Below are 144,179 nucleotides of genomic sequence, written 5' to 3'. Positions count from 1 at the left end.
GAATCTCATCCATTTCCTGTGGTATGGCATCATCAATATAGTATACAGCCTTACATTTCTGCACTCCAAAATGCAACACCTTGCACTTATTAATATTAAAACTACAATTCCACTCCTTTGTCCAAGTCAAAAGTCTATTCAGAACTTCCTAAAGGGAATTAACATCAGCAGTGCTACTTATAATTCTTTCCAACTTTGCATCATCAGCAAACAACTGAAGATAGCCAATCAGTTCACATGATATCTCATTTATTTGCAAACAAGTTAAACAGCAGGGACCCAAGAACACAACCCTGGGACATGCCACTGGGTTACCCATCTTTTTTGAGACTCTGCTTCATCATACACAACTTGCTGGTATCGTTCAGAGAGCTAATTTCCGATCCATTTAACCAATATACTATCTATTCCCATCCTCTGCAGCTTATACACCTAATACACCAACTTATCATGTGACAGTCTATCAAATGCTTTTGCATAGCCCAAGAATATCACTGTATATGATTCCTTCTTATCTAACACACTTGTTACCTTATCATAAAAATACAAGTAAATTGCTAAAACAAGACCTACACTTTACAAATCCATGCTGACCATCATAAAGAATGCTATATCTGCCAATCCAATCCTGCATTCTATTCTTAACCAATCTCTCCAACACCTTGACTACAACTGCCTGGTTGTAGTCAGGTTATACAGACTGGTCTATAACTGGAAACTTCTGTCTTAGAACCATGCTTGTGAAGTGGTACTATTTACCTTCTTTCCACTGATTAGGAACTCTACCCACTGCAAGACTTTCATTAAACAACCAGGTCAAGGGCATAGCTAACTGTTGTGTACATGTACATTTCTTAAAAATACATGGTGATATGTCATCCATTCCCACAGCCTTATTATCATCTAATCTCATCAACACCTGATACACCTCTTATTCTTTCACTTTCAATTCTCTTAATACTTGTCTCCCTTCTATATTTGCACTGCATCATTTACACCAGTATGATATATGCTGATAAAGTGCTCCTTCAATAATTCCACTATATCCTTTGCAATTGTTATTCTGCTGCCATGACTATTCACCAGCATCAACCTCCCATAATTATTCTTTCTCTTGCTTGCTTGCTCTATTGCAGAAGAATTCCCTTAAGTTAACCTTGGCATCAATCAATCTCCTTTCATACTGCACCTTTTTTTTTTTTTTTTTTTACTGTGCTCATCACCTTCCTAGCCTGCACTTTATACTCTTCGTGGATCTAATCACCACCACCTCTCTCGTATCTTCTCAATAGCATTTTCTTTTCCAACACAGCTTGCTTGATTTCACTGTTCATCCATTTCACTCTTACTCTTTTAACTCACTTAACCCTTGATATGCAATTATACATTGCTTGATATTGCCTTGTGAATTTCCATGCACTGTCAACATCTTTTCTGCTCAGTTCATCTACCTAATGTACTGATGCTAACTGACTGCAGAGCTTTGCTTCCTATAATTACCTGCTTTACACTTCCATATATATCCATTTTGGACTGTAACCTTTTCTTGTTTCACCACTTCCCAAACAAGTACCTCATGATCACCCTTACCAACTGATGGCAGTGTCAACACCTCGTTAACAACTACTTCTTATGAATTTATCGCCGACTCCAAAACATTAAAGCCTCTAGTTGCTTCAGTATCATGCTGCTTAAGATATTTGTCTCTCAGAAATTCAACAAACTAACTCTCCTTATTCTAATACACTATCTCCTCCTTCCATTCTATATTCCTGTAATTAAAGTCTTCTGTCAGATCATTTCTACATGCCCAACTAATTTGCTTAAGCATTTCACAATCAGTATTCTCTGCATTCCCTGGCCTGTAACAGTATCCTGTCAGATGTACTAACCTGTTTATTTCAACTTCACACCACACAGATTCAAAATCTGTGCCTGCACTATTAACTTCCAAACTTTGTGGATGCGGTTCCTCTGCAATCATTAACAGCACTCCCCCTCCTCTTTTCACATTTGTATCCTTCCAAAACATTATATATCCTTCTATTTCTATTCCTGACATCACATCATCCTCAGACAACCGAGTTTCAATTATTCTAATTATCTTTGGGCATGCCATCTCAATCTGTGCAACAAACTCAGCTCTCTTGTTTCAGGTACTCCTTACATTTGTGTACAAACATAACAATCTCTGTGTTCTTGAGGCCATTCTACCAGCACCAACATTCTCTATTCTAGCTGATATACCACATTTCTCTCTCTCTTCAGTCTGACCACTCCTGTTTCTCTGATCTCTGATACCAACTGATTTCCATTCCTCTCTCATCCTCACCTTTATGCATTACATCACCTTGTGCTACTGCAATCACATCTTCAACCTCGTATCCATTTTCTTCCTGTTATATAATCCATTTAGTTGTGCTATCCTGCTTCACAAGTAGACTCTGATCATTTACTACATCTTGACTTTGTGCCTTCTCAGAAAACAACAGCCTTTCTAAATGCCAAACACCAAACTCATTCAAATACAATCTATCATTTTTAAACCATTCCAACTTTCCTTCAAATTCACTCCATAGATTTACAAACTAAATCCCCTTTGCTTTCTTAGCTCTGCTCTCCTTCTCAGTTCACTATTATCATGCCTGGGCAACACGTTAACGACTTTTCCAACATTGCCACAGAAACCTTTCAAGTCTTTATTGACATTCTTTTTTTATCCAAATAAGTAATTTCTACCTACAACTACCACTAATTTTGATGCTCACTCTTTCTTTTTCTGCAATGCATCAGTTATTTGTTCCTTTGTTTCATTTCAATATACTTGACGAGAAATATTTTTGTTTCTATCCTTTACCAAAGTGTAAAGGATAGAAACGTGACGTATCATCACGACTAATCTACTAGCATATATAGATGATGCTGATTTCACATCAGTTGTCTTAACATCTCGTAATGCAAAATCATTATCGAAATATAACTGCCCAGATTGGTTTCAACCTTGATAGAGGTATCATCAGTAGGAACTAGACTTGGGAAGATACTAAGGTTAAATCAGTGTAGAAGTCATTTGTATGTTATACTTGACAAGAGGTCTCATCAGCAGAAGCTAGGCCCAGGAAGATGCTAATATTAAATATACCAATCACCAATAACATTACTGACAGGATGGGTGAAGCACTAGTGCTTTTCATATTCCCCTTTATCTGTAATGAGAGTTGTTTGGGAGTGGGAGATTTGTGAGCAATTAAGCTTGCCCTCTGAGGGCAGTTGTGTTAGCTATGATCGGTTGAGAGAAGAATAGCCTTCGGTCTTTTGTGTTTGTAGTAATCAGTGTCGTTGTAATTGACAGCTTGTACTATTAGTGGGTTTGAATGTGAACGTGACTTCACGAAGAATTTTTCTGCAAGATCACGAAGAAGGGAGGAGATGTATGGAGTGCTGGTTTCTCGGTGAATCTGTGCATTTATGACGAACCACGGTGCATCCAGGATCATCCTAAGGCATTTATTTTGGATTCTCTGTAATTTTGAAATGTTTGATCTTGAAGTGTGACTCCATGCTGGTGAGGCGTAGTTAATGACTGGGCGTATTATCATCCGGTAAAGAAGCAATTTATTATGTAGGTTCAATTTGCTCTTATGGTTGATCAATGGGTAGAGCTGAGCTATGACTTTGGAAGATTTGGAGCAAATGAGATTGATGTGTTTGTTGAAAAGGAGTTTCTTATCCATTAATACCCCAAGATATTTGGTCTCTGATTGCCATGGGATCTTTTGACCAGACAGCAGGATGTCTTCTTTGTTGCAGATTTTTCTTCTTGAAAACATTATGGCTGAGCTTTTGAGTGGGTTCACTTGAATCCTCCAGTTGGTGAACCATTTGCTAGCTCATTGATACTTTCTTGGAGTCTAGTGATTGCTAGGTGAGGGCTGAGTGATATAGCTAGAATAGCGGTGTCGTCGGAATAAAGGGCCGTAGTAGTTGTTCTTGGATTGAGAGGAATATCCGCCATGTAAGTTGTGAAAAGTATTGGGGCCAGAAGAGAACCTTAAGGTACTTCCGCCAGAATTTTGCGCCTTGAAGAAACAATTCCGTTGAGTTTTACTTGCATGTATCTTTCATTGATATATGAATATATGAGTTTTACTAGTTTAATTGAGATATTGTTTTCAATTAGTTTGAAGATAAGGCCTTGATGCCAGACCTTATCAAAGGCCTTGGCAACATCCAAAAACACAGCAGCAGTGTGAGGGTGCCAGTTAAAACCATGAGTGATATGTTCTGTTAGTCGGTGAATTTGTTGCACCGTGTTGTGAACTTTGCGAAACCCAAATTGCTCATTTGGGATTATTTTCTATTGGTCCACTGCTGATTGTAGTCTTGATAGGATGACCTTTTCTGCTACTTTGCCAAGACAGGAAAGAAGACTGATGGGCCTGTAGTTTGGGGAAGTTGTGGGTTATTGCCAGGCTTTTTCAGAGGTATAATGTCCGCGATTTTCCAATCTGTGGGAAAGTACTGGAATCTTAAAATGGAATTGGTAATATTAACTAGATGAATTATGGCTTTCCGTGGGAGTAGCTTTATTATTCTATTGGTAATGCCGTCAGGGCCGGGGGCCTTTTTATTCTTCAGATGGGAAATGATATTTATTATTTCTGTTGGTGATGTGGGGGTGATGGTTTCTGAATCATCCTTAGGCTGACTTAGTGCATTTCTAACTTTACGATGAACTTTGTGAATAAGATTGACATTTAAATTTGCGTAAGATGGGCTGCATTGATTTTCCAGATTGTCAATTAGGGCTTCTACTTTTTCTTCATCTGTGTGTGCAATTCCAAGATTGGTCTTTAAAGGAGGAAGTGGTTGTCTTTTGGTACAAAGAGATTTTACAAACTTCCACATGGAGTTATCTTCTGGGTTGATTTCTTTGAGTTTGGTTTCCCATTTGGAGTTCCTGTGGATCTGGAGGGCTTCTCGAACCTGTCTGTTCAAAGTGTTTAAGGTTGCTTTATCCTGCAGGGCTCTAGTATTGTGATATCGCTTTCTGGCCTTATTTTTGGCCCTGATCAGGTCCATTATCTCTTCTGGGATCCAGTTAGGAGCGTGGAAGACAGTGGTTTGAGTGACCGATGCTATTGCTGAGTTGAATTGCCTAGTTAAATTGTTTACAGCTTGATCTATTTCTTCTTTTTTACGAATGGCAGGTGGCGGACCTATGTGGACTGGGAGAACCTTAGAGAGCTTGTCCCATGGTATGAAAGAATGATGGGGAGAGAGCTGATCTTGAAGACCTAACCTGAGTAGGATGGGATTATGATCTGAGTTAAGCTCTTCTACTGTCTCCAGCTGGTATTGATATTTGATGTTTCTGAGGATAACTATGTCTAATACATCAGAACTTCCTGATGGGCTGTAGTGTGTGGGCTCAGTGGGTCCAGCTAGTATTGATGAGTTGAGTAACGTATAGTTGAATAAGGTACGGCCTTTGGAGTTGATTGACGAACTGAACTGTGGATCTGGGTTTGGTGCAGGAGTTAGTTTGGTGACCCTCACCGCATTTTAGGCATCTATATGCAGCTCTGCACAGTTTTTGGGCATGCCCGAACCTCTGGCATCTGTGGCACTGCCCTGCCGATGCCTTGTTCCTTAGAGGTTCGGTTGTAATTTTAAGCTTACAGATGTCCGTAACTTCATAGATGCTTTTTTGTGGGTTGGAGATTTCGACCAACACCAGTGGCATTGGTGTTTTATCTGACCTCAACATTCTACTCACTTTGGTTGGAGTCAATCCTTGATTGATGAGGTCAGCTGTGATCTCATCAGTTGTGATACCCTCAGCCACTCCTCTTAGAACTACTTTTAAGTTCTTCTCGCTAGCTAGCGCAAATGTGTGGAAGGGCAATTTAGAGTTGTCAAGCATTTTCGTCATCAAGCGATAATCAATGACAGTGGTAGGGTAGATCTTTACACCCTCTTCAGTATTTCTTGCCCAGGAAAAATTGATATTTTGTTCTCCTAGGGATCTTGAGACTGAGGTCCATTTGTCTTTATCTCGAAGGATGACTGGAGGGACCTTTTCTTTTCTATCTTGGGTGGTCTGATTTTGTCGAGTTGTTACATCAACTTTCAATCCACCTTCTGATGTTCTGCGTCTTTTATTAGAATGTTCTTCATGAGAACAATCGAACTGTTGGGGAGTCTTTGAAGGTGGAACAGGTGTAATGTCCTCTTCAATGTCCAAATCATCATCTTCAGTGTCATTTACTTGAGTGAAGAGATTCAAGCAACCAGGATAATCTGTTTAAAATTCTTTAGGAGAAATTTGAGAATGTCAAGTGACATATCTTTGTTTAACTGTTGAATGGCGTCTTTGATATCGTTTACGTTCTCCATTCTTGAATAGGTATAAAATATTTACAATGGCAAAGAGAACAGGGCTAGGGCCAGAAAATTGTATCAAAAGTCAAAGTCTTCCCTCGTATTCTGCAAACAAAGCAGATTCAAAATATCTAAAACACCACTTAAACCAAAAAACATTCTTCACAAGAACAACCATCATGCGAGACTACAATGCGAGCCGCCATTTTTTCGCTAAGATTAACTCAATGTAGAAGTCATTTGTATATTTTTCATATACAAACAGTAAAATGGTGTATTGCCATATTATTAAAATAATCTGGATGAGAGATAGCTATAGAAAGTGTTTTCACTTGGTTACAAAGTATGTTATATTTGACAAGAAGTTATTATTTTTTTTAATCCTTGACCCAAGCATAAATAAACAAGGCTTTTCTGTGAAGTATCTTCACAAGTTGTCCACTTGTATATGGAAGTTGTTGACTTCATATCAATTGCCCCAGTATCTCATAATGGAAAATGCTTCATTTCAGGCATGTATAATTGCTATGCATTATACAAACTTATTTCAACCTTGAGGTCTTATCAGTGGGAGCCAGACCTAGGAGGACACCAAGGTTGAACCAATCCAAAAGTCATATATTTTCCTTATACAAGCAATAAATTGGTGTATCACCATATTAAAATACTCTGGATCAGAGAAAGTTGTGAGAAGTTTTTCACTTGGTTACCAAAGTATATTATATGTGACAAATTATATATATTTTTGTTTTAGTTCTTTACCCAAGCAAAGTTTGCTTGGGATAAAGGTTTAAAATAAGAACATCATTTCTTGTGTAGTGTTACAAAATTTGAGGAATGGGTGGAACTGTGTAAGAGCGATGGTCTATATATGAATGGATTTGGTGTTCATTTGGAGAGGGTGTGCCTGAGAGATGTGTAACATGAAAATGAGAGCATGGGTGTACAAGATGGAGAGATAAATGTGGAGTGGGTAAGCAAAATACATGGCAAGGAGAGTATTGTCTTTTTTTTTTTTTTTTTTTTCATGTTGAGCCCACATACACTAGAGGTTGGTTAATCAAATTATAGTGCATTAGTATCATGTATGGGTAGTGGATTGGGAAAGGAGAAATTGTTTACATTTGATTTAAAAGTCTGTATATTGTACTCCTTGGGAAACCCATAAGGGGAAAAGACTGTTCCACAGTACAGCAGTAGCAGGGATGGAGGAGGAGGAAAAGAAATTTGCTCTGTGGTTTTGAGTTGTATCAGTTTCAATGGACTTAGTACAGAGTGGGGGAATTACTGATGCTGTTTCATTTGAACATTTGGCATGGAAATATTTATAGAACATATATAGAACATACATATTGCAGAAACCAAACAGCTGTGCAAAAGTAGGAGGAATGAATTGGTAAGAGGTGGGTTATTATTCAAACTGCCCTCCTCTGAACTGAGTAAAGCAGTTCAAGGGAGCTCTTAGGGGACAGACTCCAAATTTGAGAGCAGTATATAGATGTGTGGATTTGTGATTTGTATAAGGTTAACAGCTGTTCGGAGTTGAAGTAATGTCTTGAGCAAAAGAGAAATCCTAGTTTTTTAGAAGCTGAGGAGGCAATGGTTGTGAGATGTTTATGTCATATGTCATGAGAGGCCTGATATCAGGGTGATTCCAAGAAGAGAAATCTTATCTAGAAATTTGAGTGTTGTCAAGGGTAATACTGGAAGAAAATTGCTCTTTATTGTGGAAAATATGGCAGAACTGGGTTTTGCTAGCGTTGAAATTGACGAAATTATCTGAACTTGGAGATCAGAATTGAAGGCAGTGGGCATGTTAAATGAAAGAGAACAGCAATGTGCTATCACCTGAAAAACTGTGTATTGGGTTGGAGGTCAACTGAAGTAGGTCACTGATATATAGAAGAAAGAGGGTTGGGTTAGTGAGAGAACAGAACCTTTTGGAATCCCCCAGCATTAGTTGAATAGTGAGAAAATAAGGAATGATCACACATATCATGCATTCAGTCAAAAAGCTGGCAATATAATTGCAGAACTTAGTAGGCTTTTGAGAGTTTATAATAAGTTTAGTTTAATCCTTTATCCAAGTGTGAGCAAACAAAGTTTGCACCTGAAAGTATCTTCAGGACTGGGGTAAGGTAGTGCAAAAAAATAAACTCAAACTTATTATTTAGTAGGCCTTTGTGCTAGACCTGGTCAAATGTTTTGGAGATATCAAATACAACCACTTGTGATTCACCAAACTTTTCTGTGGCATTTGTCCAGAGATGGCCGACATATTTGAGTAGATCTCTGTTTATCAGCAGCAACAGAATCCATACTGGTGGTCAATTTATTAGCTGGGTGTCCTCAAAGTAGTAGAAGAGTTAGGAATTGAGTTCTCTCCATTACTTTAGATAGGACTGAGGTGAGTGTAATAGGGTGATAGTTTGATGACAATGATTTGTCACCCTTCTTGGAAATGAGTAGTTGAACATAGGCCAGTTTCCATTATCTGTTGTCTTCCCTTTTGTCTGATTTGCCTTAAAAATAAAAATAAAGGTATGTGGTAGGAGGATGATAAACATAAGAAAAGCTTAGAGTGCTGGGGACTAGTTTTCTTTGGGGGAAATAGGATAATCCATGATAAACAAGAAAGAGAGAGAGAGATCAGGTATACAGTCACAGTTGAGAGGTGGTCTGGTAGGACTTGATAAGTCATTTTGTGTGTTTACAAATACCAGGAGTATCAGAAATAAGAGGGAGAAAAAACAGTTGCAGCAACAATTAAAGTAATTATGAAACATCCGATTAAACAGAAGGAAATCATTAGATAATTGAATGATCTTGTTAACGATTTGAATTTTTGATTTGAATTAAGAATATTATTATTTATTGAAACTGTTGTCCAAACTGCTTGGATCTTATCTTTAATGAAATCTTAATCACAATGAAACTTATTAGCTCCATGAACAGAGATTTCTGTTTTTCAAAACTAGAAACAAAATCCTAAGTTTGCATTTTGAGATAGAGAAAATGGAATTTGTTTCTGTCAAATAGAGGCAAACAGGATGAAATATTTAGTTGGGTGTTGCTATAGACCTTGTAATGTGGACAGTAATGAGAAGGAAGTGCATAAGCAAATTAGCCAGGTTATCAAGAAACAAGTGACCATTATTGGTGACTTTAATTATGGGGTTCATCTGCCTCCAGATACATCAAAATGAATGAATTTCTGGAGTTTTTGAGAGACAGTTACCTTAGGCAGGTACATAGAAACACAAGGATCAAGGGTATTGGATTCGATCTTCTCATCAGATGATATAAATGGGGTGAGATGATCACTTGTAGGGTAGCTAGCCACATGAAGACTTCTGGAGAAAGGAATATATGTGGAATTATAAGGCTGATGATTATGAAAAACTCAGGAAATAGCTTGCAGCAATAATTTGGTATGAGAAACTAGATGGCAGCACAGGCAATATTATTATTATTATTTATTACTACATAACACATCCAGGGAGTCCAAAGATTCATCAAGGGAGGGCACCTACTCTACAACTGTCTGTCTCCACCAACTACAACGAACTGCAACTACACTAATGCCGTCTACTGCCCACCACTACCGCTAGTATTTTCACAGACAATCACAAACATGCCATGTTTGTGATTGTCTGTGGGTTCAAATCCTGCCCATGGCAGGATTTGAACCCACAGCCTTCTGGCTGGAGAGTGGATATGCTAACCACTTGGCCAACCAGGCCAGCAGAATATCAGAATGTATTCCAAAGGTCAAGAAATTAAATAGAGCAGGGAAGAAATGGATGAATCAAGAGGTAAGGTATGCAGTTTGGGAGAAGATACTATGGAAGAAGCAGAAGATAAGTGGTAATAATAACCAGTTGCATGAAGAGTACAAAGAGGAGCAAGGAACGTGACCCACTTTATAAGGGTAGTAAAAGTACATTACAAACAGTCGTTAAAAAACTCTTATGGAATGTTTTCAATGTGTTAAAATGGTGGAATGGTAACTGCTGCATAGGATATAGTTGAGGTATTTAATAAACAATTCATAAAGGTATTTCATTCTTGTGAATGTGACATCATGCAGAACTTAAACTTGAATGTGGTGGAAAGGGGGGAAAACTGTTAGTAATTCAGTGAGAGGTAGGTATATGAGGAATTAAATAACGTTGATGTTAATAAGACTGCAGGACAGCTGTTGCAGTTAGCAACAGCTGTCCTTCTGTTGCAGTTAGCAAAAGCTGTTGCTAACTGCAACAGCTTTTACATATCTTTTTAACTTGAGCCTTGCATTGAACCAAGTTCCAAAGAAGTGGAAAGAGAGCAAAATTGTTTCTGATTCATAAGGGAGGTGATAGGACCAATGCTTTGAATTATAGACTAGTCTGCATGTCTGGTGTTGTAGTTAAAGTATTAGAGAGGTTATTTAGGACCAAGATTCAGATTTGGGTTGAAAACAGCAGCATTCTCTTTGATTGACAGCATGGGTATGCTAAAGGAAGATTGTGTTTTAGCAATCTGCTTACTTATTATAACAGGTGAAAAATACATTGGATAAGGATGATGCATACACAGGGGTATATTTAGATTTTGCAAAGGCCATTGATAAATTTTCACATGAATGGTAATTGAATTGGAATGGATGGGGCTCGACAGTAGATTAGTGCACTGGATTAGAGAATGGCTGTCTGATAGATATCAGTCTATGGAGGAGCAATATCCCAGAACAGGAAAGTTATTACTGTGTTTCCAAAGAGTTTGTTTTGGATCCATGGTTGTTTAATCTCCCTACTGGCCAAGGTGGATGAAATATTGAGACCAAATTGCACCTGTTATCCATTTTATGCAATGGATGTTACAGAATTGTATCCTGATTTAGCTGGACATCTATAGACGCCATGGTCGGTTGGGGGATTAATTTGTATGTAAATAATATTGGGAGAGATCTGATTTGATACACAGTTTTTGCATAGATGATGCAAAGTAGGGGAGAATTATCAAATGGCCATGGTTTTGCCAGAATAATCGAATGGGTAAATGAGTGAGGATGTCAATTCATTGTTGCAAAGTATAAGGTTTTGAAATTTGGGAAGCAGAGACGGAATACATAATCTTGGAAATATCTTGGAATAGGTAGAAGAGAAGAGAGATCTGGGAATGGTTGTGGACAAGGACCTAAAATTTCAGGGATATAATGCTAAATTCCTAGGACAACACAGCGAATAATAGGAATGAGGCAGAGTGCACTGACTTATGGAAAGATGTTATAGTTTCATTGTATATGGCTTTGATCATGCCACAAATGAATTACTGTGCACAGATTTGGTCACCTGATTTTCAAAAACAAAGATTTATCAGAAAAGGTCCAGAGACAATTGATTAAGGTGGTTTCTAGTCTGAAATGATTGAGACATATAAGTTGTTAATGGGTTATTACTAAATTAATGTGGAAGAGGTTTTGCATAGAATGGGGAAAGAGGGAGAGAACAATAGGTCATACCTATAAGCTGTATAAGGAGAGGGTGAGGAGCAAGTTTTTTTCATGGAGTGAATGCATTGCCTAAGAGTGCGCTGAATGCAGAGGTGGTGATCATATACAAAGTTTATCATAACGTGTCTTAAATATGACACGTTATGATAAACTTTGTGTATGACAGTGGGACCTCCCATGATGAGCCTTCTGACTCCATGGAGGTTTGATGATGATAACAACACAGATGGCCTTTTTAGAGAAATGAAGTTCATGAGCTGAAAGATCGATGCATATTTGCATATTCTTCCAAAACAAGTTTAAAAGCAGTTTGTTACAAAATAGTGATAAAAAGTTTTGCTTACCTGTCATATACACACATACATATGATAAATGTGCAGGCTTTTGAAAATATGCTCACTGATGGGCACATTCTGTAGCAATTAAAAATAATCTCATTACTCTTGGACATAAAAAGAAAAGTTGAAAATAGTGCTCTTCTGTTATGTTAAGTTACTGACATTGTTATGTTAAGAAAAATGTCCTTCCCAAAATATTTTCCACTGGGAAGAGAGCACGTAAAACAACCCCTTGTTGAGCTCAAGAAAATATATCTGCCAGGATTTCATATTATATTATGTATTATTATTACGTGACACTTCCAAGGAGTCCAAAGACTCATTGAGGGAGGCACCTACTCTACAACTCTGTCTCTACCAACTACAACTACACCAACGCTATCTAATGCCCACCACCACTAGCATTTCCACAGACAATCACAAACATCATGGTGGGATTAGAATCCACAGCCGTTTGGCTGGAGAGCACATATGCTAACCACTCATATAACCAGGCCAGCTGGTTATATTAAACTATATCCCATGAAAACTTTGTTAAAATATTAGACAAAAATCGATCTGTGTTTTGGTACTGAACTGCAATATTTCCAAAAAAAGTTTAGCAGCTAAATTCAAGAAAAGTATATTTCTTGGATTCAAATTAGCAAAGTATTAAAAGATGAAGAATTTGAAAAGACGATCATTAAACTAGAAGCTTGTGAATGTTCAGTGATATTGCCAAAGAGTTTGATGCAACAGTAAACCTAAAAATTATAAAGAACATTGATCAAATTATGTCAAAGTACCACTAGTATCGTTGACCACATGATCAAGGATGTCATGAAATTATCCACATCAATGTCAATGTGGATAAAATAGATCACTCCTCATACACTTTGCATCCATTGTATATTTCAATGTAACATCAATGGTATTATAATTTCAAAATGCACTTTGCATCCATGGTAACCTTCATGCATATACACATCATGGCTGGTTAGGTACTTATACAAATGCCTGAATTTTGGCTGTTTATATTCATTTTAGAAAATACATTTTTTTTCTTAACTGACAATTGTTTTATTATCATGATTATCATTGAACAATATTTATCCAACCCTGATTTTTTTAAGCTGTTGAGTTTTTAAATTCTGCATCTTAAAAATAAAGAAATACAACTTTTTGATACCAAGTACAAAATTCTTTTTCACCAGTATATTCATCATTGTGACTAAATATTCTTCCCACATAAAAATTAAAAAAAAAATTATTTTTAAATGTGGATACTACAAAAGTAGTATCCACATTTTTATTTTATTATTATTATTATTATTATCCAGGCCTCCATGGAGTCAAAAGAATCATCGTGGGAGGTCGTTTTCAGGAAATACAAAGTCTATCATACCACTCCTTGAACCCATTAACCGTCCCCACTCCAACCACTCTCTCAGACAATGCATTCCAAAATTCAATCACCCTCCACGCAAAGAAACCACTCCTCACCCTCTTGCGCACAGCCTCCTTTCATAACTTCCAGGGATGGCCCCTTGTCATTGCTCCTTCCTGCTGTTCCACCAAGTGAAAGAACTCTCCAATGTCTACCCTGTAATTGCTTCTCAACAGTTTAAAAGTCTCGATCATATCACCTCTCTTTCTTCTATCCACCAAACGCTGCAGTCCACATTCTCTCAGTCGATCCTCATAACTCATATTGTACAGTTCTGAAACCATCTTTGTTATCTGCTCTGTACCCTTTCCACAGTCAATTTATCCCCTTCAAATCCTGGGGACCAAATCTGAGAACAATAGTCTAAGTGTGGTCTGATCAGGGCCTATTACAACAGAATGATAACTCTTTTATCTCTGCAGGTCAGCGTTCTTCTCAGTATTGCACCAATCCTCTGAGTTACCCTCACCACCTTTGCAATATCCTCCCTGAATTTCAGTTTTCTATTAATCATCACCCCCAGATCTCTTGTCTCCCATACCTCCTCCAGTACAGCTCCTCCAATCGAGTACGCATCCTCCATCAATGGATCCCAAACCTCAAGACTTTACATTTTGCTGCATTGAACCAATAACCTTATTTATTTGCCCATCTGTCTAGTTTATTCAAATCCTCTAGCAGGGCTGCCACATCTGCACTATTACTGATAACCCTTCCCAACTTCACATCATCCACAAACAACTGAATGTCCCCTTGCAATCCATTGACAATATCATTGATATAAAGATTGAACAATACAGGTCCCAGTACTGAGCCCTGTGGAACCCCACTTGTAACCTTCTGCTTCCTTGATATTGCCCCATCATACACAACTGTCTGATAACTATCAGTCAGCCAATCCTGAATCCATTTGACTAACTCGACATTTAAACCCATGTGCTGCAACTTAATTATTAGCTTATCATGTGCCCTTAACAAATCCATGTTGATTCTCATAGATAACATTACTCTCATCTACCCAACGCTGTATATCTTCTTCTTCTCCCATAGTCCTAAATGAACCGTTGGGTCATTCATGTATGGTAGGTGATACTCTTTGCTAGCCTCCTCCAGTCGTCTCGGTGTCTTGTTCTTGATGTCAATTGAGAAAGGGAGGAATTTATCCATTTTTTGATGTTATCAGTCCATTTTGATTGAGGTTGGCCCCTAAACCTTGACCCCAGAACGATTCCTTCTAGGGTTTGCTTTGGAATGCCATTAGCCCTCTCCACATGTCCGAACCATTTCATCTGTCTTCTTCTGATGACTGTCATAATATTTTCCCTTTTTCTTCCATCTATTGAGTCAATCAGTTTTCGGACATTTCATTGGTTTCATGAGCGGTACAGGGAATTCTCAAAAGTCTTCTGTAAGTTAACGCTGTATATACTCCCTCACTAATTTCTCCAAGACCTTAACAACTACTGATAACACACAAACAGGCCTATAATTAGACACTTTCAGTCTGCTACTGCCCTTATGCAGCAGCACTATCTTACCTTCCTTCCATTCCATGGTACCTTTCCTTCAGCCAGACTTTTATTGAAAAGCCAGGTGAACAGAGCTATCAGTTCTTTAGCATATTCTCTCAAAACCCGTGGTGAAATACCATCCAGTCCAACAGCTTTATTGGTATCCCGAGTACTCTCGTATTTGGAACACACTCTCCTTTGCACCTCTAAACCCTGATCCTGCCCTATCCCTTTAGTATTAAAACCTCCTCCCAGATGAAATATTCCAATAAAGTGCTCATTGAACAACTCCACTATGTCCTCTGCATCAGTCACTCTATTCCCATTTTTATCTCGCAATGTCATTTCATTCTTCCACAATCGTTTCTCCTCCTACTGGCCACATAGCTAAAAAATTCCCTAGGATTTTCTTTGGATCTTAGTGCCAATCTCTTCTCATATTCCAGTTTTGGCTTCCTGACCTGCATCTTATATTCTTCGTGTATCTGTCCTCCACCCCCTCTCCTTGTATATCTTCCATAACTTCTTTTTCAACTGCAATTTCTGTTTGATATCATTTGTCATCCACTTTACACCAAATTGTGTCTGCTTCTTCACCCATGGAATATAGCTTACTATTGCTGCTAACAAATATTCTTTCACAAGTTCCCAAGCACTAATGATATCCTGGACTTCCAATTCTGCCCTCCATGGAACTGCCCCTAGTTGATACCTAAGACTACTATAATCACCCGCCTTATAATCCCACATACGTTCCCTTTTCTTTGATACACCTGCATGTCTGTTCATCTTCCAAGTCAAAACCACATAGTCACTCTCTCTCTCCAACTGGTGGGAGAGATGTCATCTCATTTATTATCAGCTCTTCTGATGCTATGAGCAAATACAAAACTCTTGAACCTCTTGTTCCCTCCATCACATGCTGTTGAAGACATTTGTCCCTCAAGAATTCCAGAAATTCTATCCCCTTCTTACCACTTGCATTTTCCTCTTCCCAGCTTATACTGCTGTATTTAAAATCTCCCATAACAGTCATTCTTTTTGCACTTTCCAAGTTCAACTGCCTAAACATCTCCTGGTCCCCAACCTCTGTGCTCTCTGGTTTATAGCAACACCCCAATAAATATCCTGTCTTGGCCATTTCTACCTCACACCATATGCTTTCAAAACCATTTGTGTCACTGCCTTCCAAAGCCTCTACTCTAAGAGGACATAAGTCATCAGTTATCATAAGCAGTACTCCACCACTATGTTTTCCTTTCCTATCCTCCTGAAAAATGCTGTACCCTGCCACTTCAATTCTAGTTATTATATCATCCTCCATCAACCACGTCTCAGAGATCCCAATAATCTTTAGCCAGGTTGATGCTATCAGCACCACCTGATATCGTCCCCCTTCCACCAAGCGCCCATTCCCACAAGAGGCCATCCCTGCTACCATCCACCCTGGGAATTCTAGTTTCCCTGTATTGACACACTGACTTGTTCAGAAAACTACAATCTCTCCAGATGCCTTCATCATTCCTCATTCAAATGCAAGCAGTCTCTAGCATACATTTCCCTTCTGTCTCCAAGCATCCACGTATTCCAACCCTCTCTTCTCACACATTCTAGCTATTATGTGATTCAGTATTGCTGCTCCTCTGCTCAGCTCGTTACTATCATACCTGAGCAACACACACGCAATCTTCCATCTCTGCGTTTTCTTTTGTACAACTTCAAGCAAGAATCTCGGATCTCTCACCGCCCGATTTACACTGCCTCTCAAGTCATTCATGCTCACAATCATCTCATCCATCCTTTCACCCCTCTTAATTGCCATAGCCACATTCTCTATTGTTCCTCCAGGCAAACACTCCTCATGCATCTTATCTTGCACACCACGGATCATTGAGTCACCATACATTACACCTCTCACCATTCTCTCTCCTACTGTTTCCATTCTCTTCTCCTCCATCACTCCCATAACTCTCTCTCATTCCCTCTCTTCCACTTGTCCTATTCTCTCCTCTTGTGTTATTCCCATAACTCTCTCTCATTCCCTCTCTTCTACTATTCCCATTCTCTCCTCTTCTATCATTCCCATACATCTCTCTCATTCCATCTCCTCTACTGCTCCTATTGTCTCCTCTTCTAGTATTCCCATACCTCTCTCCTGCTGTTTCCATTCTCTCCTCTTCTATCATTCCCAAAATGCCCTCCTCTCCTATCCTTCCCAAAACTCTCCCTTTCTCCTACTCTGATTCGCCTTGCATTTATCTCTTCCATTCTCTTCATCTCATCTTTCATACTTCTCATCTCATTCACAAGACATTCCACCTCCTCTTTCAGCCCATCTCCTTCCCTCTGCAAGTCAGTCATTCTAAATCGAAATTCACTCTCCGAAACTTTCACGGTCACTCACGCCTTCCACACTATCGACTATTATTTTCTCATTCATATTTTTTCTTCATTCTCTCCTATCACACTACTCGTCTTCCGATATTCATTTCCCGTTCCTGGAGCAACTAGGTCAGTTATTAATATATCTATTTCATTTATTTCCTCCCGTTGCCTGCATTTTGCGCACACACGCACTCCCCTCTCTCACCAGCCACATATCCAACTTCCGAGACGCATACATGCCGCAAGTACTGCATACCACAATGTCCCTTATTATATTACTTATAATGGAGTTCTTAAATGGCAGAGGACTTGGCGACATGCCTTTTGAGACTGCACCTGAATTTGCCAACATTCCTTACTGCCGAGGAACTACTAAAGTAATTATATTTTCTCATTCATATTTTTTCTTCATTCTCTCCTATCACACTACTCGTCTTCCGATATTCATTTCCCGTTCCTGGAGCAACTAGGTCAGTTATTAATATATCTATTTCATTTATTTCCTCCCGTTGCCTGCATTTTGCGCACACACGCACTCCCCTCTCTCACCAGCCACATATCCAACTTCCGAGACGCATACATGCCGCAAGTACTGCATACCACAATGTCCCTTATTATATTACTTATAATGGAGTTCTTAAATGGCAGAGGACTTGGCGACATGCCTTTTGAGACTGCAGCTGAATTTGCCAACATTCCTTACTGCCGAGGAACTACTAAAGTAATTATATATAAAGGCTAAATAAACACTGTATTATATATATATATATATATAAAGGCTAAATGTATATACAGGGTGTTCGGGATAAATTTGACAGTTTCGTAAGGAAAAAGAAAATCTTCTTTGTATCTATTAAATTTAATGAATTGACAAAAAAACATTACAGGCAGAGTTAATTACAATACTATCAACAAGATTTACTCAAAATAACCACCATTAGCATCGATCACAGCTTCAATTCTGCTTCGGAACCTCGAACAAGCTGATGCTACAGTCTCCCTGGGAAGGGCCGCAAAAACTGTTTTAATTTTATCCATTAACTGGGCTTTTGTATTACTGGAAGTGCGATTGGTGTCTTTTTCAACTGCGCCCCATACAAAATAATCCATGGGGTTAAGGTCTGGGGAGTTTGGAGGCCAAACATTTGGACTGGTGAAGTCGTAGAAATTTTCAGACAACCATTTTTGACTTTTCCCAGAGGTGTGGCAAGGGGCCGAATCCTGCTGCCATACATACGGCCTACCATTGGCTACCCTTGTTATCCAGGGCTTGACTACAGTTAGCAACTCCACGAACAAAGCCCGAATTCCAATGCCAGGGTTCTTCAACACCTGTTCCTGCAGATTTGCGAGGAATTCTGCTGTACGAACGCAATCAGATCGTCTGCTAGGGATCTTTCCTCTTGCTACATCCTCGTAGTCACCATTGCAAGTCTCTAGTTCATGCCTGATTGTTTTTACTGTATTCAGGGAGCATTGGGCAGCAGTCGTAATATCCTTATTTTGATGGCGGGCACGAATCATCATGATACCAGTTATTCTCTTCCATGATTCAGGTGGGTTCCAGCTATCCATCCTTTCTGACATCTTGTATATGAATGAAGAAGGGTCCAAACTTTTAAATGAAGAGAAGTGTGTGTTAATACATGTAACTTACGGGAAAATATAATTAATTATAAATATGTCAAATTTATCCCGAACACCCTGTATATATATATATATATATAAATGCTATATTCATTTATACCAAATAGTAAATAACTTATCTTTTCTTCCGCCACCAATACTCCCGACTGTGACCACACGTTCTCGGTAACTCAAAAATAACACAATATGTAACACGAAACTCTAAAGCAGAACCTCTAAATAACACTTGTGTTACTGAGAAAAAAAACAGTAATTTTATTTATTAAAAAAACATTAAACATTAAGTATAGAACATTAATTCTCTGGGTGGGCTAAGGGTTAGATAATCTGTAGACCCTGCTCTAGAGATCAAACATGGAAATTTTTTGAGTTAATGTTCAGTGATATTGCTAAAAAAAGAGTAGTAGGATGGTGGTCTCATACCAAATGATAAAAATGCCTTTAGATGAAACCATCTAAAGGCATTCACAAATATCCATATCTGAGCAAGATTAGAATTCACAGCCTGCTGGGTAGAGAAGCGCTATCTACTTAGCCAGCAAATGTTTTGAATTTGAATGTAGCTAATTTCAGAATAATCGAAGCATACTCTAAGAAAAACATTAACACCATCTCAATTAGAAGAGCCTATTGTCTGATTTTATATCTATTTTATAACTCTGACTATATATATATATAATTATATGAAATACTCATTCCTCCAAATAACCAAAGATTGCAAGGATAGAAGCATGTCATTTATTAAGGAAACTTGTTGCCTACTATAAAATATGATCACAACAGCATAAAAGTCAGTAACTGACTTCTGTTTTCAAACTGACTCTTACCCCTAGGTTTTCTTGGCCTCATCACTTTGCCTTTGCAGCTTCCAGAAAACCTGGTAATCCTCTTTTGCTCAAGATGTTACTTTTCATTTTTCAGTTATGTATTCTGTATACAAATCCTGAATCCACCCAATTTTGGGATACTGCTCTTACATTTGGGGTGGTGCACCTAAAACTGCTCTTAAAATTCCTTACATTCAGAAGAGAGAGCAGTTCAGTTGATTGATTGATTGATGACTCCTCTCTCGTAGCCTCTTCAGCAACTATATCTCTTCTGTAGATGTCCATGGGTGCTGTTCAACAGAACTAGCATATCCATTATACCCTTGTCTCACATTTCTGCTAAATCTACATCAACATGAGAAATTATCCAACATCCTTTGTAGTTGAATTGCTGACCAACCAAATTAGCTACAACCAGTCATCTTTAATTCCATCTACCATAGTGGAACAGCCTTCCCCACGATATATACTCCAAAGACTAAAGCCTCTAGCTCTTTAAAAAAAATATCAGTAGATTACATTGCTCTTGACCCCAGTCCATATATGGCATTTATTTGCTATAGGCCTTGTGGCCTCTAATGTGTAGGAGTAATATTAATAATAAAAATGAAATAAATAAAACGGTTATTATTGTAAATCCTGAAATAAAATATTTAACATGTTTGTGTTTAATATATATGAATTATAAAACTGCTAATAAATTATTTATTAAATTAAAAGCCTCACTGTTAAATATTTCACCTAACTGCTTTCTTTTTTAAACCAGAAAGAATGCAATATAAACATTAGATTTGAATTAACTACTACTAACCAAAATTCTAACAGAACGGTATGCATTTGTGAAATTAATGAATTTCATAAATGAAATGCATAAATATGTACCTAACCTAATACAAGAAAAGGCCTATTTTTTCAATCGTTTCTTATCTAGTATGACTGACTCGAATATTTTTATAATAAATCATTGTAAAATACCTGATATGTACTCTCAAGAGGTTTGTGGATATTATGATAATACTATATTTTTATTATGCGGTTCCCATCCTTTCTCTTTTTTCTTTTGAAAAAGGAACCCCCACCACCACAAAGATTAAATCCTGAGTGTGCTACTTTTCCCATTTTGTAAGCTTTGGATGCTCCACATAACTTCTTCTGGTAGAATCTGTGGTACTTCAGCTGTTTCATAGTTGTCTTCTTCTTTATTTAATTCATCATCCTGATATAATATTGAGTAAAATTCTTCAACTCTTTTTGCTATAGCATATCTATCTCTGATGATGGTCCCATCTTGTAGTTTGACATCAACCATCTGTTTATTGCTGTTCATCAATTGCTGTTTGGCTTTTTTGAGACTACAGTTGTTTTCAATTGTTTGTTGTACGAATTTACAATTAAATTTTCTTATTTCTTCTGTGATATGTTTTCTGATCGTTTTGCAAAATTCAGTATATTGTATTCTATTCTGTAGGTTAATTGATCGTTTCATTTCTTCATTAGTTGTTTTGTTTCTTCTGAAATTTTGTTTTGTTTCTCTTCTGTGGTACCAGCTATTTCAAGTGAGCAGTGTAAAACGTTTTGGGTAATGATGTCATTACTTTCTGATAGATCAGCATTGTCATCTATAATAAGATGTTTAAGTCTATTGTTTAGTTCATGTTGGAATATATCTATTTTAATGTTGAGTTTGTGTACATCTATACTTTGCTTTGATCTAAACATTTTTCTTCTTTCTTTTTGGCAGTTTATTTGGATTTTACTGCATACCATACGATGGTCACTTCCAGCGTTGAAGGTGTTTATAACAGAACAGTCTTGAAAGATGTTTTTCTTATTGCTGAGGATAAAATCAATTTCACTAGTTTTCCATTTGGACTTTTCCATGTCCATTTCCTGTGTGTGTTTTTTTTCGATAAAGGAATTCATGATATACAGGTTTTCTTTTTCTGCAAATTCTATTAACCTTGCTCCTCTATTCTCATGCCATATCCAAAATTTCCTATTGAGCTTTCATCTGAATGTTGAATACCAATTCTAGCATTAAAGTCTCCCATTACAATTCTGAAATGATGTTTCCTTTATTGTAGAGTTGGGATACATTATGATAGAAGGCTTCAATTTCTTCATCGGTATGACTTATTGTGGGTGCATAGACTTGGATGATCTTGAGAGTGTATCATTTTGAGATCAGAAATGCTGTCAAATTCTATTATGCTGTTCTTCAATTTTTTGTTGATCATGAATCCAACTCCACTGATTCTTTCCTTATCTTATCTTCTATAGTATAGTATGTCTCTGTTTTTTAATGGAAGAATTTCTTCATATTACACCTAACTTCACACATTCCAAGAATGTCCTATTTTAGTCGCTTCAATTAGCTGTGCTTCACTACTCAGAGTCCAACAGTTTAATGTTCTAAGGTCTAGTTTCCAATTACAGCATGATCTTTTTCCAATTTCCAATTACAGGATGCTCAGAATTCCCAATTACTTGGGAATTCTGAGCATCCTCTGCCTTCATGTTTAACTGCCTGCTGCCATAGGTAGTAACAATCCGGCCTATGATTAGGCCATAAATTCACCATGCTGGCCAAGTGCGAGTTGGTGAATGGCTATATTCACATGGAATCGCCAGTCCCAAACCACTGGTCCACAACTCTTTATTCAACATATTCAGAGCTGCCCTGATATCCAACGGGTAGTAGTCAGGGGTTTCCTCCCATTCACCACCTAGGGGACACACTCACTAGCCCATGGGAGCCCTGATATATATATATATATATATATATATATATATATTATTTATTTATTTATTTTTACATAATCGGAGGATACACCAATCAGGCCAGCATACATATATATATATGTGTGTGTGTAGAAAGTATTTTACCTTGGGTATAATAAATGTTAAAGATACCAAGCTATTTTAAACCTGGTTTTACTCCATTTCCCAAGTAAGCAAACAAGTTTGCTTACTTGGGAAATGGAGTAAAACCAGGTTTAAAATAGCTTGGTATCTTTAACACACACATATATATATATATTTATTTATTTACTTATTTTTACATAATCCGAAAACCCTGCTTTAAGAGACTAAACATGAATGACAAAAGGAATAAAAGGAGAATTGCAGGAAAATAAGAGATTATGGAAGGCATATGAAGGGAGAAGTGGAGAACAGTTACATGATGAATATAGGACTCAGGCTAGGAAAGTAACTAGTATTGTAAGGAAACAAAACTCAGAATATGAGAGGAGACTGACACTACAATCCAAGAAGAATCATGAGCAGTTTTTTCACTATGTGGCAATTAGTAGGAAAAATGATAGTGGACAGATTATCTTGCTGGGTGGATATTGGAATCAGGTGATAAAAACAGATGACATAGTTGAGCTGTTTAATGATCACTTTATTAGAGTGTTCCATCCTGGTACTATATAGGCTTTATTCCTAGACAGTTAACGAGTGGTGAAGTGTTAGAAGTGAATGAAGAGGAGTATGTTACAATCTGCCATGTAGATTGTAACATAGCTTGTTTCTTTGTTTATATGTATATACTCCAGATGATTATTATTATTATTACGGGCAACTCCAAGGAGTCGACAGACTCATCGAGGGAGGACCTAACATCATGTCAAGAACAGCTATTAATCTTTCACACAGTATCTATCATACCTCGCCTTAAACTCATTCACGGTCATAGCATCCACAACAGACTCTGGCAGCTTATTCCACTCATTTACACTCTCCAAGTAAAGAACCTAGCTCTAACACCCCTGTTAATCACATTTTTGCCCAGCTTCCATGTATGGTCCCTAGTCCTCCCACCACCAGCCCGCCCTATTCTCAAAAATATTTCTGGATTAATCTTATAGAAACCCTTCAGTAATTTGAATGTCTCAATCATATCACCCCTTTTCTGCCTATCAACCAATTTTTGCAACCCACAAATCTTCAATCTGTTCTCATACACTACCATCTTGGTCACTCGTCTCTGAATCCTCTCCACCTCCTCCCCATCAAGAAGAAACCCTGGTGCCCATATCTGGGCAGAGTAGTCCAGATGGGGTCTTATCAGGGCTCGATATAGAGGAACAATAACTTGTTTGTCTCTACTCGTTAAAGTATTTTTCAGTAACCAAGTGATTTGATGAGTGGTTTAGCCACTTTTGCAATGTGACCCCTAAACTTCAACTCCCTATCCATTAACACTCCCAAATCCCTGGCCTCATCAATCTCCTGGAGTACAGTTCCACCATTGTGATATACTGCTGCTAATCTTTTCACTCCAAAATGCATAACCTTACACTTTGCCACATTAATTGGACATCCATTTTCCTTAGCCCAGTCCTCCAAACTATCCAAATCATCCTGCAAAATATCAATCTCCTGGAGTACAGTTCCACCATTGTGATATACTGCTGCTAATCTTTTCACTCCAAAATGCATAACCTTACACTTTGCCACATTAATTGGACATCCATTTTCCTTAGCCCAGTCCTCCAAACTATCCAAATCATCCTGCAAAATTTTGACATCCTGTGCACTCACAATTGCTCTAGCCAACTTTGCATCATCAGCAAACAAGTGAACACTTCCTCTCAGATCCTTTCCTATGTCGTTAATGAACAAATGGAAAAGTAGTGGTCCAAGAACAGAACCCTGCGGCACACCACTAGTCACAAGCTGTCTTTTGGACTCCACTCCTGAATAAACCACTCTCTGGTATCTCTCCATCAACCACCCTCCTATCCATCTCACCAACCCTATATCCATCCCCATCTGCTCCAGTTTACTGATTAGAGTTCCATGTGGTATCCTATCAAATGCCTTGGGAAGGTCCAGTAGAATAATAAATTTGTTATATAATAATAATCTTTATATATAATATATATAAAAAGTATATAATATAATAATCTTTATATATTAAATTTATTATTATTATTAATCTCTTCTATCTTTTATCTTAGCGCTCCTCAGCACTAAACCGCCCGAAGATAGACTTACAAGTCTAGTCGCCGACTAGAGGAACTTTTTCTAAGCCTTTTTTCGATCGGTTCCAATTTAGTCAATCTCTGGCATGGGAAAGCGGGTTTTGTCTCCAGGAAACTCGGGTTTTTCGTCTCATAAACTCAAGAAAATCGACCGTAGGACCCACACTGTTTCAAATTAAAAATATTGTTAGGGACTACGAGATGGCGGCATTTGTTGAGCCACACTGAGGGTTGCTTAAATTAGTGATAGCCTTGGGCCAGCTATTTCTGATTGACTACCAGTGAAGACTGAACTTCCCATTCAGCACACATTATTATCTCCTTAAAAGGCATTAGCTGATTTTTTATAATAATCTTTATTATTATAAAAATTATTTTCTGAACCTGCATAGACCTGAGGAAATTGCATTTGCATCCATGGAGCTAAACCACCCAAAGAAAGAGTGTTCTAAGGTTGATTCTGGTGGTGAACTAAAGGAACTTTTTCTAAGCTTCTCTTTTAATCCAGTTCCCGAGAGTGGATCTTTGGCAAAGGCATGCCAGATTTTTTTCTCCCAGAAACCCAAGAAAATCGACTACAATCCACAATGTTTCAGAGTATTATATAGGGTTAGGGAATGCGAATGACAGCAAGTGTTTGTTGTACTCTCTTTGCCAAATGTCGTTTAATATTATTGATGGTATGGGTAGGATACAGATATTGACTCACTGAATTAGAAACCTTTGCATATGTAAGTAAATGTCGTTTACGCAATGTATCTACAAAACAACGTGTTTTAACCAACTATTTAAGAATATTACTGGTCCGTTTCATCAATAATTTTGATCATGCTGGAAAAAAACGAAGGATCTGTCGATAAACGGCTTATTGTGGGTGTCCATACATCTGGAGTCACAATTTTGAAAACAGCAGAGCTGACTGGTTTCTTAAAAAGTGTGATATCCTGGATATTTAATCAGTTGAAAAATAACTCTTGCTTTTCTAAGAGGCGTAACTGGTTCTAAGACACTATCATGAACGAGATCACCATCATCTGAGAAGCGTTGTATGGGCAAATAGAACTTTCTGTATGTAACTACTGACTGAAGTATTTAATGAAGGCTATTCCCGAAACATATCTCACCGAACTATGTGCAGGGAATTGAAGAGGGTGAGCATTGGCAGTCACATGCCTATATGGAAACCACTGATTTCTACGAACAACCAGAAAGTTGGTCTACAGTGGTGTCAGGAATACCGTGACCATAAAAAAGTCATGGTTCGACGAGTCACAGTACACCTTGTTCTGTATCGACAGTAGGCAGACAGTATGACAGGAATCCCATGAAGCAATAAACCTGGCTTTCCTTGTAAAAACAACTCATAATTCTGGAGGCGCTATCAGGATGTGGGGCATGTATTGTTGGAATGGAACTGGCTCCCTGATATTGCTGGAAGATTGGGTATCTTCCAAAGAATACCTGAACATTGTTGCTGATCAAGGCCATCCTGCAATGTTAACTTTTCTCCAGCAGCCGATGGTTGTTTTTGTGAACGACAATGCGACTGTCAATCGCACAAGAATTGTTCGGCAGTGGTTCAATGGGTATGTCAACGACTTCCACTATCTGGACTGTCTAGTGAACACCTGATATGTAGTAGATGTAGATACAATCCAACACCTTGTGGAATATGTGCTGCAATTCAGGAAAATATCTAATATGGCATTTATTATAATATTTTTTATCATCATCATCATCATCATACGTATCAAGGATTTAGGCCTAGTATGGCCTGTTCCGGCCTTAGAAGTCATCGTTTAAGAGGACGTCCTGGTTTTCTTTTTCCTAATGGCTGTACTTTAAGGCTTGTTTTGGTAATCTTTCTGTTTTCATTCTTTGAACGTGTTACATCCATTTATGTTTATATTTTTGAATTTTTTCTATTACTGGTTCTTGGTTTAATTCTTTCATAATATCTTCGTTTCTTTTGTGATCAAATAGGGTATACTTTGCAGTTTTTCTCATAAACTTCATTTCTGCTGTTGTTAATCTTTGTTTGTCTTTTTGTTTTATTGTCCAGATTTTGCTTCCATATATTAAGACTGGTAGGGCTAATGTCTTGTATACTTTTAGCCTGGTTTGTTTTTGAACTAGGTTTGGTTTAAATATAGAGTTAATTACACCTGTTATTTTTAAATATTTTGCAATTTTTACGTTTATATCTTTTTCATTTTCATATGTGATCATACATCCTAGGTAGTTAAACGAATTCACCTGTTCTAAAATCTTGTTATCTATTACAATTTAGTTTTTGCTGGATCTTGTCCTTTAAAGGCCATAGTTTTTGAATTTTCTGTTGATATTATCATACCATAATCTTTGGATATCTCATTTAGATTTAAAATAGCTTTCTGTAAGTTATCTTCAGAATTTGTAATTATTATTTGGTCGTCAGAGAGGAGAGTGTGTTTAAGTTAACTGTAGGTGAAAGTTTAATTCCTTGATGTAAATTTTTACTCCATTTTATTATTATTTCATTTAAGTAGATATTAAAAAGAGTTGCTGAAAGGGGACATCCCTGTCGGACCCCTTGGTTTATCTCTCTTGTATATGATAGCTCGTGATTTAATCTTATTTGTATTTGATTATTTTCATATATACTTGTGATAGCTTTTAGGATTGGTATTTGTCTTTCTTTTAATATGTTAAATAATATGTTTCTTTTAACTTTGTCAAATGCTTTCTCAAAGTCAATAAATGCAATATGTGTTTCTAAATTATATTCTCTTCTTTTCTCTATTATTAATTTTAGGCAAAAGGCTGGGTCTATACATGATCGTCCTTTTCTAAATCCATTCTGTACTTCTAGAATAAAGTTTTTGGAATATTTCATTAGTTTGTTATTTAAGATTCTGCTGTATATTTTGTAACATGAATTTAGTATACTGATACCTCTATAGTTTTTAGGGTCATTTACAATTGCTTTTTTTCCATTCTATTGGGGGAATACCAGTTGAGTAAATTTTATTTAAAAATAATAAGAGTCTTTCTTTGAATTTTGTTCCTGCGTATTTATATAGTTCTGAACCTAGCTTATCTTCTCCAGGTGATTTTCCGTTTCTTGTTTCTTTCAGGCTGATTTCTAATTCTTCTTCAGTTATTTCCTTTTCATTTTCGTTAATTGTTTGCCAGTTGTCTTTTTTAAAATATTTGTCTGTCCACAGTTCTGTGTAGTAATTTAGAAATTCTTCTAATTTCGATTCAGTGTTTAATTTTATGTTTTCTTTGGTATCTGCATTTAAGTGTTTCAAAATCTTATATACATTAGGTCTTATTTTATATAAATCATGTTCTAAATTAGAAACAAATTTGTTCCATGATTCTCGATCTTTTACTGCTTAACCATTTGTGATAGGCTTCTTTTTTCTTTTTGATTATTTCTTTCATTATATCATCCCAGATCTTCAGTTTTTTTCTTTTATTGAATTTTTTGGTGATTCCTAAGCTTTCATTTGCTGCTGCATTTAATATCGTTTTTATATTAAGCCATTCTATTTCTATTTCTTCATTTTGTTTTATTTTATCTAGATATTAGTTAATTCTTTGTTCATATAGCCATTGTACATTTGTGTCATTCAATAGTCTAGTTTTATAAACAAATGTTTCAATTTTTCTTTCTGTTCTTGTTACTTGTAGCCATTTAGGTGTTAATCTTAATTTTATTTTAACAAGGAAGTGGTCACTGCTTATTTCATATCCTCTGTGAACTCTAACATCTAGTGAAAATTTTGATGTCTTTTTATTTAATATGAAGTAATCTAATATTGATTTCCATCCTCTTGCTGTCCAAGTATATTTATGTATGTCTTTATGTTTATAGAAGGAATTCATTATTTTTTGGTTATTATAAACTACAAAGTCAATCAATTTTTTACCATTTCTGTTTAGAGTGTGTTCTCCATGTATTCCTATATTATTATTAATTTTTGTGTTTCCAATTCTTGCGTTTAAGTCTCCTGCTAAAATTATGTAATCATTTTTATTTATTTTATTATATATGTTTTGTAGCTGATTATAAAAATCAATATTATCCTGTTCTCTTCCTTCTTCTGGGGCATATAAACCAATTATTGTTAAATAGCCTCTATCTATTTTTATTCTAGCTTCTATTATTCTTTCATTCCATAATTTATAATGTTTTAACTGTTTTGAAAGGAGTCATGAATCCAAATCATGACTCCTGCTTGTGCTCTTTGGTCTCTGTCCACTCCACTGTATATCACATTAAAATTTTCAGTTCTCATAGTTCCTTTTAATTTCTTTTTTGTTTCAGTGATTACTGCTATTTTAAAATTTCTTTCATTTAGTAACTGGTCTAATTCTATTTCTTTATATGCTATTCCTCTTACATTCCAGTTTGCTATGTGTATTATATTTTGTCGTTTCCATTTTCGTTTTCCCTTTTCCATTCCAGGGTCGTTTCCCATAGATTCAATCCGATTATCTTTTTCTGTCAGCTTACAAGTAAGATTATGTTCTCCATGTCAGGGGACTAGCCTGACGATGGAATAGTTCAGTGGTAGGGCTGCTACCTTAAGGCTTCTGAACTAGCCTTCTTCCAAATTTAAACCCATAGGAGGAATAGGGTATATTGAATGGGAAAGAGTAGATTATAGAAGAAATATAGTAAGGTTTATAGAGAGAGCATAGTTGTAAGGCCAGAAATAAAAAGACCCCATGGCCCTCGAGTACTCTAATAGCATAAGGGTCGTAAAATAAGAGTTGGCTGATAAGGCCTTATAGGAAAGATAAAAGTAAGTGGATCTTCCTCAAAGTAGAAGAAGAAGAGGATAGATCCAGCTATGGGTCCATGGGAGTGCCGCTTCCCTTACAATCAAGATGATTGCCCCTTATGGCCCTGTTGGTCTACGAGTCCTTATTCGGTATGTTCGGACCACCCCACCATATATATATATATATATATATATACACACACATACGCACGCGCATGTACACACACACACACACGTGGTGGGCTCCCCTATCTGCCACCCAGGGGATGTGCTCTCTAGGGGTTACAGGGTTCCTTGAGAGAATAAATATTTTTATAATAAAATAATATCAGAACGTACATTAATAACTTTGTTTTTATCCGAGCCACATGAAATAGCAATTTGTTGCATTAAAATATTAAAGAGATTTTTACAGACTTCTGAACAACTACTTACCGTATACCTGCAATTTTTTATTGTTGAATATCACAGATCTGCATCATCATCAGGAAATCCTGAATGTGGGTCTGTTTTGTTTTAATGAATCTGTGTTATAAATAATGGCCAACAATCAATACTGTTTACTCGACTATAGCTAATATATATATATATATATATATATCAAATATTGACGAACTCAAAGCAGTAAACAAGTAACTCCCGGAGAAACCGAGAGATGGCGCAGACTTTACGATACTACTGTTTCATGTTTAATTTCGAATGCTGTTTGTGTAAAAATAGTTTTAGCAATATCTCGCCTTTGAAAAAAAAAATTTTTTTTGAATGTCATCAATAAATATATTTTTTATTATACTAAATCATTTATGTCCGCGCGGTTAGCCTAGTGGCTATGCGCTTCGCAACGATATGCCTGGGGAAGGAGTGTTCTAGGTTCGATTCTCGTCGGTGAAGTGAGGAGCTGAAGGATCTTCCTCAGCCATAGCCAAGTTAGCCAGTCTTGGGCGTGGACAGCAGGGTTTTTACCCCCCAGTTTATCTGGGGTTTTTCATCCTGCAAAGCAGGAAACCCAGCCTTGAGAACTCAACACTCTGGGTACACTGAGGCACAGGGCTGACCACCCTATCCTGTGAACGGCTTGTAGTCCGATGATTAATAAACCCTCGACACCGCAAGGTAAAGAGGATAAAAGGAAGATGAGATGAGATAACAAAATCATTTATTATTACATTTGTATTACTTTCCAAGGGAGAAAAAAAGGAAAAGAGGAATGGTAGGGTACTGTAATTTGGTTGATAGAAATATTAATATATTAATAATCATTATTAATGATATTGGAGACAATTTACAAAGTAATATTCAGTTGTTTGCTGATGGTGCTAACTTGGGAGAAGCTAGAGTACATAAAGACAATGTGGCCGTCCTGCAGAATGATTTGAATGAGCTGTCATTGCAGTCAAAGGATATTAGTTTTTCTTTTAATGTAGCAAAAGTGTAAAGTTATTCACTTTGTGGGTCGTAAAAAAATTCAGTATGTGTATTCTATTTATGAGAGTTTCATTGCTAGAAATTGATGAGGCTAGGGATTTGGGAATCATGGTGGATAGGGAACTGAAGTTCGGAGGTCATATTGTAAAACAGTTAAGACCACTTGGATACACAAAAATACACCGACTAGTAGGGACAGAAAACTCATTATTCATCTTTATAAGACAGATATGTGTACTTTGTGGCCAGATTTGGCCACCGCAATTTCTTGGAGATGTGAAGGTGGTTGAGAAGATTCAGATGCTAGTATCCAAATTGATTGTGGGCCTTTGGAATGTTCCGTACGAGGATAGATTGAAGATTTGGGGTTACAAAAATTGGGAGATAGAAGAGAAGAAAGAAAGGTGGCATGATCAAACTCCAAGCTGCTAAAAGGGTTTTACAGAATGGAGGTAGGGGAACTTTTTAAATAAACTTTTTCAATATATAGCAGGTGGCGGCAGAACAAGAGGTCATCATTGGAAGTTGGATAAAGCAAGAATGTGATGTCTAGATTTTTTTCTCACGATGAGTATTTGGACTTAATAATGACAACAATAATAATGCATGGGCAATGACGAGCCTGGTTGGCTGAATAATTAGCATACCTGTTCTCCATCCAACCAACAAGCTGCTGGTTGAAGAGTAGGTATGTCAAACCGTATCCCACCATGGATACGGATTTTTGCGAGTCTGCAGGTGGGAGATTACCATATTTCTTACTGGAGGTTTGAAGTGGCTTGAAAAAGTTCCATGTTTGGTCTCTAGTACAGGGTTCATGACTATGTAAAAAATACAAATAGTTAAATAAAATCATAAAATAATATCTTAGCCAACCCAGGGTTGGTGTTGACGTTTATACCTTCTGTTCAAAAAAGAAACCGAGCTTTTCGAAAATAGAAGAAACTAGTGGCGCCACCTATTGCATCTTTTTGTTGTCGAAAGTAGAAACTTTCATTAGTGTTATGTCAACTGTTTATGACATTTTTTTCATTAGAAGCCCAGTTATAGTGTCAAGAGTGACGGTGTGTTTTGACAAAAGATCGGGAAATTAGTTTCAAACTGCGATTGACTTTTGTGTTAAACTTGGTAAACGTTTTAGAGAAACGCATCAAATGCTTCAAAAAGCATACGGTGATAAATGCTTATCCGGTACTCAAGCTTGCGAGTGGTTTAAACGATTTCAAAGTGGTCGTGAGGACGACGAAAAGCCAGGTCGTCCAAAAACTGGGCTGAGCGAAGTTAACATTGAAAAGGGCGTGATTTCATCAAGGAAAACCCGAAATCGTCCGTGAGATTGATTGAAGATGAATTGGAGATTCCAAAATCCTTACTCAAGAACTTCAATTTATCAGCAGAGCATGGCAGTAAAGACGTATATGTGTATGTATTACAGTGTACGCTTACGGCCTATCCGCATATCACGTAATTTTCAAATTATGTAAAGCGTTACCCTTCATAACCATGGCCTCGAAAAAGAGTAATAAAAGAAAACTTATTATACTAAAATAAGTTTTCGTTTTCTTTAATAATGTCAATTTTAGTATCCAAAATTGACATTATTAAAAGTTTTGATAACGGAGAAAGCAAAGCAAACATCGGAAGAGCTCTAGTCTTTGGGGAATCAACTATACGAGCCATTTTAAATAAAGCGACTGAGTACCGCGAACAAGGCAAAGGCATCTGCATCTTTGATTATGCAGTGTACTAGGAATAGAAGCCCATTAATGATCAAAATGGAAGATTTACTATTTCTTTGGCTAGAAGATTGTAATCAAAAGCGTATTCCCATCGACAGCAATGATCTTAGACTCAAGGCTTTAAGCCTTTTTTCTACACTTAAAGAAAACAAATATCAAGATGTGACTGCAACATTTTCTGCAAGCAAAGGCTGGTTAGAAAATTTCAAATCTCGATCCGAAATGAAAAATGTAAAATTAACAGGCGAAGTAGCAAGTGCTGATAAAAAGGTTGCAGCCAGATAACCAGTTGAATTAAAGAAAATAATGAAAGAAAATGGGTACGACGAAACTGGCCTGTTTTGGAAGTAAATGCCAACAAAACATTTTTAGCAAGAAAAGAACGAACCACACCTGGTTATAAAGCATCCAAAGATCTCTTAACACTTTTACTTGGAGGTAATGCCGAAGGTGATTGTGATTTCAAATTAAAGCCAATGCTAATTTATCGAACAATGAACCCAAGGGCTTTTAAAGGTTGTAACAAACAATTCCTTCCAGTAATATGGGAATCAAATAAAAAGGCATGGCTTACTAAACAGTTGCTTGAAGAATGGTTCACTTCACAGTTTTGTCCCGCAGTTGAAAAATACTGCAATGAAAATAATTTAGCTTTAAAAGTTCTTTTAGTATTGGATAATGCCCCTGGACATCCCACCTCACTTAATGATTTAAATAGTAATGTGCGGGTTGTATTTTTACCACCGAATACGACATCTTTGATACAGCCTATGGACCAGGGAGTCATTTCTGCATTCAAGGCTTACTATATTAGAACTTTCGCCCAGGCAATTCAAGCGATAACTGGAGACGATCCAATCACTCTAGAGGAATTTTGGAAAAAATACGATATTAAACAAGCAGTTATAAACATTCACGAGTCTTGGGAAGAAGTGACATCCAACTGTATGAGAGCAGTCTGGAAGAAACTTTTGCCTGAATCTGCAAATAATTTTGGTAGTTCTATTAATTCCGTCAACGAAATTATCGATAATATTGTTTTGACTGGAAGTGCTCTAGGCTTTGAGAATGTCGATTCAGAAAATATTCGGAAATTATTGGAATCACATTCGAAAGACCTGAGTAATGAAGATCTTCTTGAAATCGAACATCAACAGACAAGAGGAAGAAGAAAGGCACAAACACATCTCAACTGCAAAAAAAAAAAAAAAAAAAAAAAAAAAAAAAAAAAAAAAGTGCTTTTCCACTCAAAATACCACTTAACATCTCTACAGCAGCCAACGCCATAAAATCCCAAATGCACTCAACAATGTACTATTGCTCACACATTTGGAATGGTGCACCAAAATCCTCTCCTAGATATCCAACTATTGCTCAGTGCTACCCAAAAGAGAGCCGTCTGGTTAATTAACGATCCCTCACTCGTAGACGCAGTTTCCCTTATAATTATTCTACAGATACTTGCATCGACAGTACTCCGCTGAACTGACCACTATCACTTACTCCCAAACCAAAAGAACAACTGTTGCTAACCAACACCCATTTACGGTGCATCTCCTAACTTGCCGAACCAACTTCTTTTCCTCCTCTTTCATTCCATCCACAACTATTCTATGGAAAATCTTCCCTCACACAACCTCACCAAAAAAAAAATACAACCTTGAGCTGCTCCAAAAAAAAAAAAAAAACATCAACATTCCTCCATTCTTTTAACCCTCGTGCTTACACACAAATGCACGGTGCTGATAAGCTACAGCTCTTGCGACCTTCGTGTGTGTGTGGGGGGGGGGGGATAAGACATATATTGAAAAATAATAATAAAATAAAGAAAAATCTGTCAAACCATATCCAATAAATAGGAATAACAGCCACCTTATCCTTACTTGTCATTATGTTTTTCAACATCCAAATGATCCTTTGCTCACTTTTTTTTTTTTTTTTTTTTTTGCAATACATCCTGTGTACTTCACCACCACTCTACCATCAATCTCAAATCACTCATGAACTTCTAGCAGTGCAGTCTCATTGATATAATACAGGTCGCAATCTTTCAAGCCCAAAGCACATAACTGTTTACTTTGCAACAAGGAACTATTATTAGTAGCCATTGTTAGTTGCACACAGTCAATTTCTTGAAGTCATCCTGAAGGATCTGTATATCGTCGACCACTTTTTATTTTTGGAAGGTATACATAGATATATCATTGTATAGGGAGGGAGAGAGAGAGAGAAATAATTTGAATTTTATAAATTTCCGAATTTTTAATATAGATTAGCAGAGAGAGATAATATTATACATTATTAAGCATGCTTTGATAGGCTTTTAAACCTATATTTTCATTATTGAACATATAGCATTGAATTTCCATTAATTTATAATATTTTGGAAAGGATTTTTTTTTTCCCCAACTGCTTCGGAAACAGGATGAAAATTTTCGAACTAGTCAGCCACAAACTGCAGTATCTTTTTCAGTACGGATTACGAAGGCAGCACCGTTAAATTTAAGCAAGATTCTGAAGTTGAGAAACAATCGCATAATTCTACCGCTGCTGAAATGTACACCGCGAGGAATGACCTTAGCTCAAAAATGAACTTTGGACTGATGTCCAGCCCAAGCTACATAGAAAAGAGTGCAAATGAGCAAATGCAGAAATTCAGATCAGATATTTTTATTTTTTTAAAAGAGAGAAACGATTCTTATTTATCTAAGGAAGTACACGAAAATGCTGTATGAGTCTAGTAATCAAATAATGATTTCTTGAAAACGTTGCACGTGGTATTCGTCATATACAAAATAATGTTGAATATTTATTATTTTTTGGCAGGAATAAAAATTATTTTCTTTTTAATTTTTATTATTATACAGGAATCTCCATGGAGTCAAATGACTTATCGCAGGAGATCCATTATACTGTAGACGCAATACCAATCATACCTCTCCTCAAACTTATTCACTGACAACCCATCCACCATCTCCCAAACAAAAAAATCTACTCCTAACACCCTTGTTAAGCACACTCAGACAATTTCCACTAGAAACTCCTTGCTCTCTCCCTTCCTGTCATGTACTGAAAAAAGTCTTCGTTGTCAATCCATTAAAATCCCATTTAAAACTTATATGCTTTCTATCACATTGCCTCTTGTTCGCCTATCAGCTAGTTTTTGAAGCCCAACAGTTCATTAATTAATTTTCATAGGGAGCTTTCAATAGTCCAGCCACAATCTTTGTCACTCACCTCAAGGTCCCCTCTACCACCTCTTCATCCCCATGGAATCCGGGAGTCCAAATCTATGTATGGTAGTCCAGATGTGGCATTATTAAAGCATTATATAGGGAACAATAACCTGTCCATCTATCGCTGATTGTGTTCTTCAACAACCACGTAATACGATGTGCTGTTTTGGTTTTATTCACAATATATCCTCTAAACTTCAACTTCTTATACACAATCACCCCCAAGTCCCTGACTTCATCAGTTTCCTATAGTTCAGTTCTATGAATGTAGTACAAAGTTTGTGTTCTCTTCCCAAAGTGCATCATCTTACGCTTGGCCTCATTAAGCTGGCACCCATTTATCTTTACCCATACTGGTAGACTGTTAAGTCTTTCTGTAAGAACTTTGCAGCTCCTTCATTTAATATTGCCCTTCTCAGTTTAGAATCATCAACAAACTGAATATTTTCTGTCAAATCATTTCCTATATCATTTATCATTGATATACAAATTCAACAACAGAGGAACAAGTATCGTTCTGGGAATACACAAATGGGAGTGCAACTTCTCATAGACTCAACTCCTCAATAAACCATGCTTGGATTCTGTCTTTAAACCACTTTTCTATCCAATTCATCAGAATACTAACTAACTCGTTTGCTCCCATTTATGTAATAGAATTCTATGTGGAATTTTGTCAAATGCCTTTGCAAAATATAGTAATATCACTGAGTAGCCATTTTCCTTATTCATCTCCATTGTCACTTTATTATAAAAAGTAGGCAAATTACAAAGATGGTACAATGGCTCACAGATACTCCTCGGAGCATCCTCAAACAATGGCAAACAAGGCGGAGTGGGTTTCATTGTTAAATCTAAGCTCACCAAGTCGATCCTTTCTTGTAACATCATGCCTGAAAGAATAGGTGTATTCGTAATTGGAATAGAGAACAATATAACAAAATTAATATCCTACTATGCTCCGACATCTGTAGTTGATAATCAAGAAATAGAAAATTTTTACATGAATCTTGAACAGGCATTAAATTATAAGTCAACATACACATTCGTTGGTGGTGACTTTAATGCCAAAATAGGATGTGGAAAAGAAGATGAAAAGTTTATAGGACCACATGGCCTAGGAGAAAGAAATAGAAGAGGAGAGAGATTAGCTGAATTTGCTGCAGCTGAACAACTCATTATCATGAACACATTTTTCAACAAACGCCTAGGAAGAAGATGGACATGGCAATCACCGAATGGAGACACAAAAAATGAAATTGACTACATTTTAACAGACTGTAAGAGACTGACACAAAATGTTGGTACAATAGGTGAAACATACTTCAACATAGATTCTGACCACAGACTCCTCAGAGCCATTATAAGAATAGACCACAAAAGAGAACAACATATCAGGGCAACATCAAACCATAAAAGACAACCCAAACAAATAGACTACCACAAGTTTAGGAAGTACATAGAAGAGACCGAATGGACAATTAAAAACTGTTACATAAATGATGACTACATTGACTTTATTAATAAATTCAACGAGTGCAAGAAAAAATCAGAAATTCCTCTGAAACAAAAAAAAAAAAAAGAGAACGACTCTCACCTCAAACTCTGGAACTACTGAAAAAGAAAAACTGAAGAAATCTGAAGAAAATTTTCTAGAATACGAAACTATCTGTAAATTACTAAGGAAAAGAATTCCAGAAGACTACAAAGCTTTCAGGATACAAAAATTAAGAGAAGCAGTGCAGTCAAAAACCAGCCTGAAGAAAATAGAGAAAGACTTATATTTTAAACAGTCAATTCCATCTGCTTTACAGGATCAAAATGGAGAAAAACATACTAATAGACAAAGGATAGAAGAAATTGTGCAGAAATTTTATAATGGTCTCTATGCAACTAAGTGACAAGTTTCAGAACTTATCATTCTAAAACCAAGCAATATACCAGATGTACTTCCAGAAGAAATAGAACATGCCCTTAAGAAAATGAGTCAGGGAAAAGCCTCAGGACTTGATCATGTTAAGGCTGAAGAAATCCAACAAGGTGGACCAATTATTTTCAAAGCCTTGGCTGCCAGATTCACGTGGTACTTCAAAGAAAGAAAGATTCCAGAGGAATGGAAAACCTCAAAAACCATACTTCTATTCAAAAAAAGGGAAGGAAGACAAAAAACTATCGTCCAATCTGTCTACTCTCTCACATATATAAGCTCATGAACAGAGTAATACTGAACAGAATCCAAAACACTCTAGAAGACAACTCCAGCAGAGAGCAGGCTGGATTCAGAAGAGGCTTCTCCACAATAGATCATATCCAGGTCATTTCGCAACTAACAGAAAAATGCAGAGAATACCGAATCCCTCTATGTTTCCTCTTTATTGATTTAAAAAAAAAAATCATTTGATACCATAGAACACAATGCAATCATCAGTGCCTTATTGGATATAAATGTGGATACTACTTCTATGCACATGATAAAAGAAATTAACAAAAACCAGACCACAGAAATAACCCTATTTGATCAACCTATAAATATAGATATAAAGAGAGGGGTCCGCCAAGACGATGTGATCTCCCCAAATCTATTTACCAGCACTTTAGAATACATTCTGAAAAAAATAGACCTAAACGGAGGAATAATCATAGATGGTGAAAAGTTACAAATTCTTATGTTTGCTGATGATCTAGTACTGATATCCCACAACCCAAAAGATCTAGAAGAAATGGGTGACAAAAGTATACACAAACAGCAGTAAGATAGGCTTAGAAATGAATCTAGAAAAAACAAAATGGATCAAAAATATCTACACAAGTGACAATCACCTATGTATTGATAACATTCCTATAGAACAAGTTGATTCATACAAGTACGTAGGACAAACAATAAAAATGAATAACGATTTATCTGAAGAACTAGCAAAAATAAAGAAAGCTGCATGGCTATCATTCAACAGACTAAAAGAAACACTTACTGATCCAAATCTTGACATCTCTCCGAAGGCAAAACTATTTAATAGTGATATTCTACCATCACTCACATATGGATCAGAAACATGGAACACGACAAGAAAAGAAGAAGAGACTCTCAGAATAACTCAGCGTGCAATAGAACGCAGGATTTGTAACATCAGCAGAATGGAACATGTTAGAAACACAGAACTAAGAAAGAGATCAGGCATAAAAGATGTGGTAACTGCAGTATATGAAAACAAGATGAGATGGGCAGGTCACATAGCCAGACTCAGGGATAACAGATGGACATATAGAATACTCAAGTGGCAACCAAGAAATATATGGGTATAACATGGAAGAGAGAGGTTCAAGATCGAGATCGTTGGAGGCATCTTTATGACCTGCACTCATGGAGAAATCCTGAGTGAAACACAGGTCCATCAAGGTAAAGACATATTCCTATTTGCCCTGTCCTGAATTCTGCCTTGTACCAATTTCTTCAACAGCTTAACCACCGCAGGAGTCAAAGCAGTAATCTATAATTTGCTATTTCTGTCTTGGAGACTCCAAGACAGAAGTAGCAATTTATGCAGTGGGACTATTTGCCCTGTTTACACTCCCTTCACATGACAATATCCATATACTTGCATGTCTCCGTTCGCATTGAGGTTCTGCAATATTTTAAGCATCGTCATTTCTTCAACCTCCATTTTCCCTTCAATCAATGTCATATCTGGTACAATATCACCATCTAGATGGAACACCTTTGCAAAATGATCACCCAATAATACCTCCTATACTGTCAACACTTTACCGTAGTCATTTCTCCTTTCAAGTGCCACATAGCAAAAGAACTGTTTACGATTTCATATGGCCTCACCAGCTGGCTTTCTCTCATACTTAGCTTTGGCCTTCCTTACCATACATGTCACCCTTCTTGCCTCTTCTTTGTATTACTTATGAGCATGCTATCATCACCTTTTTTCTTTATAATCCATCCACAACCTTTTTTCTGTGCAACTGTTAGATGGATGAATAGCTCAATGAAGTTATTCATCCATCTAACTCCTACCTGATGTATTCCTTTGAGTGTGAGGACACATTCTGGTATTGCTCGATAAAAAATAAAATCTTATTTTTAATTTAAGCTTTTGACCTGCTTCGAATAATTTTCTCTTTTTTTTATGTTCATGCCCCACGCGAAAGGTCATAGACCTAATACACGACAGTGCCACATGTGTGCAAGTGATTGAGGAGAATTTGTAGCCTGTTGATATGTTTCTTAAGGAGTGCGAGGTTCTACTCAATGAGAAAACAGTATGGGGAGACTATTTTCAAGAATAGAGGCAGATGAAATGAAGGAAGCTGATGAGATGTTAGTTCGGTGTGTTAGAAGCTGGACGTTACATGGGTGTTGGCCAGTGGCTGCCATACTTCTTACATGGTTAGAAGAAAGTGAAGAAACGCTATTAGCCAATTCAGAGGAGAAATGCCCAAAAAAGTACTTTTAGAAAAAGGAGCTGAAACAGAGAACATATGATAAAGTGACTGAAGAGAGTGTGTGTGAGGAATGAGTAGTCTATTAAACGGATTACCCTCTTCTGAATATCATTAAGAATTCTTAGAGAGGTCTTGGGTGCTCCACATCAAATGTGGGAATAGGACTTCGAATTCTTTACTTTACAGTGTACTCCGAATAATCAACTCCTAATACTCTGTCTCAGATAAAGGGAGTGCCCCGACTTCAGTCAAATTGTAGGTTTGGACAGTGTGTTCCCTAGATACCAGTGACACAGTCTTCCTCCAGGAATGAGGCAGGGTAAGCAGCAGCAGGATTATTCACCAGCTGATCGGGGAAACCTCCAACAGATGCATTACCATCGGGTTTGGTCCCATGCACTATCTGGCAGCCAGTCTGTGGAAAACGTTTACTGCTGTACCCTCAAGTGTAGCAGAAACTGGCTACTTACTTGAATAATGATAAGAGTGTAGTGAGTATTCCCAGCAAGGCCATCACCAAAGCTGCATGTGAGAACAAAGGGACAGAATCTGGAATTCCTGCTGTGGGAATGTAATATGGAAGAAGCCGCTTCATACCTCCAAAAATCAGGGTAGTGGTGTTTCACCAAGTTATGGAAGACACTACCAGCTAGAGGTCTAGTTGGCTTTTCTTCACAACACTAGGGAAGATATGCATTTAAAGCGGCAATACTCGTCCCACCAGAGCCCTGTTTGTGGAAGTAGGCCATTATCATGGAAAGCCGGGGATGACGTGACTGGGAGAGACTTTATATTGCGCGATCGCCGTGTGCCGACCATGGCGGTAGATCGCCAGAAGAAATAGCGCCGTAAGTTTTATTCTAGTCACTGACTAGAGGAACTTTAATTACTAAGCCTTTTTTTTTTTTTACCGGTTCATGAGTTAGTCCATCTTTGGTACGGGTACACAGTTTTTTTCTCCAAGAAACTCGGGTTTTTCGTCCCGTAAACTCAAGAAAATCGACCGTAGAACCCACACTGTTTTTAGACAGGAAACATAGTGTTAGGATTAGAGATCAAGAGATGGCGGCACTTCGCAGCCGTCTCTCTTTAACGGATGTCACTAATTATACCCATGCATAATTAGTGATATTTTAGCCCTATGTAACTTTTGGAGACTGAGGGGAAGTTTAATAAAATAATGATTACGAATAAAAGGTGTTAGCTGATTTTTGATTTTTTAATAATAAATAAACGTTTGTAAATCTCAAACAGTAGGCACAACACTGATTGACTAGGGATGGCGAGGGGAGGGGGTAAGTTTTTTTTCTTTGTTTGTTTGTTAAGTGCGGAATGCCATGCTCCATAATATACAATAAACTTGGGAATAGCGAACCAACAAGTTCCGATGAAAAAATAACACTGGCATTAGAGTAAAATTAACCGGATGATTAGAAAACATTTATAAGGATTCCAAATACTCAATTTTATTAAAATAAAATCGATCCAGCACAGATACAAGAAATGTAATAATGCTTATGAATGTTGCGCAACGTACCTGGGGGGAAAAAAATAATAATAAATAAATAAATAATAATAAGCTAAATCCTTTACTACGAATAAATTAAATTTCTCCATTTAATTTCTATTTACATTTAAGTAATATTTATCCAAAACTAAATCACATCACAGATGCGATGTGATGTGATTTAGTTTTGGATAAATGTAAAGCGCATTTTTTTTTTTTTTTAATAAAATAAAAAGATAGAGAGAAACGAAAGTGGTCTTGATCCGACAACCTTAACCATAAAGCCAGTTGAAATGAATAATTCGGCGATAATTTTTTTACCAGTATTTTCTTCCCCGAATTTACGATAAAGAAAACAGTAGAAAACTTGTGCGTCCAAAGTAGCGCAAAAAAAAAACGAGGCAAGACGGTGTCAGCGGTACTATATACTTATGTGTTGAAATAACTAAAGTTCGAAGTAACCGCTTGACTAAGCCTGCTTCACTAGAAGCTCCTCTTGTTCTTTAATATATACTATATCTTCATTTCGAAAAATATGCTACTACTTCTGCTTTGAAATATCTGTTTGGAATATTATCTGCTATATTATACGATCTGTTTTTATCAATATAATTTAATTGTGTAAAAACTTATCATTTAATAATGAATTAAAAAATCTAAGATATATGCATGCACATTAAAAGTCCCGGTAAACGAGTCTAAATAAACAAGTGAATTTATCTAAATTCACTTGTTTTATCTCACCAAGCATACGGTTGAATTAATCCACGTTACAATGTGGATGATTTCTTATTTAATGTATGCACGATTCAATATAACGCAATTAATTTATGTTGATTAAGTTACACACAAAAGAACTTTAGTCTATTCCGAAGTTGACAGAATTGTCCAATAGATGGTGTGCAAGACATTTCGCATTTCAGTTATGTATACATATTTGTTAAAGGCGGTTGAGGATTTATGTGTACGTGTATTTATAAATTAGCTTTCATTTGGCGTTAACTTTCTTTGAGTGTATCTCCTGGCAATGAAAAGGATTGTTACCAAAAATTATTATTATTATAACTTTTTTTTTTTACCCTTGTGTGCAAAGAGTACTAGTGATGCCATTTCCACATATTTTAAATATTTAGCGGAAAATATATTAAGTGCGGTTCTTAGACATCTGTAGTTGGAATATCACATTCGCTAGTTATGATGTGCCAAGTCTTCAGTAACAACAAATGACAAAAATGGACAATTTAACATCGTAGCACAAATCAGCATGGGAAACATAAAAAAGAAAACAATTTGGGTAATTTTCTCTCAAGTAGTACCCCCCCCCCCCGTTTATTTATTTTATTTGTTCAAATCCAAAAAAAAGTCTTGGAAGATGACTATGCCCTTAAGTGGGAAATAGTTTCACAACCATCCACATCCTAATGGGATTCGAACTCACAGCCACCAAAGCTAATTTATTTTACCAATTAAGAGCGAATAGTCAATATCTTTGCTTTATTTTATTTACTTTTATTTTTTAGTCCCAAAAGTTTATAATTTATTTATTCATGAGAACTTTACACACACAGATAATCCATCTGAATGTTAGTTTATGGAGCAATATAAAGTACATTCAAGTGCTGGTTTGGTAAGAAGCTGCATTAAAGACTAGATATCTACTGTGTCACACCTACAAAAAAAAAAAAAAAAAAAAAAAAAAAAATTCCCCATTTTTGTAAGACAAATGAAAACATTTTACATAAAAATATGCAAATCTCATATGGTTTTTATCTCTTAAAACAGGCAAATCAGTTAAAGATTTGCTTTGGCGGTAATTTCAATTAATATTTTCTGAAAATTAAGTAATGAAATATTTTTTATTAACTGAATTCTTAACTTTCTTAGCAGTGTTGTAAATTAATTCATTTGCACACACTCTTATATGCAAATGAATTAATCTACAACATGGCTAAGAAAGTTAAGAATTCAGCTCTTCTAATACCAACAGATATGGTTGTTTTAATGCTTAATATTGGTACCAGAAAAATTTATTAGGTTAAGGTTGGAATGCTGGGCAAACAATGTCAACCCAGCCATTCTAAAACACATCAGCACATCATTATTATATTACTATGAATGAGTTAATAGTCAGGGGAAAAAATAAACTTACTACTATTGCCTGTGAACATCTGTAAATTATATATATATATATATATTTACAACGTTTATATGTTATAACGTTTTGCATCTATCTCTCATCCTGAGATTTTAATTAATAAGGTCAAAGCACATTATGGTAACTTGTTTTGGTAAAATATTTATAAGCTCTGTATTACTTAAAACTTAGTATTTCTTAGCCTGGCTCCCACTGATGAGATCTCAATAAAGGTCGAAACCGGTCTGGGTAGTGGCTCCTTGCCTTTAATACATAGCATCATACATCTCCTCCAGGAGATGTGCTTTGCATTAAGGGTAAATATTAAGAATAGTGATCAGAGCTTATTTTACCTTTACCACGAGTTGCCTTGACTTTCGCTATGTGCAGGGTCAGCTAGATTTGCAACACTTGCAGGCGAAAACTTGACTGACTTGTCTGTTTGCAAATGGAGTAAAAAAAAAAAAAAAAAAACAGGTTTATATTTAAAATAACATATATAAAATTGTTATATATGTTATATATAACACATATGTTAAAGATATGTGTTATATATAACACATATAACACAAAGTTTGCACCTAAAGTAATTTCAGGACTGGGCAACTTATATATGGAAGCTAATGACTTCACATCACTTGCCTTAATATCGCATAATGCATAGCATTAAAAATGTCCGTAAAGATATGTGCTTTGCATTATGGGATAGTAAGGTAAGTGATGTGAGGTCATTAAAGAAATTAAAGAAAAAGCCATTAGGAAAAAGAAAACCCAGGACGTCCTCTTAAACGATTCAGCAATGACTTCTAAGGCCGGAACAGGCCATGCTAGGCCTAAATCCTTGATACGCATGATGATGATGTTATTAAACTAATAATATAATTTTTTTGGCATATTTAATTTATAATATAACCAAGTGGAAAAACTTCCAACAAATTTAATTAAGTTACTAACTAAATTTGTTGAGTTGCACAGAGACTCTGTCTCTGTGCAGAATATGAGAAGGCCGACAGCAGAGATTTTTCTTCATGCAAGACAAGCAAGCTGATCCTAAAACATATGCACTGGGCATACATAATGGTCTAGGAGCTTGGAAAGAGATGTGACAGGAAGAATTCTGCCTGTTCTATTCATATGAAGAAAAAATACAATCTAAATATAAAATTCATGTGAAAGATAGTGGGTGCATCATTAAAAGAAGGGTGTTATTAACTAAATAATGATATTGTTGATTCTTGATACTGTATATTCCATAGAAAATGTGGTGGTGTTATCATTTGCATTTTATTGCTTTAATGACATCAAGTTTATTCAATTTAATATTTCCGATAAAAATCAGTTGGAGAAACAGGTCCAGTTCACTTTCTTTTTTTTTTCATCTACTTCCTCCTACTTTATATGCAACGAATATTATTTTAATCTGTATTTTAATTTTAATTTATCTTTTATATTATTATTATAATAATATAAAATGTTTATTACTATTTGACACCTCCAGGGAATCCAAGACTCATCGAGAGAGGGCACCACTCAACCTCATCATCTACACCAATGCCATCTACTGTCCACCACCACTAGTATTTTCACAGACAATCACAAACATCCGTTCCCATGGCAGGATTTGAACCCGCTGCCTTTATAAATAGTAGAGATCAACCTAAGTGGGTTGATCACATCTTGAGAGCAGATGACAGCTAATCAAACAAGTACTTACCAATAAAATTGAGTGTAACATATTGGCTTACAAAAGAACCAAAATAAATAAATAATAATAATAATAATTATTATTATTATTATTACGGGCAACTCCAGGGAGTCATTATACTCATCGAGGGAGGCCCCAAATCATATTCATCACAACTATTCGACATTCATACAGTATCTATCATACCTCGCCTTAAACTCATTCACTGTCACAGCATCCACCACAGATTCTGGTTGCGCATTTACAAAAGTAAAGAACCCAGCTCTAACACCTTTACTAACCACACTTTTGCCCAGTTTCCATGGATGTCCCCTAGTCCTCCCACAACCAGCCCTGTTCTCAAAAATATCTTCTGAATTAATTTTATAGAAACCCTTCAGTAATTTGAATGTCTCAATTATATCTCCCCTCCTCTGCCTATCAACCAATTTTTGCAACCCACAAATCCTCAACGTGTTCTCATAAGGTTCATTCCACAGACCTGCTATCATCTTGGTCACTCGCCTCTGGATTCTCTCCACCTCCTCCCCATCAAGAAGAAACCTAGGTGACCAAATATGGGCACAGTAGTTGAGATGGGGTCTTATCAAGGCTCGATACAGAGGAACAATAACCTGCTTGTCTCTGCTTGTCAACGTATTCTTCAACAACCAAGTGATTTGATGAGCTGATTTGGCTACTTTTGCAATATGCCCCCTAAACTTCAACTCCTTATCCACCAACACTCCTAAATCTCGTGTCTCATCAATTTCCTGGAGTACAGTTCCACCAATGTAGTAAACTGCTGCTAATCTTTTCACCCCAAAATGTATAACCTTACATTTTGCCACATTAAATTGACATCCATTCTCCTTAGCCCAGACCTCCAATCTATCCAAATCATCTTGCAAAATTTTGACGTCATCTGCATTCACTATTGCCCTACCCAACTTTGCATCATCCGCAAACAAATGAACTGTTCCTCTCAGATCCTTTCCTATATTATTAATGAACAAATTAAACAGCAGTGGTCCAAGAACAGATCCTTGTTGCACACCACTAGTCACAGGCTGTCTTGTGGACCCTACTCCTGAATAAACCACTCTCTGATTTCTCTCCGTCAACCACCCTCCTATCCATCTCACCAACCCTATATCCATTCCCATATGCTGCAATTTACTGATTAGAATTCCATGTGGTATCCTGTTAAAGGCCTTAGCAAGGTCCAGTAGAATCACTGTAAACCAATTACCCTTATCTAGTTCAGCCGTCACTGTGTTATAATACGTGAGCAAGATACTGAGGCATGACCTACCCTTCACAAAACCATGCTGTCCCCGATACAGTATCCCATTTTCTTCTATCCAATCTTGTATTTTCCTCTTGACTATTTTCTCCACGACCTTGATAATGATTCCTGTTATGCTGATTGGCCGCTAATTTTCAACAGCAGCCTTGGAACCACCTTTATGCAGCGGAACTATTTTCCCCTCTTTCCACCCCCTTGGGAGTGACCCAGACTCGAGGCTCAAATTAAACAAAATGGTCAAGGGCACTGACAATTCTTTAGCCACTTCACGTACGACATGAGCTGGTATACCATCCAATCCCACAGGTGTATTGACATTGAAGTTCTGTAATAGACTAGTTACCTCTACTTCATTCATCACAATTCCAGTATAAGCTGTTGGTTCTTCCATTCCTGCAGTGTCACCACCTGGATGATATACTCTTGCAAGTGCTCGCTCAGTAATTCCACTATGTCGACTGATTCGGTTACCTCCCTACCCTCAGCATTTTTTAAGATCATTCTACCATGAACATTTTTCCTTTTACTTGCAACATATTGAAAAAACTGTTTGGGATTCTCTTTAGCCTGCATGTCCAATTTTCTTTCGTAATCCGCTTTTGCTTTTCTTACCACCCTTGTTACCATCCTGGCCTGAGCTTTATACTGTTCCTGCGCCTGCTGGTCACCTTTCTCCTTAAATTCCCTCCACAATTGTTTCTTTTTTTGCAGCTCAAGCTTAATAGTGTTATTCATCCATTTAACCCCTACTTGATTTATTATTCGGACTCTTGGTATAAGGTCAACCATTGCCTCCTGCAAACACTTCTTAACCACCTCCCATGCACTATCAACATCCAGTCCTTGCAGTTTTACATGCCATGGCACTGAGCGAAGCACACACCTAAGCTTGTCATACTTACCAGCCCAGTAATTCCACATGTACCCTGTCTTAATTGTAAATTCCACTCCTTTAGCCACCTCCCAAGTCATGACCTTATGGTCACTCTCACCAATTGGTGGCAACATGGTCATGTTCGTTACAGCCACATTCTCAGTTGCAATTACTAGGTCAAGCACTCTCTGCCCCCTGGTATTTTCCACTACATGCTGCCGCAGATAGTTGTCCCTTCAAATAAATAAATAAATAAAATTGAGTGTAATTGATACAGATAATCAAACAAGTACTTACTAATAAAATTTACACAGAAAATACCCCAAGCATGATGGATACAGTAATGAAAACCCTAAGACAGCTGGATACCAGATGCAGACTGTGACAGAGATAGATAGCAAAACGTAGTGATTGTAGTATTAAACCTATATGATCCATTAATCTGTTGAGGAGATGGTTGGAGAAGCGGGAAATCCTGCTCACAAGATCAGAGTGGAGCTTTTTGTAAGCCACATCGAGCTTCCAATAAGTGGAGAATAGTCTTAGAATGGACAATGAAATCAATTTACTACCTAGAGAGGAGCTTCTTGCAAACACATCAGGCTTGCAATAAGCAGGAGAGTGGTCTCAGAATAGACAATAAAATCAATTTACTTCTCCTATATGTTCAGAAATAATACCTAAAGGAACTATGGTCAGTTGGTTTGAGGTTAAAATACTACCCACTTGGCTAATCAAGTTGGTACAAAATTCATAGCATATTGGCTGATAAAAGCACCAAAAATAAATAAATAAATAAATACACATTGCTGCTATAAGCCAGGGGAACGCGAGGGAGGATGTGGATGGTATTCATCAACAGACTTTAACTACATGGACAAAAATTAGAGGGGAAGGAAGTAAATGCATTTTATACAGCTGCTATTTGCTAAGACATAGTTATATAAGAAAGCATGTTTGTGGAAGGGACTCAGAGTTTGAATGTAATTAATCTGATAATACTATCAAAGAATTGGTAGTAACCTAGTTGCAGCATTGTCTCTGATTGGAGAGAGATCAGTCATGTGGTCTTGATCTGGGAGACTGGCAGAAGGGGAATTTCCAGTTAAGAATGGTAAATATGGAATTACACAGTAGGTGATTATGATAAACTGGGAGGTCAGTTTGGAGCAATGCCATGGCATAAGAATCTGGAGAGCAAAGTTGTTGCATGGGAGATGGTCAAGAGTTTTTGAATACAAGAGGATCAGAATGTATACCAACAGTACGGAGGGAAAGTCAGGATGGATGAGTAGCTCATTCATTAGAAGTAACAGAAAAAGAAAAACACTGTGGAGGGTAAGAGTAAATAAGCAGAAAGGTAATCAATGTGAACAGTACAGGGAGAACAAAAGCTGATTATGAGAGAAAACTAGTAGAGGTAGACCAAAAAAATCTCGAAAATTATAAAATAACTTTACAGCTTATGTCTAAGCTGTAAAGTTATTTTATAATTTTCGAGATTTGTAGCAAAAATTATATAGAATTTTATTTAAAAATCCAATATATTTCATCCAACATTATGCGGACTTCATCAGGGAGATAGACCATTAACTTCGATTAGAAGATGAATCACAATAATGAGTCATACAAGTGCTTCTGTAGCACAAGAATGACGGTACATTACGCTCTTTGATTGGAAAAGGCCTAAATTCGATTCTCCTTGTGACAGGAGGAATTTTTCAATTGAAGGTGAGTTAGTCGATGGCGTACAGATGTAGGGTTTTTTCTCCCAGAAACCTCAGGTTTTTTATCGCACATACAGACAAATTGGCCTTTAGGACTTGTGCGATTTACAGACAAAAAAAATATAGTTGGTGAGCAGTAAATGCCGTTGCTGTAGATAATGGAGACGGAGAGTTGTAGAGTAGGTGACCTCCCTCGATGAGTCTTTGGACTCCTTAGAGGTGTCACGAAATAATAATAATAAAATTAGCTTGTGTCTCAGTCTGCATGCCAATATCCAAGTTTTGGGAAGTGATCACTATTAATTGTTCATAAGTTTTTTTTTTGGTAAATAATTTTTATCTACAGAGCTTACAATTATTCCTTTGAACTCTAATAGTGTAATATGTTATATTTCAGCTGCAACTGAGACATGAGCTAATATATTCATGAATTATGACTCATTATTGTCTTTCATCTTCTAAATGTAGTTAACAGTCTATCTCCCCTGATGAAGTCCACATAATGTTTTTACCCTCGATGAATCTTTGGACTCCCTGGAGGTGTCACGTAATAATAATAATGTTGGATGAAATATATTGGAGTTTTGAAATAAAATTCTATATAATTTTTGGTACATGTGTAAGCCATAAAGTTATTTTAATAATGTCGAATGCACATGTCCCAGTAAAAGTATTAAAATCTCCAAAAGAAAGAATGACTGTGGAAGGATACTTTAATGAGTGCTGATGGTAGGTAGGTAACAGAAGTAGACAAAATAGTTGAGTTATTTAGTAATCAGTTTGTAACCAGGTAGAGATGCTGCAGTGCTGACTAAAATGAAAATAGAGGTAGATGAATTGAAGGTGCTTAAGATGTTATTATTATTATTATGAACCTCCACGGAGTTATTAAAACATAGTTATTAAAACACTTAAGGAATTGAACAACGTAGTTAAGGATATAAATTAAATTATACTTTAATATAATTTCTCTTAGCGGACATTAACGAAGCTATTCGTGCCGTCGAAGATGAGCTTTCGTGCACCTTAAACCACGAACTTTGGTCGATTTTACGTGACGTCTCATGTACCGCTGCCGACAAAGAATTTAAAAAAATACGAGGCCGACAGATGAAAAAATTCGAAAGATTAAAAAAGAACTCCACCGTCCTTCCAAAACTTGCTACCAATACCGTAATCAACCTTTCTTCAGTCACCCTGAAGCCTGAAGCAATCAACGCGTTGTCACGTGGCCACAACTTCGCAATTGCTCCCAAAAAAATACCCAGTGAGGATATTGTGATCCAGATCGAACGCGGGATCCGCCACCTTCCACATCAAGTCGCAACTGATGCCCAAATCTCTGTATTTGGGCATCAGTGAATATGGGCTGACAAAGCTCGGTTTTTTTTTTACACATTATCCTTCGTAGCACCTTACAATCATGTTCGGTGACTGTGGTAGGTTGTCCACTGTGGTTAGCACTTGCAGTTGTCTCCCTGTATTTCAATCTTTCACTGATTGTTGACCTGGGATGGCCCAATTTATCATCAATTTGCCAAACAGATTGACCTGCAAACATGGCATCCTATCACTATGCCTCTTTCAGATTCCATCAGTTCCCTTCTCACAGCCATTTTTCCCAGAAACAGTTGCACCGACTTGGGAGCATCATATAATCATATACTTCCAATTTATACCAGCTCAGACATGTGACTCATTACATGGCATGATGCACCTTGCCCATGGGGTGTCCATTGACTTCCAAGCAGTGTATGCTATCAACTGCAGGAAGATAACTCCACCTGCCAACTATTAGAATTCAGAGAAATAAATAATTACAGTATTAAGAAACACAGGAGGAGTGTTACCTAGGATGATTGCCAAAATTGGGAAGTTTAAGGCAATCATTTTTGTTGAGGTTCGGGTTGTGAATGAGAGCTTCCCAACTTTATAAAATCTTTTGAGAACATTATATAAAGATTTATATAATAAATCTATATAAATATATAATATATATAAAGATATATATTATAAGACATATAATTATATAATAATTATATAAGTCTGGTTTAGCTAGCCATGCCTTATTCAAGAGGCATAGATTGCATTGAAACAAAACTAAAGTCCTAGATAAAAAGTTATTTTCGTCTTGAAAGATATAAAGAAAGTTGTGAAGCTCACATTCACAGTTCAAACCTCAACAAAAATTATTGCCATGACGTGAGGACCCTTTATCTGATCTTTTTCGACTAAAGGTGAGTTAGCCAGTCTCATATGGAGGTAGAGGGTTTTTTCACCTGGAAACTCAGGGGTTGTTTGTTGTCCCTCAGAACAGGCAAACCAGCCCTGTGAACACACACACACGGATTTACAGTTATAAGATATATATACTAAATCCCTCATTAAGAAGGCTCAATCTGTTTCCCAAAGCGATGGGAGAGAAAGAGGGGGATCCTATATGAATAAATAAATAAATATTTAGATCTAAAAGGCTATAAGGTTATACTACTGGACTTCGAAAAGGCATTTAATATCACATAGAAATCTTTTACATAAATTGGAGCAAATAGGGTTTGATATAAAGCTGTTGATATGGATAAGGCAGTGGCTGATGGACGGAACATCAAACAGTAGTACGAGTATATGGAGGATACTGAATCCAGGAGAAAGCAAATGACTAGTGGTATAGTATACCATAGTACCTGCAGTTGGGGCTGCTATTTAATTCATACATAAATGCTATAGGAAATGATTTATGGGAAAATATTCAGTTGTTTGCTAGTGATGCCAGCTTGTGAAAAGTGATTGATAGAAAATGAAGATGATGTCCCAGTATGACTTAAACCGACTGGCAGTAGGGTAAAAAATTAACAGTTGTCAGTTTAACATGGGGGAAAATGTAAGGTCATACTTTGGGAAGAAGAAGAAATCGTAAGCTGTATACCATATTGATGAAACTGGATTATGGGATATTGATTAGGTGCAGGATTTAAGGATGCTCGTGGACATTATTTTAGTTTAGAAGACATTACAAAGATGAATCTGCTGAAAGATGAGTAAACAAAATGATGGATGGCACTCATTTATCAACCATGTTTGCAGATTTTGCTATTTTATTGAATTTTTAGCATTTTCCTTTTGGGGCAGACTTCACATAAAAATTCTGCTTATTGGAATCCTGAAGTTACTTGTGAAAACTCCATGTCTGATCTCCAGAACAGGGTCTCCTGATTTCTAACCCCACCCCAGAAAATCCCGCTCAAAGATCAGACATGGAGATTTTGCAAGCCACTTCAGGATTCCAATAAGCAGAGCATAGTGGTCTTACAATGGACAATGAAATTCATCTATAATTTGAAGACATTCGTAAACATCCATGCCTGCAGAGTGGAATCTGAAACCATTATCTATTAGTTGAAGGACAGAATGCTATGAACTTGGCTACCCAGGTTGGCAAAAAGTTGATAGCACAGTGGCTGATAATAGCTGAAAAAAAGCTCATTAAAAAAAATACTCTCTTCCCTTAAGAAATCCCTTAAGTATAACCACTGTGCTGGGTTTATTATTTGAGAACAACTAGTTTCGTTTTCTTAAAAAACTTCATCTTTCTAAGGAAACTTCATGAAAAAAGAAATACAAAAATATACATTACAAACGGCAGCTATTATGGATGCCATAATACTGTTGGGCACATACCAGACACACACACACACACACACACACACACACACACACACACACACACACACACATATATATATATATTAGGCCAATTAATAAACTTCTGATAGGCCTATACTGCTCATTTTCTTTCTAAAATTTTGCATACCTATTACATATATGTTATTATTTAAAAACTCATGATGGAGGCTTACAGGGAATGGGCTTGGTTTGTTGTATCTATGTAAATCAGTATTCTGCTCAGCTCATACACAAGATATGTGATATCAAAAAGGATTAATAAAAAATGTTGCATGTAGCACATTTACCACATTTTGAGAAACAGAAGTACCTAGGATTTTATGTATTTCTTGTTTTATGAGTGGACTATTAATTAGATACCATACAAGTTAATGAAACAGGCAATAAAATATACTTTGTTTTTTGTAGTGGTGTCTTTTCCAAGAAACAAGCTCTCTAAAAAATACACTGTGTTCAATTTATTAAAATATCCCTTTCCCCATAAAATCCACCACTTCATTAGAGACAATCACATATCTGTTCTAAGCAAAGTAAGCAGTAGATATCAAGATTATGATCTAAGTGAAAATGCAGTGGATGCCAGACATACTGCTGCAAGTATTGCAGAAACTTTATTGAACTGTTCTTGCTGAAATCTCATATACAGCTTAGTCTAGACAGTACCAAGAATGTTCCAACAATCAATTCACAGGAATCTAGTGGCACTCCTATGGCTGGTAACAGCATCTGATTATTTTAAGATCACAAGAATGAAACAAGTCTAGATGATGGATAATAGTTTATCATATGGCAGTGCATACAACAGTGGTCTAATAAAAACACATCATACATAATACACAGAGTCCTTTATATGAGAAGATAGGGCAGCAGTTTCTCACTGGGTTCCAATTCTATCAGTTGCAAACAAGCATCTGCAGATACACAAAGACCAAAACTCAGCACTTGTGGCACAAGATAACTACATAATTTTTCACACCAAAATACTATTATACATCACACAGAGTTAAATGTCAAGCATGTACTGCTATTGCAAAGTATTCCACGTATCTTACTGACACAAACAAACAAGTAATGCTAACTGGACTAAATATAAATTGAAACAGATGTACTGCTGTCAGCAAACATTCACATCTTGTTATTGAATAAACATTGGATGAATGAATAAGAATATTTTAAAATGCCTATATTCTTAAAAGCATTTATTTTTGTTTTGTTTATTTATTTTTAATATCAACATCACATGAGATATCAAGACCTATACTATCAATATCACACTTCAAAAAAGGTCATAAACATACCATATATTTATCATTCATAGTTTAAAGGTTAAATAATTTGAAAATCATGCTTCAAAGACAAATATGGTACGTTTTCAAGTCTACAAGCAAGTATCTACTATTTAAAAGACTTTTGCAAATAGTTATGCCATAGTGAATTCATATCCATGATCTGTTTCTTAGACGGTAGAGAAATTATCTACTCATCTGGCCAGGCTATTATGCTACTAACTTGAAGAAGCAGAAAAACTTTGCCTGATCCAAGGAATCTCATTTCATTTGTCAATACTGCAACTCTCAGTGATGCGGAAAGTTTCCTGGCACATGTTAAGCCCTTCCTCAATATCAGTAGCAATGCCTGAATACCACAGCCTGCCCACTGTTTAGAAAGCCAGCTGTTCCTTTATGCCTGCATCCCCTCCCTATTATAAAGGTTATCCTGTATAAAGGCATATTAAATTAAGGTGATTTGACTAATATCATAAGGAACTACAGAATTTTTCATCCTGCAAAAGAGACAAACCAACCAGAGAACACATGCAGCTAACAGACATTGGCCTTGTAGCCTTAGTTGCTTAATCTAATGGCAACTTTTAATGCTTCACACATTTTTCATCTGGGAATGTAACATATGAGAGCTTGTTCAATTTAGGAACTAGGAGCACAGAAGTAACTTTACCATGCTTTGTTGGCTAATGAAGCTGCATTCAAGCAGTGGTATGGTACAGTCAATTTTCACAACTGCAAATATGGGACACAGAGATAATACGCACATTCATCTGGAAAATGATGTAATATCTACCAGGCATTACAGTGTGGTGTAGTGTGGTATCTTCTAGAGGTTTATTTAGTCCGCTCTTTTTTGATGGAAGAATGGATATTCTATATACCTCAGCATGCTGCAGACAGCAACTTTTTCTGCAGTACTCTTAATAAGATGGAGCACCCCTGCATTCCATTGTGATGTCAACAGCTACCTCAACGTTACATTTCCAAATTGATGGATAGGATGAATATAACAAGAAATTATATTCTTGTTTTAATCCTTTACCCAACCCCCTCCATGTGATGGAGGGGACCTTCCAGTGACGGTACTGGCCCTTTTCATTCTTCCTCTTTTTCTTTACTTTTGTCACAACATTGTTATTATCCTTTCTTCCAGACCACCATCACTGGGATCTAACACCCTGCTGCCATGTTTGCCATGTGGCACAACCCATGGACATCTGGAAATTGGGATCCTGGGGTAGTCTTGCACTACTTTGGCCTCTGCTTTGGCATGACAGGCAATCCTGGATGGTTTAGCCAGGATCAATTGGCTAGTTGGCTTGCAAGGGTTAACAGTGTTGCAGTAAGTCTCTCGCCTCCATGGTCTAGGGTTGGGATCCAAGGCTTGCTGTTGTGCATATAGCATCCAGGATAGCCCTGGCATTCAACACCCAAACACAGTCATTGCTTGCCAGTCAGTGGGCATCCATGTGTGGCTCTGGAGTGGGCAGGGAGCTCTGCTACCAAATCAAAAACTCTTTGAGCATGAATTCTTTATCCTCAAACATTTTAGGGGCCCGAAGAAAGTCCCAACCAAGTACTGATACTATAGAAACGGCATGTGGTAACAGAAGTAAGAAACAAAAGATATATGATACTAGTTTAATATTTTTGATCATCCATGCAATAGGTGAAAAGCCAGTAGGAAAAATATCACCCTTCTTTATTCAAAAGGATTTAGGACTGGCAGAACCTCCCAAAATTGTTAAGAAATTATGTTCTGATGATATCCTTCTGGTAACATTGTGTCAGCAACATTCTGAGACACTATTGGAAGGGTGATAGGTGCGAGATGCATCCTGATACGTAGGGATGGTCACCTGGTTCCAACCAGGAACATCATTCTTACTTTTGATACACCTAAGCTTCCAACAACTAAAAGTAGGGCATCTCAGCTGTCCCGTTAGAGTGTACATCCCAAATCTGCTAACATGCTTTAAATATCAGGCATGCCCAAACTACCTGTTATGACTCTACTGTGGTAATAAAGAGCATGATAACAAATCTTGTGCTGAAAAAAAAGCTAATTGTGTCAACTGTCACAGAGCTCATCCAGTTTACTCTTTGTCATAAGCACATCAGAAGTGGAAAGATGAAAAAGAAATACAAAAAATTAAAACAGAACAAAACATATATCAGGATGCAAAAAGAAAGCTAGCCACCACCACACCTGCTCTGAGATCCTCATATGCTGAGAAGGTAACAATTAAGAAAATGCCAGCAGCAACTCAAACTCGTATGTGTATTCCACCATCTGATAATTTCACCATACCTGAACTTTATGATCACGAGTCTTTCTCTGTTGAGCATATCAATTGTATGATCTATGGTTTTAGTCCAGAGACAAATTGCATGACCAATGGTTTTACTCCAAAAATGCTTCCATTCGATGAGAACCCACTTGTCAAAAAAAATGATATCACTTAAAGATAAACCACCAGGCATCCTCACAGAAAAAATGGATACTTCAGTATCCACTGAAAGTAAATGAAACTTGCCAACTGATCCTAACACATCAGATGTATTAAATATTTTACCAGAGGAAGAGATGGACACTGACCATCCATACTTCCCAAAAACAACTGATAAATATAAATCTGACAAAAGATAAGCCTCTCAACCTCCAAAAAATCAGACAAAGCCAAACCAATAGGAAAATTTTTACAATGGAACTGTTGTGGGTTTTGCCAAAATATTGATGATATCAAGATTTTGTTGCAGAAACATAACCCTTTCTGTTTCTGCCTACAGGAAACATACTGGAAACCCGATGAGGACCCTACCTTAAGGAATTTCCCTATTAACGTATGCAAAGACAGAACTGGAGGTTCTGCCTAGCGGGCAGTCATATCCCTTTCCATCATGTCGTAGTAATTCGCCTATCCATGGGATTTCTTATTACAGTATGTTCAATTTATTTACCACCAAGTACTGAGTTAAATGAAATCAATCTTGATAACCTTATCTTGCAACTGCCTGAACCCATACTTCTGATAGGTGACTTTAATGTCACAATATTCTGACCACTGTCAGAGTATTGTGTCTGAAGGATGGTGCAAACACAAATAGATGAGATCGAATCATTGAAAGAATCCTTGACAATAATGACCCCTCTCTCTCTCTCTCTCTAATAATAGACTCAATACTTGCTCATATTCTGCAACTGATGTTACAATCTGTCCCCCCCTTCCATTCTTCAACTGCTCATGTGGGATGTCGAAGAGAACATATATAGAAGTGAACACTTTCCTGTTCTTTGCACAGTGTTTTCACAGGAACCATGTTAACCTACATGGATGCCCATATGAAAAATGGACCGGGCTGACTGGAACACTTTTTTTCATCTTGCAAAATTTAATGCTGATACCATCAGTCAAACACCCATCAATGAAGTAGTAAAATACATAACAGAGTGCACTATCCTGGCAGCAACAGCCTCCATCCCAAGAACAATATCTCAATTTCCACTCTATCCAAAGCCTTGGTAGAACCCAGGATGCCAAATAGCGATCAACAAAGAGCATGAGGTATATTTTGCAGATACCCCACCATATCAACTTAAGCTTTTAAGCGTGCTCAGGCCAAAGAACATTATGTGAGACGTCAGAGTCAAAAACAATCAAACAAGTCAAAATGGATCCAATTTACCTCATCAATTAATCAAATGACCAGTGCAAAAATTGTATGGGATAAGATCTGGAAAATGAAAGGTAGATATAGAGCATGCCATTTGTCTACCTTTAGATCACAATGGAAGTGTTATTACTGATCCCAAAGCTATTGTAGACACTTTGGGAGAAAATTTCCAGAGTCTCAGCAACAGTTTCATATCCTCCTGAATTTTTAATACTGAAAGAGCAGCAAGAAAAACAAAGGCTAAATTTTTCTACCGATGGGCATACAATGAGCCATTTGTTAAGGAGGAATTAAAAAGAGTTACTTTACTGTCTCACCCTAGTGCAGTAGGGCCTGATGACATCCGTTATGAAATGATAAAACATCTACTATCATCTTCTCTTAATATCTAATAGTATACTTGCAGAGGAAGAGTTTCCGGATTCTTGGCATAAGTCAGTTGTCATTGCTATCCCAAAACCAGGAAAGGATTCACCACAAGCAAATAATTATCATCCTATTGCTCTGACCAGCTATCTTTGTAAGGTATTAGAGAAAATGGTTAATGCCAAATTTCTCTGGTAATTAGAAAGCAACAATCTTCTCTCCAATACACAATTTGGCTTCTGTAGACAATGAAGCAGTAAAATTCAATTTTAGACCATTCGGTTCGTTTAGAAACTTGTATAAAAAATGCATTTCTGAAGCAAGAACATCTGCTTTCAGTTTTTTTTTTTTTTTAGACATTGAAAAAGCTTATGACAGAGCCTGGAGATATGGCATATTAAAAGAACTCTATAACCGAAGTCTTACAGGACACCTTCCTGTATTTATTAAAAACTTTCTGTCCAGGCAAACTTTCCAAGGCAGAGTGGGAAGTATGCTATCTCAGTCATCATCAAGAACAAGGGTGTTCCCCAAGGCTCTGCCTTAAGTGTGACACTTTTTTGCTATCAAAGTTAATTCAATCGCTGAATAGCTTCCTTCCACTGTAGACAATCTATATGCTGATGACTTCACAATTCACTGTCACTCTCGTAACATGAGGGTAATTGAAAGACAACTTCAGCAAGCAAACTGATCATATTAAGAGCTCATGCTCTTAATAATGGATTCAGGTTTTCAACAGAAAAAAGTGTCTGTGTGCACTTCTGTCAAAAATGCACTCTTCACCCAGAGCCTGAATTAAGAATGGGACAAACAGTTATTCCAGTAGTTACAGAAGCCAAGTTCTTGGGACTCATCTTTGACAGATAAGTCTCAAACTTACATTCCTTGCATACATTCATCAACTAAGAGAAAAGTACAAAAGAGCACTGAATCTCCTTTTCACTCTATCCTCTACTGAGTGGGGGGTGCCAATCAATCTTCATTGCTTTGTTTTTATTGTTCAACACTGGATTATGGCTCTCGAGTCTATGGTTGTGCAAGGCAGAATAACCTGCAATGATTGGATCCCATCCATCATCAGGATATACAGTGCCTTTTGCACATCACCCATTAAAGGTAAAATCTCTCCCAGATCATCCTACATGGACTAGCCTCTTCTCTCTGCATTATTATTATTCCTGATACCTCCAAGGAGTCCGGAGACTCATCGCGGGAGGACATCTTCAACTGTCTCTACACCTTACCTCTACTACGAATCAACGCCATCTACCGCCCACCTCCAACACCACCACAACTAGTAAATTTTTTTTGTCTGTAAATTGCGTGTGTTCTGAAGGGCCAATTTGTATGCATGCGGGATGAAAAACCCGAGTTTCCGGGAGAAAAAACCCTGCTACCTCTGTATGAGATCGGCTAACTCACCATCGATTGAAATCGACCAGATAAAGATTCCTCCCGTCGCGACGAGAATCGAACTTAACTTATTCCAATCGAAGGGCGCAATGTACCGTCGTTCTTCCAATTGCACTACGAAGGCCTTAATTGAGCTTCCTTATTAGGAAGCTCAATATCACATACATCAGATTGCCATGCGTCCTTTGGTGCAAGCTGTTGGCATGTTGACAACATTGCCTACACCAAACATAACAGCACTCCATCTTATAACCTCTCACTCTGTCAGCTACAGAAGTCTCATACTCCATCATCTGTCTACCTGCAATTATTTAATGCATGCAGAGCAGCCTACTTTGATTTCTTGCCCATCTATACTGATGGCTGAACTGATACTTGTGTCGGCTGTGGGGCTGTGTTTAACTGACATTACTATCTCCAACCAGATCTCACCTGATTGTAGAAATAATACAGCAGAGTTGCATGCCATTCAGCTTGTACTTGTGCATATAAAAGAAAACTGCTACCAAAAGTGTGTAATTTATACAGACTCAATGAGTTCTTTACAGGCTATCTCCTCTCCTATGTGTAATCCACATCCAGTGCTGCGTGACGTGTTACACCTGTTGTACAAAATGAAAACCCTTAATTTTGATGTTTAGTTGTACTGGATTCCCAGCCACATTGAAATGAGAAACTAGGGAAATGAGACTGCAGATGCAGCTACTAGATCAGCTCATACTTTCTCCAAGTACTATTTGACAGTATCATATACAGACTACAGACAGTTTATAAGATCAAAGCTAATTGCTCAATGGCAGTCATCATGGCAGGAAGCATTGACAAACAAATTATATGACATTAAGCCTGAAATTAAGCATTGGCATTCTAGTGAACATTGAAAGAGAAGAGAGGAAGTTGTTCTTGCTAATCTCTGCATAGATCACAGTTATCTTACACATTCTTATTTACTGAGGGCTAATGACTCTCTCCCATGTGTGAAAAATGCAACACAGATCTCACTATTTGCCATATTTTGGTGGTGCGCCAGCACTTTACACGAGAGAGAGGCATAAATTTTTACCTATCTAGTCAAGCCATATACACTCAGGCAGATTGCATGATTTTAACTGAAACTTTCTACAAAGTTTTTAACTTTGTAGAAAGTTAAAAACATGCAATCATGTTTTTAACTTTCTACAAAGAATTAATTTATTTTTATTATTATTATTCAAGCCTCCATGGAGTCAAAACATTCATTGCAGGAGGTCCTTCCTAGGAAACGCAAACTATCACCAAGTCTATCAAGACTCATTGCGGGAGGTCCCACCTAGGAAACACAGTCTATCATACCACTCCTTGAACTCATTGACTGTTATACAAACACATTTGATTGTAATTCTGTTTATATGTAGAAACTGCATTGCGTAACTTAATTTTTGTATGTACATATTATTTACTAGTTTATTTTTGACTATTTATGTACTGCTGTAGCGTTTGACCTTGTGTATTGGTGTAACCTTGCTGTAATTTTGTTTATATGTAGATATTGCATTGCTAAACTTGATTTTTGTGCATGGATATTGTTAAATAATTTTTCTTTGACTATTTATATGCTGCTGTAACCAGTGGTGAGCTATAACAGGCTCGCCTGAACCCTTTGTTAAATTTTTCTCAAATTTGCAAGCTCCTTGTTGTTCTTTACTTTTTTATTTAAAAAAAAAAAAAAATTGAAATATATTAAACGACAAACTCATATGGTAACCTAAAAAAGTGATTTTATTAAATAAAATATTATAGTTACTGTTACTACCATTTTACAAATACGAATTCAATTTTGGTAATCGCATATAAATAAATAGGACTATAAAAAATGTCCCTTGATTGGTACCATTGATTATCATTTGAAGTAAAAAAACGAAGAGAAATATAAAGTATTTCAATATTATTGTTTAGATAATATTTATTTATTATTTATACATTATTTGTCATAAAAATTTCTATCGCAAAAAAATTTATTTTCTTTATAAAAATGCAGACTATTTCATGTGTGTGATTATAAAAGATTTTATTCTTGTTATATTTTGATAGTAAAAAAATGTTCTTCTTATGTAAGATCAATTAACACAGATCATTATGTGCAAATATTTCATGTTTAGATCATAAAATATTGGTTTTTAAAAATGATAGGCCAATCAAAATGTATGAGGGAACAATCAACTTGTACAGGTTGATTGTTCCCTCATACATTTTGATTGGCATTTGTACACAAGCTGTATTAATAAAAGTTTTTGTGTGAAATATGGTTTTTTTTTTGTTCGACGATGCGAGCCCTTTGTTAAAATTTCCATAGGTCACCACTGGCTGTAACCTTTGATGCAATTTTATTTATATGTAGATACTGCATTTCTCGGCTTGGCTTTTGTACATGCCTTTTGTTTACTAGTTTGTCTTTGAACTATTTATGTACTGCTGTAACCAGTGGTGCACTCAAGATTTAATCTTTGAGGGGGCCGAGCACTCGTGATTTAATCTTAACGAGAAGGGGGCGAGTTGAGTAGACGATTTGAGAATACACGCTACCGCATTGCATACGACCTATGACTGAGCTTCTGCAGTGATCGTCAATACATGATACCCGTGATCTCCTCTGGCCTGACTCAGGCAAACGAAGTAGCGCCCGAGCACTACTTCGTTCACCTTGCACGTTCACAGCAGTCAGGATTCCCGAGAGCTACAGGGTATGTGACCGCTAATTCATAAGTAGCATAGAAATAGAAGACACAACATAAATTTTTTAAAAAATTAATTTTAATTAGGAAAAGATTTTTGGAAATTTTTCTAGTGTTTTTTTCCTTTTTCTTTTTTTTTGGGGGGGGGGGGGGAGGGCCCCTTGGCCCCCTCCCAAAAAATGGGGGCGCCAATGGCTGTAACCTTTGCTCTGTAATTTTATTTATATGTATATACTGCATTGCTTGGCTTGGTTTTTGTACATGCATATTGTTTACAAATTTTCTTTTTCTGCTTATGTATTGCTGTAAGCTTTGCTAGGGAACAGTATGACCTTTGCTGTTCTTGTGCCAATAAACTATCAACCAACCAACCTTTACCCAGGGCCGGTTTTATCATTAGGTGAACCTAGGCTATCACCTAGGGGCGCTAAGACTTCGGGGCGCCAGATTTTACTACGTAGGTCGGGGAAAAATTACAACCTTCGAAAAAAATTAATAAAACCTTGATTAATAATAAAAAACTGAAATAAGTCAAGCCGTCCTGGTGCTCGCTGATGATCCTACATTATTTGCCTTTCTCTATTTCTTCCACTCCCCTGCTCTTTGTACACTTAACCTCAAGTGAAGAGATTTTTCCTCCTCCTGGCATCTGTCCCAAGATGAGCAGGGAAGTTCCGGGGTATCCCTCAAACTAACAGTCAGTGGTCACGACTAACTGACTGTTCTCACTTCTTATCTTCATTCCCTATAGACTTAATTCTCTTGATTTTTAGATTAAGCCCTGTTTTTTGCAAGTTCTCTGAGGTCTGAGAAGTTGAGGATTACGTCATTCATTTTCTCACAGAATCGTCTTGTTAATTCAGTTCAATTTATTCTAAATCAGTATAAAAATGCCGTGGGAATTTTCATGGAACTGCAGTGGCAGGGATTCTGATTGGTAGTATCCATGAAATAAGACCTCTGATTGGTCTTTCTCTCACTCCCTTTACTTGTCATCATCTCCACTCTGGCATTCTGCTACTGATTTCATATTAGCTCGGTCAAGCTTCTTAATGAAAATCCGAAATGAGGATGAATTTGAAAAGATGTTAAGAGATGCAGAAAAAATCGCTGAGGTCTTAGGTGTAACGTCTAATTTTGAACAAGAAACAGTTAGACATAGAAAAAAAAAAAATTTGTATATGAAGCACAAAAATTAAAGGTAGATTTTTATTTTTCAATTATTGATACTGGCAATTGCATATGTTGATGAAAAATTCAAGCACATGTCTACAATTAACGAAAAGTTTGGTTTTCTTTTAAATATATATGAATTTCAAAAAATTACTTTAGCAGAACAGATTAAAAAATGTTTGATATTGGAAAATTATTTAACACGTGATAATTCTAGAGATATTGACGGAACAGATTTATGTAGTGAATTACAAATAACAGCAAGGCAAATTCCAAAAAATACTTCCTCATTAGATGTCCTGTCATACATATGCAAAAATAATTTAAAAAATAGTGTTCCAAATGTGCTTATTGCTTTGAGAATTTTTTCATTGCCAGTATCGGTAGAAAGTTCAGAAAAGAGTTTCTCAAAATTAAAACTTACAAAAACTTACAATCGCTCTGCGATGGCTCAGGAATGACTCACTGGTCTAGCAATAATATGTATAGAGCATGAAGTTGCATCTACAATCAATATAGATGAATTAATTCAAAACTATGCCAAAGGAAAAGCCCAAAAGATTAAGTTTTCATAATTTTTGTATTTAAGATGTAATAATTTTCTTGCTATACAGATATTAGGAGTAACCATATATATATACAAATGTATTGGTTTTGATTAATAAATTTTTTTTTTATGTTCATAAAATATTATTTTTATAAATATCCACATGTGTAGGTGTAGGTGTGCTTGTGTGAGTATGACAAAATATACATATCGAGCCAATGTATAGGGGGGCACCTGAATTTTCTTTGCCTAGGGGCATCAGATACCCTTGGACCGGCCTTGCCTTTACCCAAGCATAAGCAATCAAAGTTGGCTCATGAAGTATACACATTAGGGAAGTGGCCCTTCCCACAACATAGGTTAGTATCACTTCCCCATAATGATTTTCATTACGAGATACTGAGCGGATAGATGAGAAATCAAGCCTTTATATACAAGTAGACTAGTCATAAAGATATTTCAAAGGCAAACTTTGTTTGCTTACTTGGGTAAAGGATTAAAACAAGAATATAATTTGTCAGCCTGGCTGGATGGCTGAGTGGTTAGCGTATCGCTCTCCAGCTAAAAGGCTGTGGGTTTGAATCCTGCCATGGACATGGATGTTTGTGATTGTCTGTGGAAATACTAGTGGTGGTGGTCGGCGGTAGATGCCATTGGTGTAGTTGAGGTAAGTTGGTGGATTGAGTGGTAGAGACAGTTGTAGATGAGTCCTCTCTTGATGAGTCTTTGGACTCCCTGGAGGTGTGAAGTAATAATAATAATTTAGGTCAAGTATATATATATTGATATTTATATTTTGAGTAGCTGCTGAATGATGTTAAGATATACTGCATGTTACATCTAGGATGTAAATAAATCAATAACAATGTTTGTGTTCTCAATATGTTAAGGAATAATATCATTTTATTTTTGCTCAAAATGGAACATTCTACATCAAAGTTTATAACAAACTTGCATTGTTTTGGCATACTATTTAATTAGCAGAAACTCTAGGGAAGCTCTGTTACAACTCGGTTTGTAATATTCACTGTTGTTCTTCTTATCTGTTCTTTCCATGCATTACTTTTCTTTGTTACTGTGCTGTGGCGAACTAGCTATTATTTATTTGAATATTTCTTCAAGTGAAAATAATACTTTTAATAAACACCAGATGGCACCACACGGCATGAAGAATTTGAACCATATATATATATAGTATATGCCATTTTCCCTATTATTTCAACATCACAGGAAGGCACTAGACCCTCAACCATGTCCAAATCATATGCAGAAGCGGTAAGAACCCAGACTTCTTCATCACAAGAGCGAACAAGCTCTAATCTCACCTCAGCTTTAACCTCGTCACTTGCAACAATGCTGCATGAATTCAGCAAAGCAAGCACCTCACCATCCTCCAGAAAAAGATTCTACCTAGAAACCCAATCCATATTAACAGCTCTCTATAATGTTTAAAAAATTTAAACCAAATTCTCTCATGATAACAGCATGGAATGCCAATGGCTTAACAAACAAAATTCTCGAGCTGCAAGAATTTGCAAAAAGATACAATCCAGACATAATCTTGATCAGTGAATCCCACCTCAGACCATCAAACACTCCAAAACTAAGAGGTTATATTTTATACAGGACAGACAGACTTAACTCTAGTGGTGGTGGAACAGCTATCTTTATCAAAAATTATTTAAGCCACAACTCGCTGACCAACCCCCAAACTCTAAACCTTGAGGTGACGGGTGTGGAGGTGCACACAAATAACGCTGGCAAACTCAAAATCTACGCAGCGTACAATCCTCCCAGTATTCCACTATTGACAGCAGACTTAGACTCCATCCTCGGCTCCACAGATTCCATAATTATAGCTGGAGACCTTAACTCTAAACATACGGCTTGGTTCAGTTCGTCAATCAACACCAAAGGCCGTACCTTATACAACTACACATTACTCAACTTATCAATAGTAGCTGGACCCACTGAGCCCACCCACTACAGCCCATCAGGAAGTTCTGATGTATTAGACATAGTTATCCTCAGAAACATAAAATATCAATACCAGCTGGAGACAGTAGAAAAGCTTAACTCAGATCATAATCCCATCCTACTCAGGTTAGGCCTTCAAGACCAACTCTCTCCCCATCATTCTTTCATACCATGGGACAAGCTCTCTAAGGTTCTTCCAATCCACATCGGTCCTCCCCCTGTCATTCGTAAAAAAGAAGAAATAGATCAAGCTGTAAACAACTTAACTAGGCAAATCAACACAGCAATAGCATCAGTCACGCAAACCACTGTCTTCCACGCTTCCAAGATCCCAGAAGAGATAATGGACCTGATTAGAGCCAAAAACAAGGCCAGAAAGAGATATCACAACACCAGAGCCCCGCAGGACAAAGCAACCTTAAACACTTTGAACAGACAGGTTCGAGAAGCCCTCCAGGTCCACAGAAACTCCAAATGGGAAACCAAACTGAAAGAAATCAACCCAGAAGATAACTCCATGTGGAAGTTTGTAAAATCTCTTCGTACCAAAAGACAACCACTTCCCCCTTTAAAGACCAATCTTGGAGTTGCACACACAGATGAAGAAAAAGCAGAAGCCCTAATTGACAATCTGGAAAATTAATGCAGCCCATCTTATGCAAACTTAAATATCAATCTTATTTACAAAGTCCATCGTAAAGTTAGAAATGCACTAAGTCAGCTTAAGGATGATTCAGAAACCATCACCCCCACATCTCCAACAGAAATAATAAATATCATTTCCCATCTGAAGAATAAAAAGGCCCCCGGCCCTGACGGCATTACCAATAGAATAATAAAGCTACTCCCACGGAAAGCCATAATTCATCTAGTTAATATTACCAATTCCATCTTAAGATTCCAATACTTTCCCTCTGATTGGAAAGTCGTGGACATTATACCTCTGAAAAAACCTGGTAATAACCCACAACTTCCCCAAAGCTACAGGCCCATCAGTTTTCTTTCCTGTCTTGGCAAAGTAACAGAAAAGGTCATCCTATCAAGACTACAAACAGCCGTGGACCAACAGAAAATAATCCCAAATGAACAATTTGGGTTTCGCAAAGCTCACAACACGGTGCAACAAATTCACCGACTAACAGAACATATCACTCATGGCTTTAACTGGCACCTTCATACTGCTGCTGTATTTTTGGATGTTGCCAAGGCCTTTGATAAGGTCTGGCATCAAGGCCTTATCTTCAAACTAATTGAGAACAATATCCCAATTAAACTAGTGAAACTCATATATTCATATATCAATGAAAGATACATGCATGTAAAACTCAATGGAATTGTTTCTTCAAGGCGCAAAATCCTGGCGGGAGTACCTCAAGGTTCTCTTCTGGCCCCAATACTTTTCACAACTTACATGGCAGATGTTCCTCTCAACCCAAAAACTACTACGGCTCTTTATGCCGACGACACCACTATTCTAGCCAGATCGCTCAGCCCTCACCTAGCAATCGCTAGACTCCAAGGAAGTATCAATGAGCTAGCAAACTGGTTCACCAACTGGAGAATTCAAGTAAACCCCCCTCAAAAGCTCAGCCATGATGTTTTCAAGAAGAAAGATCTGCAACAAAGAAGACATCCTGCTCTCTGGTCAAAAGATCCCATGGCATTCAGAGACCAAATATCTTGGGGTATTGATGGATAAGAAACTCCTTTTCAACAAACACATCAATCTCGTTTGTTCCAAATCTTCCAAAGTCATAGCTCAGCTCTACCCATTGATCAACCGCAAGAGCAAATTGAACCTACATAATAAATTGCTTCTTTACCGGATGGTAATACGTCCAGTCATCACCTACGCCTCACCAGCATGGAGTCACACTTCAAGATCAAACATTTCAAAATTGCAGAGAATCCAAAACAAATGCCTTAGGATGATCCTGGATGCACCGTGGTTCGTCAGAAATTCACAGATTCACCGAAAAACCGGCATTCCATACATCTCCTCCCTTCTTCGTGATCTTGCAGAAAAATTCTTCGTGAAGTCAAGTTCACATTCAAACCCACTAATCGTGCAAGCTGTAAATTACAATGAGACTGATTACTACAAACACAAAAGACCGAAAGCTATTCTTCTCTCAACTGATCATAGCTAACACTACTGCCCTCAGAGGGCGAGCTTAATTGCTCACAAATCTCCCATTCCCAAATAACTCTCATTACAGATAAAGGGGAATATGAAAAGCACTTGTGCTTCACCCATCCTGTCAGTAACGTCAATGGTTCCCTATTATCATTGTCTTTGTGGGTGACGTCGTCGTTAAATTCGTCATAGCTGTGGAATTCCTAATATCCTATAGCAGAATAATATTAGATTTTCTTAATTTAAATGCTATGCAGTTTTATTCCTATTAGTACCAAATGCTTCAGCAAATATATAACATTCACGATACTGGTTGTTGTTTCTAGAAATACCCAGGTACAGATCAAGCGGGTGTCGGACATGGCGACCTCCAGGGGTTCCCAAGCTGTGTGGAAAAATTAAAAGAGATATATAAGAACGATATCGATATTACGCATTTTGATGATGAATTGGAACACTTTCTATTATTTTTAAAAGAAGATTAAGACAAATTCAGTACTGCCACACAAGTATACCGGGCTGCAAGAGAAATGTCAACTTTTCCCCAATGTAGAAATTTTTAGGGCGCCATAAATTTTACCGCCAAAGTTTCCAGCCGGTTTAATCCGCCCCTGAAAATACCTCAAACAGAATAAAACCAATATTCAGTTTGCCATATTATATTTTTGAGAGAGACTACGTTTTCTTCAGTCAGTTTATATGAAGCACGACTCTGTGCTAGGCATTTATTATAAAGAACAGCGTTTAAGACGCTGTAATTACAGTACATTATATCGTGCTGGATTTCAAATAAGTTCTAGCCTGGGATCACCGTTTCTATGACATCAGGCAGCTCAAGAATTAAACTCTATGATTCGATGATATATTGTATTATCGGTAATTATTTGATTTTTAGCATCACCTAACATCAGTGGCGTAGCCAGAGCTGTTGTCCCCCGGGGCGTCCCTGAGTTTGTCGCTCCTCTCAATACACACCAAAAATACTACAAAAAGTCAAAACGACGTATAGGGAAATAAATTAAAACACTATGTTTATTTTTGAAGTAAAACTTTAATTTCAACATTCTAAAATATTATTTTTCTGTTAGCAAAATCGTCGATGACATTGGAGAAGTTTATTTCATAGTAATGTAGGTAATTCTTAATCAAATTTTATTTAGAAAAACTTCTCTCACACTAGCAACACTTACAATAATTGTGAGGAAAATTCGCACTAGTATTACAATATTTGGAACTGAGTTCTCGAGACTGTATTTTAGAATTAACTGCAAAAGTTCAAAAAGGTTCAAAGTGCTGCCCGGGGTGGACCGCCACCACCGTACCCCCCTAGCTACGTCACTGCCTAACATTTTCTGGAATAGGAAGATATATTCAGTCGCAAAACAAAACACAGTTACAAAATAATTAAATTTTTAGTGTATATTTACAAACATTTATATATATTTAGATCCACGGGATCCTTTTGCGTGAAAAGCAAAACGTGAATAGTGAAACTAAGGAACCACACACGTAATGTTATCCTTCATTTATTTACTGTTAAAACACGTTTCAGCTAAAAGTAAAATTTATTACTTTTAGATTATTATTCTAACTTATTAGATTTAAAAATGTAATAAGTTAGATAATTTTAACTAGTAATCATTTTTTTTTTCTCTTGGGAAAAAAAAAGAAAAAACCACTGGTTCCGCCCGGGATCGAACCGGGGACCTTTTGCGTGTAAAGCAAACGTGATAACCGCTACACCACGGAACCATTCGTACAAAGCTTTTCGTTAAATCCTGATATGCATTAACAGGAGATATTCACAAAACACTTGAATATTTGGTATTTTTTAACCACATTTTAGTGATTAATGGATATGAAAGTATTAAAAATCCAAATGAAGCAATACAAGCCAGGTAATAAAAAAGGATTATAAACAAAACGAAAGTTTCGCGCATGTGGTTTAGTTACATAGTACGTAAAACAAATTTGCTTTACAAACAGGGCGCAAATATTTAAGAACTTCTAAATTACCATTTGCATATTATTATTATTATTATTAAACAACTGTTTCCATGGAGTACAATCAGGGACGCGCCGACCATATGTGCAATGTGTGCGACGCACACAGGCGCCAGGATAGTAAAGGCGCCAAAGAGGAGGAAATACTTTTAAAAAATGTTTTTTTTAAGTGATTTTTTTATTGGAGTGGGGAGGGGGGATATGGGCGCCAACTAAAGTTTTGCACACAGGCGCTGGACACTACTGGCGCGCCTCTGAGTACAATACTCGTCGCTGGAGGCCCACAGTGGCTATTAATTATATATTATAATTCCATGAGCGGAATCATGAATTATATATAATTTATAAATTATATATATTTAATCTGTTTTTTTAATCACACAGAGTTGACACTAATAAAATAAAGATGTTGCATTTGATATCATAAACGTGGTTTTACTGACAATTACTACTCTAGTTATACATATTAAATACATGACAGTTAATTCGCAAATTAAAGACACTGCGACTTGTGAAACGCTGCGTCATTAAAAAAAAAAAAAAAAAAAAGAGAGCTCAAATATTTATATTTTAATTATACACTTATTATATTATTAGAAATACTCGATGTATTCATTTTTAGGCATGCTGTAAAAATTATTTAATGAAAAGAACGGGGTGGGAAGAGGAAGGCGCCATGAAAATATTTCTATAATTAGTTTTGTGAACCGCATCTTGTAATTATAGTGAGTGTTGTAATCAGTAGCGCATTCGGGATTTAATCTAGGGGGGCGGGGAAGAGTTGAGTAGGCGATTTAAGAATACACACTACGCATCGCATACGACCTATGACTATGCATTTGCAATGATCGCAAATTCATAAGTAGTATAGAAATAGAAGACACGACACAACATAAATTTAAAAGAAATGAATTTTAATTAGGAAAAGATTTTTGGAAAATTTTCTAGTGCTTTTTTTTTTTTCTCTTTTTCTTTGGAGGGGGGTGCAGGACTACATAGTATGTAATATACATATTACAAACAGTGGCGCACTCCTCCCCCCCTCTGGGTGCGCCACTGTTTGTAATTATAATAGGTAACTGTGCTTAAGGTTACGATTAGTACTAAGTCAGTAGTTCCAACTCTATATAACTTTCCATATCCATTTTAGGAACAATTTAACTTGGGCTGTCCAGTTTAGAAATATTTTCATGGTATCTTTCTCTCTCCACCCCGTTCTTTTCATTAAATAATTTTTTACAGCATGCCTAAAAATTAATATATCGCATATTTCTAATAATATAATAAGCAGCATATAATTTATACAAAAAATATAAATTAATATTTTGGCCTTTTTTTTTTTTTCCCCCAGTGGCGCAGCATTTCACAAGTCAATTTGCAAGTCTCAACTTGCAAATTAGCAGTCGTGTTTAATACGCAACTACAGTAGTAATTGTTAGTACACTTATAATATCAAATGCAACATCTTTATTTTATTAGTGTCAACTGTGTGTGATTAAAAAACTGATGTGCATTGTAACTGCAATGTGGAGGTGCAGTCAGTTTGAATGTATAACCGTATATAAATTATATATAATTCAAGGTTCCATTCATGGAATTATAATACAGTATATAATTAATAGTTATTGTGGGGGGGAAAGTTATCGAGTGTGTGAAATGCGTAATTTATTCTTATGTTAAAGCTTACTGAAGTTACCGAAAAATAAATTTATCACGTTCTAGTTTGACAAGGGCAATCCCAATTTACAATTAAAAAAAAAAAAAAAAATGAGCTCTTCATATTTGCAGGTGGTTTCTAAAAATAATATTGGATGAGTAACAAAATTCAAACCCCACCATTATAGTGTACTCCCTCTTTCTTCCCTTCACGTGCAGAGCCATATTGATTGGCTTGTGAGGCCAATCAATATGGCTTCAAGGAAATCTAATTCAACGAAACACAATGGTAGAGCGGTCAATCTTATCCACACAAGTCTGATATGTTCTGTCAGTTGCGTATATTCTCTGGACAGTTTCTCTTGTAGTATGAAAAATCCTGTTTCCGAGAGACTGTACTACCTCCGTATGAAACCGGCTTCATACGGAATTCATGTCCTTCGCAGGATTCCAACCCAGATCTTTTCAACCAAAGTGCATCTTCCTAAATGAACTATGGAGCCTCAGTGTACTTACTCGAACTCCATTTTTTTTATTTATTTATTTTTTATTTTAAATTTCAGAAATAGCCCACTGGATATAAGTTGGTAATAGGCAAACGCGCTCGGTAATGAGCAAATTAGGAAGAGTAGAGACGCTGCTTTAATACAATTTCAGATTTTTGCTTTAACTTTATAATGATTTTTGTGAACAGGGTATTTCATTTATTTAATCGAATGGATATGAATTTATGGTTTACTCGGCACCTCAGCAAAAAAGGCTTCCCAACAGTGGCGCACCCAGGGAGGGGGTCAAGGGGCCTCCCCCCCAAAAAAAGAGAAAGTTAAAAAACACTAGAAAATTTTCCAAAATACTTTCCCTAATTAAAATTCATTTTTTATTTATGTTGTGCCATGTCTTCTATTTTTATACTACTTATGAATTAGGGGTCACATAAGTTGAGAGAACCCTATAGCAGTGTTTCTCAACCTACGGTGCGCGGACCACAGGTGGTCCGCGACGATCGGACAGGTGGTCCACAGGCTTAAATTAACTAAATAAATCTATATATTTTAATTATCCAAACAAAACAAATTAAAATTGAATAAGTAAGTGAAAATTATTAAAATAAAATGAATACTTAAAAAAATAGCGGCAGAATGACGAGTAATAAAAGAGGGGTGAAGTGAAAAACAATATGGTTTTATTGCTTCCACCTTCCCTTGCTGTTTTGTCAGATTTGAAGTGAACATGTGTTGTCCACATGACCACATTTCAACCAATTGCTTGTTGTTTATTGATTTTTATTGCTGATTTAGAAATATTTTTATGGTGTCTTTCTCTCCCCACCCCGTTCTTTTCATTAAATCATTTTTTATGTAATGAAAAATAATTGCTTTTTTTTTTATTGAGCAACCAAGGCTCAGTATATCTTTAGAAGTGCTAAGTAATACTTTGACAAAATGTGTTGTGAGTTAACTCCAGTATTTATATATTTTTCAGAAATCGCGCGAAAAGCAAGCTGACAATTAAGTTGAAATGCTAACTCTCTTCAACTGAATTCCAATAATATGTGAAACTGCCATAACAGCATTCACTATATACAGTAAAACCCCGATTTTACGTTCCCGCAATTTACGTTTTCCTGCCATTTACGTCATTTTCTGTTGGTCCCGTCCCAAGGCCTATTCTCACGATGTATTGTTTTCCCGCCATTAACAACTTGATGTAGACGTTATTTCCCGTGATTTGCGTTTTTTTTTTTTCTCGGTGGCAATACCAATTTTAGAATCGATTTCAGCGGAAATCTGCACATTTCTGTTCTCAGGTGGCGTTGCTTTCGGCTGTAGTTCGTTTTCGCCTCACGGTGACTTGCGCGCATGCAGCAGTATTGTAGTGATGAGCGATACCGTGATTTTTCAATCACAGTACGAATTGATATTGCAGAATTTCTGCAACGTAATTTAGCGTGTGAAATACACCACCTTGAAGAGAATTAAACCTTGATTTTTATTGCATTGGGTTGGGTCCACCAAAACCACCTCATCATCCTCTTAAAAAACCAGGAGTCTACAAAATCCATTGCACTTGCGGGATTTGCTACGTAGGAAGATCTGGAGAAATACGCATGGCTGAACACCAAAAAGACGTACAATACAAAAGAGAACAAAAAACGGGTCTTGCTTTCCATACCACTTCCACTGGACACGATGTACTCTGGCAAAAAACGACGATGTCATACATAGAAAACAACAGTTATATAAGAAAATTTAAAGAAGCTGCTAATATGCTAAAAAACCCAACCCAATGCAATAAAAATCAAGGTTTAATTCTCCATCAAGTGTGGTGAGCTCTAATAAAAAATCTACCTCAATCTGAGCTCGGACTGTATGAACGAGAACAAGCACACGTGACATCATCCAGTATTGTTCAACGTGAATAACGTTATATATCTGCATTCTGTTATTTGAGTTTTATGAATAGCCAGACGGTTATGATTTGTATTTATTAATTCTCTTGTTTAAACTTTAAGTTATACTATTTACTCCCTGAAGATGTAAATCCTACGATTTACGAAACTTGTCGGGAACTATTATTTCAGTGTTTTATAGAACTGAATAATAAAAAAATGTGGTGTAATCATCGAAATATGTATTTTGAACGTTTACGAATTTTAACACTTTCGGTTGAATTTTATTGCTGCAAAGGGAACTCACACAATCTAATTAATAACAATAGTTTTTAGTTAGATACAGTGTTTGCCAGTGCAACATATGGTTTTGCTTGAGCCTATATATACAGCATAGTTTCTGTATGAGGGGACATGTGATTTATTAATTAGTGTCGTTTTTATCCCAGTTGTCTCTAATTACACTATTTGTTGAGAAATATATTACACAGACTGCTTATACCTTATTCACTGACATAATAAAAGTACTTGTTTTTCTTGCCTCTGCAATATAGTGGCTATTGGGGGGAGGGGCGTGTTGTTTACCGCGGGAGCAAGTTACTATCGCCCTGCTCTGAACGTGTTTCAGCTTTTTTCATTTGCGAGGTATATGCGAAACTTTTTAATTTCTTTTTTCGAAAAGTAAAACCAGGGGTGAGAGTTATGTGCGAGTAAGTACGGTATTTCAATTATGGATAAGTACATTGGTACCCTCTTTAAACGGAAAAATATCTCGGATGACAGTGATAATACAAAAAGAGTTTGTAATGACAGTTTGTGTGTAGTTTCTGAAGAGAAAGAGGTCTGTAACGAATCCACAGTAACACAGAATTCCCATCAGTTGCAATGCGATAATATTAATACGCTTAACGAAAGAAAAGATTTGCTGACTTGCTGGACACGACCAGTGGATCTCATTCAAAGGTAAATACAATTGGTTAGTTTGTAGGAACATTTTTCTGTTTTGTGATTTTTTTCTCCCTTTACAGTAATTATGCCTACATTATTGTGTTATTATTCAACAATTGTTTACAGTTTTGAATGTGTATATAAAGTCAATATCAACAGTAGCCTGATTACGAACGCGTGATGAAAGGAACGGGGAGGTCTGGAGCTTCCCTGGATAGTATTCAAAAGGTAAATACAATTGGTTATTTTGTATAGGGCCCCGAAACTTATTAGTTTAGAATTTAACCACTGGGAAAGGGTTTGTGTCCACCTCAAAACTCTGAAACAGAATTTGGAAACATTTTCCGAATAACTTTTTATAAGACATTTTCTGTGATTTCACGATCCATTTCAGGCTTACAGTCACGAGAACGACCTTTCGTTATCGAAAAAAAGAGCAGCTAATTGAGCTTTCAAGTGACAGTGGGCTTAAAATGCAATTCCGTGATCGTGGTTTGGCTCTCGATTCTGGATCTAGCCTTCAGTGAGAAGTGAATTTCCCGAATTATTTGAAGAAGTCGAAAACGTCATGCAGTTTTCTACATCCTATTTTTGCGAGAAACGATTTTCATCGCTTCTTCAAATAAAAACAAAATACAGAATTCGCCTTAGTGTATGTGCCGATCTTCCACTGAAGTTGACCAATATTGAGCCAGATATCCAGCAACTCTGCAAGGTCGAGAAGCTCATCCATCTCATTAAAAGTAAATAGTAACATAATTATATCATTTTATTTATTTGTTTAATAAAAATTAAAACTTTGTTTTAATTTCTATCCACAAAATTTAATTTTTTTATCTATATAACCGGCCTGGTTGGCCGACTCTCCAGCCAAAAGGCTTAGAGTTCGAATCCCGCCGTGGGCATGGGATGTTTGTGATTGTCTGTGAAAATACTAGTGGTAGTGGTCGGCGGTGGACAGCATTGGCGTAGATGATGATGTTGTAGTCGTGGTTGGTGAAGACGGAGAGTTGTAGAGTAGGTACCCTTCCTCGATATGTCTTTGGACTACCTGGAGATGTTATGTAATAATAATATCGGCAAGCTTTATATGTTCATTGTGCATCACATAGTTTGAATTTGGCACTTGGAAATGCTATATCTGTGACAAATAAGAAATTGCATTGGCATAATTGAAAAGGTACAGAATTTCTTCAATACCGCTAAAAGACAGGACGTACTTGTTGTTTATAATATTAACATCTTTTAAGATTTATAATATCTTTATTTAGCTTGCAAAAAATATTTGCGTGCACCTTACCATTATTGTCTAAAATAATGCAAAAATCTGACAGTGACCTCTTAATTGCTCTAAATTTTGTTGATGATGTTGTGGCTCAATAAAATATCGTTCGTGAAACACCAGATTCTTCATTTAAAGATATTTACGATAAAGCATGTATAAAAGCCAATAATTTTAATATTGACATTGAAAAGCCAAGGACTTCATCAAAACAAACATTAAGGTCCAATGTTCCAGCCGATTCTGTAGAAGAGTATTTCAGGAGAACTATTTCATTCCATTTATTGACCAAATATTGACTCAACTTCATGAACATTTCACTCGGCACCGCAACATTTTGAAACATATTCTTTTCACTTCTACCAAAATGGAAAAGATGCTCCAACAGCAAGTGCAATGGAAAATTTTCGTCAGTTGTGTGAATTTTATGCCGGGGATTTGCCTTATACAAATCCAGCAATTTTGAACACCGAATTCAAGTTGTGGTATAAGAAATTTGAAAAACCCTTTTCAATAGCTCCATGCAAAAATGCCGTTGATGCAGTTTCAAAGTGTGACGAAATGATATATCCTAACATCTATAATTTATCAAAAATATTTGCAACGCTTCCGGTAACAACATGCGTCAGTGAAAGGTCATTTTATAACTTACGCCTTTTAAAACCCTATTTAAGATCTACCATGACACAATCGCGATTGAACGGACTGGCTCTGCTATATATATATATATATATATATATATATATATATATATATATATATATATATATATATATATATATATATATATAATACACACACACACACACACACACACACACACACAGATTAATGTAACTACGACTGAAATAATTCAAGAGCTTTGTAAAAAGAAAAGAAAACTGGATTTTATTCTTTAAATAAATTTTTATAATTACCTATTGAATGAATGAAATTTAACGAATTTTAGTTGAACGGATAAAAATATTTTTAATGTAAATTCATTGTATTAAAAATATTTTTATTCGTTCAACTCGTACCCCCCCCCCCCCCAAAAAAAAAAATAAAATAAATCCTGGGTGCGCCACTGCTTCGCAATAATCACTGGATCGCTCAGTTCTAAGTAGAGGAACTCCCCTATTTTTCCGTCACATTACGTAGCAAATTCTGTTTTTCTGTGTATTCCGATTTCCATATGTGGAAATATTGGCCAATCCTGCCAAAATACACACATAATACGTATCTCGATAAACAACTTTTTTTTTTCTCAGTAATTTTAATACATGCACAACAAAGTGTATGCGTATACTTTTACAGAAGTATTCGTATATATTTTGGCTCAAAAAGTAAAACTGTTTAATTTGTTTTCATTATGAAGCAAACACCATTGCAATGCATTAGGACATTTACTAAATTTAATGAATTGGATAAATTTAAACAACGTAACGAATAATTTAATTCAAAATAACAACAAAAAAAAAGTCCAACTCACACACAAAATCGTTTGGTTTTTCAAACAGTAAGAGAACAGTATGAAAAGTGTCAAAAATTGTTAAACATGAGAACGATAATAATAAAAAAAAGAACTAATTTGGTATTACATTTATACTTATATTTTGATGTATACAATTGCGAACTAGATAAAAAGTTTTTTTTTTTTTTAAATAACAATTTTGAAAAACTGTCAAAATAGTTAAATTGAAGCGAAAGTTGAATATTTTGATATTAGGGTCATTCTATTTTAACTAAATTCACTTAGCTATTTAATCGAAATAATTGTACTCACTACTGAAATATAGTTTATTTTCCCAAGGTGATCGTGCTGTCAATTTTAATAACAATTATACAGTAAGTCAATTTTAATTTTAATAGTTACCATAGTAAACACAGCATACATAGTCGTGGTGAAATAACCTCTGATGTCAGAGTGACCGCAACAACTTCAAAGCTCTCTCTGAAGCAAACTAGTGGCGGACAGTAAATTTGTCTCATCGATACGGAGATAGTTGTGACACAATCTTGCGTTGTCAATTTTCTCGGCTTTCTTCAGATCTTAGTTTAAGCAGCTTGTCTTCATGTCCAATGTCTTCACTGGATACAAAAAAGAACGTATCAGCAGTGTTGCTAGAATAGAAGTCGATCAAGTTTATGGTGACAATACGACGTAGTTTTTAATATTCCTTTGCAAGCCTGCATTTGTGACCAACCGTTTAATGGTTTCCCCAGAGCATCATATGGTCTCTTGCCATGTGACGTCGCAACAAAGTACCACTCTGCGAATCATCTTTGTGGTTAACCATCATCATCGTGAGTGGCTTTAATAGGCACTTAAGGGCCACAGCCTTCCAAGTATCCTTGGACTTCTCAACCGTAATACGAGGATAAGGTGCCCGAATGAAAATGGCCGCCATAGTTACCCCTATGCCTCCTGTTTTGAGGGACGAAAGAACCGAGTTTCCGGGTGAAAAACCCTCCACCTCCATATGAGACCGGCAAACTCACCTTTAGTCGAAAGTGACCAGATAACGGTTCCTCACGTCATAGACGGGAATCGAATCTAGGTCTTTGCGACCAAAGGGCTTCGTCCATACCGACCGAGCTACGGAGGCTCTTGTGGTTAACCAGGTCAATAAAATGTTTTCTGTTCTTATACTAAACGGAGAGCCACAACTAAAATAATATATTTTCTTCAAAGTGGGAAACTTTTTTTTTTTTTTTTCAAATGATTTATCAAAGCTTTCTGAAAAGCATGAGCTGTCACTCTGTTGCGTTTCAAGCAGTCAAAGATAACGCCAAGTGTTTTCAGAATTTAATGTCATTTTCTTTGCAATATATCACAAATGGATGCAGTGTGGTTTGTGCATAAACTTTTCCTTTACAACCTCCTAAATACACTGAAAGTATGAAAATATCCTTAAAGATGCAAGCAACAAAGAGTTTTATTCATTTTCAAGAGAGAGGCTAGAGGGCTTCAATCTCGGAGGTTTTTAACCCCCCCCCCCCAATTTTGAAGCAATATTTTCCATAGCAGAAACTGTTTAATTAGGATGATTTTGGGCATAAACATATATAGAAGTGGAGATTCAATCTGGGCCTGTAGGGTAAAGTAAAAAATCGAAAACAGCACTCAGAGAAATTGAGCATTAAAATAACAGTAAAAAAACCAGAATTTGAACATTCAGATAAGCTCTGATTAATTGATAACCTTTCGAAATTTTAAATATTTTGTAGATCCGCAGAATAAAAATGGCCACCATAATTAATAGGAGGGGGTGTCAGTAAAAAAAAAAAAAAAAATTCCATTTAAAGGATAGGGTTACCAAATAAATCACTTGTCATCAAAATACAAAATTATGTAGCTTCAATTTAACTTTTATTTTGATAATATTTCACATGGAATGAGTCATTAATGAAACATAATATGAAAGACATTCGCTTTTATTTTTTAGCTTGTGGGATTATTAATAGCAGCAAGTTCTTTTGCTTAAACGCGACTTCCTGACAAGAATCTGAAGTGGTTATACGTGACGGAACTAACGAATTATTTGCTCATGTCACGATTATCTAAAATTATCTGATTTACCAATCAACAATTTCTTTGAACCCTTCCGTTCTCACGATGCATTTGTAAACCACGTCAGTTATAATACACGTCATATCCTCTTCCGTAGATTCAACAAAACAAGCATTGCCTTTTTTGACTCGAAATAACACTTTTTTTATATTCCTATTCAATTTTTCAAATTTGCTGAACATGCTGTTTGATAATAGTCTTTAAATCTGATCTATACTTCGAAACTAACGATTGTATCTCCGAGGCTAATCACGTGATGTGCTGCTTTAATTGCACGCACATGCGCGCGCGCACACACACACACACACACACACACACAGAAACTTTGTATTACTGGATTTTTTATAAGAAACATAAGAACTTCTCCACAATGTAGCTAATCATGTTCTTCATATTTGTCTTTAATTAAAAGTTCCAGAGCTTTGTCAATTTCCTTCCAGTTAACCGAATGAGCATTGGGAAGGAATAACTGATTTCAGTAAAGGAAATCTCGTCAGTATAAGACTATACTTACAATCTGTATGTATACTGTTAGCCTGGATTTATAACACACAAGAAGTTATTTATTACATGACACCTACAAGAAGTCCAAAGACTTATCGTAAGAAGGCGCTCTGCTACCCTACTTCCGTCACCATGCTCCACTTCCAACTATACACAACGATACTGCTATCACCATAACGCCATCTACCGTCAACCACCAACAGTATGCCAATTTCGTATGTTCTCTTGGCGCCGGTTTGCCTGTATGCAGAATGAAAAATATTAGTTTTCGGGAGAAAAAAAACCTTGCTGCGTATGACATGGGTTGTTCTTCCAACTGCAGAGGTATTTAATGGACTTAAGTTAAATCTTTATAGATTTCGCCCAACCAATGCTGTTATACATGTAATTAAACTCTCTACCTCTTCCTCAGAGCATTACATAATATATAGACGAGCACTAAACTGAAAAAGAAAAAAAAAAGTGTGAAAGAGAAATAGAAATCCTGTCAGTAAAGTTCTGAGGAATTACTGGGAATATGTCAAGCAAAAGTCGTGACTTGTAACTCCAGTCACAAACACTTTCCTATTTTTCTTTGTCCTACTACTGCTGCTGATATCCTTATATAAATCCTACTTTTAAATGTAACTCATTTCCATAAATAAAATAGAGCTCTAAATGGATGAAAGCTAATAATTATCTACTGAAAGTACCTTAGTTCAGCCATACTGAACGTATATTTCATCTTATGTAGTGAGATTAAACTCGTTAAAAAAATTAAAAAACAAAAATAAAATACAATAAAAATTGTACTTGTACACAAATTGCTAGTAAATTATTTTTTATCTCAGATGTCATTTTTATCTCCCTTCCGACCTTCCGTCGTAATGCCGATAACGCTCACCTAATGTCAACAATGATCCCATGTTCCTTTATTGGTCATAGGAAATTACCGCATATTTGGAAATGACGTCGCTATGTTTTGAAAGTAAGAACGAACTACAAATTTCCTTCGGCTGCTGTTAGTTATTAGCAAACTTCCTTCGAATGCAGCATAAGTACATTATGAAAATCAGATCCCTCTATGTGGACTGCTGTTTGCTGTAATTATCAAAGTTGATATCGACTGCATTATAGGTATGTGTATATACGTATTTTTTTGCTTTCCAGGAAACATTGTTCCTGTTCATTTACAAGATGCATCACTTTTTCAGAACAACTTGATGGAATATAGTGAGTTATTATTGTTACGTTTTTGTTATGAATGCAATTAACAGGAAAGTAAAAGGAGTTTCGAGTTGATTTATAAAATTGCACCTACAAGCTCAATTGGTATTTTATTTCATTTTTTTATTACATGGTTTTTCTTTTTGTAACTAAGGTAAGTTTTAAATATAAAAGTAACTGATTGGTAATAAATTTAACTACGTCTATATTTCATTAAGTTACTGATTATTATATAATTTCATGTAATTAGCGAGAGTTTAGTTTTGTACTATTTACTTACAAAACTTTTCTTGTACCATAATGCTAGACTACTGGAGACCATTATAAGTCGATTCTACTCGCCAACCAGAGAAACATCCCCCCCCCGGGCTTTTTTTTTTTTTAGCCGGTTCCCTTAATCCGTCTTTGTCCCAAATAAGTACGTTTTTACCTCTCGGAAACCCGGGTTTTTAACCTTGCCTATCAGAAAAAAAAATGACTTCAGAACTCATATTTGCAGACAACAACATGAGTTCTCGAGTTGAGGATCATGAGACAGTGAGAATCTTCATCCGTTACCTCCATCTTGTGCCTCTAAAATTATCGATAATCATCTAAAATGCACTGGATAGCAATGGATTCGGCTTTCTGCGGCAGCTAAGACTGAAAACAGCTTCCTCCTGATTTCCAAAAATTAGTTCAGTTTTTCCTAGCTCATTCGTCAGACAAAATCATGGGAATGTCTTACATTCAACCATAAAGAAACCAAAGTATACGTGTACGTAATTGTAAATAAAAAAATTGGATTACAGAAAAGTATAACAAAAATGTTTGTTATATTTTCTATAATTTAATATTCTACAATTATAGAATTCTATTTTTAAAGGCTTCTATCTTTTGAACGGATCGTTAGGTATACACAAGTAGCACCACGGTGCAAGAGAGGTGACGTAGAGAGAACTGAAGAGAAAATAGAAAACGGAATCGAGCGTTAATCCTTGGATAGTTATGTGGGTGGGGGGGGGAAGGAGTTTGAAGTGCAGTCAGTGATCAAGGGGTTTACTGCCTAGTAACATAATAAGTTTATTGCCTTGTACAGGTAAGGAGACCACGCCGACCGGAATATAGTACATCTATTGTCAGCAGTCTCTATGAAAGGATGCATGGTGGCCACGGAGTGGGAATGATGAACCAGGAAGGAGAGAGGGTTGTGGACTTTGCAGTAGCGTTTGATCTGGCAATTGTGAACTCGTTTTTCTACAAGAGGGAAGAACAGTTGATAACATTTAGGAGTGGTAGCAACAGTTCACAAATTGACTATATTTTGACTAGAAGAAAACATCTTAAGGTTGTGACAAATTGTAAAGTAATTCCAACTGATCAAGTAGCACAGCAACACCGACTGCTGTGCACAGACTTTAAAATAAGATCAAAGATAAGAACCTCTGGATGCCATGGGATGAAGACAATTAAGTGATTTCGCTTAAAAGAGGAGAGTGTGAAGAATCGTTTTAGGGAGAGGGTGTTAGAGAGGATTTCGGATGGACTGGAAAGGGTACAAGATTGGTGGAAACATAATTCAAAAGTAATCTTGAGCTGTGCAATCGAGGTGCTTGGTGAGACATCTGGAAAGATTAGAGAGCATAAGGAGGGTTGGTGGTGGAATAATAATGTACAAGTGGCGGTGACAGCTAAGAGGAAGGCAAAGCAGAAGTGGGATGAGTCAAGAGTGAAAGAGGACAGAGAGGTGTACAGAGAGAGAGAGCAAGAAGCCAAGAGAGTTGTGGCACAGGCGAAGGCCATGGAATATCAAGATCTGTATGATCAATTAGAAACAAAGGAAGGACAGAGAAAAAATTACCAACTAGCGAAATGTAGAAATAAAGCAGCAAAGGACATCTTACATGTGAGGCAGATCAAAGACGCTGAAGGAAGAGTATTATGGAGAGATGTGGACATAAGAAACAGATGGAAAATATACTTTGAGGGACTTTTGAATGAGGAAAATGCAAGGACTCACAGAGAAGATGGGAAGCCTTCTGAGAGGATGGTGCAGAACATCAGCAGAGTGGAAGTGACGGAGGCCATGAAGAGGATGAGAAATGGAAAATCGGTGGGCCCCGACAGAATTCCAGTGGAGGCATGGAAGGCACTGGGGGAAGAGGGAATTGACCTGCTGTGGGACCTGTTCATGAGAGTTTGCCAACAGGAAAATATACCCGAGGAATGGAGGGAGAGTACTCTTGTCCCCCATCTACAAGGGTAAAGGGGATTCACAAGACTGCAAAAATTACAGAGGAATAAAGTTGATGTCCCACACAATGAAAATCCTAGAAAGGGTTCTTGATGGTAGATTGAGGAAGGAGGTGGAGATTGCAAAGGAACAATTTGGCTTCATGCCTGGTAGATCAACAACAGATGCTATCTTTGGGTTACGGCAGATGATGGAAAAGTATCGAGAGAAACAATGGGAGCTACATCTGGCATTTATTGATCTGGAGAAAGCATACGATAGAGTGCCAAGGCAAGAAGTCTGGAGGTGTCTGAGGGAGAAGAAGGTTCCGGAGAAATATGTCAGGTTGGTGCGGGAAATGTACAGAAATGTGAAGACAATTGGTCGGACCTGTCTAGGACAGACAGAAAGTTTTCAAGTAACAGTTGGCTTGCATCAAGGGTTAGCATTAAGTCCGTTTCTGTTTAATATTGCGATGGAGGTGGTAACAGAGGAGGTGAGAGAAGATGCGCCTTGGACAATGTTGTAAGCAGATGACATCTTGCGGTGTGCAGATTCAAGAAGGAGAAGAAGAAGAAGAAGAGAAGAAGCGGGAACTAAACTGGAAAGATGGAGAAAAGTACTGGAAGAGAGAGGTATGAGACTGAGCAGAAGTAAGACAGAGTATATGTGTTGCACAGTGGGTGGCGGACAGGAGACAGATCTGGAGCTGGAAGGAAATGTCATCAGGAAGGTGAGAGACTTTAGATACTTAGGTTCAACAGTGAAAGAAAATGGAGGAGCTGAGAAGGAAGTGGGATGGAGGATACAAGCGGGTTGGAGGAACTGGAGGGAGATGGCTGGAGTGTTATGCGATAAGAGGGTGCGGATCAATCTGAAAGGCAAAATCTATAGGACAGTAGTGAGGCCAGCTATGACATATGCTATAGAAACTGTGGCCCTGAGGAAAAATAACATAAGCAGGATGGAAGTAGCAGAGATGAGAATGCTTAGGTGGATGTGCGGTGTGACCAGAAAGGATCGTCTGAGAAATGACTATGTCAAGGGAACAGTGAAAGTTAAGAACTTAGGAGCGAAAATACAGGAGGCAAGGTTGAGTTGGTTTGGTCACGTGATGAGGAGGGAGGACGAATATGTGGGAAGAAGGGTCATGCAGATGGATGTGCAAGGAAGGAGGAAGCGTGGGCGGCCAAAGAAGAGATGGAGGGAGCTGGTAGAAGAGGACTTGAGGATGAAGAACTTGGATGTGGTGATAGCCCAAGACAGGAAGGTGTGGAGGAGACTCATTATCAACAGTGACCCAACACTTAAGTGGGAGAAGCTGCAGAAGAAGAAGAAGAAGAAGAAGATTGTCGGCAGTGGTGTACTGATGGAAATCGTACATTTTGGAAAAAACTTGGCCTGCTGTCTTTCATCGTTATGCTGGATCACCTTATTTTTTTCTTTTATGGTGGGGGGATGGCATATAAGTAGATTTTCGTACCTTTTAAATTGCTCGCGTGCTGGTTGCATGTTCTCTATAAATGTTGTCTCGAAAGAGCTAAAAATCTAACGACCACTGGGTATACATTCTTGGAACGTCTGTGCGGTTAGCCAATTAGCTTTGCGCTTCGCAACCAGATGCCTGGGAAAGAAGTGTCCTAGGTTCGATTCCCGTCGGCGACGAGGGGAGCTTATGGATCATCCTCAGCCTCTTCCGTGGACAGCAGTGTTTTTTCCGCCAGTTTCTCTGGGGGTTTTTCATCCGGCAAACTGGCCCCGTGAACACACACTGATACAGTCAGGAATTCCTCCAGCCATAAACCTGAATTGTCAGCTATGCCGGTCCCAACCCAGGTTAAAAATAGGGGAGATTGGAGTGGTACCGTACTCCCCGTAATAGGGGCTCATGGCCGTTGAATCACCATACAAAATAAATAAAATTCTCGGAACAAAATAAAAATTTTGTATTCTTTCAGAATAAACAAAATATTAACTGCAGTCTATCTTGTAAGTGTCCTGCGATCATAAAAAGACGACACTGGTTGCTCTTTGAATGAAAAAAAAAAAAAACCACCGCTGTTCATAGAACTGCATTGAACAACTCAATGATCTGCTGTACTGCTGTATCTCATTGCTCTTCTTTTCCATCGTTTTAATAATTTTTGTGGAGAGAGTATTTAAATAATTTGACTTTTGTTTACATGGTGGTTATTCACTTTTATGAAGTGAGCAGATATATGTCAGAAATAACTGCTCTACTTCACATTTCAATTTCCTAATTATTGCATTCGTGGTGCAAATAATAATAATCATAAATATTGTCACTATGTCTGTTCTGTACAGTGAGTTTGGCATAGACTCTCTCTCTCTCTCTCTCTCTCTCTCTCTCTCTCTCTCTCTCTCTCTGTATATATCCATCCAATTCTCGTCCGTCAGAATAGGTTGAGTTCCTTGGTTAGGGACTTTTAGGAAATTTAATACAGCCTGCCTGCTATTTCTCTTCCGCATCCCTCTAAAGATAAGTATTTTATGTCTGTAGATATATGGATTCATGGGTAGAGTTTAAGGACTGAAAAATACGAGTTTCCATTAGGAAGAATCCTCCACGTCCGTATGAGACTGGCTAACTCACCTGCAAGTATATATATATACTGGGTAGTGGCCCTTGCCTTTTGTGTATAGCATCATACATCTCCGCTAGGGGATATGCTTTGCGTTAAGGGTAAATACCAAGGATAGTGATCAAAGCTTATTCCACCTTTACCACGAGTTGCCTAGACTTGCACTACGTGCGGAGTAGTCCTGACTTGCACTACGTGCAGGCGCAAACTTGACTTACCTGTCTGTTTGCTTACTTGGGAAATAGGATTAAAACCAAGTTTTATTTAAAATTGCTCAGTATCTTTAATTGGTAGCTTTAATATATAACATACCCAAGGTAAAGAACTTTCTTTACTCCATTTCCCAAGTAAGCAAACAGACAAACAAGAGTAGCTGATCCTGATCCTTATTCTATTTTTACCATGCGTTGCCTTGGTCTTGCACTTCGTGCAGGATCAGCTAGACTTGCAACACTCGCAGGCGCAAACTTGACTTGTTTGTCTGTTTGCTTACTTGGGAAATGGAGTAAAACCAGGTTTAAAATAGCTTGGTATCTTTAACATTTATTATACCCAAGGTAAAATACTTTCTACATATATATTTTTAATAATAATAATAATAATAATAATAATATATATATATATATACATTCTTATAATAAATTTTATTATAAGAATGTATATAATAATTCTTATAATTTTTATATAAGAATTATTATAATTAATTCTTATAATTCTTATAATAAATTTTAAAAAGTTTTACATTCTTATAATAAATCTGTCTGATAACGTAATCACGTGAATGTTCTTGCATATTACATCATCATCATACAATGTTTGCATCATTTCATAAATTTCAATTGCTTTCATATCAACTTAAACGTAATGAACATATATTGCTCCTGATTCCAGCTTCACAAAATACGATACCGGACACTAACGATTGAAACACACCAAGGATATACACCCTCGACATCCTTTTATATGTACATCTCGACACAGGACATTTTGGTGTAATCAAGAAGCAAGATCAGTGTGGGTGCTTTTTTGATCAGATCGCTGTGAAAAGGATGATTTTGAAAATATTACAATCGTATTTGTTTTGCCTTCTAGAAAAATTATTATAACAATAAGGGATTAAATAATATAATAAAAACAGAGAACAACAAAATTGTTGCTTTGTTGTTATATTTAACACATGCAAATCTTATATATATATATATGTAAGAAATTAATAATAAAATAACAAACGAAATCAGAATTAATTATATTTCGGTACATTAACAGCATACTATAAAACGCCCTGTCATCACGATATCAAAGAAAAAAAAATTATATACATACATATACCATGTGCTTATACGAAATATAAAATTTACTGTCATTGAGTTATCATTTTAACCGTTTAATGTAGTAAGTTTTACTAGATTTTCATGAAAACATTATCATCTATTTGTGACAGAATAATTGCAGAGCACAGAACATCTTATGTTGCATCAGTGAGCTAAAAGGGAACTTATGACGATAAAATCAGTATCTGTAGATTTAACTAACAAAATGTATTAATTAATTAAAACTAATTATTTGAAGTTATATCTATTAGATATGTTTTACAGTATATTACTCACTAAAATAAATATAGGCTAAGTATATAGCTACCGTGGCTAATATAGGCTTAACAGTATACGTGTAACCGTAAGTCTTAAAAATTAGATTGAAAGATGAATTTGAATCCCGGATTCGCAGATTAACATCAATAATCTTTGAATCTTAAATTCCTAACATCTAAATTATCAGATTATGAATAATTTATGACCAAAACAAGTTCATGCAATCGTTTCTTTAAAACAGTTCCTGGTGCGCTTTTACTTGTATACCCCCCCGCTCCAAAAGTGATAACAATTTCTAAACTTCGCTTATTTCCAAAAAAAAAATTTCAAAATGTTGCTTCCCTTTTATATTCTGACTATGAACTCTGACTATGCAGAAAGCGATGTCCTAACAATATTTTTTTCTAATCAGTAATAAAATATTCATCCTCATCTTGGAGGTCGCTGATTGAAACAGATTAACATCTCAAATATATATATGCACCTAAAATTCCTTAAAAATTCTTGATATGTTGTCCAGAGGAGAGCGATTTTGGCTGACGGATCCCATCCTCGGTGACTCCCTTCAGCTACTATTTCAGAGATGCACTATGTCAGCTCTGTGTTTGTCTTTTTCACAGTTTAATGTCCACATTCCACTGAAGTGGCGCCCATCATTTGTCTACTGTTCCGTTATTTGGGCCTGTCAGTTATTTTTTTAGAGTTTATTATTATTATTATTATTATTATTATTATTATTTACTATACTACTACTACTACTACTACCGCTACTACTACTACTACTACTACTACTACTACTAATAATAATAATAATAATAATACAATAAAGTGGATGATGGAATTGTGTCTAATAATAAACTGGCACCCTCAGAATATATATTTCTTTAAATAATAAAAGAATTCTGTTTACTTGAGAAGGATGTGGCATCATGGTAACAGTAGATTTGGCTTGCATACAAGGCGACACGGTAATAAGTGCATGGTTTCGCTGTAATCCAAAACATATCAATAAATGTGTATTTTATTCATTTGTTTGCTATAGAAAATTTTCTATCTACAAGTAAATACGTATGCTAATAAATTCATGTAATTAATTATGTTGTTTGTGGTGCTAGATATGGTTCGCGAGTGTTAGCATTGTAAAGCCGTGTCCTTTCACTAGAGCGATTTCTCGAACTTTTCAATCGAGGCTGACCTGGTCAGTCTTAGATAAAAATAGCTTTTTTTGTCGTGCGAAAACTCATAGTGCACCAAACTGACAGCCTTTATACAAAGATAGGCCATGGCCTTAAATTGCCTATGCACAAAAATAAAGAAACTTACCCAGCATAACTATTTTCTTAACCCATCCCAACCAATGTATTGCGACTATTACCATAAATAATTTTTAAATGTTCTAAGTCCATTGATATTTAAACAAACATTATGGTAACACTTGCTATTCTTTCTCCGTGATTTCGTTGCTAAGCGCACAATTTAATTTGATTTGCTGCATATGTGGTTTTTATTATTTGGTATGCGGTTTTACTCTGAGATCAATATTTTATTTGTTTATTACATAATTTGAGTTAAAGAAAATATTTACTACGACTGTTTCAACTTTTATTATGTATAGTTTAAACTAAGACCAGAATTTAAATCTGATTTTAAAATCATAGTTTTATAAACTGCAATCGACACTTTTCATTTTTATCTACCAACTGCTTAATGTTTACCTACCAAAGTACAAGTGAACTAAAATCCCCTTGGTTACAACAGATGCATTCTTTAAACTTCAAGGTCTCATGAAAGTATTATAAATATATTACTAAAGTGATAACCCGAGGATTAAATACCATTGCATTATATTAGAAGGCCAGAACACAATTTAAATGCAAGTGGATTTGCGATCACCTGAGAAATGGGACACTCAAAAAAAGATAAGTAAACATCTTAGAACAATTCTGTAAGCGTACGAGCACGTGCTTGCAAGTGAATTATGACTACTGAACGTGCTTTTTAGGTAATTTAAGTGTGGTCAAATCTCCCAGTATTTCACAACGAATAATTAAACAGAAAAATAAGTAAATAAAACTGCAACAGTATTCCTGGTCAAGAGAATATCGTCTTAGTTCCCTAAACCCACAGATCCTGGGATTCGAATTCCGGTATGGATGTTACGAAGGTCTTCAGATAGTCGATTATTTTCATCACCCAGTGTGAAATCACTACCCTGCTTATTGATGAACTGACACTGATGCTGCTTGAAAAAGTACATTGTTTGGGCTCTAGAGTAGAGATGGGTTTGTGAATGACAGGTGAACAGCACTGAAACATAACTTTTATTTTTATTTTATTTAGCGTGCCTCTGAAACATAGCACAACATTAAAAAGTTAAAATTTCCGTAATCCTTTTATAAAGCAAATACAGTGCAACTTCGGTGATCCAGTGTAGGGCTTGGTTCAAACTTCTGAACCATAAAAATTTGCATTTTTAAGTAAATTTATTTATTATAATATATCGCAGGTATCTTTCTACTCCAAAACCAAAAATGCGCATAGAATTACTTCATTTTTAAAAATATTCATCCATCTCTTTTCTGCTGTTTTTTTATATGCTTTATATTGCAAAAAAAGAGTACTATTTTTTTTTTTTTGCCTCAAAATTTAAGCAACTACTTCTATACAATTTCCACGAAAGAATGCTAGTATAATTATATGTCAAAATGCAAATATGTATTAGAAATTTTAATGTCTAGTAACAAATGCTGTGAATGATAATTTGGGAATGTACTTTTTTTATTTGGAGTGAACTAGTTTAATATGATCTCCGTGTAGCGCGTTATACATCTAACTTGTAATCAGTTCTTGTCCTATTTTTTCTAAGCATTTCCAGAGCGACTATAACTACAGCTCCTCTAATCTTCGTCCAATTTTTAAAAATCAGTGTTTTTTTAATAGCTGGAATGAAGCCACTTTTAATATGAAATATTATCCTTTATGCCAATGCTTCCCAAACTTATGGGTGTAAAGGCCCCTTTGCAAAAATTAAAATATTTCACCGCCTCCATCGAAAAAAAAATCGTAATACAGACATATATTATTATAATATTTATTGTATTTATATTCAATACAAAACACACACAGCGAATATTGCAAAAGATCAAATGCAAATATTACATATTTAGCATCTTACATACACATATGACATGCCACACTTAGTCTTAAAACATTTTAAATTTGTTTTCATTATTTCTCGCCCCCCTCAACAAAACTAACGGCCCCCAAGAGGGGCGCAGCCCACAGTTTGGGAAGCGCTACTTTACGTAACTCCGTAGGGGAAAAAATCTTAAGGATGTAAAATCAGGACTACAAAGTGACCAGGGATTCTTTCTTTCTTTTTTTTTTTTTTTTTTTTTTATCCACTCTCCTGTTCGAGAAACGGTCACCCAAAGTTTGTAGTATAGTATTTTCGAGCTTCCATAGCTTGGCGATACCTGTCCTCTGGTTGGAAAGACCTGAATTCGGATCAGAAGTAGGACGCGAAAAACATTTATAAGGGTTTTATTCCCCATGTTAGAGGCTTAAGGGAGTGAAACAACACTAAGAAAGGATTAAAAATGTTTTGTAATTCTTCCAGTATTTCATCTCAGTCACTAAGACGTCAGAGATTACAGTATGAGACTTGTAGCGCACACGCACACACACACACACACACACACACACACACACACACACACACACACACACACACACACACACACACACACACACACACACACACACACACACACACACACACACAAATTAAGTGAAACACGTGGACGAAGGACTAGAGTCCTAATTAGGTGAGACGTCTCTATGGACACCTGTTGGTGGCATAGAATGTAAACTTGAATCTTAAAGTATTAGTGTTTCCAAATTTGGGAAGTTTAATGCAATCATATTTATTTAAATTAGGCTGATTTTTAAGAGCAGCAGTATATTCTAAAAACAGTCTCTCTCTCTCTCTCTCTTCTAAATTTATTATTCTATAACCATTATGCGATGGAGCATAATGGTTATAGGATAGGCGCTATTGATTAGTGCTTTAATGATACCGTATTACTCAGAGGGGGTGATGAGAAATTTGTGAATGTATCTGCCTGTGTGGGAGGGCTTTCTGTATACTGAAAAGGACAGGTGTTACTACTGGATAGGCGTGTTACCAAGGTGTCTCGAAAGGCTAAACTATTATTACTTTCTTTTTCCATGGTAAACTGGATTCTAGGGTTAAGACTATTGAAGTGAGAGACAAAAGAATCAGATTCTCGGCCATAAGGTGAGGCCAAAAATGGAGAACACATCATCATCATCAACATATCTTAACTAGATAGAAGGTTTGAGAGGGGGGGATCAAGAGCTTGTTTTTCAAAATATTCCATAAAACATTGACAAGGGAAGGTGACAGAGGAGAACCCATAGAGGTATCCTCTATCTGTTTATGAAATTTGTGCTTACAAGGGAAATATCCAGAACAGATAGCAAAGGAAAAGAGATCAGAAATATCAGGAGGAAAAACTCTCTATCCACCTTTACAATGAGTTGCCCTGGTGTTGCACCACCTTTAGACTTGAACTATGTTTCAGCCGCAAACTTAACTGTTTGCTTACTTGGGATTAGGACTAAAATAACCAAGTTTATAAAATTACTTGGTAATTTTATAAACTTGGTTATTTCATGTACTTGGTTATTTCTAACATGATTAATTCATTTTATCAGGTGCGGTGACAAAACCTGTATTGTCACCGCACCTGGTGAAAATACAGGTTTTTCTCTGTATTGTCACCAGGTGCGGGAGACTGTGGTAGTGGGTTTCTGTAACTTTTGCACTTGTGAACTCCAGCAGCACAGCTCCTGTCAGGTCCCTGACAGGAGATGGGCTGCGCAGTACAGAATATTATTGGATTTTTATACAATGATTGCTGTCTTTAAATTATTGTATTAATTAACATAATAACATAACATACTAAGCTCTGATATTTTTGTATTAACGTAGCTCTTTTTTTTTTTCTTACCTTCAATGATTGTGAACTGAATTAGATCCTCATTCCAAAATGCAAATGCGTGTGTTAACCTACCTGTTGTGTGACGTTAATCAGAGGCGTGTCTTTGTCATGTGATTTCTTCGTATTGTGATCGAAGTTTAATAAATTACAATATGGGACTTTAGTAGGATGAGTAGAAAGAGTCCCATGCAATTTTTTATCTAAGCTGTGCGTACACCAATCAAAAACGATGCGCACACGACTAGTAACTGCGCGCACAAAATGTTTGCTTTCAGAATTTCTAATTTATAGTCAATAATTTTTGAACGTATTATACAAATGAACTATATAATAAATAGTAATTTCTCCAATGTCTTCAATCCAATATTACTCTAACTTATTCCAATTCAATACACTCTAATTAGCGACATTAAGCATGCGCGTTGCAGAGAAATCTTCTTTAGTGTCTATTGTCCAGACTTGAGATATTACAGTCATTTCGGTTATAGGTTTTTCTAGATATGCGGATTTAAGCAAATTAATTTGGTGCTCACAATTTTACAGGTTATAGCTAGACAAAAAAAAAAAGCAGCATCAATATGAGAAATATTACATTATATATATATATATATATATATATATATATATATATATATATATATATATATATATATATATATATATATATATATATATATATATATATATATAAATGAACCTGATTTTGATGAGAAGTTAAATTTATAACAATTTAAAACCTACATTTTTAAACCTACCCTGCCAGTGATGCAAACAGCTTCACTGCAGAAGTGACGCAAGATGGAGTTACACTTGGGCACCAGTGATTTAATCGCTCCTTAGGACAATAATCGTCTTGACTTGTCTTGTGTTATATTTCACTATCTTACTATAGTGAACGCACCTGTTCAGGCTAGTAAAAGTTTTCTGGGATTAGAAGAAAATGAATTTTATTGTCAACTTATGTATTCAGGAATTCAAACAGGCTAATTTTTGCACCAGTTCTTACTAATGGTGGCTTGGATCTAGTATTATTTACTTGAATTATGTGTGTCGCAGATTATAAAATTAGCGATATTATTTTTTGTTTATTCGACTGAATCAATTTCACGATTCACAGACAAGCTGATGATGACTTGCACTATAGTCCACGAAATTTGATGAAGCCATTTCAGCTGTCCCACAAGTAAGGGGAGATGGAGAGAATTAATGTAATGAATTTTTGCACATGAGTGTATTTGAAATGTAAAAATGAGATATTTTTATCAACACAACCGTCATTTTTCAACGTATATCTCAAAGGATTCCAGGTTTTATGACGATGTAACATAATTATAATTTCATGATTAGCTTCCGATAAAGAATTATTTTATTTGATCAAATTTAATGATACTATTATTGATATTATTTATTTCCCCACCATTTTTGCGTTTCAGGTAAATCATGGAGATATTTCGTCTTTTGATCCCAGTTATCAGTGTTCACATTTTGCTCTTTCGAGAAAGCTCGTGTTCTCAGATTGTAATAAATAATGGTGGATACGAAGATATATTGGTAGCTATACACAGCAGTATTCCTGAAGATGAAAATTTGCTTAATAATCTTAAGGTAGGTTCATGAGATGAGTACTAAAATAAAGCAAATTTAGATTGCATAATAAAAATGTTAAAATATCGAATAAAAGATATTTGATAACTTGAAAAAAATGATAACTTGCAGAACTTAAAAAAAATATTTTGTTATTAACAAAGGCAGTGAGGAAATTGGGAAGAATTTACGTATATATTCTACTAAAAGAATTGAGGTTTTCCACCAGTTATGTGAAACCGACCATTTTCTCCCTCTACATTATTATTTGCATATATAGCTTTTGTGTTTCAAGTCCCATTCATTTTACGTTTTGTTTTTAATCTCTCCTTATTCACTGCTTAATAAACATGAAAAGTTGTGTTGGGGAACAACTAAAATGACCGGTGAGTGATTATTTAAAACAATACTATTGCTATAAACACTACTATTATTGTAATACCTTCATGGACTTACAACTGTTTTCCAGTCTGAAAGCTCTAGGGAAAAAAAAAGTTTTAACTTCAATAAATTCATCGTTTGGAAGCAGAACGACCGGAACCGATGGATGGTGCCATCAGCTTCTGCCGTGTGTTTCTTCCTGGATTGCAATTAATCACGATGAGCGACCTTATTTTTTGTCTTCCGAACTTAATAAAACGGAAAACATACGAGGGTGGTCTGAAAGTTCTCGGCCTCGACCATAGATGGCAACACTATCGGCAAGATATTTTTTTTTCTATCAAGTAGTTTGTTTTATACAGCTGTCTGAAGCAAAAGTGTTATCTGTATCCCTTGAAATGGATAACATTGAATATGCGGTTATAAAATTCTTTGTAAAAGAAGGTTTAACGCCAAAAGAAATCCATTCGAAGTTCATAAAAGTTTATGGGCACTCTTCTCATTCGTTTTCACCAATTAAGAAATGGGATGCCGATCATCTTCAAGGCCATACCAGCCTTGAAGATGATCCACTTGAAGGACGTCCAAAAAGTGTAAAACACCAGAAATTATTGACCAAGTACACGATATGGTATTGGATGAAATTGTGTCAAAGTGCGTGAAATTGCTGAGACTATAGGCATTTCAAAAGAAAGTGTAAAATACATTTTGCACGAAGAATTGCAAATGAAAAAGCTTTGTGCAAGATGGGTGTCGCGCTTGCAGATCAAAAACGCACTGACATGTTTTTGATCTGCTGTGACCGCAAACAGCAGTCAAAACAGTGGAAGAAGCCGGCTGTTCAGCGCCAAAGAAGACAAAGTCGGTTCCATCAGCAGGAAAGGTCATGGCATCGGTGTTTTGGGATGCTAAAGGCATTTTCTTTATTAATTATCTTGAAAAGGGTAAAACAATAACCGGAGAATATTATTCCGATCTTTTAACCAGACCAAAAAAAGTCGTGAGAAAATACCCGGTTTGCAGAAGAAAAAAAAAATCATCTTTCATCTCGACAATGCACCTGCCCACAAAGGTGTTTTGACAATGGGAAAATTAAGGGATCTGTACTGTAATTGTTGGAACATTCCCCAGATTTGGCTCCCTCTGATATCTGTCTCTTCCCAAAACTAAAATTCTTCCTCGCTGGTCAGTGTTTTTCTTCGAATCGAGAGGTGATTGCAGCTGTAGAGAGGCATTTTGCAGATCTTACTGAGAACCACTACAGGGACGGGATAACGGCGCTGAAGCATCGCTGGAATAAATGTATTAGTCTTAAGGGAGGTTATGTTGAAAAATAAAAATAATTTTGAAATTATAAATTCGTTTTTTCATTATTAGGCCGAGAACTTTTCAGACCACTCTCGTATAGTTGGTACGATTCAGGAATTCTTGTTATGAGACAAGAAGCCATACAGTTTGGTTAAATTGGAATAATGCAGACAACGAATAGAAACTTCCACTGAAGAATTACAAATCTCACAACAGGAAGAGTAGCAAGGGATTTGTAATGCGATAATAAATTCGACTAAGTATTCCTCATTCAAATTTGAATTGTAAAAAAGAATGGAAACCTAGTTCAAACTTTTACTGTGTATTAATTTTGATATAACTGGAAAGCAGACAAAATTTGCAACGAATTCAACAGAAGATAGAGTAAGTATAAATATACAAATTGAAATATATTAGTTCATTATTTTCATTTTTTCCCTTAATATTTTCAGAGATTTTTTTTTCATATAGAGAATTCGTTATATTTATTTAACATCAAAGTAATAAAGGTGTTTCCAAATACCTCATCTTTAGAACATAAACCAAATATAAAAACCACACACACACACACACACACACACACACACACACACACACACACACACACACACACACACACACACACACACACACACACACACACACACACACACACACACACACACACACACACACACACACACACACACACACACACACACACACACACACACACACACACACACACACACACACACACACACACACACACACACACACATTGCACTTATGATTAAAAAAAAAGTATGTGATTATCTTTTGTCGCAATGCTTTTTCTCAATAAATTAACATTTACATGTATAAATATTACGTGCTAATAACAAGACACGACTCCCAGCCGATTTCTACTATTAACCTTTTAGCTAAATAATTTTTTGAAAGAAAGTTAACCAAAAAATACCTAATTTATTATTTGTTTCTGCCATTCATTATAACATTAACACACCAATCCACCAATTGGAATCAAAACTGCATCTTAAGTCATGTCCCAAATCCATTGAAAGTTTTGAAGAGAATTAAAGAGTCTTCGACTATGCAAACATTATCGAAGAAAAAGAAAACAAATTGAAAACAAGGCCCAAACCGTGAAGTTTCAGTTCGAACTCTAAAGAAGACATTGGCTGATTCAGCTAGGGGGGGTATGTAGTGAAGTTGTCTGCAAGGATAAAAAAATTATGAACACCATGGTGGATACAAGAAGCAGTCCTGGAAGAAAAGAAGTCATACCAATAATTCCTAGTAAATAAGTCGGCAGATGCCCTAAAAGAATACCGAGAAAAATGTAAGAGAACTAAGCTGTGTGTAAAAGTAGCTAAACAAAAGTCATGGGAAGACTGGTAGAAGTATGGAAAATAAATAGCAGGAAGGTGGCAAAATGTTCTGGATGTTATTGAAGAAGTTTAGAAATGGAGGAAAGAGTACGCTGAAAGGAATCAAAGATGATAAAGGTGACATGAAAACACTGGATAAGGATAATCTAGTTGTATGAATTATGCAGTGGCTGCACTGCATAATTCAGAGGCCTTGGTGAGAAGGTCAAGTTCCGATGATCGGAGTAGAACTCTCGTAGTATCCATCTATAAAAAAGGGATAAAGTTGAATGTGAGAAATACATGGAAATTTCTTTGATAAGTGTTCCAGGTAACATTTATGCAAGCATACTTGAAAACAGGTTGAAAAAGATTATGGAAGAGAAACTTGGAGAAGAACAAGCTGGGTTCTGGCCAAATAGAGGTTGTCAAGATCAGATTTTCACTTTAAGACAAATACTTGAGAAATCGTGGGAATATGACAAAGATCTGTACTTAACTTTTGTAGATCTGGAAAAGGCATACGAAAAGGTGTCCAGAGAAAAGCTTTTCAAAACGCTACAATTAAATGGGATGAATGGAATATTATACAGAGCAATACATAGTCTATGTTTCAGTTGTAAGTCAGCCATTAGGATTGAAGGAAACACGGGAAAATAGTTTGACGTAAAATCAGGGTAAGAAAAGGATACCCATTATTTTCACTCTTATTCATCATCTATATGGATCACATTATGAAAAAAGTGGCATTAAATCTGATGATAGAATTGGAGATATCAAACTTAGCAAGAAGCTAAGTTTGATATCTCCAATATCAAACTTAGAGACGTACAAGTCTCCAGGATTCTCTAACTAAATTGAATACGAATTGTAACAAATTTGGCATGAAAATCAGCAACAACAAGACAAAGACAATGAAAATAGGCAGGAACATAGAAAACGTCAGCTGCATTCTAAATGGAGATCCTTATAGAACAAGTAAAATATTTCAGCTATTTATGCACAGTTTTTAGTGAAGATGGCAGGTTCAATCTGGGAATAGACAAGAGAATAAGCAAACCTTGTACAGTGGGTAGCCAGCTGAATAAATTTATATGGAATAAGGGAGAAATTAGCCAAAACACGAAACTAGCAGTATACAAGACAGTGTTCAAGCCAGTTTTAAGTTGTGGATGTGAGAGTTGGGTTAGAAATAAAGCGCTCGATCAAAGACTACAGACGACAGATATGAGGCTTCGGAGAAAAATTAGGGAAGTGAACTGATGGCATTAATGGCAGAATCATATTAAAAATGAAAATGTTAGAAAGGAACTTGACAATGTTAGTATTCAAGAATGTGTAAGCAGAGCTAATCTAAGGCGGTATGGCCACTTGATTCAGTCAGAACTGCCTTAGAAGAACGAAATGTTAGATATGACAATATTAGAGTGCTGACAAGTAACAGACTGATTTGGAGGAAAATTGTGGATAGGAGACTAATAATAATATAAACTCAATCATGTAGTGGTGTCATAGTAACCTGAATATCCCTTGGCGGTACATATCAGGAAATTGATGATGATGAACATTTAGTACATTTCATTATTCTATAAATTAGGTATCATTATAACGCTCTAATTGATTTTACATGTCATATGATTATACCTCGAAGTATTATTCGTTCATTGATAATTTTAATTCACTGTTTGGGATTTATTTTATTACCGAATATACTTTCGATCCTTGTCACCCTATAACATTGCAACTACTGAAAATCATGCTTCTTTACAACATTTCATGTTATTATATTGCTCTGAACCCCAGGAATATTAGCATTTTTGGATTAGACCGACCAAACTGTACTAGAAAATAATACAACCAATGTTAACTATGCCTATATTTCAATTTTGTTTTTCACACATTTATAACTTTTACCATAGATGAAGTCTTTGTGACATTTTGAAGAACCGCAATTTCCCCTCAAGGATATCCGTTATTTCTCCTCGATGAAATTTCCCGTTCTAAGTGTATCGTCATCATTAGAACAGTAGCAACGACCGAAGTTTGAGACTATAGACTGCGATAATAACGAAAAGGAAGTACGAGTACGCATATATATATATATATATATATGATATCATTGTGATTATCAAGTAATCAGTCTCAATATACACGTATTTCTTTTTTATATATCCAGGGCCGTACTTATGCACAGGCGCAGGAGGCTCTAGATGGAGGCCCCGAAAAATTAGGGCCCATTTAAGGCCCCAAACAATGAGGGAGGAGGCCCCCAGAGTATTCTAGCGCCTCTGGCCCCGCCCATCTCAAGGAAAGTGTAAGCACGGCCCTGTTCATATCTTTGTTTCACCGTCTGCACACTCATTACCGCATCCGGCAAACATTCCATCCAGCCACCAGCGCCTCGTACGGGTTATTTGCTCTTGAGTTTGTTTTAATTATTTTTATTTATTTATTATTATTAATTAGATTTAAGGGTTCAGTTTTAGTAGGGTGTGTTCTGTTGAATAAAGAAGCGAATCGACAACATTAAACTTGAAATAGGAATTACGGCAGATGGAATTTTAGTTCCAGTGACTCTTGCAATGTAGCCTCGTGGAAATGGGTTTTGCATCCATAACGTTAGGCTTCTACAAGAAAGATAGACCATTATAAGTTCCGTTTTAGTTGCTGACTAGAGGAAATTTTTCAGGCCTTTTGTCAACTTCCTGAGTTGGTCAATCTTTGGCACACGCGAGTCGAGTTTTTCCTCTACGAACTCTGGTTTTTAGCCTAGCAACTCAAGAAATGAAGACAAAAAAAAAAAAAAAAAAACAGTGACAAATATAAACCCCCTAAAGTTTTGGAAACTCAAAAGTATCCAACTTAAATCGCAATATGGAAAACACATTTCATTACAACTAAGCAAGAAGAAAAGAAATTGTATAACCGTTTAGTTTCATTATTTTCTTAAATCCATAATTTATTTATTTTTATCTTTAAAAGAACAACCAATCGGGATATTTCAAAGGGCCGCAACTTTTGTGTGTAATTTGCAAGGAAAGTTGAAGGAGGATTCCGTTATTTCTAAGACATGTTTCTCAATGTCTCCCCTTCCCATTTTTTTTTTAAACTCAGTAGAAGAGAAGCTAAAAATACTGCGTATTTTTTACAATCCATAAGTAAAGCTTGAAGAATATACCATAATTTCATAAAGTAAACAATCAACAGTCATTTTGTCAGTTTACACAGGCAAAGTCGCTTGGTGGCGCAGAGCCTAATGGTCGTGTGAAATAGCTCCGTAGTAAATAATGTTTTGATTAGTTATCTTATTTAAAACTGCATTATAATAATTCCTGAAGTGTAGCCTGTAACGTGCTCTACCAGGTAATGTAATGCCTAGCGCTATCAATGTAAACCTCTTCAAGCAGTGTGAAAAAAATTGCCTATTCAAGTTACTGTCCGTGAACGGTCGCCATTGGACTAGTATACAAGGTGAGTACCTAGAACAAAAGGGAGGATTAACTTTAGCACTAAACTCTTTTGCAAGCATATATCTTCCTAGTGAGGTTACTGCTTTAACGTATGTGACAGACACTAATGTGGGAAAAGAGGTGAATGAATTGGAGGTCCTTACGATATTGCAGAATCATAATGTAAATACAGCTGTGGGATTAGGTGGGATATCAGCTACGGTTTTGCGAGAATGTGCAAGAGAACTGGCAATGCCTTTGACTAAGCTGTTTAATTTAAGTCTCAGCTCTGGTAGAGTTCTAAGGGAGTGGAAAAGGCGGGGGGCATAAGGGAGGTTCTAAGACTACAGTAGCAAATTACAGCCCAAACACTATCTCAGGTGTGGTAGTAAAAGTATTAGAAAAATTGGTAATAAAGAGAATTCAAGAACGGGTAGATAAAAATATGACACTGTATGAGGGTCAACATGGCTTTGTGAAGGATCGGTCATGCTTTAGTAATTTACTAACTTTTCATAATAGAGTAACAGCTGAGTTGGACAAAGCAAATGGCTACACGATGATTTTGCAAGGACATTTGACAGAATACCACATGAAACACTGTTACACAAATTAGAACAAATGAGGGATGGATGTGACACTGGTTAAGTGGATAAGAGGGTGGCTGCTGGACAGATATCAAAAATGGTATATGGAGGCGAAGAATCGAGTGCTTGTAATTTATACATAAATGATATAAGAAATAGCCTGACAGGAAATATTCAGTTGTTTGCTGATGATGCGAAATTAGATAGAGTAACAGTGAATCAAGGCGATGTGGAGAGCTTGCACTGTACTCCAGGAAATAGATGAAGCTAGAGATTTAGGGGTGGTGGTAAACAGAGAGTTAAAGTTTAGAGGACATATTGTTAAGGTTGCTAAGGTAACGCATAAGATTACTTGGCTAGTGAAGAACATATTACCAAGTAGAGATAAGGAAGTTATAATTCCTCTTTATTAGGCTTTGATATGCCCTCATCTGGATTACTGTGCTCAAGGCTGGTCCCCTGAGTTTCTTGGGGACGTGGAAGCGGTGGAGAGGATTCAGAGGTGAGTGACCAAGATGGTGAGTGGCCTGTGGAATGTTCCAAATGAGGACAGATTGAAGGTGTGTGGATTGCAGAAGTTGGTTGATAGGAGAAAAAGAGGGGATATGATAGAAGCATTTCAGTTGCTTAAAGGGTTTTATAGTATAGATGCAGGGGAAATGTTTCAGCACTTGTATAGAGGGAACAGAACAAGGATTATCCCTGGAAGTTGAATAAAGGTGTGGTCAGTAGGGATGTGAGGACTAGATTTTTTGTTTGGAGAGTGGTGAATGAATAGAATGGGTTGACAGAGTCAGAGCTTTTTCTGTTAATGGGTTCAAGGAGAGGTATCATATGAGAGATTATGTGGATAGATTGGGAATCCCGCGATGAGTCCGAAGACTCTTTGCCAGATTCCCAATAATAATAATATTTTTTATTTTTTTTTTACATTACATACATTTGTAAGCTTATCTGAGGATGACACCAGTTGGTTATTATTTATTGGTTTGTTTGCTGTGTTGGGCAGCTACGAAATCTATGATCGAGAAATCCGAATAATAATAATAACAATAACTCTCTCTAGAATAATGGAAGTCCACTGCAAAGTTTGTGAAGATATACTTATTGATATTACATCTGTTTTTAAGTGTGCAGATAAATGCAAATGTAGTTATCATTTTTACTGTTCTAGTCTCAGCGAAAGCCAATTTAAAACGCTCTCTAAAAACAGAAAACAAAACTGGGAATGCGCTTCGTGCAAATTCGGCAAACAACAAAGACCTGTTCAGAGTTCAAACTCTTTTTTCCACAACGGACGCCATTCTAGTGTTAACCAACGCTCTCCGGCAACTTTTTCCAGGGGTGATGATTCAGGATTCATGCATTCCAGAGATTAATAACATGGACAATATATGAATTACAGATATAATGGGGACGATGAAAGAAGAAAAAATAAATAAATAAAACGTCAACGATTTAAAAGTTCGACAGAATATACTTCAAACAAAACAATAGATGACTTTCTGGCCTGACACAAGAATTTAAGGAACTCAAAAAAAAAAAAACGTTGAATTAGAAAACACAAATATGGAGCTCCGTAGGGAAATTAAAAATTCATGAAACAGTGGATGACCTTATCAACTGACAATAAGCTTAAAACAAGAAATTGTTGATGTTCCCCATGAGACAAGCGAAAATATGAATGACATAGCAAAGAAACTTGCACATAAAATCAAGATTAACTATAATGAAGATGATATTGAGGCTATACATAGTGTTCTTAGTGGGCAGAAAACAGAGCATTGCCTATCATTATAAAATTTAAAAGAAAAGCGACCAGAGACAAATGGCTGGACGGACACAAAAATTTCAAATTTCAACTATGCACAACTAATATATGTGACAATTTTAAAGAAAGCAAAATATATCTAAATGAGCACTTGACTGGAAACCTAAAACATCTCCTGTTTATTGCAAAGAAATGTAAAAATAAGTACACTACAAATATCTCTGGATCAAACAGGGCAAACTTTGTATGAGAAGAGACGATACATCAAAAATATGCTGGACAGATGAAAAGAAGACTGTGTAAACTTCGAGAAAACAGCGAGAGTAAAAACTGACTCACAAACAACAATGGCGGACGAGAATAACAACTGCGATATCATTTTTCATAAATGTAATTTGTCATGATACAGTAGAATTAAGAAACCTTTTATCCTCAAACGCTGTAAGTACCCTGAATATTTTGCATATAAATATAAGAGGTATTCGAGATAAATTAGAACACATAGAATTACTTCTAGACAATTTAAACTATCGGCTAGATGTCCTGATATTAACAGAAATCTGGGTTAAAGACGAAGAAATTGATTTGTATCATTTAAGCGGATTTAAAAATTATTATCAATGTAGAAATTATAACAAATCTGGAGGAGTTATGTTTATTCGAAATTCCATATCTGTTAATAATAGATATGGAATTTCGAATTTCATTTTTACTAACATAAAAATGAAAACAGCTGAAAATGTCAATTTATATTTAGAACATCAATAATATATATATCATGGCTGTATCATATACAGGTTGCATTGCTACACAGAGTCCAACTTTATACAAGAACTCGAGTGTAGTCTAGGCAGTGGTTAAATTCAGCTGGGGCTCTCCGGGGCCAGGGCTCGGAACTTTTTTATGCACCGGGCTCGGAACTTTTTTCTGTTTTGTGACTTTCCTCCTTTTACAGTAATTAAGCCTAACGCGAAACAAACAGCAATGATAGGTTATTAAGACGTGCATATGATTGGTGCGGCATTAACAAAAGATCGCGCGCGACGGAAAGAAAGATAAAAGGATAGCCGACAATTGAGTTGAAATGCTAACTCTCTTAAACCGAATATATATATATATATATATATATATATATATATATATGTAGAAAGTATTTTTACCTTGGGTATAAATATGTTAAAGATACCAAGTAATTTTAAACCTGGTTTTACTCCATTTCCCAAGTAAGCAAACAGACTAAAAGTCAAGTTTGCGCCTGAAATTGATGCAAGTCTAACTGATCCCACAGGTAGTGCAGGACCAGGGCAACTCGTGGCAAAGGTGGAACAAGCTCCGATCACTAATCTTAATATTTACCCTTAATGCCAAAACACATCTCCAAGAAAGGGATGTATGATGTTTTGTATTAAAGGCAAGGGGCCAATAATACAAAACATCATACATCCCTTTCTTGGAGATGTGTTTTGGCATTAAGGGTAAATATTAAGATTAGTGATCGGAGCTTGTTCCACCTTTGCCACGAGTTGCCCTGGTCCTGCACTACCTGTGGGATCAGTTAGACTTGCATCAATTGCAGGCGCAAACTTGACTTTTAGTCTGTTTGCTTACTTGGGAAATGGAGTAAAATCAGGTTTAAAATTACTTGGTATCTTTAACACACATATATATATATATATATATTGCACTATTTGTTGAGAAATATATTACACGGACTGCTCATACCTTATTCACTGACATAATAAAAGTACTTGTTTTTCTTGCCTCTGCAATATAGTGGCTGTTGGGGAGGGCATGTTGTTTACCGCTGCAAGCGAGTTAGTATCGCCCGACTTGAACGTATTTAAGATTTTTTCATGTGCGAGGTATATGCGAAACGTTTCATTTTCTTTTTTCGAAAAGTAAAATCAGGTATGGGGCGAGTTATACGCGAGGGCTAGTTATATTCAAGTATGTAATTCAACTATAGATAAGTACATTGGTATACCTTCTTTAACCGGAAAAACAGCTCGGATGAAAGTGATAATGCAAAACGAGTTTGTAATGATATTTTGTGTATAGTTTACCTAAACGCATCCCTAATCTCGATTTTTTGCATAACATCGAACGTAATCTATCAGGACTTTCTAGCGAAGATGCTAATAAACTACGATTTGAAGTTGCGGCCTCTCTTTTTAAAAGCAAATTACCGCCATGTAATTTATCGAGTGCTGAAATCCATGTCCTAACTTCATTAAGAAAAAATAGTGAAATATCTATTTCAAAAGCGGATAAAGGAAAAGCTGTAGTGGTCATGGATAAGGCTGACTTTGAGAGTAAAGTAACCTGCCTTTTACAAGATACCTCCACCTATCAAGAAATCAATCATAATCCTACAAATTCACAAATTAAACACCGAAACAAGTTGCTTGATGAAGTTATCAGTTGGGATCAAAAACACCGTGGATAAACTGCGCACTCATTTTGGAAGAACTCCTCGTTTATATGGCCTCCCAAAAATCCATAAAGAAGGTTATCCAGTAAGACCTACCGGGAATGATTACTGACTCTCCCACGTATCGAATTGCTAAATTTTTGTCACGTTCATTAATTGTCCTTACTGGATATTCTAGATCATTGATCAAAAATTCTACACATTTTCTTGAACAAATCAAAGATGTTCAAATCAAAGAGTCTGACTTCTTAGTCAGTTTTGATATTGTTTCTCTTTTTACCAATATTCCATTTGCTGACACTATCAACTTACTATATGATGATTACCTCCGGATATTGCAAATATTTTTGAATTTGTTATACATTCAGGATATTCCATTTTTTGGCAAACTATTTTTTGAAACTTCTGGAAGACACCTTGTTTTCATCCATTCATCCCCAACCCTCTCTCTCTCTCTCTCTGGTTTCGTTATGTCGATGATGTCTTTGCTATTTGGCCGCATGCTGAAGAGGAACTTACCACATTCCTACAACAGATAAATAATCTTCACCCACGCATTCAGTTCACCATGGAAGAAGAAAAGCTGGTAATCTACCATTCTTGGACATCCTCCTTGCACGCACAACCTCTGGTACTGTGTCAACAAGTGTCTATCGAAAACCTACCTTTACTGGCAGATACATTCATCAAAAGTCTGCTCATCACACCTCTCAAAAAAATCTGTGTTATCAAATCTTTAATTAATAGAGCACATAAAGTGTGCTCCTCATCCTTAAGCTTACAACAAGAACTTTTCACTATAAAAAAGTTAATAGAATCTAATGGTTACATCCCTAATCGAATCCAACAGATAATTGACTCCTATGTTCCAACACCTCAGGATTCCTCAACAGACCGCAGAGTTACAATCCTTTACATTACAATCAGACATCTCAGAACCTATTTTGAAGAAGTATCATCTTATTCCCACATATTTTCCTATCAACAAAATTTCTTACTCGTTGCGATCTACAAAAGACAAATTGGCACCTTTTTCATTAGCTGGTGTTTACCAGATACCGTGTGAATGCAATTTATCATACTTTCGACAAACAGGCCGTTCTGTTTGTCGAAAGTATGATAAATTGAAAAACGAATGAGGGAACATCAATATTATATCGAATACATGAAACCTCATAAGTCTGGTCTAGCACAACATAGCATTGACATTAAACATAATATCCAGTGGCATAAAGCTTTTCTTCTCCACAGATGGAAGTTTAAATATGAACGCATTTTCAAAGAAAGTTGCGAAGCCCTTTTACATCGGCCGAATTTGAATCGAAATGACTGTCTCTCTCTCTCTCCCAAAAGTTTGGGAGATTCTTATCTTATGCAACCATCAATGAAATAGTTTGTAAGAATTATTTAATAATAATTTATTAATATTAATTTTCTGGCACACGGTAACAATTTTCATTGGTAATCCACCGACTATTCTGTACTTTGTATTCCATTCCTTTAACTGTTTGTTCTACACTGATGATGTACTGTTACTTTCAGTACGAAATATTTGTACCTTTAATTCCTTTAAGTTATTACTGTTGGTTTTATACGTGTTAAGTTATTAATTTTAATGCTTCATCTTCTGTTGATACTTCATAATATATCTAAATTCTGAACATCTGTATTCTTATTAATAAAGCAACTTTCACAATAAAGTTTAAAACAATATGAATATAGACAATTCGCCGAAATTTTCTTTTATACATAAGTGGTTCAACAGCAGATTCTAGAGATAGCTAGAGTTAGAGAGAGCTAGTGTGTTTATATGTTGAGATATTATATTACATCATATTATTCTACCAAATTGCCTCATAAAGAAGGACTGGTTAAGAGTAAGATTAAATTCTGATGCAATTTTACTCGCCCTAATGTATTCTAATATAATCTTACCCTTTCTAATCGATATCAAACGGTGTATAGAGGTGCCATGTCTCTCTGGAGGAGAGTTAGGCGAATAACAAAAGCAATATCGGGAATGAGGAATACTAACTATGAAGACCGGTTGAGAGAATGTAAATTATAGACTCTAGTCAATAGGCAGAAGAGGGGCAATATGATTGAGACATAAATTGTTAAGGGGTGCTTATCAAATAGATACCCAGGATATTTTTCAAAGGCTTTTAGGAGGGAAGGGGATAGAGACAAGAGGTCATTCTTGGAAGTTGTGTATGTGGTACATAAGAGAGTGAGGAATAAGTTTTTTTTATTTTTATTTTTATGGAGAGTGGTTGGTGAGTGAAATGTATTGCCGAATGAGGTAGTTAGTGTGCAAACATCGAACCAATTTAAGACGAGGTATGATAAACATTATCACTATTAGAATGGATCTTACTATTGCCTCCCTTGATGAGTCTTCACTCCAGGAGGTGTTTTATAATCATCATTATAATAATAATTATTACATTCATTTAGGGTGGTGTGTAATTTTTATTTTTCTTAGCAAGAGAAGAAAACCTAAGAAAATAATGGAGACAGATAATTCCGAAGATTTATAATTTAGACGAGAAAGTCTGACTGTGTCATGTGATAACTATCACATATGGGGGCTATGTCGGCCATATGAAATGCGATGGTAAAATTATTTATTTGTAAACACAGATAAAGCAAATGCTGGTGACAGTAAACAAAGCGGTCGGCAACGAGAGCAGTGTGCTGAGTGTAAACTCTGGAATGGAATCACTGAAGGTTATCCGAGTGTCGCATGAGTTGATAGCGTGTCGCATAAATACCAAAACTGTTACATTGAAGCTAATTACTTGGATGTATGAGGTACAGTGGCAAGTTATCTAGAGAACGGATAGATTTAGTATAGGGTTCGTTAGTAGAGGTAAGTATTCCGAGAATGAAAGCGACTAATCGAGGATAGATAGTAATTATGGTCAAGGTGAAAATAGCGGGATTTGGTGAATGAATCAGATCAGATGATGAATGATACTATTAGTCAGGACACCTTATTTGCTGGATTTAAACTAAACACACATTCCGTTTTAAGTACTGGCATTAACACCTGGTGATGCTAATGTCAGAGGGATAGATAGATAGATAGATATATTTTTTTTTTATTGTGAACATAACAATCTTATTTACAGGATTAACCGGTTTTTGGTTCTCTGCAGTCAGGCAGAGAGGTTACATGCTCATATTCTTGTTGAGGTATGTTACATCGAAGTCACTTAAAAGACAAATTACATTTTTTTTTTTTAGATTAAAGCCATTAAGAGTTATTCTAACATGATACTGTATAAGATCATAAAAGTGGAAGAACATAGGTGTTTCTATTGCACAATATTGTCTATTTACATGAGAGTGCCAGCTGATTAATTTTCGCACTGTTAAGCACAACAATCCTTCTTTTTTCCCCTTTCTTTGGGGGGGGGGGGGAGATGGTGTCACTTCTATGCTGGAAAGTGAATTATAATGCAGTCGCCCTGCTCAGCCAGGAGTTAATTCCGTGGATTCCAGTCTTGGTGGAAAAGATCTAAGGTGTTGTATTGCCTGTGGTGGTGATACTCGTGTAGGATCCGCCTTCTCACCTTTTGTTGGAAGGCTGCAGTGAGTTGGTCAGTTGCCTCTCTCTGTGAAGTTGCTGTGCTGTCTGGTCTTGTATGTCTGAGGTAGAAGTTGTATATTACCGCTTTCGCGATGATGAAAAGGTAGTTGCAGAATGAATGGTTATTTGACTCCGCATGGACGAGATTGAAATATTCCTCTTCTGTATGAAGACTACCACAGGTGATAGCTGCCGTTTCCCGAGACAAACTGATTAATTGGGTGTTGACTGGGCATTCCAAGTAGATATGCCGGACTGTTCCTAATTGGTAGCAGAACAGGCAGTTATCTGAGACGTTTGAGTTAAATTTTCGTAATATAGTAGGAGTGGGTAATATATTGTGCCACATTCTCCACTGAATATCTGCGTCAGGTTTGATGGCTCTTGTGCGATATGGTAGATCCCATTGAAATAGTGTTTGATACGATGATGCAGGATTTTCCAATAAAGTGCTTTGGTTCGACTGTTGTGTTAGAGTGCTGTAGATCTTGTTGGTGTTGCTGGGTGTAAGTTTCTCCCATGAGTTATTGGTTTTTATCAGAAAGATAGGCGCCAGATCTTCTGAGTTGGGAGGGCTAAGCCCCTCTTCTGTTATGCTATCAGGCATAGCGGCTTGAAAAGCGGCCTTTACGTTGTCTATCTGCTCAGACTGATTCCCATATTCCAGGTTTTCGAGAGAATTTGGAAAGTGCCAGGTGAGGCTTGGAGAAAGAATGTCACCCAAGATCCTCACGCTTCGCCAGCTCCATGGAGGAAAGAAAAACTCTTTCTGAGTGATCGGGCTTTATACCATCGTGTTGTGAAAGATGGGTTCCATGAGGATTTCAGGTAGGGATGCCGTCTTCACTGTGTGCTGGAGGTTTAGCTTCTTCCATCGTCGAAGGGCATCTTTGTAGAAGTTTGTTAAATTTACTGGCACTTGAGCTGTTGTACTTCTCTCAAAGATATCCTCCATCTTTGAGAGAAGTACATAGCTTGGAGTATGAAAGCCAGTTTGTTTTGTTCCATATGAATCGATATATGGTTGACTCTATTTGTTTGATGAATTGCTCTGGTGGCGTAAGAATCTTTAGTGTATGCCAAAGGACACTGGTGGCTATTTGGTTAACGATTATTGCTCTCCCTCTTGTGGAGGCAGAGGCTCGTATGGCTGCCCACTTTCCTAGTACTTGCTTGAAACGCTTGTTCAGTGCTTCCCAGTTCTTATCCATATAAGAGGGTGTGTTTCCGAGGTAAATCCCCAGGTATTTGTTTCCCTCTGTGGACCAGGTACCAGACATTGGGGAATCGGTTGGTTTTTCCATTTGCCACACCACAGTCCTGTGGTTTTATGTGTGTTTAGTTTCGCTCCTGAGGCTGCCTGATATTGTTGGTATGCCATCTGTATGTTATGGAAGTCCTCTTCTTTGCGGGTTATGATTGTAACATCATCAGCATATGCTGTCAGGGTTATGGTTTGGTAGGGAAGCTTAGGGTGGCATGCCCTGAGCAGCATGCTGAGTCTACACAAAGAGGGTTCAATGGCAATTGTGTAAAGAGGACCGGAGAGTGGACAGCCTTGTTTAATACCTCTGCTGTATGGTACAGTTATGGTAAGCCTGTTGTTTATTTTCATGCAAAACTGTGCCTTGGCATACAACATCTTAATAGAGTGAATGATGCCGGAACCAAAGCCAAATGCTTTCAAGCAGTTGAAGAGGTACAGGTGTTCAACGCGGTCGAACGCTTTTTCTTGGTCTAGTGTTACAAGACCCATTATTTCATTGTTGTTATTTGCTATGCTTATGAGATCCCTTATGAGGTGTAAGTTTTCGTGGATTGATCTTCCAGGGATGGAATAGCTCTGATGCCTATTTATAATTTCGCTCAGAGCGGGTTTAAGTTTGTTGGCAATGGCTTTGGATATAATTTTGCAGTCGGTGTTTGTGATAGAGATGGGTCTCCAGTTTCCTAGTTTCGTCGCGTCTCCTTTCTTTGGAATGAGTTTAATAACTGATGTTGTCATATTGAGTGGGAAGCCATTGGTATTCGCGTCGACAAAAACTCTGTAGAGGATAGGTCCAAGCTGTTCCCAGAAGGACTAGTAAAATTCAGTGGTGATCCCGTATATGCCAGGAGATTTATCTTTAGGTAAGGAGGTGCAGGCAGTTTTCAGATCGTGTAACGTGATGGAGAGTTCTGTGTTACTCCTTGTTATTGGTGAGAGTCTTTTCACATCGGAGAGAATTATATTCATGGCTTCCATTGATGTTGAGTTGGCTTGGTACAAATTTTTGTAGTACTGCAAGGTATGTAAGAGTATTTCGTCATGATTTTCTATGATGCTTCTATTATCTGTTTTAATAGCAGATATGGTGGTGGACTCTTGTTGGCGTTTTTCTAGTGAGAAGAAATACTTTGTGGGGGCATCTGCGAAGTTGATATGTTTGCGCCGTGCTCTTATTAGTGCTCCTCTTGCAGAGTGCTCTAGGTGTGAGCGTATGGTGACTTCTAGGGATTGGTATTCCTCAGATTCTGGATGATGCAATTGCTGTTTGTTGTTGCAAATTTTTAAGGACTGAATGCTTATTCAAATTTCTTCTGTGACTATATTTTTGGGTGAATACCCTAACCTTGGATTTAAAAAGTGACCACCACTCGGAAATTGATTGTGAAGTAGGTATATCTCTAATGAGAGTTTCGATATAGATTTTGGAGGTTCTGAGATATTCTGTATCCTTTAGTAGGCTGTTGTTAAAAATCCAGTATGCTCCTCCTTTGTGTCTGGTGTGTCCAGGAAAGCAAATGCTAAGAAGGATGGAATCATGGTCTGATGCATGAGATGGATGGTAATTGACTCTCCTGATGTAGGGTATTGTGTGCATCGAAGTGTAGTATCTGTCGAGCCGTGCCTGGTATAGGACACTGGTAGGACCACCTTTGGCTCTCCAGGAGAACACTTTCTCATGTGGGTGCAAGTGTCTGAAGGTGTCAGTCAGCTCGAGGTCATTTAGTACATCCTGGAGAAGCTGAGCTAGTGCGTGTCGATGTTCTTGGCATTGCTGTCTGTCCATTGCAGGATTCAGAGTGCAGTTGAAATCCCCTGCAAGTATGATGTGGTCATTCACCTTGCTGAAGTGGTTTCGCACAAACTCTAGCACCTGCACTGCAAGCTGTTCATTTTGCGGGATGTATATGTTAATGATATATATTTTCTTCCCTGTCTGAGTTGTAATGAGTGCATATATTGCACACCCAGGAAAGGTATCGATTATTTCTACTTTTAGAGCGCTGTTTTGGTGAATTCCAATGCTGACTCCAGATCCATGAAGTTGTATGGCAGGACAGTGGTGCATGGTATAAGGCCAGTTCTTCCAGTGTTGATATGAAGCTTTGCTGTTGCAATGGAAGTTAGTTTCCTGCAGCATAACTATTTCTGGCCGGTGGGCAAGGATATGCCGCAGAACCAGCCTGTTTCGCAGTGGTGTGGCACATCCTCTAGCGTTTAGTGAGAGAAGGTTTACTGAGGTGCTCATTATTTTATGGTTTAGTTTTATTTGGTGCGGTAATCTTCACTTCCTTTACGGATAGTTACGCTGCCGCTGGGATTCAAGCCCGTTTATCAGGTAGATAGACAGAGAGAGAGAGAGAGAGAGAGAGAGAGTAAATTGTTATTAATGGAGGATGCGACTGGGAGAATGAAATAGCAATAAAAAGCTGATAGTATATTTTTGGAACAACTTTCTAATAATTACTGAAGCAGCGTGCCTGAATCTACTAGGGGGAATAGGATTTCATTTTATACAGCATTAATAATCTAGTATATAATAACACATTATTCAGTTAGGAACTTGAGGAAACAATTAGTTGTTATGGCTGGAGGATAAGTTAATTAAAATGTATGTCTAATGATAATCTCATTTAGTACTGTTGCCGATCGCTGATCGGTATTGTTGTTATGCGTTTGCATATACACATGTATGCAAAAATAATAAAAGTAAAAAATTAAAAAATTAATTTTTGTTTATTTTGTACTCTGAATTTATTCATATTTTCTTTGCCACCTAAGCGTTACTTTTTCAAATCTAACATTGTCTGAATGTTCAACTACAATGACAAACAGTCTACCATTCAATCTCTTTCAATATCGCTGTTGCTGTGGTTACTAGGATTTAAACTTAATCAGTTATCTGAACTATCTTCCAGACGATGTTTATCGAAGGTTCCCAGTTCTTATACAATGCCACCAGAAGAAGCGTTTTCTTCCGGAATATTACCATATCCGTTCCAAGCAGCTGGACATTTAAACCGGATTATATCAACGTTACTGGAAGCTATTTTGCAGAATCGCACATTAGGATTGACAAAGCTAATCCTACCTATGGAGATGCGCCATATACCTTGCAACCAGGACAATGTGGAGAAGAAGGACAATATATTCATATGACACCAGAATATGTAAGAAATATAGACGAAAAATTTACAGAGATTTATGGTACTCCAGGTATGAACAATTTACAATTGAAAATCCATATAAAGAATAAGTAAATTTTATATTTAAAATTGTTTGTTACTTTATTTTGCGAATTACTTTGTATTCTTATTGCGAGTTTATTATCAGAAGGTTTTTTATATAATGGAATTAGGAACTCTGGTTCGATAATTCTAGATAAACATTTCTAGGGAAATTTTCCAAACATTCACTTTGAAACAGTGCTTTCATTCGTAAATCGTTTTCAAAAAAAAAAAAAAAAAAGAGAGAGAGAGAGAGAGAGAGAGATGAAATTGTCAAATAAATAACTGAGCGTCATAACCACATTTTGGTGTTTTACAACATGATCTGTGTTTACAGCATTTTTAAACCACAACATTTCCTCAAAAGCTCATCCATATGATGAATGTTCCTGAGGAATGGAAGCTATTTCAATGTTGTGAGTGACGATGAAGAAATTTTACTTTTGGACTCCTTTTAATACCAGAAGCGATGCTGTCGTAATATAAAAACTGTCAAGCCTAGTGCTAGCTGCAACAGATCTTTAAAACAAATGTTTTTAGTTTCCACAACAGATCAGGAAAGTATTACGAACAAGTTTGGATGCGAAAGTCCAACAAAAATAAGATCTGATGAATGCATCTGGCTCTCATTGGCGTTCTCTGCAAGAAACGACATGAACTTACAATATATGTGAAGAATATCAATAAGACTGTGATAAATTTCACAAAGAAAAAGTATCCGTAAAAAAGTTAGAAAAGATATAATTTGATTTCGAATGAAGTTTGAAAGATACGCCATTCTGGATGTCGAATGGCTATCGATGCTCTGATCAGCACAGATAATCGTTAGTCTAAAAATGAGGTGAATTAATCTCAAACATAAAAAATAAGATAGAATGGCTTGCTGACATGATTGAGCAATTCTTGAAACAAAAAAAATGCATAAGGAAGGCTTTAATTTATTTCAACTTATATCGGTAACGTACGGAATGAATAAAATCTTTCTGTTTTTTTGAAACAAGTTTCAGAAATTCTAATTAAAAATAAATTCTAAAACTTTAGAAGTTCCTTATTAATAATTTTTTTATAAGATATATTTCTACAGTCGACTTTATATCCGTATACTATCGGTGACATGAGGAGAGGACTTTACGAACTTCTAAAGAGATCCTATTATAGAATGTCGTATTATAGAATGCCGTTCTTGACAAATAACTGAAGCGTAAGTCAACGGTCAAAATCAACTACACATGCGACATTATCAGTCGATGGTAATGTGAAAGTGTCACTTCAACCAAGAAACGCACAGGACGACTCAAAAAGCTTACACAAAAGGATCGGAAAGGTGGTACGAAAATCTGCAGTTGTATGTAGAAATGATTAATTAGGAATTCAAAGAGTCTACAGGAACATTCAGGATATTAATAAGACACTACGTAAAGAACTGCAATTTTGATCTCACCTGTAGGACTGCTAATTATAATTTAAGAGATTCAGCAGTGCAGCCTACGCTGAAAAAAAAAAGAAAAAAGACACTGCGAATAGATGATGAACTTTAGAATTCAGTGATGTGGAGCTTTTGAATCAATCACACTACATCCTTTTTTGATTGGATGCAAGAAGGAGCACCTTACGATCGAGTACATCATCCCAACTGTGAAGTTTGGTGGTGGAGATGTAATGGTCTCGCGCTGTTTCTTTTGATATGGATTTTGACCTGTTTGATAGTAGTGCCTGGAAAGAGTCCCAGTCTCAACCTAATAGAGCACTTTTTAGAACGTTGCACACACTAGTACAACTGACAATAAGATATGACTTGTCCATGTTCATGAAAAACGATCAAAATATTCGAACTATATTATCACAGACTGTCGGAGAGTATATCTAGCAGGATGGAAAATGCTATCAGATTCCAAAGGAGGGCCACGCTGTTTGTGGTGTGTACAATTTAGAATTCTCAGAAATACAGAATTATACTCAGAAAACGTTATAAACCTATCGCCCATTTAGTTCTGACTAGGCATCAGAAAATCTAGTGCCTTGTTGGACAGACCAAACGTGGGACTCTTCAAGCCCACTTCAGGCCATCAAACCTGAGAGTCTCACATCGGAAGATGAAAATCATCTATTATCTAAAGATTTTTACAGGCATCCATGGCCAGTGGGATATCCAAGTGTTACTTAAATGGATTAATAAATAAACAGATATTACGATAGTTAAGTGTAAAATTTTCCTGATTAAAAGAAAGAGGAATGCACTGAAAACGCTGCTAAAATATATTATGCAAAATACAAAATCACCTCCTTTAAAAATACATTATGTTGATAATTACGTGTTAAATAAAATTGGGAGAGCACCGTACTTCAGAGAAATCTAAAGTTTACGTATCTCAAAAATAGGAACCTTCATTTGCGATCTGATTTCATTTTCCATCTCACTAGACATACTCTCCACCTGTTTGTGATGACATGAGTCAGATATTTCGATAATTTTTGATGAGCTATATAATGTTTGGAAACAATGCGTAGTCTTAAATCGTGCGTAAGTTTCAATAACTAATTTTGTTCCTCCAGTAAATTAATCTTTTCTTTAATTTCAAGCCGGAACTTCATAAAATAAAACTATCTCTGTATCATTCCAAAGACTTTTATAGTATTGGTAGTATCGAATTTTATATAATTCCGTGTCTCACTATAACGAAAACTCAAGTCTTTTTATCCCAATCATGAATTTTAGTTACCTTCTAACTCACATTTAATGTATAGTTATTCCTATTTGTAACACAAACATTGATATCGTTAATTAATGGAACCTAAGCAAAGAAGGATCGAAAAATCAGTATCTGAAAGACTTATCTATTGCGAAGTCTGACCAATACTACTCTCAGCATCTTAACTAGTCCTTTGATATTACATCATTCCTTGTACTCTGTACGTTTTGAATTTCAATAACTTTTTTAGGGAGGAGGTGGAGACGACTGTGTCAAACGCTTTTTGTAAAATATAAATGCAATCTGAATCTCAGATTATTTAAACTTTACTTGCGATACCAAACCGATGGCGTGAACAAATGCTGAACAAATGCATCCAGTTCAATTACCCTGGATTCAGCATAAGCTGAAATGGCAGTACGACAACAGATGCTGATACCCGAGCCAACGCTGCTGGATGAAGTGGCGATAAGGTCGCTAGAGTTCTTTGTGATACATTTTGATTGAATGAATGCTTTCATTATTTTTCAAAAAACTTTTAGAAATATTTATAGCAATGCCTACACATATACAAGATTAAATTTTATTCGTTTTAAAAATATTAAGATCAGTCATTCGAGTTAAATGTTTCTGAATTTGTAATTAAACTATAGTACTAACTATACTCTTTATTTCTATTTATTTATTTATTTTTAAGGCCGACAGCTCGTTCATGAATGGGCTCATTTACGTTACGGAGTATTTGACGAATATGGCATTCCTGGTGATAAAACATACCCTACTCTGTACAAAGAAAATGGCGAAGTGAGTAATTTCTTTTCTAACGGATTAAAATGACTGATTTTTGCTTTTGAAAAAAAAAAAAATCCTATTCAGGGTGATTCAGGGGGTAGAAATATTTCCATCCCCTGAATTACATTTGGATGGATATCTCTTGGTAATAATTATCTTAGTGTGAGCTAAGGAATTTTTTCCATGTGCTTAAAGCATTAAATGAAGAATTAAGAATCCATTTTAATTAAGATACTTAACAAGGAAATCACTGTACATTTTTCTTTTTTTTCCTTCAATGGACACGTTTATATAAACTAACATATTTATCTGCAGATACAACCTACAACCTGCATGAAAGGAATTGAAGGCTACATTTCAGCAATAGAAGGTGGACGGTGTTCTATAATAGAGTCGACCGTTGTTGGCGACGATTGCAATTTTCGCCCTAATGTGGAAAGGGCCACTGCCAAAGCCAGCATTATGTATGCACCATTTATTCCCTCGGTAAGTTAAAGAAACAACCAGAAAAATATTTCTAGAAAGAATTCGTTTTTAATTAAATTAGCCTAAAGAACAAACAGAGGAAGCTGTTAATATTATAAATAACTCATGAGATCAATAGAAAATAATTTACATATATTACCTTCGACAAGCAAGACAGCTCAAAAATAAATGATATTCATTACATGCAATTTTGTTTTCTTGCTCATCATAATAAGCCTCCCCAAAGCGCAGGAAGAACGACAGAAGGAACGCTTCCAATGGAACAGACCTGAGCCTGATTCCGTCATCACGAGAGGAATCTTGATATGAACTTTTTCAGCTGAAGGTCAGTTAGCCGATCTCATAAGGATGTAGGAGAATTATCTATCTAAAACTCGTGGTTTTCATCGCATACAGACAAATCGGCCAGAGAAAAGCAGTTATCTGATAAAATGCTATTACTATTTGTGGGACACTTTACAACACTTCAAGTGTAGGTCGTCTTGTAGAGTGTTCTCCCACAATGAGTCCTTGGACTCCAAGGAGATATCACATAATAAAAAAAATAATATCACGTAATAAATTATACAGTATATATACAGAGTATACTTAATAGCATACATATGCTATTCAGTACATGAATTACTTAAAATCGTTGGCCATTTAAGAAATCATCAATACACGCAAATTTTGTACTCTTATCCAGATCTTCTCCAGTCGAAGGACGCAACTGCTCCGTCGTTCCTCCCAATGCGATAGGACAGAGCTTCCGCAGCTCAGTCGGTATAGACGAAGCCCTTTCGTCGGAAAGACCTCGTTCGATTCCCATCCATGACGCGAGGAACCTTTATGTGGTCTCTTTCGACGAAAGGTGAGGTAATCTGTCTCATACGGAGGTAGAGGGTTTTTTCACCCGGAAACTGGGTTTTTCGTCCCTCAGAACAGGCAAACCATCCCCGTGAACACGCAGGTCCACAGTTATAATAAAATATACTTATTCTCTCATTAGAATGGCTCAACCCTCCTAAGGGGAGAAGAGAGGAAACTCCAATTCGAAATAAATGCGATAGGATTAAGTAACAACATGTAACGATAAGTAAACGCTTACGTACAATAACTTTCTTGATAACGTTGATAAAAACCATCTCCCTAATACTTTTAGGGATGATTTTATATGTAAGTATAAAGTTGTAAATATAAATAAAAGTACGGAATTTGGTTAGGATGAAAATATCCTAGTTGGAGTATTAAAATGCTGCAATATTTACATAATACAATAAGCATTTCAGTATTGGTTCAAATGCACTACATTCATTTCCCAAAATTCTACAGGCAGTGCAAATCTTGTACTACAAGGAAATATGTAACAAATGGAGTAAATTTACAAAGAGGGAACCAACTCATAAAATTGCGATTAAACTAATGCTCACTATAACATCGTCCTATTAATGAGGTATGCTGATATGCTAAACAGTTGAGTATGGGCATAAGTGTCACAGAGTAAACATTGGGAACTTATGTTTAGTGGGACAACAGCTATACATCTGATTTAATTCTCTTCAAAAAGCATGGTTAATAAATATTGATTTCCTTTTTCTTGAATATAATTGCTTGTTTGTTTTCCAAACTTTCCTTATCAGGCTCTCTTTCTTCTGTTAATTATTTCTATTTCTTATTAACAGCAGACATATAAGGCGCATCGATTGAAGGTATTTCGAGCCTTTCGTCATGTAGTGTATTTTTATATATACTTAAATGCAAGTTGAAATGTACTTCTCTACAGGTTGTGTCTTTAACGTCTAATTGTGCAATACCTGAGGCAAAGGTTGAGCAAGTTTTATCTGCTGTCAGTATGTTAAAAACTTCAATTCCATAGTTCAAATACATGTTTGTCTTCGCCTAGTTAACTAAATACGATTTTCCATCTTCTTCACTATGATTAGACGACACTTTAAATGATAAAAGTTAAATGCAGTTTTTTAATGCAATTAATAAACATCTATTTGTAAGTATAAAACTATATATTTTTTTATTTCGAAAAAAATATATACATAAATATTTAATTTATCTGGGATAAATGGACTAAAATAAGATAGATACAAGTAACTTTAAAAACATCCAAAATATTCTCCTTCTGTTCTAGAGAAAGATAATGCAGTGTTGATTTGGGAAGTAATCAAGTATATAGAATTTTCGATTGTCACAGGATATATTAATATCCCCTCTTGGCTAAAGGAACAAACTCAGGAGAGGTACCTTGCAGTAGTGCAATACATATGAAACTACAAGGGAAGAATGCTAGCAGTGTAAGGGAAATTGCATCAGACTGCATAACCCAAGATAACGATGATAAGTGAAATGAGAGTTAAGTTGAGGAGAGATAAACGAGTTATACTGTATATTAAGTAGCACCATCTCTTCATTATGTGGCGAGTTAAAAAAAAAGTAGGATTACATATGCATAATTTTAGTAAATACATTCAATAGAAACGTGACAGAATAAGAAGAAATATTGAATTAATAAGTGATCATTTTGACGGTCTATCATCCGGGTAGAGGTAATGCAGCGACTGATGAGACAAGGACCTATGTTTCTCTTGCGCATTCGCGTAACACACGGGCCGATATTCCATGGCCGTGTTTGCATAGTAATTTGAAGTTTTTAATCATCCCAAGTTTTTCTACTTCAATTCGCTATGAAAAATGCGGCCATGGAATATCAGCCCGTGTGTTACAAGAATGTGCAAGAGAAATAGCACTACCTTTGACCAGGCTGTCGTCTAATTTAAGTCCCAACACTAGCAAGATGTCAAGAGAGTTGAAGGAGAGTAAGATAGTTCCATTTTATAAGAGCGATCCAAAATAGATCTTAGTTGTAGTGGTTAAGGTTTTAAAAATGTTGGTGAAAGCCAGAAATAAGGAATGGGTAGATTTAAATATGATAGTATATAGCAAAGAGAGAGCTCAATTTTGTAAAGGAAGGTCTTGCCTTAATAATTTACTCTCCTTCTGCAGTAGAGTGGAAGTGAAGATAAATAAAAGAAACAGCTATACAATGATATGATATGTTGGACTTCGCAAAAGCATTGCCAGGATACTGCATAGTGATCTATTAAGTAAACTGGGGAAAATGGGAATGAAAATGAAACTGTGGACATCGATAAGACGATGGTTTGCTGGACAGATATCAGAGGCAATGTATGGTGGAGCAGAATCGAAGAGAAAGCAGGTAATGTGTGGTGTACCGAAAAAGCTCTGAGCTTGATCCTCTGGTGTTTTATTTGTGCAAACTGATACTGGAGAAATTTGATAGGTAATATCCTGTTGTCTGCTGATGATGCTAATTAGGAAAGACAATAGTACAAAAATGAGATAGAAATTCTGAAGGATAAATTAAATAAACTGACTTGGGAGCAAAGAATAATTGCTGTTGGTTCAATATGAAAAAGTGTAAAGTCATACACTTTGGATTATGAAGATTCCAAACTATTTATCATATTGAAAGCTTGTGCTCCCAGAAATTCTTGAGCAGCGGACTTAGGACTGATAATTCACAAGGAATTGAAGTTGGAAAATTGGCCGGAATGGTGCACATCGCTTGGATGTTGAAAAACATCCAAACGAAGTTATTATCCCTCTGTATAAGACTTTGATTATGCCCACATCTGGACTACTGTGCTCAGAGTTGGTTCTTTTGGTTTCTTAGAGATATGAAGGTAGACAGGATCTGAATTTTCCGAAGGCGGTTGACTAAGAGTGTTAGGTCTATGGCATACTCTGCTTATGAGAATATATTGAGAATTTGTGGGTTACAAAAATTGGGTCATAGACGGGAGAGAGGGGATATGACAGTAACTTACTAAAGATATTCTATAAAATTTATACATGATGTTAAAATTTTTCAGTAAGTCTAGGATGGAATAAAACAAACGATTACCACTGGAAGTTGAGTAAAAGATTACAAGAGAGATGAGGACTAGATTTTACGAGTATTTATTTTGTTTGGAGGGTGGTTAACGAGTTAAGGAGTAAAATGGATCGCCAAGGTGGTTAAATAAACATTGTCATTGAATGAGTTTAAGAAGTATGATAGGTATTTGCAAATAATGGTTAGTGGGTATCTCCCGCGATAAGTATTTGGACTTCATGGAAGATGCCTGGTTAATAATAATAATAATAATAATAATAATAATAATAATTTCTTCTTTGTAAGAGGACTCGACAACATTCACTCTTAGTCAATGTCTACCAATTAGCAAAAATACCAGTGATTTATGCAAGTTTGACATAGAATATCAAACGTGCATAAATTATTGGTAATTCTTGTTCAGTGACAATATTTATTATTTTTTTTTCAGATTGTTACTTTCTGTGATTCAACGGAAGAACATATGCACAATCGGCATGCTCCTAATAAGCAAAATGCTATTTGTCAATATGCTAGCACATGGGAAATTATTAGTCAACATCCGGATTTTTCCACAGATATCACGTAAGTAGCACCACTACTTCATTAACGATTTTAAAATGATAGTTGAAATTTTAAATTTCAACTATCATTTAAAACTATGTAATACTTTTAAATGATATGTATAACTGTATATATATATATATATATATAGTTATAGTTATACATATATATATACAGTATATATACGTTCAGGAACACTGATTCGGTTGTTTTGATACATTTTTATAAAGAGATTTAATGACTAAAACCGAGAATTGTAACGCTTTAATGATATAAAACACTACTAGTTTCGGCTTTTAACAGATTGTCTTCTAAAAATAGGGTAATAGACGAGGGAGAGGGGATATGTTTTAAACTTCAGTGTTTTTATTGCTGTTTCCTATTTTTAGAAGACACCTGAAGAAGGTTGTCAAAAGCGAAACTAGTTGTGTTTTATATCATTAAAGCCTTACAATTATTCTCGGTTTTAGTAATTAAATCTCTTTATATATAAATGTGTGTGTGTGTGTGTGTGTGTGTGTGTGTGTGTGTGTGTGTGTGTGTGTGTGTGTGTGTGTGTGTGTGTGTGTGTGTGTGTGTGTGTGTGTGTGTGTGTGTGGAGGCATAGGGCTAAAAGTCTTATCCTCGATTCGGTAGCGGTTAAGTGTAGAAAAATCCTCGACACCGCAAGGTGAAAAAGGAAACGATAGTCTCCATTCCGTTTATGAGGAATTAAATAACGGATGCACTACTACTACTACTACTACTAGTGAGGATTTGTTCCTTGAAGGTGAAAAGAAACACATTGTTTTTTGGAATTTGATGTGACAAATAGAAAGAAAAGTGTAACAACAGACAGCGACAGAAACATATAGGAACCTATAGTTCTAAAAGGGATAAGGTTAACAGTCTATTATAATAAGCTTAATCTAAAGCTTCGGGGGGGGGGGTAAAGTAAACTGCCGTATGTTATGATGTTTAAATTAAACATCGTACCATACAACGTATTTAAAAATGCTGCATAAAGATATAAAGCAAAAAAACTAGAGTATCACTGTCTATTTTCTAACATTGCTTTGGAATCATCACTACATCAATCACTTTATTTAATTGGCTGAAGTCAATCATAAGTTTTAAGACTACTTCGCAATTAGTCAAATGCAGTTTGGTAGTTCTTCCAAACTTTTGCTGTTGGCACTGAAGAGGACTGTCACACAAATGCAAATGGATTCGTATATTTTTGATGTAAATCTTACCCATGAAAAGTTGTAACTCTCTTGTGCATCAGGTACCCGGGTGTTAAAGGGTGAAATAATCCAAAAATTCCGCTTTTCTTCTCTGGGTATCAAAAGTAAAACATTTCATAATACCTTATGCCTCCAGTAAGCAGGATGGCGAGCTCACATCCAGCGATGAACCAACCAAAAACATCAATGCAGAGTGAGATTCAAACCTACAGTTCTTTGTGAAAAATAAAAATGTCATCCATTCAACGACAGCGACAGAAACATTTGTCTTTTTCTTTTCCAGCATTTTGTCTATTATTGTAGTTCAGGTATTTGAACTACAAAATAACGACACCTCTGAAATAGGCTTTCCTTAAAAAACCGACATAATTTTTATGCAAATACCATGAATGTATTTGCTAAATAAATAAATAAAAATCAGATCAGAGAATCGGAGAGCACTTACATCTTCGAAGTCAATGATTTTAACCTCAGAAAGTCTGCTAAATTAATTTATTTAATAATTGCAGTATGTATCTTCTAATGCCCTTTCATTCCTCATAAACTGACTTCCTCAAGGCAACGAACCAATACTTTTCAGGAGAGGGAGAGAGAGAGAGAGAGAGAGAGAGAGAAACGGCAGATAATAACTGCTGCCATCTCGTTGGGTTAAATCCTAACACTCGTGTTATTTATTGTCTGTGAGAGTGCATTTTTCGAGATGAGTGTGTGTGTGGGGGGGGGGGGGGGTCCACGAGAAAGACTTTACTTTCCCGTGCCAGATCAACTCGGGAATCGGCCGAAGAAAGGCCGATTCCCGAGTGCCAAAAGGCTTCAGTTCGGCGATGCCAAATTATATAAATCAAGTAGATATTAAATCCAGCATTATTTCAAAGCCGAATGAAGAAACTATGAAAGTTTCGTAAAAAAAGGTTGACCAGAGAGCTTACGGGAATACACTCGCCGGCATTCACGAGTTGCCCTAGCGCGCACCACTTGGAAGACATGAGCGCTTGTCCAAGAATCCGTATATTCGCCTTCTATTGTCCATTTTGATAAGGTTTCACTGGCCTGACAGCTGTTTCGAACTGGTTGTTTTTCCTCAGAGACCAGGCAGAAACTTTAAGAGAGCAAAAACTCTCGTTCAGTACTAAGGAACCTGAAGTGTCGGACAGGTGTATTTTTCATAAGCGAGCTCTCGGTCAGTGTGTAAAGTATTTACTAAATTAAAAAAAAAAAAAATCAGCTAACGCCTTTTTTTTATTCCCGTATACGGGGAGTAGGCGTGGCCTAGCCCTATCTAACTTTTTGGAGACTGAGTGGGCAATTCAATCTCCACTGGTACCAATCAGAGATAGATGGCCCAAGGCTATCACTAATTAAGCGGTACTCAGTGAAGAGAGACGGCTCAAATGTGCCGCCATCTCGTGGTCCCTAACCCTAACACAATATATTTAATGTCTGAAATAATGTGGGTTCTACGGTCGATTTTCTTGAGTTTACAGGACGAAAAACCCGAGTTTCCGGGAGGAAAAACCTGCTTGCCCGTGCCAGAGATCGACTAACTCGGGAACCGGTCGAAAAAAGGCTTAGAAAAATTTCCTCTAGTCGCCGACTAGACGCGAAACCAAGTCTTCCTTCGTGCGGCCAAGCACCGTGGTTGGCAAACGCCACATCCACTGAGCTACACAAGCTCAGTTCGGCGATGCAAATTTATATGAGAGTTACCGAGAGTTTGCTTACGAAAAATACACCTCTCCAACATTTCAAGTTCCTTAGTACTGAACGAGAATTTTTGCTTTCTTAAGGTTTCTTCCGGATCCGGCTCCCGCTGAGGAGGGGGCTTAAGATTTCGGGGGAGTTTTGCCTTGAGAGAGCATTTCGATTATCTGGGGATTGGTGTTTTCAGGCAGGGTCTCTATCTGGGCCGTCGGTGAGTGCTTTTCCCTGGAATATGAGCGGATCTGCTCAGTGGTAGGGTGAGCCTGTCATTGAGTGGAACGAACGCTGAATAATACCTTTCCAGAATAATACATACATAATATGCTAACTCCATAGCCTTAGTTCCTTTCCACTTAATTCAAACCAAAGTCATTCCCACGATGTACTAGAAAAGAAGGCGATCATCATAATGACACTGAATATCAATCTTTTTGTTCCTATATTATTTCTATTTCTCCCCAGCCCCTCCCCCTGCATGTATTGCCTTAAGTATAAAAAATGTAATGGAATATTTCTGATTTTGCGATTTAAGAAATGTAAACAGTAACTAATGAATAAATGATGTTTCATCACCATGTAAAAACAAAATAGATATCTTGCATACCGAGTTCTTATAATAATATATAACAGCCTGGATTCAAATTAGGATTGGAAAGCGATCTTTCACTACTTAAGATTCTGCTGAGGACACATATCCTAACCATGATTTATTAAAAAAATGTGGTTTAATATTATAAAATTGTAAATAATACTGATATAACAAATAAACAAGATAAATTTGTTATTGCTTAAATAAATATGAATAGGCGTAACTGAATTCTATTACCTATCAAACTACCGCAATTAATGTTTTCGTTTTTTAGCCCCACGCAAGAAATGAGTACAGTACCATCATTTCGCATTGTGTCGTCCCGAGTTTACGTGCGTGGACGCTATGTATTGATATTGGATGTATCTGGAAGCATGAAGGTAAATTATTTCATGATTAAATATTCATAATTAGAATTATCAATATATATATTAGCAATTTCACCAGAGGATGTTGACAGATAATATTATGAGTATTAAAGTGAGCACGTACATCGCCTTTGCACAAAAAACGGACACCTCATATACTCAGGTACACCGATGTATCCTGAAAATCGAAAACTGTTTGATTACCAAATATAAATTTAAAAATGACGAATTTTTATTGCCTAAATATATCCCTCTTTAACTTTTTTTTAAAGTTATTTTTCTCTGTAAAGTATCTCCTCCAATGACGGTTTATTCATTTAGGATAATTAAAAAAAGAAAAAAGTGGTTTCCAACATACGGATGTGAACGTAAGGTTTCCATGGCAACAGTTCTGATTTAGTAGTGGAAATCTGCTTTAAATGCATTGTGCTTCTGAAGATCTGTAATATATTAACAGAGACACATTCGTTCCTACATATTTAAATAAACACTTCTGTATATAATCTATCCATTTCTTTCTATTTGTCTGTGTATTTAAATTTGTCAGTTCCTTAAGAACAATTTCCACTTTATCCAATGTGATTTTGTCATCTGGTTTTTGAATTTTATTTCTTTATAATCTTAGTCTGCCATAGCTTTATAAAGCTGTTTCTCTTTTTCTGTCATATTAATTATAGTTGCCTTATTTAAGTGCATGTGTTAATAATCATTTTTATATTTAGAATGAACCCGTATTACTGCTCAAGCAAGCTGCAAGCCGCCTCATTGAAGACATCCTTCCGGAAGATGCCGAATTAGGCATGGTGCGCTTTAATGATTATGCTTTTTCCGTGTTTAACATGACAAAAATCACCAAAGATAATCGCAGAAAGTTGAGTAATCAAATACCAACTAACGCAAAGGGCATGACGGCTATCGGCATGGGACTTTTGGAAGGAGTTAAGGTAAGATGTTTTTTATTCGACAGAAAGAACTTTCAGAGTAATTTCCATTTTAAGCAAAAATTACTGGCTACTATAAATACGGAGGATGGAACATAGAAAGTCACAGTTTTGTATTAAATGGTAGTAAATAATCATATAACAACTAAAAATAATTTTTATACTAATACAAATAACTTTTTTTTTTTTGCCTTTGTTTCGTTTCAGCTTCTAGAAGCAGGTGGAGCTGTAGCGGAAGGCGCAATGCTTATTCTCATTACAGATGGCGAAGAAAATCGAGATCCGTGTATTAAGGATGTGATTCCCAAACTGTTGAAGGCGAAGGTCATTGTCAATACCATTGCTTTTGGCATGAGAGCAACTGAGAGGTTGGAACACTTAGCTGAGGTGACTGGAGGTAAAAGCTTTTTAGTAAAAGATGTCAAAGGACTGCAACCAATCTCAGGATTGGATTCAGCTTTTTTAGACTCCATTTCTTCTCAAGTTGATCTCGAACTACAGAGTGTAGAGGTAGGTAGAAAAAAATCAAACGTCTTAAACTTAATTGTTTCTCTTTGACCACCTCTCTTATTAACATGAGGAATTTATTCAAAAAACTCTGTTTAAGAATAATGAATACACAATTCCATCATAGACACAACGAATAAACTAACACTACTGATCTATGACTTACTAAAAATTCATTAGATGCAATTATTAAGTCTGATCTGTATTTGTCCTAAACTTTTTTCAACAATGTTTTGATAAAAAAACAAACTTATCTCTATTCAAGCGTCCATAGCGGCCTACGTGAACCGACATGCGCTCTCTAGGTGGAAAGACCTGGGTTCGAATCATGTTTCATGATTCTTCGAGTCATGAAACTAATACTTTCCACCAGAAGTTAAGAGTCAGCCTTATTTTAAAGCGGAGGCAGTGCTTTCCTTCCCGCAAAACAGATTGACTGATCGCTGCTATTGCGTATCCATTTCCTCCTAGTCATGGCTGGAATTACAGATTAACGGACATGAAGACATGTGCGTTAATCATGTCTTCATGATTAATGCACAAGGACACGTGTCTTCATGCCCGTGTGTGTTAATTATGTGTAGTTCGCGGGCTGATATATCCATTTTGAAGGAAGAAAAAAAAAAGTCGATTTTCTGGTCTGCGGATCTGTGTTCTGAAGATTGTAAGCATTCACTGTAAGTGGTTATAACTGTTTGGAATTATGATTTAAGCAATGAAGCTATGAGTCTGTTTTGCGGTAAAAAACCAGCGTTTCCAGGCTCTAAAACCATCCAATACCACCTTGCTTGTTATACATGAAACATTTTCATCTGTATACTTTTCAAATCTTGTTTAGATTTAAATAGTACAGGAAAACAACCAATAAAATTTTATGTTTCCCGTTTTTATTTTTTCTTTGTTTTTCAGATAATTAGAGAGATAATGAGTATAGGTAGAAATGAAACAGTGAAGGAAGTGAGAGTGGACAGCGGACTAGGAAATGACACGATTTTCACTCTTGCTGCCGAAGACATAAGGTCACTTACCATGAAGGTTATATCTCCGAAAGGTTATTTAGCTGATGAGAACAATCCCAGCCATTACAGCAAAGATACAGACCATCGGATGCAGATTCGTATAGAATTACCATGGGATCAAGGAGGGGTAAGTTCATATTTCTCTGGTTGGCATTCTAACGTTCATTCAGTTATATTTTTCGTTATTTTGCTACTTTGGGAGTAACATAAAAAAAAAAAAAAAAACACGTAAGCTTGTGCTGCCATCTAGTGGAGGGGTTTTCACTAAATCATCACAGAAACACCTTATCACACATCGAGCTTGATAACAACTAAATTTGTTTTTATTTCAGGTTAATTTATCTCAACAATTAATTTATCGCGATATTTACCTCAAATTTTAAAAGAAACTCATATCTAATATGCAATAAAATTTTCGTTTCCTAACTTATATATCATCATCATCATCACATATATATATATAAATATACTCTATTCTCCAAGCCGAGAGCTATCTACTCATACTAGTCGTGTACGCGTAAGTGTAGTGATAAGTGATTTATGACAGTTTTCTTCTACTGCTGTACGAGTTCGTATATATCTTCAATTTGGACGCCATAATTCCTTCTCGGACACCTGCACCCCTCACCTGAGGCTATAGCCGGCGAAGGATTAACCGCCATGGCAACGGCACATTCATGTACTACCAAGGATTTAGCAATTCAAAGACCCCCTACGACTTCGGACCCGGAAGGAAGAGCAAAGGTCACCGGAGCTATGTACACAGAAAACAGGTCAGTCAATTCAAAATCTTATGCTAATGTTGTATCTAATGGAAATATCCTATCGTCCCCCAAAACACTGATCTCACACACGAACGCCTCATCAGCCAGCAATAAACCGATTAACGCAAAAATAACTACCACTGTTACGAACGTCATTTCCCGAGAAAATGGGATTGTTATTTTCGCCATCCCATTAGAAGATTATCTGACGGCGATCGCCAAAATTGTGCCCGCAAAAAACATTACTGACGCTTCCCGCGTAGCTGGAACTGTGCAGGTATATTTTAGCCATATCTCATGGGCACAAACGGTACTGCAAAAAGGAGTCGATATTGGCGATTATCACTTCGAAGCAGCCCCAATAGCACTGGCCCCAACAAAAGTAACAGTATCAAATGTTCCCCCTGAAATTCCTCATCAACTCATCAGATCCATGTTATCAAGATACGGTTCGGTCACAGGAAAAATACGCACATTGTCAGCAGCCACGAAGAAGCCCGAATTTGCCCATGTCAAAAGCTTTCGAAGGCAGGCATTAATGCATTTTCCAAACAACGACGCACTGCACGACCTCCCAAAATTAATCAACACGGACATAAACGGAATAAACTATACTTTCTACTTATCTTCCTCATCACAGTGCTTCTTCTGTCATGAAGATGGTCACATTAGGAAACAATGCCCCTATATTACCAACAGTTCATCAACAAACATCCCAGCCCAGAATAGTAAACCAGTTGAACAGAATAACATCGCACATGAAGAAAATCAAAGCATAGGAAAAAGTAAACCAAAAATCCTCTCCTCATTACAAACTTCAGAGGAAAGAAAATCCCGAACTGAAAAAGACAACGCTCACGTTGCTCTTGAACGCCTGCCAAATAATGAGATCCAAGGCTCAGAAAACGAAGTCTCACAACACGAAAACACGGATCCTCCCAACAGAGATGACAAGGACGAACTAATTAAAAGCAATCCCCAGACCCAGCAACCAGAATCACTAACTCAGCCTCCCACTAATTTAAAACCTCACCCTATAGAAGAAACTACTCAAAATGGCCTTTCTTCACCTGCAGCCAGCCAAGAAGAAACAGAGTTCCCAGACGATGAGGAAACTGTATTTCCACATGACGACCTAGAAGAAGAGGAAGCTGAGGGCGAACTTCCTCACACTGAGGGTACCCTAACCATGAAGCAGCTGTCATCCTTCATACAGAAAGTGCGAGGTTCTCCTCACAAACTAACTATAGCCCTTAAATACACCACAAGAATCCCAGAACTAATATCTCAACTTCAGGACCTACACTCGAAACTGAAATGTAAAAAGAGCAGAGCAGAGGTTAACAGGAGTAAGCGAATCTACTACCTAATTAATGGTCTACAAACACAGTACCAGGACCAATATTAGATTAAACTTACAATCAAACTTTCATAAATCATAATGTCTATAAGCCTTTTCTCTCTCAATGCAAGAGGATGTGCCTCTGCTCTACGCAACAGAATAGTCCTTGACCAGGTACAAAAATATCATATAGACCTAATACTAATGCAAGAAACAAACATCAACTCCTCATCCAATTTATCCAGAAGATGGGCAGAGTGGCCTTATGACTTACAGCACTCTGCAACCCAACAACATCATGGAGCAGGAGTTAGCTTAGGTGTACATCATAGATCTCCCTACAAACTAAAAGTGATTGCTGATATACCAGGATATGCCTTGTATGCTCACATAATAGCACCCAACCATAATACCCTGCATGTGTTCAACATCTACATACCACAGCAGGATGCTCTGGCATCACAAATCCTGGATTTCGTTCAAAACCATCTGTCTAGTATAGACCAAGAACATGTCATAATAGCGGGAGACTTTAATTGCACTCTTGACCAAGAAAATGACAGACTTCAGTGTGCTGAACATCGTAGCCAATTAATAAACAAACTTCAAACATTGGTAAACGATAATGAACTCATTGACGTCTTCCGGCATCAACATCCTGATAAGAAATCCTACACATGGAGGTCAGCAATCACAGCGACAAATAGGCCACTCTACCAAGCACGACTGGACAGATACTACATTTCCAAACATACCCTGCCTCTAGTCAGAAACATCTCACACATCCCTTCCTACATTTCAGATCATTGTTTCGTCAAGCTGCAACTTTCATTATCCTTGGAAGCATCCAAATCAGGAAGTGCCTACTGGATCTTCAACAATACTCTCCTGAAAGATCCAGATTATATAATAAACACTCAGGCTTTAATAACCAACCTCACTCACTCGAAAGTGGATACAGAACCAATGAAAACATGGTGGCCCCACCTAAAATCACGAATAAAATCCTTTACGCAGATCTACAGTCACCAGAAAAATCAACAGAAGAACATGAGAATCAGACAACTTGAAGAACAGCTCAAGTATCTCCCAGAAGAAAGCCCTGAACATCATTCTGCCTTGCAAGCCATGCAAAGACAGGCAGAATTATCGGCAAAAGGTGCCCTACTTAGATCGCGGCATACACAAATAAATCTTTCAGACGCCCCCACAAAATATTTTTTCTCTTTGGAAAAAAAATGCCAGGCAGCAAACTCCATCTCAGCTATCAGACTTCAAGATGACAGCATCACATAAGATCCAAGAAAAATCACCTCTGAAATCCTACAATACTACAAGAATGCATACAGCACTGCAGGAACATCCCATCATGCCATTCACGAAATACTGAAAGAAACAAAAAAAATCTCTGCAACAGATCGGAACCGCTTAGAAAAGAAAATCACTCTACATGAACTGAAAACCGCATGCACATCCTTGCCAAAGAACAAATCTCCTGGCCTTGATGGTCTCACGTCAGAGTTTTTCCAAGCCTTCTGGAATCAACTCGGACCACTTCTCCTCGAAACACTGCAAGAAGCCTACATCAATGGCCTCCCACAATCCGTCACGACCTCAGTAGCACGACTGATACCAAAGAAGGGAGACCACACGGATATCCGAAACTGGCGTCCACTCTCCCTAATTAATACCGATTGCAAAATAATTTCCAAAGTTATAGCAAATCGAATAAAGCCAACACTGCCTGAAGTTATTGGCCAACATCAAACGTACTCTGTCCCAGGAAGATCAATACATGATAACCTCCATTTAATAAGAGACCTCATCCACATCGCAAATAGCCAACATGAAGACCTAGCACTCGTCAGCCTTGATCAGGAGAAGGCTTTTGACAGGGTAGAGCACGAATACCTTTATGAAGTTCTAAAGGCATTTGGCTATGGTCCTCTCATCATTGAAACAGTGCAATTGCTTTACAGAGATGCACACTTCTGTTTAAAAATCAACAACAGGCTCACTCGCAGTTTGTCATACTCTCGAGGGATCAAGCAAGGATGTCCCCTCTCTGGTCAATTATACACACTGGCCATAGAACCCTTCTTAAAAAGAATACACGACACCATCATCTGCAAACGAACCAGAATAATAGAACCACATCAAAAAATTACCTTATCAGCATATGCCGATGACGTCACTGTAATAGTACGAAATGAAGAAGAAATGACAGTAACCGAGGAAGCACACAGACTATATGCAGAAGCCTCAGGGGCCAAATTAAATTCTGCCAAAACCACAGGCTTGTGGTCAGGCAGATGGAAGTCTAGAAATGATTCTCCGATCGAATGTACCTGGTCAAGCGAAGGACAAAGATACTTAGGTGTGCACCTTGGCAACACCAAAATATATAACACACTGAACTGGACGCAGCTGCACAATCGTTTTAAACAGGTGCTAGGTAAATGGAACAGCGTTCGTTCCATGTCTTCACTTAGAGGAAGAGTACTAATAGTTAACCAGATGGCTGCTAGTGTCTTATGGCATACCCTCAAAGTACTCACACCTCCTGAAGAATTTCTCCACCACATTCAAAAGGAAATCAAACGTTTCCTCTGGAACAAAACTAACTGGACAACACACCCTCAACTCTGCAAGCCACTCAGCAAGGGAGGTCAAGGCCTGATTTCCCTTGAAAACAAGATTCGATCCTTCAGGATAATCCTCCTCCTAAAGACACTTCAATGCAATCACACTTATGTAACCACCTTCGATTACATCATGAAAGCATCCACCAGAGGACTTACACTTTCCACAATCCTCCGAATGGCCAGTCCTGCACCATCTCCTCCTAAACTACCTACCTTTTACAAAGATGCTCTACAGCGATGGAAAAACACAGGACTCCATCACACACTCACAGGATCAACAGAGTCAGCTGTACTTACAGAACCACTATTTTCAAACAAAAACATCACAAGTCTCACAACTGGCCAGCCTTTTCTTTTCCCTACATGGAACTGGGCAGGAATAAGAGTCATAGGAGACCTCCTAACCCACACCCTAAAGTGGAAAGCATTCACAAGCCTACCAATGAATAACCCAAAAACTGAAAAACAATATCAACAGTTGCAAGCCTCCATTATAAAAGCCTATCCAGATATCGCTACACCTCAGGAAATCCGTATTCCTTCTAGAAACTGCTCGGGGCCAATATTTCATCTTGTACAATCTGAAGCCTCACTTCCAATTCATCCCTCCAACTACAAGAAAATATACCACTTCTTCATGTTAGTGTCCCCATCCTCACCATTCTTATATTCAGCCTTAACACTCTCATCTACAAGGCTGCATATACCACACAGTTTTCAGTGGGATCTGCCATATAAATCAAAATGTGCCAAACCAGATTCCGAAATACAGTGGAGATTATGGCATAACATCTTACCAACTCCTTCAAAGCTCTACAAATTTAAGCTAAGAGAAACGGATCTGTGTCCATTCTGTGACGTTTCAGGCACCCTGGAACACACATATCTGACCTGCCCTGCAAACAAAGTGATAATCACCTATGCCCTGAATACCGCCTCTAGCACCTGTAACTACACACACAGCCAAGAAGACTACTGGAATTTAGTCCACACAGAAGAAAACAGACACAGAACATGCAATTTCATCTTCATCTGCGCTAAGGCCGTCATCTACAGCTTTTACCTAAAACAGACAAGAAGTAACCAGCACCCATCGATCACTGAAGCTGCACAAACCCTCATGCACATCCTCCGTCGGAAACTAAAAAGCAGGCTTCTATTGGAACTTGAGCACTTCAAAGAAACAAGAACTGTCGCGAAATTCCTAGAGGAGTGGAATCCAACTGGTACCCTCTTCTGGATTGACGACGACAATGTGCTCCATCTGAATGATAACTCAGAATGAAACTGAACTGTTAATTTTGAATATTCATTTATATCTCTATTGTACACCCGAAAGGAAAATGTTTTTTTTTCTTTCTCTGTAAATATATACTTATAATATGTAAATAATCATTGTTGCCTATCGTGTAATGTTTATTTTAACAAGTTAAATAAAAAAAAAAAAAAAAAAATATCTATATACTTATAATATCTTTCTGATAAAAACCAATAACTCATGGGAGAAACTTACACCCAGCAACACCCAACAAGATCTACAGCACACTAACACAACAGTCGAACCAAAGTACTTTGTTGGAAAATCCTGCATCATCTGATCAAACACTATTTCAATGGGATCTACCATATCGCACAAGAGCCATCAAACCTGACGCAGATATTCAGTGGAGAATGTGGCATAATATATTACCCACTCCTACTATATTACGAAAATTTAACTCAAACGTCTCAGATAACTGCCTCTTCTGCTACCAATTAGGAACGGTCCGGCATATCTACTTGGAATGCCCAGTCAACACTAAATTAATCAGTTTGACTCGGGAAACGGCAGCTCTTACCTGTGGTAATCTTTCATACAGAAGACGAATATTTCAATCTCGTCCATGTGGAGTCAAATAACCATTCATTCTGCAATTACCTTTTCATCACCGCAAAAGCGGTAATATACAACTTCTACCTCAGACATACAAGACCAGACAGCACAGCAACTTCACAGAGAGAGGCAACTGACCAACTCACTGCAGCCTTCCAACAAAAGGTGAGATGTCGGATCCTACACGAGCATCACCACCATAGGCAAAACAACACCTTAGATCTTTTCCACCAAGAATGGAATCCACGGAATCAACTCCTGGCTGAGCAGGGCGACTGCATTATAATCCACTTTCCAGCATAGAAGTGACACCTTTACCCCTCCCCCCCCCCCCAAAAAAAAGAAAGGGGAAAGAAAGAAGGATTGTTGTGCTTAACAGTGCGAAAGTTAATCAGCTGGCACTCTCATGTTAATAGATAATATTGTGCAATAGTAACTTCTATGTTCTTCCACATTTATGTTCTTATGTTAAAATAAGATCTTATGTTATCATGTTAAAATAACTCTTAATGGCTTTAATTTATTAAAAAAAAAAAATGTAATTAGCCTTATAAGTGACTTCGATGTAACATACCTCAACAAGAGTATGAGCATGTAACCTCTCTGTCTGACTGCAGAGAACAAAAAACCGGTTAATCCTGTATATAAGATTGTTATGTTTACAATAAAAAAAAATATATATATACTTATAATATGTAAATAGTCATTGTTGCCTATCGTGTAATGTTTATTTTAACAAGTTAAATATAAAAAAAAAATCTATCTATCTATCTATATATATATATATATATATATATATATATACAGTATATTTAATTGAAGTACTGTATATTTAAATTCGAAGTGCCAGTTGCTAATCATATGTGTATGCCTGTTTCTTATAGACTGGAAATTACACGGTTTCGCTATCCAACTCTGGACAGTCACTACTCGCTACTTTGACTGTGACGTCACAGCCACGTGATATCAACGATCAACCCGTTCGGATACGGTCGTGGATCAGTCCTACGGAAGTCGAATTTCCCAAGTTCCCTAAAGTGTTTGCAGAAGTGAAAAAGGACTATTATGCGGTCATCGGAGCTACAGTATTGGCTACGATCACAGTTCCCGATGGACCAACCAAAACCATAGTCCTTCTCGACAATGGAGCAGGTGAGGTCGCTGAGGTAGGCAGCAAATATCTTAACAGTTGTGGCGTGTTTTATTTGTACGTGTTCTTTTGAGGTTCCTAATCTGTCACTGTGCTATTCCAGGTGCTGATGTTACGAAAGATGATGGAATCTACTCAGCATTTATTACCATTCTTAACGGAAACGGACGTTACGGAGTAATGACGCGAGTTGTGGATGATGGTAATGCATTCCTGAAACTGCCGAGAAGGAATTCTGGTTCGCAGGGAATGTCTGTTTCATCCAATCCGCAAGGTGCGTATACTCCTTTGGAAAGTAACAGAAAGCCAACTTTCCAGTTTTGTAAGGAACACAGAAAACAACCTAGAAATATATAAATGTATTTATTTATTTCGTATTATTTATTTATTTATTTAAATACTCTGGAAGCTGTGGTCTAAACACCAAATATGCAATTTTTTCAAGCCACTTCAAGGGCCTCTAGTAATCTGGGCGGTGGTCTCACACCAGGCGATGAATTTTTTAGGTGGTATCCCACCTAAAAATATAGTCCTAAATGAAAAAAAATCAAAACGATCAAAAACTCAGCTATTCCGTACTGTTACCGTTATAAAAAGTGAATCAAAATAATGGACGCTGTTTAGAAGCATCCTGAAGGCTAAAGTTTTGCATCTACAACGGATTTGCACGCCTTAGCAAAACGATGAAAGGTCATGGACCGCAGAGGGACGAATGAGAAAAGATTTTTGTGAGTGTTTGAAAGCTACATTTAAATTGTAATTATTTTGTATATTTTTAGTTTATCTCTATTCATATACAATGGTGACTTTCAATTACTGAAAAACAAAACAAAAAAAATATTGAACATGTTTTGTTACAAACATGCTGATATTAACAATGAATGAAGAATTGTGATTAACATTATTTAATACATTTTGAGGCAAACTCCAGACGATGATGTCACTGCAAAGGTTCTCAACAAAATAAAAAAATAAAAAAAGCTGGTGAAACTATCTGTGAAACGAGTCAAAGAACTGATGCAGAAAACTACATTCCAATTAAGTGCAATCCGAAAAGGAGGCAATCAATTAAACATTAATGGAGACAATCATTCTAAAAAGCATTATAGAAACATTAGGATGGAAACAATATTCTTAACAACTCCTGCATGGATTGGGGGGGGGGGGAAGCTAACAGTTTTTGGAGGTGAGGGAAATATTGCGTGTTCAGATTTTAGCTAAGCTTGTGACCCACCATACAAACAATACCAGTAACACTGACCCAAAGTTTGAGAATCACAGAGAAAGATGCTATCACTTGAAACAAATAAGAACTAGTTAAAAGGATAACGCGCAGGAAATGGTATCGAATAAGGCTATAGAATGGACTATGCACTAAAATCAGTAAAAGTAAAAATACAGCAGAACCATCTTGTCTTCTTCAAATTTAAGCATCCGTTTTATTTTTTACACAGAAAAAGTTTCCCAATGCAAATTTTAAAATCAGGTAAGGATCAGGGAAGATCAGGTAAGGAAATTATTTTAGGCTATATATATATATTTTAAACTATATATCACACACACACACACACACACACACACATATATATATATATATATATCCCCTATATATGTTAAGAATACCAAGTAATTTTTAAACCTGGTTTTACTCCATTTCCCAAGTAAGCAAACAGACAAATAAGTCAAGTTTGCGCCTGCAAGTGATGCAAGTCTAGCTGATCCTACAGGTAGTGCAAGACCAGGGCAACTCGTGGTAAAGGTGGCATGAGCTCTACATATATATATATATATATACTTTTTTTTACCAACTTAACGGGTATGGGAGGAATAAATTGCATTATGTGAAAGATAGCAGAAGACGTTTATTATAGAAGTGAACAAGGCAAATCGTTTCTTTTATTAAAACCATTCATTATTGTCACTAGTCAGTACTTTTTTGAAAGAATATGGTATTACTTTATCGCTGTTATATAGAACTGTAAATATTAAATCAAGACTGAGTTTACCCATAGTAAGTACGAGTATGGAGAAACGTTCGCAATGGTAAGTAGTCGCTCTGATGGAACATGAAGTAACAAAAGATATTCAATATGATATCGAACAGCTTTTGCATACATATCTATAATAAACGCTTAAAAAGTGAAGCCAAATATGAACAATTAATTACAGGACTTTTTTTTTTTGGTAGACTTGTTTATATTTCTTTTCGAGATTCATTTTCTTTACTTTTATCTTTTCTTTTCCTCTTCTTTTTTTTTTTTTGTTTATTTTTTAAAATAAATTCTGTGAAAGGCTTCTTGTCTTTTCTTTGCCTAAGGCAACACTGAGGGGAGGATAATGTAATTTGAACCAAATTACATTATCCTCCCCTCATCCCACATCTCTACTGTGGAGTCTCATAAAAACCTGAGTCTTAAGAAGGGCCATTACATTGGAAAAGTAATAGTCATTACTTTATAAATCAAAACATTTTTAGAGATGTATCCTGCAAATTAACTCGTAACCAATAAACGCGCTAGCCAAGTTCGCTGAGTGAAGAGCACTTCTGCTCTCAAAGCATTCAGCCACGGGTTCGAATCCCACCACGAAGATGGATGTTTGTAAACGCTGTGCGAGACTACTACTACTATCACACTGCTTACTGGAAGTCTGATGTTACTGGAAATAATTCTGTGTTCAAGTGTTCCGATTATCCATCGCACGATGTTAAGGTAGGACGGGTTTTCCTAACTTCTTCTCTAACTTCTTTCTTCTCTAATTAAATTTTCCAACTAATATCTTCGATTTTCTAGGGAGCTCAAGTGAACTGCTGGAGATGTTTCAGAGAACAACAAATGCCGGCTCATTCTTATTACGAAACTGGAGCGCCCACTTGGAAGACATTATTCCTCCTAGCAGAATTTCTGATTTGGTTGTAGTATCGCAGGAGGAAAGAGACGATGTTCTTATGGTCACTTTACAGTGGACATCTCCAGGAAATGATTTAGACTTTGGTAATGGTAAGTCATTGCGAAACATTTCAATAATTCAACATTTCAATACGCTTTTAAATATCATTGCATGGTATTTGAAAGCGTATTTAAACTAGAGTCATATACAGCAACAACAGAATGCATTTATTTATTTATTTATTTATTTATTATTATTATTTTAACAATATGTCTAGTGTTTTGTTGAAATGCATTTCTTATCATCTTAACGAAAGAAAATTATGTATGGTGACTAAGCTACGAGGGTTCTTTATTTAATATAACTGTGATTTAACTATTTAAACTGAACGGAAGTATTTCTATGCCCAACGCCTAAAATTAAACATTATACTCCACGTTTTTTTTTTCTTTTAAATTTTGGGAGTCAAACCAGCTTTAAGTTATAAGTAAGTCAAATTAAAATTACAGGTCATAAGTATACTATTAAATATATATTCGCTAGAGAAGATTAACTAGCAAGGTCTATATTGACTTATAAATCAATAACAATTATAAGTTATCAACCAGTTTTGTCTATTATAAAATCTTTTTCGTTTTCTATAATCTCATGTTTTCAGTACATCATGTTACTGATGTACTGATGTACATCAGTGCATCAGTACATCCAATAATCGTTAATGGTTCATTATTGATAATGTCTTAACTTTTTATAATGAATAGTTATATGTGCAAATTTTAGGGAAGGGAACAAAGGAATTTACTATTGTTCACACTCCATTTGCAAGTATAGTTGAAAATTATTCTTTATGCACGCAAGGTATAATTTTTTTTTTTTTTTAAGCTTCCTATCTAGATCTACGAGCCAGTGCTCAAATGGAGGAACTTTTGCTTAACTACAGTATTGCATTTCGTTATAACGAGACACTGGTACTTGCTGGAACTTTAAAGCCACTACCTGCAGGACAGCATCAGAACTTAACTCTCCTGATTCCAACACAACTAACGTCTTACCTACCAGCAACACAAGGCACCGTGGATACCTATTTTGCCTTGCGAGCAGCGGATGACAGTGATAATTATGGAGAGCTTTCAGTCATAGCTTCGGCACATTTTGGATACAAATGGACATCCGAACAAGAAGAATTCAAAACATGGGAAGCTGTTGCCATCGGAAGTACGGTACTAATCATTCTATTGGGGATTGCAATAATTTTTGCAGCACGTCATCAGCGACGACTGAGAGAACAAGAAAAGAGTCTCCAATCAAAGAATCACAGAAATTTCTTTAATGTATATATGCCAGATACGGTGTGATAATAACATCGAAATGTAAATAGCTCATCTTCTGTAAGAAATATTTCTTTTTATTTTCTTGTTGTTGGACGTGATATGTTGTTTACATGTTTTATATAGTAGTGACATCAGATTGTATAGAAATCATAACTCTCCGCCCATTCTAATTTCTGTATAATAAAATTCTCTAATTATTCTGGAATTAGTATTTATCTCGACAAACAACAATTTTGTATACTGAGATAGAATAAAGAGTAAAGTATGGTCTTTCATGAAGTTCCCATTTAAACAGTGTCTATTGAACATCTGTGAAGTTATATTTCTTCAATTATGGATTTATTATTATTATTACTATTATCATTATCATTTTCTGAGACCAGGGAGTCAATGACTCATCGCGGAGGCTATAAATCACCCAAACTAACTGTCATACCTTCTCTTAAATTCATTCTCACTATATGCGCTCACTACCCCTAAAGACAAACTACTTCACTCACTTACTTCTCTGTGAGAAAAAAACCTAGCTCTTACTCCTTTCTTGACTGCGAACAAACTTAACTTCCATGGATAACGAAAGATTTCATCAGACGATATCCTATAACACCCATTCAAAAGTTTAAAGACCTCTATCATATCACCCCCTCTTTCTCCTGTTAAGCAGAGTCTGTAATCCACATACACGCCCTCCTCATGATCCAGGTGTGATCGTATCAAGGCCTTATAAAGAAGCAAAATGACTTCCTTACGTCAAGGTTCGTTTCAACATCGCAATTATCCTCTGAGTTGTATTTGAAACTTTTGTTATGTGCTGGATACTAGTAGCATTCCTGATTGCTCTGCCTATCTTCGCATCATCGGAAAACAATTGCACATCTGTTAAACCCTTCCTAATGTCACTAATGTGTAGACTGAACAACAACAATGGCCCAAGGACTTTACCCTGAGGTACACCACTAATCACTTTAAATCTGGTAGATTCACACCCACTGTATACCACTTTTTGATATCTGTATGTCTGTCAACCATCCACTGATCCAACCCAAGTCCCATATCCTATCAAATGCTTTAGCAAAATCCAACATTATCATAGTGTATCTTCCCTTTATCCAACTCAGCCGTAACATTGTGGTTAAATATGAGCAAATTGATAAAACGTGACCTTCCTTTAGTAAATCCATGCTGCTCCTTGCAGAGTACAGCTTGTTTGTCTACCCATTTCTGTGTGCGAATTCCAACTTCTCTAAAATCTTCACTACCACACCAGAGATGCTGATAGGTCGGTAGCTTGATACATCAGTTTTTGCACCACCCTTGTACAATGGAACTATCATGCATTCCTTCCATCCCTATGGTATCATTCTGAGCTATGACTTAATACAAGCATGTGAACGGCCTAGCCAATTGAACATTCCTTTAGCAAACGTTCTGATATTCCATCTGTCCCAATTGACAAATTCTTATCCAGGTTATGTAACAGCTCTTCAACCTCATTTTTATGAACCTCTAACTCTTCATACCTTATGCACCATGCTACATACACCTGGTAGATATATCTTAGCAAAGTGAGCACTCATTAATTGAACAATTTCATTAGCTTCTGATCCTCTGACACTAGAATACCATCTACATTTAATAAAGTTACTTTTCCACATTCATTCTTTCTTTTGCTTGCGACATAATGATACGATTTTTTTTTTTGGATTGCCTTTAGCTTGCATAGCCAATTTCTTTTCATACTCGGATTTAGCTTTCAGTACAATAGTCGTTACTTTTCTGGACTGACCTTTATATATTTCATAACTTCTCTGACTCTTATTCTCACGATATTCTTTCCACATCATCTTCTTCTTGTGGATCTTACTTAAGAAGGTTGCACATCCATCTCACTCCACCCAATCTATTTATTCTTTGAACACCAGGGATACATTCAGATATACCGCCTCATTTAAGCACTTTTTCAAAGATTCCCCATGTATTGCTGACATTTTTCCCATTCAGTAACTGATACCATGGGACCAAAGATAGTATTCTCCTAAGTCGATCATAATTTCCAGGTTTAGCATGTAACCTGTTCTAATGGGGAACATCAATATAATTAGATACTTCCCAAGAAAGCACAGCGTCACCAATTGCTGATAAAATAATCATTCTTAACAAAGATCTCTCCTCCCCTTTCTAACGCTATGAACAAATCCAACACTCTTTGACCCGAGTTCCTTCTTTCATATACTGCTTGAGGATTTAAAATGTTAATTAAATTTAAAACAATTTATAAGATAAAGATTTTTAACTTATATCATATAAGTTAAAAATTTATTATATTAAGGTTTTAAAGAATACCGCAAATCTTTGAGTCATGTATTTCATTATTTTAATAAAAAGAAATGAAATACAAAAATAGAAAATAAAATCATCATCAAAAATAAAACAAAATGAAACAAAAAGTGACTTAAATTTTCAATTTTAAGAATAAATGTAAAATCTCATATTTTCGTTTACTTTTTTTACATTTAGGTTTAATTTTGAGATCATTTAGTATTCAAACTGAAACAGGTACATGATTTTCACCGCTGGGCTTATGTTTTCAATACCCTTTCAATGTCAGTTTGATTTCCTAAATAAATTTAAATCAACAAAAAACGATTTCATGATTTTAT

At 36.5% G+C, this 144,179-nt stretch overlaps 1 protein-coding gene and 1 non-coding gene across 2 annotated transcripts; one reads left to right on the top strand and one right to left on the bottom strand.

The window, feature by feature from the left end:
• Positions 1-70,513: 70,513 nt before the first annotated feature.
• On the bottom strand, positions 70,514-70,586 carry TRNAV-UAC (transfer RNA valine (anticodon UAC)). The gene has a single exon. It is a non-coding gene; the product is annotated as a tRNA-Val (tRNA).
• Positions 70,587-82,095: 11,509 nt separating this feature from the next.
• On the top strand, positions 82,096-141,792 carry LOC150101800 (calcium-activated chloride channel regulator 1-like). The gene is made up of 14 exons (XM_090400495.1): positions 82,096-82,286; positions 95,241-95,412; positions 114,448-114,745; positions 118,144-118,250; positions 118,554-118,724; positions 123,062-123,195; positions 126,965-127,070; positions 127,781-128,002; positions 128,207-128,509; positions 129,416-129,652; positions 137,034-137,301; positions 137,403-137,573; positions 140,092-140,298; positions 141,071-141,792. The coding sequence occupies exons 2-14, from the start codon at positions 95,248-95,250 to the stop codon at positions 141,541-141,543; spliced, it is 2,862 nt and encodes a 953-aa protein (XP_090256621.1). The 5' UTR covers positions 82,096-82,286; positions 95,241-95,247; the 3' UTR covers positions 141,544-141,792.
• Positions 141,793-144,179: the final 2,387 nt, after the last annotated feature.

Source organism: Typopeltis vanoorti, chromosome 11 (assembly GCF_054136105.1).
Source record: "Typopeltis vanoorti isolate ZY-2024b chromosome 11, IOZ_Tvanoo_1.0, whole genome shotgun sequence".
In the NCBI taxonomy this organism is placed as follows: domain Eukaryota; kingdom Metazoa; phylum Arthropoda; class Arachnida; order Uropygi; family Thelyphonidae; genus Typopeltis; species Typopeltis vanoorti.
The sequence above is the reverse complement of the archived record's forward strand: the minus strand, read 5'-3'. Positions and strand labels throughout refer to the sequence as shown.

Bases quoted from the DNA above. Each gene is read 5' to 3' on its own strand.
- LOC150101800 (XM_090400495.1), top strand. From the start codon at position 95,248: ATGGAGATATTTCGTCTTTTGATCCCAGTTATCAGTGTTCACATTTTG. The intron at 137,574-140,091 runs GTGCGTATACTC...TCGATTTTCTAG, and splicing joins TGTTTCATCCAATCCGCAAG to GGAGCTCAAGTGAACTGCTG. The intron at 140,299-141,070 runs GTAAGTCATTGC...TTTTTTTTTAAG, and splicing joins TGATTTAGACTTTGGTAATG to CTTCCTATCTAGATCTACGA.